The 144179-nt window shown below is 37.2% G+C and overlaps 7 protein-coding genes across 9 annotated transcripts; 3 read left to right on the plus strand and 4 right to left on the minus strand.

The window, feature by feature from the left end:
• Nucleotides 1–21248: 21248 nt before the first annotated feature.
• itga6a (integrin, alpha 6a) lies at nucleotides 21249–38013 on the plus strand. Its single transcript, XM_063006685.1, has 24 exons — nucleotides 21249–21333; nucleotides 23016–23095; nucleotides 23968–24229; nucleotides 25530–25661; nucleotides 26365–26578; nucleotides 26739–26932; nucleotides 28648–28742; nucleotides 29077–29204; nucleotides 29289–29378; nucleotides 29620–29681; nucleotides 29982–30139; nucleotides 30254–30397; nucleotides 31908–32023; nucleotides 32103–32262; nucleotides 32547–32630; nucleotides 32717–32796; nucleotides 32896–32973; nucleotides 33360–33462; nucleotides 33557–33733; nucleotides 33843–33944; nucleotides 34038–34145; nucleotides 34240–34338; nucleotides 36918–37043; nucleotides 37849–38013. The coding sequence occupies exons 2-24, from the start codon at nucleotides 23051–23053 to the stop codon at nucleotides 38011–38013; spliced, it is 2922 nt and encodes a 973-aa protein (XP_062862755.1). The 5' UTR covers nucleotides 21249–21333; nucleotides 23016–23050.
• A 2197-nt stretch (nucleotides 38014–40210) lies between these two features.
• Nucleotides 40211–43992, minus strand: LOC134324353 (plasma membrane ascorbate-dependent reductase CYBRD1). Its single transcript, XM_063006169.1, has 4 exons — nucleotides 43650–43992; nucleotides 42183–42391; nucleotides 41924–42078; nucleotides 40211–41450 (listed from the first exon to the last, which is right to left on the minus strand). Exons 1-4 carry the CDS (start codon nucleotides 43834–43836, stop codon nucleotides 41231–41233), a joined length of 771 nt encoding a protein of 256 aa, XP_062862239.1. The 5' UTR covers nucleotides 43837–43992; the 3' UTR covers nucleotides 40211–41230.
• A 1231-nt stretch (nucleotides 43993–45223) lies between these two features.
• dcaf17 (ddb1 and cul4 associated factor 17) lies at nucleotides 45224–52054 on the minus strand. Its single transcript, XM_063005470.1, has 15 exons — nucleotides 51920–52054; nucleotides 51418–51596; nucleotides 51065–51168; nucleotides 50891–50981; nucleotides 50634–50770; nucleotides 50261–50339; nucleotides 50073–50159; nucleotides 49873–49980; nucleotides 49679–49784; nucleotides 49333–49475; nucleotides 47153–47262; nucleotides 46949–47036; nucleotides 46629–46712; nucleotides 45773–45928; nucleotides 45224–45669 (listed from the first exon to the last, which is right to left on the minus strand). The coding sequence occupies exons 2-15, from the start codon at nucleotides 51589–51591 to the stop codon at nucleotides 45559–45561; spliced, it is 1578 nt and encodes a 525-aa protein (XP_062861540.1). The 5' UTR covers nucleotides 51592–51596; nucleotides 51920–52054; the 3' UTR covers nucleotides 45224–45558.
• Nucleotides 51538–59506, plus strand: mettl8 (methyltransferase 8, methylcytidine). 2 transcript variants are annotated; one of them, XM_063005471.1, is made up of 10 exons: nucleotides 51538–51616; nucleotides 53177–53352; nucleotides 53510–53601; nucleotides 53713–54029; nucleotides 54178–54227; nucleotides 55400–55460; nucleotides 56983–57122; nucleotides 58082–58188; nucleotides 58468–58533; nucleotides 59181–59506. In XM_063005471.1, exons 2-10 carry the CDS (start codon nucleotides 53207–53209, stop codon nucleotides 59402–59404), a joined length of 1203 nt encoding a protein of 400 aa, XP_062861541.1. In that variant the 5' UTR covers nucleotides 51538–51616; nucleotides 53177–53206; the 3' UTR covers nucleotides 59405–59506. The 2 variants fall into 2 exon arrangements, with proteins under 2 accessions (XP_062861541.1, XP_062861542.1); XM_063005472.1 differs by lacking the exon at nucleotides 51538–51616 and adding an exon at nucleotides 51884–51987.
• A 5597-nt stretch (nucleotides 59507–65103) lies between these two features.
• tlk1a (tousled-like kinase 1a) lies at nucleotides 65104–102734 on the plus strand. 2 transcript variants are annotated; one of them, XM_063005374.1, is made up of 22 exons: nucleotides 65104–65186; nucleotides 79117–79234; nucleotides 79641–79712; nucleotides 83888–83926; nucleotides 85832–85907; nucleotides 86025–86068; nucleotides 86456–86551; nucleotides 86649–86735; nucleotides 86851–86943; nucleotides 90067–90177; nucleotides 91045–91181; nucleotides 91624–91812; nucleotides 91953–92019; nucleotides 94023–94120; nucleotides 94847–94928; nucleotides 95033–95124; nucleotides 97805–97894; nucleotides 98992–99161; nucleotides 99246–99381; nucleotides 99510–99621; nucleotides 99746–99853; nucleotides 101781–102734. In XM_063005374.1, the coding sequence occupies exons 2-22, from the start codon at nucleotides 79127–79129 to the stop codon at nucleotides 101940–101942; spliced, it is 2169 nt and encodes a 722-aa protein (XP_062861444.1). In that variant the 5' UTR covers nucleotides 65104–65186; nucleotides 79117–79126; the 3' UTR covers nucleotides 101943–102734. The 2 variants fall into 2 exon arrangements, with proteins under 2 accessions (XP_062861444.1, XP_062861445.1); XM_063005375.1 differs by having other exon boundaries at nucleotides 86462–86551.
• Nucleotides 102735–113767: 11033 nt separating this feature from the next.
• On the minus strand, nucleotides 113768–126812 carry gad1a (glutamate decarboxylase 1a). Its single transcript, XM_063005394.1, has 17 exons — nucleotides 126727–126812; nucleotides 125540–125718; nucleotides 124324–124383; nucleotides 122271–122414; nucleotides 121359–121601; nucleotides 121182–121272; nucleotides 119543–119655; nucleotides 118720–118835; nucleotides 118239–118318; nucleotides 118110–118164; nucleotides 116825–116941; nucleotides 116656–116720; nucleotides 115390–115468; nucleotides 114914–115063; nucleotides 114637–114744; nucleotides 114398–114487; nucleotides 113768–114065 (listed from the first exon to the last, which is right to left on the minus strand). Exons 2-17 carry the CDS (start codon nucleotides 125631–125633, stop codon nucleotides 113892–113894), a joined length of 1779 nt encoding a protein of 592 aa, XP_062861464.1. The 5' UTR covers nucleotides 125634–125718; nucleotides 126727–126812; the 3' UTR covers nucleotides 113768–113891.
• Nucleotides 126813–134804: 7992 nt separating this feature from the next.
• On the minus strand, nucleotides 134805–136772 carry sp5a (Sp5 transcription factor a). The gene is made up of 2 exons (XM_063006372.1): nucleotides 136689–136772; nucleotides 134805–136024 (listed from the first exon to the last, which is right to left on the minus strand). Exons 1-2 carry the CDS (start codon nucleotides 136737–136739, stop codon nucleotides 134969–134971), a joined length of 1107 nt encoding a protein of 368 aa, XP_062862442.1. The 5' UTR covers nucleotides 136740–136772; the 3' UTR covers nucleotides 134805–134968.
• Between the last annotated feature and the right edge of the window lie 7407 nt (nucleotides 136773–144179).

Below are 144179 nucleotides of genomic sequence, written 5' to 3' on the forward strand. Positions count from 1 at the left end.
TAACAGGAGTTACTTTGCCTATTTTGCCTATTATTTTTCAGTTCTTACATTTACCCTCCTACTTCTTCCCACACACAGAGTACTTGTTTCCTTTGAGGCCAATTGAATATTACACTGACTGCAGACCTATTATGAGGCAAGAAGTTGATCTAAACACAATTTCTTCTAATTAGATTTCTTATTTGTACTTTAGCCATTCTATTACTATAAATTTTGTTTTAATAAACATAAATACTTTTAATAAACATTCCAGTGTTAAAGTGCAATAAGTCAATAGTTGTGCTGGCAATAGGGGTCAGTTTAGAGTAGACAATCTACCGTTTGCATGTTTTGGAAGGTAAACAGAGTGCCCAGAGGAAACCCATTTTGACACTAGGAAAACATGCCCTGTACCTGCAAGACCAGAATGAAAGAATCCAGTACCAGGACACTGAAACAATGATACCCATACTGGGGCTGCTTTCTACAGGATTTTGGAGTGTGGCTGTGGTAATTCATCCAAAAGATACTGATGTTGGAGGATGTGGTCTTCCAGTTTGTGGTTGAGTTGCCTACTGGGCTCTTTAGAATGGCCCATTCTTTTACAAATGTTTGTAAAGGCAGACTGCATGGCTAGATGCTTGATTTTATACACCTGTGACAATGGGGCTGAATAAAATACCTGATTAGGAGGTGTGTCCCAATTAAAACCAATGATTAAGAGGTGTGTCCCAATACTTTTTCCCTTATAGTTTATATAACCCAGTGAAACAAAAAGGAATGAATTATTGCTTAGTTTCTAGACACTGATCAATTAAAAAGTAAAATATAATGGAGAGAATGCTGCAGTAAAATTTTTGCCAATAATTGTGGCACTTTCATGATATGATATTCTTTTGGGATTTCATGTGAGTATGTTGTTTAAATATTTATTAAAATTTAAGACTATAAATTAGCCCCTGGTAGTATATCATTGTGTATTAACTCACCGGAAGAATCGGTCACAAATTGGACCTCTGTCATTCACTGTCATAACAGACTGGTGAGAGCATTTTCCACATAGTTTTAAATAGCAGCTGAAACTGGTGTTTACAAAACAGGTGATGCTCTGACAAATGGACACTAGTATTTGCACACCTGCCATGTTTCAACACATGCTGTTTAGATGCTGTTGGTTATTTAAGTCATTGCTGTGACCAAGTTTTTTAAAGGGGGGGAAATCGCCATTGTTAATATATGTTAGCACTTACATTGTTTACTGTGTGATGCATGTGTGCTTAGCAAATATTTAACCTTATGAAGCCATGGGTAGAGTTGTTAAACAAGAGAACTGGTAGAGTAAGTTTCATACAACATGGGTACCGGGGACCTGCGTTTGATTATCCCCTTTGGTCATTTCCTAATTTCCCATTTCCTTTTGCTTATAGATAGAAGTCAGTAGTGGTGTAATTGCATGATTGTGTTAGTCTGTGATGGAATGTTGTTCCATGTTTTCATTAGTCACTGGACCCAGTGCAACCCTGAACAGGATGATTTCATTTATTAAAAAAAAAAAAATATTTTTAAAAGTTGATCCAAGATCAACTGTAGCAGGAAGAGGTACTAGGCACAATTTCACCAGGGAGAATTGAACTTCACTAATGGATACAGAGTGATTACTGAGATCTATAAATCACTGGCAACATCTCTTTCTGCCACATAAGGCTAGACCCCTAAGTGCTAACAATTTCTAAGTAAAAGCCTGCTGACACTACATTACATACATTGTGTATGTGTTTTAATGTGTAGCTGGAGAATATTGTCTAATTACTGGAAGAAAATATCAAAATTAGTGGACATTTTACTGCACTGTATTTATTAAATATGGACATATATTATTTACTACACTAAACTTATTATTTTTACTTAATGATTTTACAGGTACAATATTTTTTCTGACTTGTGTAAAAGAATTGCTTCAATAGAGCCAAAAAATCTGCCAGATGTTGATATCCTAAAGATCCATAACATGTAACTGTTGTGTTATGTGAAGGAGGGGAAATAAAGCTTTATAACTTAGTTAACTAGAATATTAGCATAACATGCCTTTGCTATCTCCTGAAACATCTGAATTTGGGTAAATATGGGTATGTATGTATGTACCCTACATATATGTATACACCGATCAGCCATAACATTAAAACCACCCCCTTGTTTCTTCACACTGTGTCCATTTTATCAGCTCCACTTACTATATAGAAGCACTTTGTAGTTCTACAGTTACTGACTGTAGTCCATCTGATTTGTACTAATGTTTTGGCTCATCAGTCTCTTTAAAGATTTAATAAGATTGAGCAAAACAATCTATTTTAACCCTGATGCTATCAATATGAATGATAAATGTTTATAAATATACATAATAAATGATTTGCAACCCCGCCAGCAAAAATGTGTTGATATGCTGCAAAGGCAAAAGTCTTTTTAAACCCATGGTCATGAATATGCCATAACAGGCTCATCATCTGGCCGGTTTTCCACTTAATTTAGAAATTTACTTTTAGTCATACACAAATGACTTTGGGTCTAAATGTTGGGTGTTAAGGCTGATTTCACAGTCAACATTGCAATTCATCACAAAGGTGTTCGACAAGGCAAACTGCTTTGTGGCTAAAGTGTACTTGCTTATAACATCATGTAGTTGACCAGAGAAGCTCTTGTATGCCTGATATTTTTCAGTCACCTTCAGTATGACTTCCAGTGTGTGTCTAAAACATTGCAAGGTTAAATGTTTGCTTTTATTGCTGTTAGCAATTGATATGACTACATTAACTGAAACCAGTAGTCAGAAGAAGTATCCACATACTTGACTTGCTGTGAATAGCTTCATTTGTCTAATTATTAGTGCACTTAATTTCCAAGGTATCTCAGGGGATGTGTTGCAATGCCAATATGGTCTTTTTAGTATGGCTTTTAGTCTATAGGAGATAAAGGTGGGGGAGGTGTGGGAGAAAGTGAAGGATATGACTTCTTTTGTGTCAGTAATCAGCTGTGGGCTTCCCCGCTGAGGAGTGCTCTCCCCCCGCTGCGCTTAACATTTACATTTATAGAGAGGTGTTCATGCAGCACAGTGCTCCAAAGCTGTTCTAGAAGTCTAGAACAGAGATGGTTTTGTCAGGTGTAATCAAGGGTAATCTCTTTCATAAAATGTTCAGGTTTGCATGAGAAAAGTCCTTTTTTGCTCTGCAAGCTAAAATTATGATGTTTTATTAGAAATTCATGTTGTGGTGTTAATATGTTTGCATGGGCAGGGACCAGTTATTGATTATGCTTTTTATGTAAACAAATTTAAAAAGCAATGCATGTAAATAATAGTGAGTGTAAATGAATAAAATTTGGATAGTGAAAAGATTTGTAGTATGCTTACATTCATTATTCAGCAGTGACTCTTAACTTATTTATGTATCACCCTAGTAACCAGCCCCTCTCCTCAAATCCGCTGGTTCACCAGTTAAACCAAACACTCTGACCCTGAAGAGAGCAGAACAAATTAGAAAGCACTTGGGAAGTTAATGTTTATTTACCTCACAGGGACGGCTCTGTGTGTGGATTTAAAAAAAATATATGGTTTGTGGTTACATGCAATCTTTGCTACAGTTTACAGCTTGTACAGTAAAGACAATTTATTTAATAAAAATATTCAAAGCAGTAATAAAATTCAGAATAATGGCTTTTAATACCCTGAAGTATTGGGTCTCTTGACATTCCTTAGGGAGGTTACTAAACTTTCAGTACATTTTAGAGCAGATTCACCGATCCGGTGTTCACAATGTCCCTCAGAAAGAATTCACTGGTGTCCGAGTGCTCAGACATCCTTATTGTCCACAAAGCAATGCTACCCCCTCCTCTCACTCGTAAATGGGAACAGGGCTTTTGTGCAAAGTGAGCTGGGTAGATTTACACTGCTCCTGGCTCCACAAAAGAGCCTAGGCTGTCACAACATGGACAGATGTGCTGCAATGTGGGGTTTAAACAGCACTTTTTATGCAGCTACTTATACAAGACCGACTGGTAGGCTCAAACGTCCAGGAATTCTTGCCCTATTAGCAGCAAACATGGAAGTCACGACTTTTTTTTTCAGGTTTTCCCTAAAGCAGACACTTTTTAGGTCCTGAGAGGCAGAATCTCTTAGGTGTCAAAGTGTAACAGTTGCACACAGGTTATAAAAACACATCAATAGCTAGTAGAGTACAGTATATCTAGTGAATTATTGTGGTAATAAATAGTTAAACTATGCTTTTTAAAATACTACCATACAGGGTCTCTACATTGGTGTCTTTTATAAAATATTTTTCTTAATATTTTTTGTTTGAAAGGTCAGAATTTAAAACAAATTGTGCTGTAAAAATTCTTTATTGAAAGACCATGGTTTTATATATTTGTTTTCTGGAAGGCACAACAGAGAAGCATTCGTTTTATTTCTGGGAGCCCATAAATTTAATCTCTTAATCCCTTAATGCCATAATCATCCTTGACTTCAAGTCCAGAGGAGCAACTTTCCTCAGTTCTTTAAATAGGAAGAAAAGCATTTCTGTGTACCCTTTTAAAGAAAGCACCCCTAATTTATCTTAAGCATCTTTAAGCCTATGTATAAAGAAAATCCCAGCCAGCCACATCATATTTTTTGCATCTCATCATACAAATAGATGCATGCAGGTGGTTCACTTTACATGTCTTAAATTAGTAGCCGCTTTTGAGCAAAGTGGGTGGAAACTGGCTAAACTGAAGACAAATAACAGACAAACATTTTAGCAAGGTTAAGGGGGAATGGTGCTGAAAAGATGAAAAGATGGGGGAAAGGATTTCTTTTTATTACTGTAATTCAACAAAGTAGCATTTTTTAGAAATTCTAAAAACATGCATGAAGGTAAACATGAAAAAACTGTTTTAACATTGTATGAACATCTGATATATATACAGTGTATCACAAAAGTGAGTACACCCCTCACATTTCTGCAGATATTGAAGTATATCTTTTCATGGGACAACACTGACAAAATGACACTTTGACACAATGAAAAGTAGTCTGTGTGCCGCTTATATAACAGTGTAAATTTATTCTTCCCTCAAAATAACTCAATATACAGCCATTAATGTCTAAACCACCGGCAACAAAAGTGAGTACACCCCTAAGAGACTACACCCCTAAATGTCCAAATTGAGCACTGCTTGTCATTTTCCCTCCAAAATGTCATGTGATTTGTTAGTGTTACTAGGTCTCAGGTGTGCATAGGGAGCAGGTGTGTTCAATTTAGTAGTACAGCTCTCACACTCTCTCATACTGGTCACTGAAAGTTCCAACATGGCACCTCATGGCAAAGAACTCTCTGAGGATCTTAAAAGACGAATTGTTGCGCTACATGAAGATAACCAAGGCTACAAGAAGATTGCCAACACCCTGAAACTGAGCTGCAGCACAGTGGCCAAGATCATCCAGCGTTTTAAAAGAGCATGGTCCACTCAGAACAGACCTCGCGTTGGTCGTCCAAAGAAGCTGAGTGCACGTGCTCAGCATCACATCCAACTGCTGTCTTTGAAAGATAGGCGCAGGAGTGCTGTCAGCATTGCTGCAGAGATTGAAAAGGTGGGGGGTCAGCCTGTCAGTGCTCAGACCATACGCCGCACACTACATCAAATTGGTCTGCATGGCTGTCACCCCAGAAGGAAGCCTCTTCTGAAGTCTCTACACAAGAAAGCCTGCAAACAGTTTGCTGAAGACATGTCAACAAAGGACATGGATTACTGGAACCATGTCCTATGGTCTGATGAGACCAAGATTAATTTGTTTGGTTCAGATGGTCTCAAGCATGTGTGGCGGCAATCAGGTGAGGAGTACAAAGATAAGTGTGTCATGCCTACAGTCAAGCATGGTGGTGGGAATGCCATGGTCTGGGGCTGCATGAGTGCAGCAGGTGTTGGGGAGTTACATTTCATTGAGGGACACATGAACTCCAATATGTACTGTGAAATACTGAAGCAGAGCATGATCCCCTCCCTCCGGAAACTGGGTCGCAGGGCAGTGTTCCAGCATGATAATGACCCCAAACACACCTCTAAGACGACCACTGCGTTATTGAAGAGGCTGAGGGTAAAGGTGATGGACTGGCCAAGCATGTCTCCAGACCTAAACCCAATAGAACATCTTTGGGGCATCCTCAAGCGGAAGGTGGAGGAGCGCAAAGTCTCGAATATCCGCCAGCTCCGTGATGTCGTCATGGAGGAGTGGAAAAGCATTCCAGTGGCAACCTGTGAAGCTCTGGTAAACTCCATGCCCAGGAGAGTTAAGGCAGTTCTGGGAAATAATGGTGGCCACACAAAATATTGACACTTCAGGAACTTTCACTAAGGGGTGTACTCACTTTTGTTGCTGGTGGTTTAGACATTAATGGCTGTATATTGAGTTATTTTGAGGGAAGAATAAATTTACACTGTTATATAAGCTGCACACAGACTACTTTTCATTGTGTCAAAGTGTCATTTTGTCAGTGTTGTCCCATGAAAAGATATACTTCAATATCTGCAGAAATGTGAGGGGTGTACTCACTTTTGTGATACACTGTATATATATATATATATATATATATATATATATTCTATTTACATATAGTATATTGTATTACTTACATCTGGACAGGTGCATGCTAGTTAAGCTGAATAAATATTAGTGTCTTTTACAACTATGGAATGTCACCTGCCGTGGTTTTTTGTAAACTCTCTCTCAGGTTTCCAGACTCTATATAAGAGTCCCAGGTGAATCAGAGTGGCCTCTCTAATATCTCATATTACCAGCCCACCAGGAATCTGTTCTTGCTGTTGGCGAAGCGTAACTAAATCTTCTTCTGTAGTACAGAGCTTATATAATAATGACATGTATTTATCATGATCAGTTTATAGGATAGAACACATATTGCAAAAATAGCATTTTCGCTGAAGGAAGAGTATTTTTAGCTAATATCACTGTAGTTGACTATACTACATTTAACTTACTTGACTTTAAGCTGTAAGTGTTTCTTGAAAAAGCTGAATACAAATTCAATTATACAACAAAATTAAGAATTAAGATGGGTACATTGTTTTTCCATGTGTTTTTTCACCAAAAAATTAACTGACTACTCAAAATTGTCCCTAGGTGTTATTTGAACGGAATATCACCAGCAGGGCTCCGTTTTTTCCAGAATAATGTATCAATTAGCTCTTATGCTTGGTCCTCAAACTTCAGCATACAGCACATAATGAGGCCACTTCCCACTCAGCTATATGGTGAAATATCAGCCTGTCAGCTATTGCTGATTGTATCTTTATTGTTAGCAAAACCCCCTGAAGTCAGAACTGAAATGTCATGTGAGCATTTTGTCAGTCATTGTCATCTTTTGTTATTCAGTAACCCAGAGTCTCTATACTCAACAAACATCTGTCTTCCTAAATCTACAGACATGTAAATGCACTGGCTATGACCATCACAATGATGTAACGGATCTTTGTGGTAACTGTAAGCTAAAGGCCTGTCAAGGTTGTTGTGGTGGGCATGTCTGTGTAGAGCTGTTGATGGTTTAGGGAAGAAACTCCTATTGAGTCTCTCAGTTTTAGTCATCAGACTGCAGAAGTGCTTACGTGATTGCTAAAAATTAAACAGGCAGTTACTGGGATGGTTGGAGTCCTTGATGATTTTTATTGCACTGATGCTGCATTGAATGGTGTAAATATAATTCAGAGAGACAACAGTCCTGCAGATGACTTTAGCTAAGCACAGTTACCATACCACACTTTTTGAGCTTAAAGCTTTACCTAAACAACACCAAAACACTAAACAATTATTATTACAAATGCAAGATAACACAACGCTGCTCATGTCTACAACTCTAAAAATAAGATATTGAATTAATTGGATTGTATTTGGCGAACATAAATTGATTACTTGATAAGTAGAGCTAAGCACAAATCCAAAAACTATGCTAGCTTTGCACAAGCCATGTCTTTGAAGTGAAACTGTGAATTCTTGTGAGTTCATGCAAAGAAAACTGGGTTAAAAAACCTAATAGGTTTAGGAAAGCATTAATAATTTTTTGAGACTGCAGTGTTTAAGAATATAGAGGACAGTGGCTAATCTATTAAATAGCCATTTATTACTATAGGACAGCTGATGAGTACCAATAATAAACAAGTCCTTTCATATAATTTAAGCATGTGACAATATGCATTAACATGTCATCATGATTACGTATTGCATTATTATACCACAAGGAATTTGATATAACCACCAGATTAGCCCAGTTCCTTCTTATTTCTTTGTAATGCTGTGGGAATGTCAATGCCCACAGACTGAGTCAGCAAAGTCCTCACAAAGTTGTTATTTAGTCTTGCCCTATGCACTGTGTAAGAGCGTGGGCAGGCGGGAAGTGATCTGAAAAGATGGCACTAAAAATTTGAAAGGCTTCTCAGTTGAAAAATCCTGATTCATTTAACCACATGGTGGTTTTTTTAAGGTCTGACAAATGCATTGATAATTGAATAATACAATTCTGCCAGATAATAGAATTCATTTCTGTCAACAAATGAGTAAACTGTAGTACTTGTAGATTTTGTAGTGACTTTCATTTAGATATTAGATATCAAACTAGCTGTCTACAAGTGTTAAGGTGTAAACTAAAGCAGGTGGTCAGTGTCCAAATGTGCTTACAAAGCTCTTAGTCTGTGGAGTTTGTGGTTTATGTTTAGGGTTGATTGGCTTCACAGTTGACCGACCTGGCCATCTGTGCTTGGTTAATATTGCCCTAAACTTCTGAGTTGCTGGCTAAAATGTAGCCTATTACCTACATAGTGAGTGAATATTTTAAGTAATACTACATTTAAAGTAACAAAACATTTAAAGGCAGTCACTATGAGGAGCTTAACATAACAAGATTAACATATTTAGAATACATTTATAATACATTTGTAAAAAGAAATAAGAAGAGACACAGTTTCCTGTCATTCTTTCACCAAGAGGTGTTAAAATGGTCTCAATTTTTTTCAGTTGTTGTCATTGAGAATAAGTAGGCCTGTTCGCCTTCGCATAACTTGATACTTTGATAAAGAATAGGAGGAAGAAACAAGAACTTTAACAAGAACAAGTAGGAGAGAGCACCTAACTTTAAAAGAACATATCCAGTTTGGCTATTTTTAATGCTTTTCTAAAACATAATGTACTCTCAGAACCATTTACAGTAGAAGCAAAAAGTATACATTGTAGCAGGTATGTTAAAAAAAGTTAATGTGTTTGTCAAAAAAATTATTTATAAATTTTTGGACACTGTTAACAAATGTTTGGACACCACAAGTAGGGATTTAATTTGACATTACTTTTAGCATTGTTGTGCTTTGTACAGGATGCACACACAAAATGAATGTTCTGGTTCTTTTTGTTTTCTTGATATGAGAGTTTCATAAATACATTTATTCATTCATTTTAATTTTTGAGCACTGTTTTACCCTGGTCAGGGTCACACTGGGTCCTGTTTCAATCGAATCACTGGGTGCAATGCGGTAACCAATCCATGGATGGATGCCAGTCCATCGCGGGGCCTGGGCCATCCCCTGTCCCCGGCAGACACAGCCCGTCATGTTTGTATGTAGATGGCTGATAGCACAGTTGAGGATTCTAATCAAGTGGGGTAGTGTAATTTAACATTGCACCACCGCTTTTCTGCTATACACATGCTGTTATATACTAAATGTACTAAATGTTAAAATATGATAATGTAAATCAAGTCATATACTGAAATCTTACTTGTGTCTACCTGTCACAAATGTGCCAGCGGGGCCAGATTGCTAATATATATTTTCATAAGGAAATACATTCGTTTGTTTTTAATGAGGGTAAAGATGTTGAACGACACTGTAGTATTGTAGTCATGCGCACACGGATGTAGTCAACAGCACATGGATAACGAGATAAATGATTTGAATGATTTATAATTACATGAGTGGATGTAAAGCTGATTGGTTGGTTTCGGTCGCTGTGAGAAGACTTTTTGGGAGTGGGGGGATGGGTTGGGATGGGATGAGGGGTGAGGTGCAGCCCCGGTGAGGAGGAGCTTTCTCACTAAACTTGTCACCACTGAGGCGGAGAATAAAGCGCAGTGAGCGCTGCTCAGTAAAATCGCTGGGTTTCTTTTGCGCACTTTCAGTCACGATGGGAATTTGTGGACCTCAGCGCAATATGCGGATTTTTCTCCTCTTGTTCTTGTGGACAGGTGCAAGGACATTTAACTTGGATACAAAAAGCGTGCTGAGGAAGAACGGCGAGCCCGGTAGTCTCTTTGGTTTCTCTCTCGCCATGCACTGGCAGCTACAGCCTACAGATAAAAGATTGTAAGTAGTTCAGATTTATTGTGGATAATTCATTCATTTTGTGTATCTAATAATTCATTTTTATTCCACTACACACAGTAAAGTTTGTAATCGTGTTTTAATATAAAGCTGATCATTAGATCACAATGCGCGCCATCAGTGCACCTGCTTACCGCTCGCTTTGTGGAACAGCTATGTGTGAATCTATATTTGCTTTTAACTACAGATATCTAGTTGAGGTGAAAATATTAAAGCACCACTTATATACATAGTTAACACTTGTTTTCTGTCAAATTCTAAGGTTTCATACAGAGATCACACGAAGTTCTCCTTTGGTTAAGGATTGAACAGAGAAGAGGGTGTAAAAGCCCTGCTCCACACAGCAATCTCATCATTCATGAGCTGCTCTGATTTCAACTTTTATACATGAGTTGCAATGATTTCAAATCAGAAATTAATTACATTCATTGTTTAAATAGTTTATTATTTCCATGTTTTATATGTTTTTCAGTTTAGTTTTATTACAACACTAATAGTTAAATTAATGTTAAGTTTTAGTATTAGTATGCCAAAGAAGAAGGTTAAAGTAAAAATGTTAAAGTCTTCTAAGGAACAAGTTTTTGCAGTTTATGAATTTAAATACTTTTTGCAACTCTTTTGTAACTAAATGATTGGAACACATTTTATCCAAAAAGTTTTAAGTTTATTGTGGGTTTTCTAAAAATGCACTATACATATTACATCTACATCTAAGTCTATCTATTCAGAATTTCCAAAACAAATTACATCACTTTTCCTTACCAACTTTTTAATGCCATCAGCAAAAAATATTTTGGTTGAGCGTGATGCACTGATGCACCGCTGCTTTCACATCATCATCACATGAAAATCTTCTTCCCCTTAAAGCTTCTTTGAGTGTCCAAAAAGGTGGAAATCAGATGGCGCTAAATCCGGACTATAAGCATCTCTCTCAGTCTCTCAGACATGACCGCTTACTACTCCTCCCACCCTCACCGTTTCCAACGAAAATATAAAAGTGCAGAAACTTTATGAAGATCCTGTATATACATATATAACAATTTACACACACACACACACACACACACACACATATATATATATATATATATATATATATAAACACACACATATATAAACTATCAGCTGCTTTTAATAGCCATCAACAAGCTTCTGGGACAATTCTGGTTGGACCTTTAACCTCTATACTTGATAGAATTTGTTAGGTTTAACAAAAGTTGTTGATTTTATGACCTTTTGGTACAGTCCACATATTCTTAACATGATTGTATTGACATTGGGAAGTCATTTTAAAAGCTATTTTTAGCCTGCTTTAGCAATTTTTCTTGTGTATTGTTGCTGATTTTTTTGCTAAACCACCAGATTCAGGAATTTGAGTCAAGTGTCTCTTTATAATTGTGGCCACTTTCTGCAATGCATTGGTTCTGCTGACTGCAAAGAGGCTCCAGAGCATAATCCTACAACCAGCATATACCTATCAGTATATATGGTATTGTTAGGTTTCAGTGCTTTGCATTTTTTTCTCCAATCATTACCGTCAAACAACTTTTGGCAAATAACTTTTTGTCTTTGTCAAACCATTCTTTAATCATCTTACCACAAACATTCATCTAAAAGGCTTAATTTAGCCTAATTGTCCAAAATCATTGATGACATGTGGTTTTGGTTCAGGGATCTCCTGTGACACCCATTATGTCCAAGATTCAATCATGTTGAGGTAATCTTATTTTTGTATACACTTTTAGCATTTCACCAGTTTCACTGATAAGTAAAAGAGTGATCCAGTCATCCGGTAATGTTCATAAGTGTGGATCACTGCTGTACATTTACTGTATGGAGCATTGACTGTACGGCTGTACAAACAATTCATATCGTCTGTGTATTCTGATACAATGATAATGCTTTTTTCTCCCAGCGTTACTGGTACTTTGATGCTTCATGATCGATTCTTCCTGATCAATAAAATATAGAAATGCAGATTTTAAGTGCCTAGTGTTGATTTCTCATATCAAGACTCAGCAGAACTAAATAGTGGTCAGACTTGTATAATTGATGCATTAAATGAAACTGAATGAGATGAATGTGTGACAGCAGGTGTTTTAAAGAAGGACTTTGGTGCACAATGTAAAAGAACTGTGGGCTTATGTATTCAGCTGACTTCTGCTGAAGTGTTTGCAAACAAGACTGGAAGAGGTGCGAGGTTAACATACTTTCTTAAAGTAGTAATTGTAGATGATGATACAAAGTAATGTAAAGTTTGGTTTGTTAACCTAGTAAGAAAAAACTATTTTTAAAAGTTTTCAACTAAACAGCAAACCTGGAGTTGGGTTTCCATAGGAGGGAACCGTCATGACCTACTACGCCCTCAGAGCGGTCCCATGACGTTCTATATAAGCTTTAAAAGTTAGCATTTACAATTGTATCTATTCGTAATTAAAAAACAACAACCTTTAAACTAATACGAGTCTAAGCTAATAAATCCTTCATACCTGCCTATTCAGTTTGTGTTGGAATGTGAAGAGTTACATTTAAAAAGCCCCTTTGTCTCCCTATCAGAATGTTAGCCCCTCTGTTGTTTCAGGAAAGAATGTTGGTGATTATTGGTTCAGCTATAGTATTTAACAGAGAAACCAATTTTAACTGACAGTAAAATTGACCAATCATATGTTACATCTAAATGGATGGGCTTTGTTATTGCTGGCTTTATGACAAGTTCTGCTTGATGTAGGGACATGCAGCGCAGGGACGTGCAGTGTATTGCACACAAAGCTTGTGTGATGTGATTATTTGTAATTTGTATTTGCATGTGAAGAAGTATTGTCTTCATTTTTGTTTCTTAACTTTTGTGGCATTTTAGAAGAGGACACAGTAAAACTAGGCTGGGTTTTTTCCATACAAGGGAAGGGGAGGTCAGAGGGCCGAGGTTTAAGAGTCACAGTTTGCTACTGGGTTTTCTTAAAGGGTTTGTCTTTTATTGAGTCCATTATTTTCATTGGATTTATAGAGACTTGGAATTCCTCAGCAGGGTGACAGCTACTTGTTCACTCAGAGCGAAGACAATAAAAGGTGGAGAGGGCGTATATAGGATAGGAATTAATGTGGATTTTTTTTGCTAATGATTATAAGATTGTAGACATTGAGTGTTCCAGTGCTGCCAAAGAATCACTGATAGTCCTCTAAAGTTTAACAAGGGATATAGAAATTCTCTACTAAATATTGACATTGTGGTGAATTGACCCGGAATGCTTTATGGGTGTTTAATTTGTAGTCTATCAGTTAATAGACTTGTGATGATTAGGCTCAGATCATCTATGTAAACACACATCTTAACCTACTTTACAACCCACTTCATAACTCACTTCACATTTGTAGTAACGTTACTTTAAAGTTACTGTGAGGACAGCAATACCTAACTGGTATTGGGATTTTGGCTAATAATAAAAGCTTTTACATTAGTATCACAGTATTCATCATTTAAAACTGCTCAACTGCTCTGATTATTACTTGTATTGCATATATCTTAGTTCTATTGGTTAAAAGCATCTGTTAAATTGTATTCATCTTAGTTTTGATAGGTTAAAAGCATCTATCAAGTTAATACGTTAAAAAGTATATATATAATCACTCAAGGGGGTGTTAAAGGGGGTAAATTACTAGGCATATATAAAATGTATTGCCACTGTTAAAACAGTCTTAAAATGTATTTGTGCTTAATTAACTTAATCTTATACTGAAAATATAAGAGAAATTGGCACCCCTTAAAGGTTTGATAAGCAAGATGTAACTAAAGCTTGTTCCCAAAAATATTTAATTTGATCTTAGTGTTAAGGAACTCCTAACGGTCACCCATTACTTTGTTTTGGGTCATTCAACATGATAACTGAAAAATTATCAAAGGCAAATGTGTTTTTTTGAGTATTCATAAATGTAGAATACACAAAATGTGCAATCATTAAAGCTTAAGTACAGCAGTATGTTTTCCGACAAATCTCAATTTCCTTGTAAACCTTGCCTAATGATTTTAAACACAAAGTTTCTTACAGAATCAAAAGAAATCAATATTGGGTGTCTAATGTAGAAAAGCCAAACACTAAATAGCTTGCAATTAGAGTAAAATGCTTTGACGCTTTACAGGATCATTGTTTTGTGCTGGAAGTGAACACGGTAATCATTGTGTTACTGTATCTCTGGGACTCCCAATGGGTTCAATGAGTCCAAATTTACTGCTATTTTACTTTCCTTTTATTGTGTTCTATTAATTCACACAGCTTACAGAGTGGAAATGCTAAATCTTGAGCCAAATCTTTCTCAGGTGGTCATTTTTAAGTATGAAACAAGAGAATGGAAAATGTTTTACTCTTACACTTACATCTCTCACATTGTAACATAATAGACTGCTGAAAGCAAGTGTCAGCCATATAGTTACCAATTAAAAGTGAAATATTCTACAAGTTGGATGCACCACCTTTAACCATTAATATTACACAATGACTGTATTGTATATTTAATTGTTGGGTTGGCATAATTTCAGGTGCGTGGAAGTTTTGGGTCTGGTGATGACACAGAAGAGTTATTAATTTATTTTCAGTTTAAATTTAAAGTAAAAACATAATAAAACATTATCCTATAAGAAAAGACAGATCTACTTGTAAAAAATTATGCATTTGCTGATAACACAGCATTTAGTAGATGCTTATTTTCTGAAACGACTTGCAGCTGTTACTGAATGCAATGCAAGCAATTAAGGTTTATTGGCCTTGCTTAGAGGCCCAACAGTGGCAACTCGGTGGTGGTGGGGCTTGAACCAGTGACCTCCCAGTCAAGAATCCAAGACAAAACCATGTCCACATTGATTGGCATTTATAAGGTATTGATGGCTGTTCTTAGGACATATCTAAAAGTGTGTATATGCAAACATACAATGCACATACCTGTATATTTACCTTTATTTTAACATACCAAAATAGATTTATTTTCACCCTTACTGTGACCTGGAATCTGTACATTTCAATTGAAAACAAACTAAAATTATTTAAAGGGGGAAAAGTAACTAAACTAATGTCTTTGCGTAAGTGTGGACACCCTCTTATAATTGCAGATGTGGCTGTGTTCAGAATTAACCAATGACAAATTAAAGTGATTTTGATTAACCCAATGTTACTAGCTGTTCCAGTAGGATTGTCCTGACAATTTTCATAGTTGCATGTTACAGCAAAAGCCATGGTTCAAAAAGAACTTACATAACATCAGAGGGATCTCTGGAGAAGGGTACAAAATAAGCCCAAGACATTACATATACCACGGAACACAGTGAAGATGGTCATTAACAAATGGGTAAAATATGGCTCAATGGTGACATTACCAAGAACTGGATGTCCCTCTAAAATTGATAGTCGAGAGGAAAATTGGTCTGGGAGCTGCAGGAATATCTCTAAGAACTAGTTGTGTACTAAATGTGACAACAATCTCCTGTATTTTTCAAATAACTGGGCTGTGGGATAGGGTGGCAGGGAAAATGTGCAAGCCCTACATTTTGCAGAAACCTACGTCAAGTCTGGCAAAAGCATGTGGGAAGTTTTATGGTCTGATAAGACCAAGGTTGAACATTTTGGCCATAATTCCAAAAGGTATGTTTGCCACAAAAACAACACTGCGCATCACCAAAAGAACACCATACCCACAGTGAAGCATGGTGATGGAAGCATTATGCTTTGGGTCTATTTTGCTTCTGCTGGAACTGTGGCGTTAGTCAAGGTGGAGGGAATTATACAGAAGATGATTTTCTTTCAGCACAAAAATGACCTAATGCATACCTCCATATTAACAAAAGAATGGCTTCACCAAATCAGAATCACAGTTTTGGAATGGTCTAGCCAGAGCCCAGACCTAAAATCCAATAGAAAATCTCTGAGGTGACCTGAATAGGGTGTGCACAGGAGACACCCTCGCAATCTGACTGATTTGGATAGATTTTAGGTGCTTTTGCAAGGAAGAGGGAGAGGGTATAAAGATTGCCATGTCAAGATGTGCCATACTGGTAAACTTCTACCCACAAGGTCTGAAAGCTGTCTAAAAATCAAAAGGTTCTTCAACAAAGTATTAGTTAAAGTGTGTTCATATAAATGTTATTATTGTGTGTTTTTCCCTCAAATGAATGAATGTCCACCTTTATTATTTCATTTTTCATTAACATTTTCAGCATTTAGCAGACGCTTTTACCCAATGAGCAATTGAGGGTTAAGGGCCTTGCTCGGGGACCCAACAGTGGCAACTTGGTGGTGGCGGGGCTTGAACCGGCAACCTTCTGTTTATTAGTCTAGTACCTTAACCACTGAGCTATCACTGGCCTCCAATAATCTGTATAAAGTTCTGAAATGTAATATTGGTTTTAAGTCTTGCTTTTTAGGAGCAGAGATGTATCTAAATCTCTGCATTTTAATAATGTTTTGCACTGTAAATGGTAAAAATCCTAAATTCCTTGCAATCAGACCTTTGGAAGCATTTTTAAATTGCTGAACTGGTGAGGGAGGTATTAAAACTTGATGCATTAAAACAACTAAGCCTTTCGTTTATAGTTATTTAAAGTCACATCATCAAGGCAGTTGTAGCCTAGTGGTTAAGGTACTGGACTAAGGTATGGTTAAGGTAATCGAAAGGCCGCTGGTTCAAGCCCCACCACTGCCAGGTTGCCACTGTTGGGTCCTTGAGCAAGGCCCTTAACCTTTAATTGCTCAGACAATACATAATCACAAAACTGTAGATCGCTTTGGATAAACGCGTCTGCTAAAAGCCGAAAATGTAAATGTAAATCATTTGTTTCCTGTTTACCTGTGGACAGTTTTAAAAGGTATTTTACTCATTTCACAGACTTCCCATTCTTGATTTGTTCTTGTTCTAACTTTTTGTAAATGTGATACCGGTATCACTACAAGGAACAAGCATATTCTATACTTTCTTTACAAAATTATACACAGTAAAATAACTTTAGATATTATATATCACCCAGTCCTGCTGTACTCTATACTGCATATACTCTTACAACTGATGACAACTGTTCATGAGCTGGAATTTATAAAATGGGCTTGTTCAAACACAGTAGTACAGAATCATTACAGACGGGTTTGTAGTAATGGGGGTAAACTTAATGCCTTGGCATATTGTCAGTTTTTAATAAAGGAGACGTTTTGTGAAAAGTGATCTGCCGCAACCAGCTGTTGTGGACCATCTGCCCACGAGGGCACAGCTGTGTACAGTGTAATAGGAGTACACACACATTAATGAAACAAAGTACATGATAGCTATTCTTAATCTGTTACACAAAGAAATGAAAGTTTATTGTAACTAGTGTGACTATTTTAAAAACAGAAAATGTTTTTGTATATTATGAACGTTCATGGCAGTAGTGTAGTATTTGTGACAGCTTCATGAGGTCAGGTTTAGTTCACCTGTAATTACTGTTATAATCTGCTCAAATCATTTAAAAGCCAAAACATGCCAGTAGGTGGACTGGCTGCTCCTCATTGCACCTATGTGTAAATAAGTGAGTGGATGAGTAAATGTTTGATGCCCTGCAATAGACACACAGGCACAATAGGTAATACGTGTATTTCTGCCTTGTGCCCAGTGTTTCCAGGCACCATATGCACATTGACCCTGACCAGTAAGTTACTGAAAAAAGATGAATTAATGCCATGTTGGCATGTTTTAATATGTTGTGGTGGCTTTAAACAGCTGCAGTGGCCAGTGTGTTTACAGCTGCAGGCAGTATAACAAAGATGTGCCAGTAAGCTTTATTAGGGCGTTGTTTTGTATGCAATGTGAAGTTCACTAATTAGCACATGTGACCTTAAATATTTGGAATGACATTCCTGAGATTGTATTTTGTGGATTGGCTCATTCTCCGTATTCAACCTTGATGACTTGTTGTATATCTAATAACTTTATCTATTAAAGTTTGTATTGTGTTATTGTGTTATTTTAAATACTTTTTAGACCAATTCACTTGATTCAAGGCAACTTCTGATGTCCTACGTTGGATTGGGGCTTTAACATCCAGCCAATTTGGGGCTTAAAGATAAAGACTCAGAATAACAGGTCTTGAACTGGACTGAAACTTGGTCGGGAATAAGCCAATATGAAAAATGGTGGACAATGACAATTCTGCTTTGATCAGCATGAAGCCTCTCATTCATCATCAGGGCAGAGTGTCCCAGTAATGATGCTGTGTAGCATTCAGTGGTTCCCACAGCCAAGCTGCCTACTCATCTGAATGAACACATGCCACAGAGCAGATTAAGGGACACTGAGTTCACAGATAAAAGATGAGATTTCCACTCACCGCTATAATGGCTTGTCTGTCTTCAATGTGTGGAGTAGTTTGGTAGACCTAAGTACTCCACTCATGTTGAGTAGATGCCATTGTTGTTCCACAGTGACGTGCTAAATTCAACAACTCTTTCTGAGAGTTGCAGTAATGCATGCTGTTTTTCTTGCTAAATATAACCTCTTACCAGTGTTTTCAGGAAACACACAGGACTTGATATTTGCATATTGTTATGTTTTATAAGGACAAAGTCTTGTAATACATCAACCATAACATTAAAGCCACCTCTTTGTTTCTACACTCACTGTCCATTTTATCAACTCCACTTACCATATAGAAGCACTTTATAGTTCTACAATTACTGACTGTAGTCCATCTGTTTCTCTGCATGCTTTGTTAACCCCCTTTCATGCTGTTCTTTAATGGTCAGGACCCCCACAGGACCACCACAGAGCAGGTATTATTTGGGTGGTGGATCATTCTCAGCACTGCAGTGACACTGACATGGTGGTGGTGTGTTAGTGTGTGTTGTGCTGGTATGAGTGGATAAGACACATCAATGCTGATGGAGTTTTTAAACACCTCACTGTTACTGCTGGACTGAGAATAGTCCACCAACTAAAAATACATCCAGCCAACATCCCCCCATGGGCAGCGTTCTGTGACCACTGATGAAGGTCTAGAAGATAACCAACTCGAACAGCAGCAATAGATGAGCAATCGTCTCTGACTTTACATCTACAAGGTGGACCAACTAGGTACGAGTGTCTAATTGAGTGGACAGTGAGTGGACATGGTATTTAAAAACTAGATCCACTCATACCAGCACAACACACACTAACACACCACCACCATGTCAGTGTCACTGCAGTGCTGAAAATCATCCACCACCTAAATAATACCTGCTCTGTGGTGGTTCTGTGGGGTCCTGACCATTAAAGAACAGCATGAAAGGGGCTAACAAAGCATGCAGAGAAACAGATAGACTACAGTCAGTAGTTGTATAACTACAAAGTGCTTCTATATGGTTAGTGAAGCTGATAAAATGGTCAGTGAGTGTAGAAACAAGGAGGTGGTTTTAATGTTATGACTGATGGGTATATTTGTGTAATGTTATTTTTTGTATAGCAGTGGGTGCTAAGCAACCTACACATGTCTGCCTCTTTTAACAACCCAAAGTTTGGTTCTCTCAATTTGCTTTTCACATATCTCTGGTTTAGTAAAATACAATTTTCTTTTTCAGATACCTGCTTTTGCAAGATACTGTGTATGACAGCATATTATCACAGTTATTCATGATAATGGAAATATCTTGTAGTAGTAGATAAATACACACTGACTTCAAACTATTTTACTTTTAACTTTATGATATTTTTGTGTATCCTGTATACCACTGGTGCTCTGTAAAAACCTGCAGCCACAATGACCCCCTTTTGGACTTGAATAAGTGCCTTGCAGCAATTGCACAAACACTAGTATGGGGTGTGAATGATTAATCAAATTGATTAATCATTAGGGTTGCAATGTGTTAGGCAGAAAGTGTTTGTCTAGTATTATGACTTGGCTAAAGAGCAGACTTGAATTCTGTACGCCTTTTTCTACTGAACAAGTAATGTTTTCTTCCATCTATATTTCTGTTTTGCAGTTAACAGAAGCAAGTCAGTAAAAAGAACCAGTCTAGTTTTGTACGCTTACTTTCCTCTCTCTTACATAATGTGCTTACATCTATTCCTTCTTGTTAGTTCATGCTTTAGTCTGCACGGCCTGGCCCGGAAAAAGTGAGCATATAACGTTTTTTCCTCTCTATGACGTTTGGTTCCTCTGTGCCATGTTGGTCCAGCAGAACTTTCTGCCTTGCTAAAGGGCTCACTGGAAGAGTACTACAGTACACTAAATGGAAAAAGTGTGTGCTTATGTGGGGTAACTATTGAGTTTGAGTGTTTTAACTTCTTGTTTACAGGTGTATAAAATCAGTTATATACAATAAATTATGTGCTCCTAGTAAGGTTGATTAAGAATTTCTTTGGTGAGTTTGTTGTGAGGATCTCCAGTGGCCTTCATACAGGCCTGATCTCACCCATTATGCTTTATGGACGTAGTTGTTCTGATGTAGCTCATTAGCAGTAGTGGATTTAAACTGCTAAAATTCACATTAAAAGAAATGACATATTTGGGTTAGGGCTGTTTGTAAATTGTCTGTGTGGTGACGGGGGTTGACATCAAAAATTGAACCAGTCCAGCTGGTTAATAGAAGCAGAAGACAGACAGACAGATGGTGCTAAAGTAATCTGTCATCTCTCATGATCATCTCACAGCACAGGGTTTTTTGTTACATGCACTGCTTATTAAAATATGTGAAGAATTTAAAGACATTTCTTACATAAAAGGGAAAATATGTGACAATTGGATTTGTAATGTACATATTTTTAAAAGCTTTACTTATGGCAAATATTAATAATTAAATCGTCATCGTTAACTGTATATTGTTTCCTCTCACAGGCTGTTAATTGGAGCGCCCAGGGCCAAAGCTTTATCCCATCAGGGTGCTAACATCACTGGTGGTCTGTACAGCTGTGACATCACCACTGAAACAGATGACTGTAACCGGATTGAATTTGACAACGATGGTAAGTGTCACATTTGAAAAACATTTATTTTTATTTCATTTTTCATGGGTCAGCAGGTCCTGTTCCAACTGGAAACATCTGGCACAAGGCAGTAATACCCTGGACAGGGTGCCAATCTTTCCAAGCTTTCAATAGCAGCCTTATATATTGAATCGTATCGAGGTTAATTTGTGAATATTCAAGTCAATGAACATCACAATAAACTGCTCTCACTATCAAGAGTGTTGGCATCTAACCTAAAGAAATGTGAACATGATTTAACTGCTGTTAAGTATCACAACACTTTATTTTATTATTATTTAAAGTTTGTGTATGTGTTTAACACTGTATGTGAATACCATTCCATAGTTGTGTGTGTATTATACTTTGGCCAAACATACATTTGAGATTGAAATATTGCATTTGAAAAACGGCATCAGTCAGTGGCAGCAGACAAAATAAAGCTTCAAGACCGAGTGGACAAAAATAACACCTAAATAAAAAGTGTGAACAGCAAACAACCGCTAATGTTGATTGGTTATTGTTACTACAGAGATATAAATACAGCTGTGCAGTTTCGATACTGATCCTCTTGACAGGCTTTAATCAGCTTTAAATACAGCCCGTTGTTAATAATGTTGTATGAGATCAATCAAAATAAAACTTTCAGCTGCTATTAATACATTTCAGACAAAATTCCAATCTGTGTGGCACAACAGGCTTTGCTTTTTGGGGTAGTTGGTATATATATATTAATCAGCCATAACATTTAAACCACCTCCTTGTTTCTACACTCACTGTCCATTTTATCAGCTCCACTTACCATATATAAGCACTTTGTAGTTCTACAATTACTGACTGTAGTCCATCTATTTCTCTACATGCTTTATTAGCCTGCTTTCACCCTGTTCTTTAATGGTCAGGACCCCTACAGGACCACGACAGAGCAGGTATTATTTAGGTGGTGGATCATTCTCAGCACTGCAGTGACACTGACATGGTGGTGGTGTGTTAGTGTGTGTTGTGCTGGTATGAGTGGATCAGACACAGCAGCGCTGCTGGAGTTTTTAAATACCGTGTCCATTCACTGTCTACTCTATTAGACACTCCTACCTAGTTGGTCCAACTTGTAGATGTAAGACGATCCATGAAGACGATTGCTCATCTATTGCTGCTGTTTGAGTTGGTCATCTTCTAGAACTTCATCAGTGGTCACTGGACGCTGCCCACGGATGGTTTTTAGGTTGGTGGACTATTCTCAGTCCAGCAGTGACAGTGAGGTGTTTAAAAACTCCAGCAGCGCTGCTGTGTCTTATCCACTCATACCAGCACAACACACACTAACACACCACCACCATGTCAGTGTCACTGCAGTGCTGAGAATGATCCACCACCCAAATAATACCTGCTCTGTGGTGGTCCTGGGAGAGTCCTGACCATTAAGAACAGCATGAAAGGGGGCTAACAAAGTATGCAGAGAAACAGATGGATTACAGTCAGTAACTGTAGAACTACAAAGTGCTTCTATATCGTAAGTGGAGCTGATAAAATGGACAGTGTTTTAAATTAACGTAATAAATTTTGGTTTTAGAACAGTTTGCTACTATGAGATATGATTGTACCATTAATGCCGTTAATACCACTTCTCAGTGTAAATATATAATCACTGAATGATGAATGCGTTTGTAATACTTTTCATTTAGCTGATCTGCGTTCAGAGAGTAAGGAGAATCAGTGGATGGGAGTGACTGTGGAGAGTCAGGGACCTGGTGGAAAGATTGTGGTAAGAGCTGATGTTACTACAACAGATTTCAATTTTATTAATCATTCAAGTTGTAGGTGTTAATGCTGCAAATAAAATAAAATAAATGTTGTGCAAACTACACCTGGTATTATTATTAAAGACATTGTTATTGATTTTATGCAATGACTAACCATCATGAAGATGATGACATTGCTTCCTGTAGTACTCAGGGCAAAAAGCAACACTTCAGTGGAAAAAACACACAATTATAGCAAACGCATTAAACATCACTGTCCATACAATTTGTTTAGTAACCTGCAAATGCAAATTTTATGGAGTTACAATATACAACATGCTCTCAGACCTATAAGAACAAGGGTAAGAGAGAGTCCAGTGTTTATATGAATGAATGAGTGGCAGGACAATTTGAAAACAGCAGAAACAACAGTGAACAAATTGCAGTTAACTGCACCACAAGATTGCACATCTAAAATTTGGCCACAGGCATTTGGATAAAGATTTTTGCAGACGAGCAGCCTTGTATCATCAAAGTATCCAGAAATAAAGTAGGGTGTCAGATTCCCAGTTATTAAAAAAGAGGAATTAAAACATTTGAAGCAAACTATCTATCCAATACCTAATATTCTTATTGCAGACGTCTCAAAGCCAACAATGGCTTTGCAACAAATTGCTAGCGTAACTCTACATCTATAAACTACTTTTATAAAAGTCAAAAGGCATTATGAGTGTAAAATTAAAGTAAATCTATGCACTACAAGTATATTAACTACCAACAAAAACAAAATTTGATTAAGTACTATTTTCACTAATTGTATTAAAATAGCTTAATTAACTGTTTTATCTTTGTCAGAAAAGTCCAATTTTGTTTTTTCTCGCCCCTGTTTTTACAGACATGTGCTCACCGGTACCAGCGACGGCTGTTTGTAAACACATCGCAGGAGTCACGGGACATCACTGGCCGCTGCTACGTACTCAGTCAGGACTTTAGCATTGACACCCAGTCAGATGAGGATGGAGGGAACTGGAAGTTCTGTGAAGGTCGTACCAGAGGACACGAGAGGTTCGGGGCATGTCAGCAGGGACTGGCTGCTACCTTTACCAAAGACTACCATTATGTCATCTTTGGAGCCCCTGGAGCTTATAATTGGAAAGGTGAAGATGGCAAACTTAAATGAAGTGGAAGTGAAAGTATATCTACATTTTTACTAATGAAAACTTGAAACTTAACAACTGAGAAGATTTTATTTATTTATTTAATGTTTAAAGCCATAAAATAATGTTGCATGAATTGCTTCACATCAATGTTGATGTAAAACCTGAAATTTAAAAATTATTGCAACAGAAATAATGGAATTGAGTTTTTGAGGTGTGAGGTAACATTTTACACTTTACTACAACATATAAGAGTAGTTAGTTGGGGATACTTTTACATGAATAATTTCACATACTAGTCACTTTATATGAGCATTTTACTAATACTGGGAAAGATATAAGGCATTGGCATGTATTCATATTGTAATTGGTCTAAATTTGTTAGCTGCACATTCATGATGAATCTTTAATCACAGCACAAAGGTGGTCTTGGATTCATATCTGGTAATTGTTGTATTTACGGAATCAGTTTGAGATAATTATGACAGTAGCCATTACAAGATTCTTGTTGATCGTAGGTATAACTATGCATTACAATACTATGTCATTCAAACAATTGATTGGTTTAGCTTGATTGGTAATAGGGGGCCCAGTGTGTGCCAGGAAAACATTCCTCACACTATTACACCATCACCATTCTGAACTGTTGACACAAGGCAGGTTGGGTCTGTTGAATTAATGCTGTAGACACCAAGTTCTCACCTGACTATATGAATGTCACAGCAAATTATCAAGTTATTTGACAAGACATTATTTTTCCTTTCCCTGTTTAGGTAGTTTGGTGTGCCTGAGAGAGTTTTTGCTATTGTAGAGTTTTTTTCTCACCACAGTTGGAAGAAAGTGATGATAAACATTTTTGTGGTCTTCTGTCTTCTGACCTTTCACATCATTGTGTTTCCTGTATAATGTCATGCACTGTGCTGTGCTTTCAGTTCCTTTTCCTGCAGATGCATGTTTAGTAAATTCTGTGGTCAGCCAAACTAAACCGTATAACCCTGTTTTATACTTACTTTCTTCATTTACAATGTGACATGAGTTAAATTTAGTGATATTACATGTGAGATCTGCTGTAAGGTAGCACCATTTTTGCTTTATGGTAAATTCTGCCATTAAACAAAAACACAGCAGCATTTTAGCTCAATATTTTCAGTAAATGTAATTAGCTTTTAAACAATTATTTCATTGTTGTATTACATGGATTTGCTATATATTTTTTCTCTGAATAACCATAGCAGCAGTTTGAATGAACTTTCTCATTTTCTTCTAATCCCATATGGATTGTCATGACTCTCATTCACAGGCATTGTACGAGCAGAGCAGAAAAACAACACTCTACTGGAAATGGGCTTTTACGATGATGGCCCATATGAAGTTGGGGATGAAAGCCGTCTGGATCCAGACCTGGTGCCTGTACCTGCTAACAGTTACTTAGGTGTGTTTAATATGTGCCTGCTGATATATCGTCTCATTTTGTGTGTCTGGCTTAATACAAATAAGTACCTACATTTTAGCTTCATACAATCAGGATTATTATTGTAGATTTTTATTCTTGACTAGCAATGTCATTTTGCACTCCAATACTTAAATCTATTTGCTTTAACCTGAGATCAGTGCAGTTCAGTTTTTTAGCGATTAATTACATGGCCTTCTACTTTGACTGTGTGTTGTGGTCCAAATTATATACTACTCATTGTGTTAGAACAGTAACAGACAGTAAAACCTGTGCACTTGTCTAGTAGTGCACTAAATAAGCTTGTATGTGGTTTTGTATACTGTTGGCTGTTCTGGGTTTTGTACATTTTTGTTGTTATAATGGTATTGCTATTTTAAACTATGTCAAGAATAGGCAGGCAAAAGACCAAGTCCAATAGCTGCATTTTCATTACCCAGCGCAAATCTATTGCATAACCTATTTCATATTTTCGTAAATGTTTTCTTCTAGGTTGTTCCTTTTTTTCCTAAGTGTGTCACGCTTGTATGTTTAACTATATATTACCACTATCTCTGGAGTTAATTATATTTATGTATTTAAGTGCAGAACGTGCATTATCAAAATGTACACTATGTTCAAAAGGCCAACCTTGTATTGTCTTTATCATGAACTTTTAAAAATATTTAGGATTTTTGGTCCCAAGGTTTCTCGCTGGATTCTGGTCACAGCATCTCTGAGAAGGGCAAACTGATTGTAGTGTCTGGAGCTCCAAGAGCCAATCACAGTGGGGCAGTGATCCTGCTGAAGAAAGAGAGTGAGGTGTCTACCATGTTGTCCACAGAGTATATTCTGGAGGGACCCGGACTGGCATCCTCTTTCGGATATGATGTAGCAGTTGTGGATCTGAATGGAGATGGGTATGACTTCTTTTGCTCTGAAACCTACGGCAAAGTAACACAAGACTGCTAAAGAAAAATCTCTATTTCCTGTTCTGGACTTTATTGTGTGTTTGAGAAAAATAAACATGAGTGTGTATTGGTGACATACATTCCTGTGTATGTGTGAATGCTCTTCCAGATGGCAGGATATAGTGGTGGGAGCTCCTCAGTTCTTCCAGAGAGATGGTGAAGTCGGGGGAGCAGTCTATGTCTACATTAACAAGGCCGGGAGGTGGAATGCTGTTGTCCCCACCCGTCTCAATGGAACTAAAGACTCAATGTTTGGACTGGCAGTGAAAAATATTGGAGACATCAATTTGGATTCCTATGAAGGTGGGAAACATTGAGTTTTCAGTTCACTGTTTTGCCAAAAGTAGAGATTATTTGACTTACCATTCCAAAACCATAGACATTTATATGGAGTTGTTCCCCACCCTTTTGTGGCTATTACAGCCTCCACTTTTCTGTGAAGGCTGTTTTACAGGATTTTGGAGTATGTGTGAAATTGGCTTACAATTGACTCTTTAATTAATTCCAAAAATGGTCAATAGGGTTGGTATTAAGGCTCTGTGCAGATTACTGGAGTTCAACCAAACCAAAGTATTATGTCTTAGTAGACTTTACTTAGTGCAAAGGGGTACAGTCATGCTGGAACAGGAAAATGCCTTAGCCCCCCAAGGTTGGAAATCATACAATTAATTTTATATAGCAGATGTATTATACCTGTTAGCAATAAGTGTTGATGAAACACATAAGCTCATTATTTATTAATATTATTGTTATTAAATAACAGCAGTTCATATTAATGAATATTATTTCATTCATTCATTTTCATGTTTACACCCCCCCAACAGGCAATCATGTCTGTGTGAATCCCAGTGGTAGTGGGCTAGTGCAATTTACCGCTGTGCCACCTGAGCACCCTAAATATTATTTGCCATAATCAATAACTTAATAATTAAAATAGGTTATGCTGGGTATGTTAGATTGCAGAAACATAATTTACAGTATAATTGTTGTGTAAAACAGTAAGTGTGTATTTTATATCATACTTATTTTTTTCAGCCAAACCTTTACATTGTCAGAGGTGGGTATACAAGCAAACATGATACTTGGGCAAAAGTATTGGTACAAAAAATAATTGCTCATATAAAGCTAGTACAGAGTTTAATGTGTGGCCAGTGGGTAATTAGTGGCCTGTGACATGGAAGTGTAGTGCACACTTTTGTACATTAGGCCCATTATTACTGTGCATCAGTTAAACCAGGTGGCTTAGTGATTCAGCTGGTAGAATGAATGCCACAAAGCAAAATCTCAGAAGCACATCAAAAACAAAAGAGAAAGTCTTATGCAAAGTGAAAGCTATACATCATTTGCATAAGTGCCGCTGAGTGCTCTTCTCAGATGAATGGACAGACAATGAAAACTTTCTGTTGAGTTCTTTGTGTCTTCTGTTCTGTTATCAGCAGGAGGTACAAAAGCAAACATCTGTCAGGGTACGAGAATGCATCAGGCCCGTGACATAGGTGACTTGCAAAAGTGTGAAAGTACCATTGAGGCAGACCTGTATATTAGGATTTTAGAGACATATGCTGTCATTAAGGCGATGTCTTTTCCAAAAAATTGTAATTGTAAAAAACGTAATTATTTCAGTAAGCATGTGCTACAACAGAGTGGCTTTGTAGACACAATGTGTGTTTGTTTGACTGACCTGCCAGCAGTCCAGATCTGTCTCAGACAACGACAACCATGCGCTATAGAGCAGCTGAATTTCCACATGCAAAACTGTAACAGTTAGTATCCTTAGTTTCCAAATTACCATTAATAGGAAAGGTGAGGTGGGTAGCCCTGTTGCCTCACAGCAAGAAGGTCCTGGGTTTGATCCCCAGGTGGAGCAGCCCGGGTCCTTTCTGTGTGGAGTTTGCATGGGGGTTTCCTGCGGGAGCTCCGGTTTCCGGTCACTAAAGATTGTAAAACATGATGGTTTTTCCTTCGCAGCACATCAACAGTTTTAATCAACTCTAATCCTTATTTCTTATCTCTTGCAGACATTGCAGTGGGTGCTCCCTATGCGGATGGAGGCTTTGGTATAGTCTACATATATCATGGATCAGCTAGTGGCATAAACACCAAACCAGCACAGGTAAACTCTACTCTCTCACTCTTTCTTAAGAATCTCTTCTTCTCTAACCTCTGATTGTAGTCTCTCTGTATTATGCTTTGTATGGGCTTCCATTATGGATAAAAGTCGTGAGAGAAAAACACCATTACTATGATAAGGGCAGGGAGACAAACAATCTTAGGCAATTTTGTGATAAACTACAAGAGGCTATAGCTCTTTTTTTGACACGCCATGTTTTCTTTCGAAAAGAGTAGTCTGTGCCCTGCGAGTAAATATAGATATTTTCTCTTTTGTAATCTTGATACCGTAACTTCTGTACTTTGTCCAGCACTGACATTTTTTTTACTGGTTACAGATTCTGGAAGGAAGGCATCATGGAATAAAAATGTTTGGCTATTCACTGGCTGGGAAAATGGATTTGGATGATAACTCCTACCCAGATCTTGCAGTTGGATCTCTGTCTGACGCTGCATTTGTTTATAGGTACTAATATTATTTGCTATTAATAATTAATTGATCTTCTCTCCTATTTAAAACTACAATTTAATCAGATTAAATTAAATTTAGGTCCAGACCAGTTATCAGTATAAAAAAGGAAATCAAGGTTACACCAAAGGAAATCGACCTGACAAAGAAAACATGTGGCAACAGTATTTGGTAAGATATTTATTATACATTTATTTATTAATTTGTACTGACTATCTTATTCTGGCTAGAGTTGCAGTTGACCAAGGCAACACACTTTGGACATGGTGCCAAATTTTTCTGTTCTGTTTTGTTTGTTACATGTTGTTATAAAATATGAACATACTTCATATGGACTCATGAATTTTTTAATTTACTTGGAACTGTTAAATTCAGTATGTATATTAGATTTGTTTTGTACTTTTATTTACAGCTTAACTGTTGAAACCTGCTTTACCTATAAAGCAAATCCTGCTACGTACAATCCCAGACTCTGTAAGTATGAGACTGCTTGGTTTGGTTTGCACGGTTGCATGGATCTACTAGAAGCCATGTTGTATAATTAACCATAGGTGCTTTGATTACCTTAGTTTGGTCCTTAGGTAGTGCATTGTATGAGCATAGCACTAATGACCCAGTTCTTCCATGGCATTCAGCCGTGATACTAACAGTAATACTAACATGGATATGAAACTAATTTTGTTGCCAAATAATTTAAATACTGGAGGCTGTAACATTGGCAACCATTATAAGAGTAAACTTACTTAGTCTCACAATGCAATGTGTTTGTTTCAGTTATTTCCTACCTGGTGGAGACAGAGACACACCGTAGAAAGCAGGGTTTACCCTCTAGAGTATCCTTTGTGGATAACAAGGACTTCCGGTCTACAGGCACACTGGAGCTGAGAGGCCAGAATAAGAAAGTCTGTTACAAGACCAAACTGAAACTTCAGGTACCCAAAACTTGTAACTTCCTTTCAGGCATTTTGTTACTTTCTTAAATGCTATTCATAAAACGAACAGAAACCCAGATACTTTATAATGAATGATAAATATCTTTCTCTCAGGAAAACATCAAGGATAAGCTAAGAGCGATCCCTGTTGAGGTATCTGTTGCTATTAAAGGTGCTAAAAGAGGGAAAAGTCATAGCTCACTACCAGAGCTGGTGCCAGTGTTGGACTCCAATGTACCCAACAAGACCAGCACTGAGGTACACTAATTATGTACAGAAACTCTACTGTGTGATATACAGGGGTTGGACAAAATAACTGAAACACCTGTCATTTTAGTGTGGGAGGTTTCATGGCTAAATTGGACCAGTCTGGTGGCCAATCTTCATTAATTGCACATTGCACCAGTAAGAGCAGAGTGTGAAGGTTCAATTAGCAGGGTAAGAGCACAGTTTTGCTCAAAATATTGCAATGCACACAACATTATGGGTGACATACCAGAGTTCAAAAGAGGACAAATTGTTGGTGCACGTCCTGCTGGCGCATCTGTGACCAAGACAGCAAGTCTTTGTGATGTATCAAGAGCCACGGTATCCAGGGTAATGTCAGCATACCACCAAGAAGGACAAACCACATCCAACAGGATTAACTGTGGACGCAAGAGGAAGCTGTCTGAAAGGGATGTTCGGGTGCTAACCCGGATTGTATCCAAAAAACATAAAACCACGGCTGCCCAAATCACGGCAGAATTAAATGTGCACCTCAACTCTCCTGTTTCCACCAGAACTGTCCGTCGGGAGCTCCACAGGGTCAATATACACGGCCGGGCTGCTATAGCCAAACCTTTGGTCACTCGTGCCAATGCCAAACGTCGGTTTCAATGGTGCAAGGAGCGCAGATCTTGGGCTGTGGACAATGTGAAACATGTATTGTTCTCTGATGAGTCCACCTTTACTGTTTTCCCCACATCCGGGAGAGTTACGGTGTGGAGAAGCCCCAAAGAAGCGTACCACCCAGACTGTTGCATGCCCAGAGTGAAGCATGGGGGTGGATCAGTGATGGTTTGGGCTGCCATATCATGGCATTCTCTTGGCCCAATACTTGTGCTAGATGGGCGCGTCACTGCCAAGGACTACCGAACCATTCTGGAGGACCATGTGCATCCAATGGCGGTGCCGTGTATCAGGATGACAATGCACCAATACACACAGCAAGACTGGTGAAAGATTGGTTTGATGAACATGAAAGTGAAGTTGAACATCTCTCATGGCCTGCACAGTCACCAGATCTAAATATTATTGAGCCACTTTGGGGTGTTTTGGAGAAGCGAGTCAGGAAACGTTTTCCTTCACCAGCATCACGTAGTGACCTGGCCACTATCCTGCAAGAAGAATGGCTTAAAATCCCTCTGACCACTGTGCAGGACTTGTATATGTCATTTCCAAGACGAATTGACGCTGTATTGGCCGCAAAAGGAGGCCCTACACCATGCTAATAAATTATTGTGGTCTAAAACCAGGTGTTTCAGTTATTTTGTCCAACCCCTGTATGTCTTGAAGTACTGCATTGTAGGAACATTCAATTCCCCATATCTTGCAAATAATGACTACTCTCAAAGGCCTGTTAAAATTACTTATTGACTGTCATATCCAAGGGCTGCTTTTATAGCATTAGCGAGCAGCACCATACAGGGGCATCACAGTTTGAAAATGAGCATAGGTGAAACCCATGTATGAAGATATTGTTATATAGTTGTTCTCGTTATTGCAGGTACAGTTCCTAAAAGAGGGGTGTGGTACTGACAACATCTGTCAAAGTAATCTGCAGCTTCAATACAAATTCTGTTACAAAGAGTCTAACCAGGATGTCTTTCCTCCATTACCGATGTGAGTTTCTGGTTCATAGCAAAAACAAATATTATATTCAGGCCTTGTTAGGCATTTATATGTTGTTTTTGTGTAACAGGAAGAATGGTATTGCTGTGGTATCTTTGAGTGACCAGAAGGACATTGCCGTAGAGGTCACTGTGACAAACAAGAATGGAGATGATGCTCATGAAGCCAAACTTGTAGGCTCATTCGGTGATTCACTTTCATATTCTGGATTCAGATCTCAGAGAAGCACAGTGAGTGGCAAAGACATTATTACTTTATACATTAATTTATTTTATCTTTAGTTACTGTGGTGGGTGATTAGGGTTTATCTTTGGTTACCATTTGTGTAAAGTAAGTCTGGGTATTTTAGTTACCCACCCCCCAATCCTAGCTGTGAGCAAGTCTGAATACACAAGTGTACGGTGTCCTGTAATGGACTGACATTCCATCCAAGGTGTATTCCCAGTAGAAAAGAAATCAATAAACAATCAATCTCGTTCTCTCTGTCTCTCTCTTTTTCTCTTGTATGTATTAGGACAAGCATGTGATCTGTGCAGCCAATCAAAATGGCTCGCAAGTGGATTGTGAGTTGGGGAACCCTTTCAAAAGAGACTCTGAGGTACTGTGTGTTCTTCCTTCATCAATTTTTTGTTAATATTGTATCATTACTGAACAATGTGCTACAATGTGTTACTAATGTTACAGGTCACATTTTACATTATTCTGAGCACTGCTAGGATTTTCTTTGACACCACTGAGATTGAGGTTGACCTTCAGCTGGAGACGTGAGTTGCTCATTATCAAGTATTTTGTTGTACATTTTAGCTGTTTTAAAATACAGTTCTACTACAAATGTTGCTATTGTTCTTTTATGTGTCAAAAAGAACTAGTCTGCAGGGAGGCTTGGGAAAAGTAAAAGCTAAAGCTAAAGTAGTGATTGAGCTTCTGCTGTCTGTACAAGGGTATGTATTATAACTATTTTTCACACATAAAGACTATATCACACATAAAGTCTATATGCAGACCTCCAAACCTGTGTGCCTGTCTTTTGAGTGGTAAAGATGGACATGTCTTTAATGACCTTTATATATGGGCTCAACGTTTCCTAATTGTTTTTTGATTTCAAGATATATTTCTAACCATTTCTTTTGCGATTATGAACATTTATAAATGTATAAAAAATTTCTTTATAAGATATGGCCAATTTTGTGTATGCACTTAAAGACACATTTTCATATGTACACTTGGACATACTTGCTGTGGTCTGCAATCTACACAGACTTTATTAAGTCTACTTTTACAGTTTATACAGTTATCATTTTGTCTTTACATCTCTTTGGGGAATTAGGACTGCCCGACCATCTCAGGTATATTTTGGAGGGAACGTTAGAGGAGCAAGTGCCATGAAATCGGAGGAGGAAGTTGGCAGTTTGATTGAATATGAATTCAGGGTAAATTGTGCATATATATTAACAGTATTTAAAATAGTATTTATAATACCAAACATTGCACAAAATTAATATTATTACAATGTTTGTGTTTTAGGTAATAAATTTGGGCAAGCCATTGAAATCGTTTGGCACAGCCTCTCTTGACATCCAGTGGCCCAAAGAAAGTGCAGTGGGAAAATATCTGCTTTACCTGGTGAACATAAAATCTAAAGAGCTGCAGCAGATCTCCTGCACACCTGAGGCAGAGATCAACCATCTTAAACTGACTGAAGTATGCTATTTCTTCTCATTGTTTCTTTTAGTCTAGATTATTTTTGCAATTTTACTTAATCTAATAATTACACTTGACCTATTAATCAGTGTATCCTTTGTTTTTACAGGAATCTAGTTTCTCCAGGAGGAAACGTGAGGTAGAGGAAAGAAAGACGTCAGAAGAAAGCAAAATATCACTTTTTACAGACCAAAGAAAACACAAAACCCTGGTAAAATTATTAACATTTATATTATCAGACATTACATTGCTTGAAAAAGTACCTATCTGTAATTAATCCTGTTTAATGTTTGTTTTTATTAAGTCGTGTGCTACTGCAAAATGTGTGGAAATCAAGTGCCCCCTGCAGGGATTAGACAGTAGTGCACACATTGTTCTGAGATCACGCCTTTGGAACTCTACGTTCCTAGAAGTAAATACAATTATATTTTAATATTTGTATTGTGTAATACACACAGTGATTATTAATGTGCTACCATTAAATTTTTTTTCTTTTTGCTAAACAGGATTATGCTTCCTATAAATACCTCGATCTATTAGTGAAAGCCTCAATCAGTCTTGATTTTGCTGCCAAGAACATTGTGCTGAAGAATCCTGAGACACAGGTAAGATTGCCCCTGTTCATATGTTTTGTTTGTAGACATTAATGTTACATGGGTAGGAGCATTACCAAAGTGAAGAGGGCTCTTGGAAGTGGTGATGCAGAACAGGCACAGGATAAGTAAACCTTTGGTCGAACTCAGCGTCCTGACCAGCACTGCTCTGGCTTTTTTTTAAATGAATCAAATTTAAGTGAATGAATCACTCAAATTTAACATGAACTAAGTTTAATTGTCTAATTTTGTTTGTTTAGAAAAAAAAATTTGACATCATTCATTTTTAGTTAAAATTGTTGGTGATACATGGTCTTGTGCTGGCATTGCCAGTAAGACCTTGCTTTGTGCACGGGGGCACATTTTATTTATTTTTTTTATTTTCATCAACTGCTTTTACACTGACAGGTCCCGTTTCACTGGGGAACACTTGGTGCAAGGCAGGAATACCCTGTACAGGGTCCCAATCTAGCACAGGACTTTGGCAGTCCCCAGCCAATCATATCTGTGTAGATGCCAGGCTGGCCCAAAGAACAGCTAAAATTCAAACCTGGCGTAATATGCCACAGAAGAATAGAAACATAATTTATTTTAGATTATTGACTCTGTATAACTCCTAGCTATGGATGTGGCTGAAACATCTGAACACTATTGTGGAGTGTTCTGGAGGGGTGCCCATAAACTTTTATCTATTTGATGCATTAGCCCACAAACACTAGTCTTGCTCTTCACTGATCTTCTTAGGGATGTGTGCAGCACTCTTGGAATTACAGTGATTAATGCAACTGTTTTGACTGTAAAGAAATGATTGGAATGCAACTGAATTGTTGATTGATTATATCTGGTGACTTACAGTGGGGCCAAAAAGTATTGTCAGCCACTGATTGTGCAGGTTCTCCTACTTAGAAAGATGAGAGAGGTCTGTGAGGTCTGATTTTCATCATAGGTACACTTCAACTATGAGAGACAAAATGAGAAAAAAAAATCCAGGAAATCACATTGTAGGATTTTTAAAGAATTTATTTGTACATTATGGTGGAAAATAAGTATTTGGTCAATAACAAAAGTTCAACTCAATACTTTGTAACATAACCTTTGTTGGCAATGACAGAGGTCAAACATTTCCTGTAAGTCTTTACCAGGTTTGCACACACTGTAGCTGGTATTTTGGCCCATTCCTCCATGCAGATCTCCTCTAGAGCAGTGATGTTTTGGGGCTGTCGCTGGGCAACACAGACTTTCAACTCCCTCCACAAATTTTCTATGGGGTTGAGGTCTGGAGACTGGCTAGGCCACTCCAGGACCTTGAAATGCTTTTTACGGAGCCACTCCTTCGTTGCCCGAGCGGTGTGTTTGGGATCATTGTCATGCTGGAAGACCCAGCCACGTTCCATCTTCAATGCTCTCACTGATGGAAGGAGGTTTTGGCTTAAAATCTCACGATACATGGCCCCGTTCATTCTTCCCTTAACACGGATCAGTCGTCCTGTCCCCTTGGCAGAAAAACAGCCCCAAAGCATGATGTTTCCACCCCCATGCTTCACAGTAGGTATGGTGTGCTTGGGATGCAACTCAGCATTCTTCTTCCTCCAAACATGACGAGTTGAGTTTTTACCAAAAAGTTCCATTTTGGTTTCATCTGACCACATGATATTCTCCCAATCCTCTTCTGGATCATCCATATGCTCTCTGGCAAACTTCAGACGGGCCTGGACATGTACTGGCTTAAGCAGGGGGACACGCCTGGCACTGCAGGATTTGAGTCCCTCTCGGCGTAGTGTGTTACTGATGGTAGCCTTTGTTACTTTGGTCCCAGCTCTCTGCAGGTCATTCATCAGGTCCCTTCTGGGATTTTTGCTCACCGTTCACCGTTGCTCATGATCATTTTGACCCCACGGGATGAGATCTTGCGTGGGGCCCCAGATCGAGGGAGATTATCAATGGTCTTGTATGTCTTCCATTTTCTTACAATTGCTCCCACAGTTGATTTATTCACACCAACCTGCTTGCCTATTGTAGATTCACTCTTCCCAGCCTGGTGCAGGTCTACAATTTTCTTCCTGGTGTCCTTCGACAGCTCTTTGGTCTTGGCCATGGTTGAGTTTGGAGTCTGACTGTTTGAGGCTGGGGACAGGTGTCTTTTATACAGATAACGAGGTCAAACAGGTCCCATTAATACAGGTAACGAGTGGAGGACAGAAGAGCTTCTTAAAGAAGTTGTTACAGGTCTGTGAGAGCCAGAAATCTTGCTTGTTTGTGGCTGACCAAATACTTATTTTCCACCATAATTTACAAATAAATTCTTTAAAAATCCTACAATGTGATTTCCTGGATTTTTTTTTCTCATTTTGTCTCTCATAGTTGAAGTGTACCTATGATGAAAATTACAGACCTCTCTCATCTTTCTAAGTAGGAGAACCTGCACAATCAGTGGCTGACTAAATACTTTTTGGCCCCACTGTGTATCTGTGCCTATATAAAGAGCGCTAGTTGGTCTGCACTAATTAAAATGTATATGGAACAGTGTGTAAACTGACCACAGTCAAGCAAGCTTTACGAATAAGCTGTTATTAATTTCTTTTTAATATAAGGTGAGGCTGACTGTATTTCCTGAAAGTACAGTGGCACACTATGGTGGTGTTCCGTGGTGGATCATTCTGGTGGCTGTACTAGCCGGAATAATAATGCTGGCTCTTCTAGTGCTTCTACTGTGGAAGGTAAGTTTAGCAAATATTGGTAAATCCTTGTTTTAATTTTTAGTTATTAGAATATTTAGAAGTTTGTTAATATTTTAACCATAATGTTATGTATTGGTTATTGATGCATGTTAATGCCAAGTGTGGTCAACATATGTAAGGCCCTTGATACTTGATGATTAAGGTATTTTAGTCTATAATACATTTTTTTAGGAAAACAAACTTTATCATCACTTGCATGCAATGATCAACCACCTTGCTCCCTCTTTAGTGTGGTTTCTTCAAGCGTGCCCAAAAAGACCAATACGATGCAGCGTATCAGAAAGCTGAGATCCATGCTCAGCCCTCAGACAAAGACAAGCTCTCCACTGAGGCCTAGAAGCCTTTGCCTGGGTAAAATACACAAGGCTGTCACAGTGACCCAGTCTAAAGTGGGGCACAGCTTTAACAAACACTAACTCATCTTTTGCTTTGCCAAAAGACAAAAAGAAAGAACAAAATGCTTTCTTGTGAACAGAGTGCCTTGTCTTGTCCTGTCAATGTTAAGTACTGTCTGAAATCTGGCTGATGATTACTCTTTGTCTTTTACACTGTCTGCTTTGATGCTTTTACTATCTGAAGCACGCATCTAACATGTCCTTCACTGATTAGTTAAAATGTGTTTCAAACAACTTTTACTTCCTGGTAATTTCTTGAAAACATGTCCATTGTCAAGCATGCGCTTTCAACAACGTATACGCACAAATCATGTGATTCTAGTCTTCTAATGCCTTTGTCTTTTATTTTTCAAATGCTAAATGTGTTTTATGTGCTTTCTGTTCATCAGTGTGGATTTTTTAAACGTTCCAAATACGATGACAGCATTCCCAAGTACCATGCTGTAAGGATTCGTAAGGAGACACGTCCCTTTTCTGATGAGAGTGTCATGTTTGATCCCTTTGAGAAGAAACAGTGGATGACTGTTTGGAGTGAAAATGAGAGTTACTCCTGAGACTTTGACTTCACTTGTATAAGAAACTTAATGACAATATGTTGTCGGATGAACATTCAGGGGCTCGGATTCAGGACTGTTACACTGGAAAACCACAAAGCAAATGACTCCTTTCATGCACTGGATTTGAAAATAGCAATGCTGTGATGTCTGGGAAAACCAGGTAAATGAATTTTGAAAGAACTGGAAGAATATTTGGTTTCCTTGTAATTTGAAAACAGAACTGGTAGCTGTTAAATTCTGTACATTTCTGAATGATTGCTGAACTACTATTTGAACTACTTTCTCTTTTGCTTTGAATATGTACATATTGACGTCTTGCATATTGCTAATTTATGTTTTTTTAATAAGCCAAAGAGGTTTTTTTTTTAAAAACTGTAAAATGTGTTTAAAGTAAAGGTTACAAGAGGACTGGCTGAATTTACTGGCTATGCAAATAGGGAAAAGGCAGCCAATTACTCATATGTTAAAAAAAGTCTTACTGTGTTTCATATTTGGGTACTGAATTCTTTATTCCCAGTTTTTCCCACCAATTTAGTCACATTCAATAATTACCCAATCACATTCCCTTCCTTCGACCTCCACTCTGAACAAGGGTCGCAACTAAAACACGCCCCCTCCGGCATGTGTGCAGTAGTCAACTGCATCTTTTCACCTGCACTAGGCGAGTTTATATGGAGACTTGTATAATGCGTGGACTGTCATGCACCGATCCTAATTATCCCCGTCTCGATGTGTTGTAATTACAGTTATGAGGTTATGAATACAGTTATGAATGAATTCCCTCCATCATTCACACTCTTGGATGAGCCAATCATTGTCCATATAGGTGTCTGCCCCGCCAGTAGCAGAGCTAAGATCTAAAGTTCTAGATTTCAGCTTTGGTGTTCTAGCTTGTTTTACAGCTGCACCACCCAAGAGCCCCAAATGATTTATTTTGTTGACCACAAAATGTTTAAGATCCTTAAATTACCTGGATTTCTTAATGAACTGAAATGTGAACTAATTTTCATCTAAGGCACCACGAAACACTCGCAGATTCTACCTAAACTATAACTCACAAACCATAGTACTTTTTATGCATTTAAAACATAATGTATTGGTTAATCATTCACATTCGTCCAGTGTGCAGGGGGTAATTTAACCCCTGTATTTAATTTATTATTATTTTTTGTGGCTGTTGGTCATTATGTACCATTTTGGATTTCAATGCATAAACAGCCCTAGATTGCCAACATACTTTCAAGATTTCCTCCTTTTTTAATCGTTCTGTTGTTGATTTAATTGTGTGTTTAAGTTCATTGCTTTGTTACAACATCCGACTTCTACTAAGCTTTAGGTGATGGACCACTACACTGAGTCTGCTATAGGTGGTTGAAAAATAATCCTGTCAGATAACTATAAAATAGATTCAACATGTGTAGTCTTTTAAAAAGTAAACATTCTGTGTTACACTGAGAAATGTATGAAAATTATTTTTGTTTTTTTGTATTTTTTCTTTCTAAGCCTTTAATCCTCAGATGTTTTCTGAATGGCACTGCTCCTGTGTTTAATCAGATCAAGGCGTGTTTTTTTCTGTCTGCTCCAGATGTTTCTTTGAATTTCCTGCACTATATTCAAACATCATGTCCAATTTTCTACTGACTACATTTGCAATTTCTGTTTCTTACATGAATTTTAATTCATGGTGCACAGTGGTAGTGAGTTTGTGCAGCACAGAAAAATTGGTCAGTGAAACAGACTATTGAATTTATGAATTTATGCCCATGTGAGTTTCCTTCAGGTACGATTTTTTACCCCCCTTCCAAAAATTATGAAGGTGGAATGGCTACAATAAATTGCCCATATTTGCACAAGGGAGTCTATGTTGCCATGTAAATAAATAATAATAACCTGTTCAGAGTGTCTTCTTGCTTTGCACCCAGGAAGGATGTTTCTGGGTGGTGCTGGAGCCAGTGACACTGACCAGGATGACAGAAATAGTACGAATAAATGAATAAATAAAAGGATTGATATGTTCTTTCCTGTATTAATGTTAATAGTTTGTTGTATGTTTCTATTTTCTAGAGATTTCATTCTCACCTTGAATATCTGAATCTCTGATTTTATAATAAAACATTTTATTTTCCTTAGGACACTTTTTGTGTAATTATGGCTTTCATTAATTCAACACAGACAAGCAACAGTACTGCAATGTAATATATTTATTATGATAATGAAAAAAGCCAGATATAATACAACAGGATGGTGTCAGGTTAAATAATATTGTGCATAATGTTTTTTTGCTTAACATTAGAAAGTCTAAAGTCTAGATCTTTACTAATCATTAAACAAAGCAGCTTTAAAAGATAATATTTAAGATAAAAAATCATTTAGTAAGTTTGTTGGGCCTTAAGCATGTTTTGAGGGGAATGTGGGAAAGTGAACACAGTAATTATTTTAACCTTCACTGGATCGCTTTAATGGTGCACAGAAAATGAAGATCAAATTACCTTATTATTTTTCAGTTTATTTGAAATTGGCCTTGATTAGAATTCCACTGATATCTCACATTCACAAACGTATTAACCAGTGTGGAACAAAGTTTACATTCCTTTGCAAGCTAATTATAAATTCACATCTGAACACATCAAACCACCATGAAAGGAAACATGTATTCCTTCATATATTACATGGTCTAGTTAATATGGTAGACCATATGTTTTTGTGACATACTTAGATTTTTAAAATGCCTGTTGGTGAATCCCACAGGCCAGTCTAGTTACCACATTATTGCTACACAAAATTTCATTTATACTACTGTTAAAATGCTTCAATTTTTAAACATTGTGGGAAATAATGATTGTAACAACATGAATTAGGTCATTAACATAATGTTTACAGCAAAACATTTACTGCTAGAAACAACACTTAAGGCACTCTGTGACACAGTGGTGCTATTGGCCAGGTGTGCGTCAACGTGATACACAATTGGCTATGTCTGGGGGGGTGTGGTGGGAATCAGACATATCACAACCCTAGTCATGTTGTGGTGTGTCCATGGGAAAGTAATTGTACTATACTTTAAAAGTGTATCTAAACTGATATTAATCACCTCATGTATGATAGCAGTAAAATGGATGCAAAAAATATTTTGCCATGTTGGCAACGTATCTTGGAGATGTGTAAACTTATGATAAGAAGCTCAGCAGATAGACTTTCACCTAAAAATTTTTCATCAGTCATTTCTTTTGTGAGCCTCATTGTTGGACTCTGGGTTGGTTCTTTCGGGCGCTGGTTCCCCTGCAGTCGGGTTACGGAGGAGATGCTCACCGGGTCTCTTCCAGGAGGGGCGAGTGGCAATCCACAGGATGAGTCCCCCAAACACAGTTATTAACAAGCCAAGGACATTAACAAATGTGGCCTCTGGAGGTGAATCTTTGTACTTTGGATCTGTCCTGTGTTCAAACACAAAACAAGATTTGTGTTAGTTTATACATGTACATGAGGAGTCTCTCTTATGACAACTAAAAGCCTGAGTGAGTGAGGACTAACATGAACTACAAGCAAGACACATGATGCTACTGACCACCTAAACTGCAATTTAGCAAAACAACATGCCTGGAGGAGGAGGAGGGTGTTGCTAGGAGAGAAAGAAATGTCATCCCCACACAGATAGCAGGGATATTTAGTTCTTTTGGATTTCCAGCTAAAAGGTATGGCTGATGACATCAGACTATTAACATCTCAAGTCTGAAATTAGTGACCACTGTGGGTTAGGGAAAACATACAGCACACAAACTATGGGACACTGTAATTACACAATTGTGGTGACTTGTTTGTGTGAAGTACATTGTGTTTACCTACTTAAGAGGAAACCAGTAACTTTATTGTATGACATAATTCAGTATAATTATGCATGTATACTTACAGGCTGAATATGAGCTTTTCAGTGATGCCCATAAGTGCGGCAGCAATCACTGTGGTAAAGATGAACAGGCCACTGAATACATGTATAGGCATAAAAGCAGCTCGAACAAATCCTGGACTTATGGGTAGGAGGTAAATACAAACTCCAAGTACAATCTGTTAAATTACAGAAAAAAATATTACAATAATTAACATGCCTTAAAAGTCCAAAACATATAATTAATATATTTATCTATCTAAAAATGTATTAATACTGTTACCTGTAGTGAGTAGAGTATGACTGCGGCTAAGCCCACCCAGCTGTGCAAGCTGTACATATTTGGAATGTTTTGGACATTATGGAAGTCAAACACTGCTACCAGAGAAATGACAGCCAGGATGAAGGCCAACACATTTAATCCAGCATGGATAAACTTCATCATCAGCTTGCTGCACTTCCATGTCCAAGGAAGTCTGTATACCACAATTGCTGAAAAAAACAAGGTTACTTTATTTTTTATCATCCATCAGTGATATCTCAGAACACTCCTTAATACAGAACCTCTCTTGATTCAATAGGCTTCTAGGTTTAGTTTTGTGGACTTTTCAGACGTTTATTACTTATTTTGGCACTGCAGTCTACCACCGTCTCCAGTTTGAGCCTTGGCAGTGCCACTGGCTCAACAGAAACAATTGGTTGTGTCTGAGTCAGGAAGGGTCTAATGAGGTATAACCTCCTTCTAGCTGCAATAGCAAATCCTACTGTGTGATTGATGTGACCGCACTAGCAGGGAAACAATAGAGAGAGGGGTGCTCCAAACATGCTGAGGCTCTGTATAAATCAGTCAGGTGTACAGATGAAGCCGGTGGTCTTGCATCAGAGGAGGTGTGTGCCAGCCTGCCACCCTCCTCGGCCAGCGTGGGTGTCATGCAAGGTGTCGTGGTTGTCAGAGTCAATAAAGAAATTGAGTACAATCAAAACTGGAATTCAAAAAAGTGCTAATAGTGCCCAGGTGGCGCAGCGGGACTTTTTCGAACGTGTTGCCTCGGGTCAGCTGGGCGCCATCTGGCATGCATAATTGGCAGTGCCTGCAGCAGATACTAATTGGCCACCGTATCTGCAGGGTGGGGGCCGGACTATGTGTGGGTGGGTGGTTCTTCATACGCTGTGTAAGGACCCTGATTGGCGGAAGAGACGCCTGTGCAAAAAGCAGGGGGCGAGATGAGGAGGGCTGTGCATGTGTCAGAACAGGCGTGTACAGTGACATGCTCTCCTCGGATGCAATCTGGTATCTCTCAGCAGTGGAAGACAAAATTGATTGCGCTAAATCAGGAGGAAAATGGGGAGAAAATGCATTAAAAAAAAAGTGCTATCTTTATATTGCTGTAACATACAGTACATTCCATTACTTTATATTGTTTACAATAAATGTATTAATGTTTCAATATGTATTAATAGTGTTTATTGTACCTAAAATAATAGTTTGTGGTCTAGCAGGGGGAGATTTTGTTATGCTTTTCATAATTAGGCTACCTCCAAAAGAAACCATCATGACTACAGGTCACGTGATCTGGCCTGAGTCTTCAGCTACTAAAGTGGATTCCACGGTATTAGGTACGTAACAGAAAATAAAACAGTGGAGATGTTGAGTAATACGGCTTTTTGACTTCTTTAAATAAGTGAATAGTGCAGCCATTCAAAAATGTTACATAAACACATCTGAAGTAATAAACCACAAACTTATTACCGATTCCTTGAAGAAAAACAAAGCCAGTCACAGCCAGGAGAGGATGCCAGTTAAACTCCGCAGCTCCTCCATCCCAGCCGAATCCCTCTCTGAAATGCAAAACCCATCTGAGCACGAACACAACCGAGACAAAACCGACCGCAAAAGCAAAGAAAAGCAGAGCGAGAAAGGGTTTGTAGTTGTCCATAACTGAGCAGTTGAGTTTCTGGGGTAGAAAGCTTTTGGAAGTTGGTTGGTTTTGCACCGCGGTAGGAATTTGAAGTGTTTAGAACTATTCACGCCTCCTTCGTTTTTTCCCTCACTCGCCGTTTTGTAACTTGCCACATCCACCGCTGTTACGCAACAGATAGTGGCGAATGTGGTCAAAACCACAAGACACCAAACTAAAGTTACATCTACTTTTATTATTAATCTGTTCCACATAAACCTTTCACCACAGACTCGTAACGCACACAAATATAACGGCAAAGTATGGAACGCCAAAAGGGTCATAAGTAACACTAAAACGCGCATTGCACGGGTATTCATTTAGCTATATTAAGTTTTATACTGTTTTAAATATATCACTTCTCACAAATATTTTTGTATGTGTGTTTAGTAGCCAAACTTCCTCCACAGTGCTGTTAAAGACTCATTACCAGTTACCATAGGGTGTGTTCTTGCCCTGCACCCAAGTTTTTTCGTGTGTAATGATCCCTTTGTGACTCTTGGTAGGGATGTAGCAGTTAGTGAAAATTAATGATTATAAAACGGATAGTTCCGGTCCTAAAATCTGATTGGCTGAGCCGCGTTCGAAGTCGCTGTAAAATCCCTGATAAACGCACACCTATGACCACCTCACATCATTCCATATTAATACGCCACTGAAAAGAAAAAGTGAATGTTATGTTCGCCCTCATGTTGCCTAGCAACACTTAACGAACTACCTGGGGTCGCGGAAGAATGCTTTTTGTAAGTGTTTTTGTAAATAAAAACATTTATAAATTGAACATTGTTGTATTTTATTATATTTTATAAAACGGATAGTTCCGGTCCTAAAATCTGATTGGCTGAGCCGCGTTCGAAGCCGTTGTAAAATCCCCGATAAACTCACACCTATGACCACCTCACATCATTCCATATTAATACGCCACTGAATAGAAAAAATTAATGTTATTTTTGCCCTCATGTTGCCTAGCAACACTGTTAATCGAACTATTTTGCGTCGCGGAAGAATGCTTTATTGTAAGTTTATACACAATAAATACATTTATGAATTAAACATTGTTGTATTTATTATATTTTATGTTGACCGCCGTTTTATAAAAGCAATAAGCCACTCGAGACCGTGCATTACTGTTAAGATTTTAGCACGGGGAAAGACGTCTCAAAACAACCTTCCCCGTGATAAAATCGCAGTAATGCACGGTCTCTCGTGGCTTGTTGCTTTAATAAATAAATGATTCACCAAATAACCCATATTTACTGTACCTTAATAAAAGTGCATTTTATTGAAGCCCAATGTGTAGTGTTTTTTTGTCATAGCTCTTCTGCTGACAATGTGTCCATGTTGGAAAAAAAAAACGTACTTCTGGTTTTATTAAATCAATTTATTGAGACAGATTTGTGGTGTTTTTGTATTTTAAGATTTGAAGTCTATTTTTGTACATGATATTGTGCCAAGTTTGTGTTTTCCTAGAAATATGAAACATGTAGAAAGTAAAAAAGGTGATAAACGTGAGCATTGTAGTGAATACAAATCATTATCAAGTGTACAAACACATGTATCCCTAGGGTCTCTCAAAAACCCATGACGTTTCAAAAAGAGTATGAAAATAATTTAACAAAAACATAAACAATATTTTTCAGATTAAAGGCCTTTAAAGATATTTACAGTGAAACAAGTATGTCAGTTCATGTTGGCAGTTCGTCAGTTTGTCCTTCGCTTTATTTTATAAACATGGCAGCAGTAACTATTGTTCCTTTCTTGTTGAATGTGAATTATTGTGTCCCTGTCGAAATAGACTTCATGGCTGTAAGTCTGCAAAAAAAAAAAAATACTTATTAAAAAAAAAACTTATACCACTTAAGTACTAATAACTAACACTTTTAAGGTTTAGGTCACAGCTCTCTTTAATACATACCACATCCCAAGGTTCCTGAAGGACAGTTTTCTGGAGTAATTCACCACTTTTATTGTGATGGAGACGAACACAGGCCTGTCCCTCATCCCCTGAGTGACTGACATCCACTACAGCTAGCAGATCCAGCTCATCCTCATATTTAACCATCTTAAATGTCTGCAGAACATATCATGGATATTTCTTGAGTGAGATGTTTAGTTTCTTAATTCTTTAACACTTAATATGGATCATTAAATTAAAGCTGGGCTAGACATGTTCTGTTTCTTAAGCTCTTGTCATGGTGTATTAGTTTCTTAATCTAATACAATTATGTTGGACACTGCCATCAATAGAGCCTCATGGTATATAATCATATTAGTATAAGCTACTCCAACTGTGAACTTGTGAAGTTCTGTAGCAACGTGTATGATTTTTACTGGCTTATGTTAAAATCAGGGTAACCTAAACAATTTCATGATTTTATCACGTATTTAGGCAGCAATATAGTAGGTTCCACTAGGTGAAAACTGTGGTTATATTTTAAGTTAAGAAAGAGATGGAGTAGAAAGTAAATATAAATTTAGATTCCTAAAGTTGCTCATTACTAAAGGCAGTAAGTCAATTACAGGTGTTGGTAAAGGCCCCCAAGTGGTGCAAGCCAAAAATCTGATTGGTGAACATAAGAGATGATATGTAGTCATCAAATAAAAAAAAATCTGAACATCCGATGAGACTGCTCAGTTAACCTCTGTACCTTTCCTACTGATAAATGTTGCTAATCTTCACTTGCATTTTAGATTAATATACACTTTTGCCAAAGGAAAATCCATTTTCCATATAGCTTTTATGGTAATGGTTTAAGACTGCATTATTTTACCTCTTGTATAGAATCATCGTCCAGCTGCTGAAACCTTTTCTTTACTGTGCGGCCAGAGGAGGTCACTGTCAATTGGGAGGTGGCCTTCAGGCAAAAGAAAAAAACAAACAAACAAAAAAAACATAACCGTTAGTTAAGAAAAGCCATTACTGTTTTACTACTGGTCAAACGATGGAATGGAAGATGGAACATAAAACAATTGTTTAAAAAAAATCCTATTTTTATAAACACAGTGTACAGTAGTAAAAGTTCATATTGTTATTAATTATTCAGTTATAAATGTAGTAAAATATACAGTACAAGTTAAAATGCAGGCTTACACTGCTGTCTCGGGATGCAATGATTGCAAAATCACAAACCACCTCATAGTGCAAGTCACATCCTGTCTCCGGTCTAATCTTCAAAATACTGTATAGGAAATACCCAGATACTCATCTTTAATTACTAAAATGCAATAGTATTACATATTGTTTACATTTATCGTTTCATTTAATTTAGTAGTGTGCAGGTATTGGAGGCCTCACTTTATATTGGTGGGTCCAGCGTGGATAATCCTCCCCGAGTCATCAGGGTGGAAGAAGATCCAGTCTGCCTCCAGCGAGTCACACTTCATATTCTGGACACCATTCTTTGCCTGTTTAAGAAACACAGGATAATAAAGCATAAAAGTTTAATGTGAGCTTAGTGTGGATATGAGAGTATGAAAAAAAATACATAGATGGATTAGATCTTTATATATAATATATTACTTAAAATATCTTTATATACAGTGTATCACAAAAGTGAGTACACCCCTCACATTTCTGCAGATATTTAAGTATATCTTTTCATGGGACAACACTGACAAAATGACACTTTGACACAATGAAAAGTAGTCTGTGTGCAGCTTATATAACAGTGTAAATTTATTCTTCCCTCAAAATAACTCAATATACAGCCATTAATGTCTAAACCACCGGCAACAAAAGTGAGTACACCCCTTAGTGAAAGTTCCTGAAGTGTCAATATTTTGTGTGGCCACCATTATTTCCCAGAACTGCCTTAACTCTCCTGGGCATGGAGTTTACCAGAGCTTCACAGGTTGCCACTGGAATGCTTTTCCACTCCTCCATGATGACATCACGGAGCTGGCGGATATTCGAGACTTTGCGCTCCTCCACCTTCCGCTTGAGGATGCCCCAAAGATGTTCTATTGGGTTTAGGTCTGGAGACATGCTTGGCCAGTCCATCACCTTTACCCTCAGCCTCTTCAATAAAGCAGTGGTCGTCTTAGAGGTGTGTTTGGGGTCATTATCATGCTGGAACACTGCCCTGCGACCCAGTTTCCGGAGGGAGGGGATCATGCTCTGCTTCAGTATTTCACAGTACATATTGGAGTTCATGTGTCCCTCAATGAAATGTAACTCCCCAACACCTGCTGCACTCATGCAGCCCCAGACCATGGCATTCCCACCACCATGCTTGACTGTAGGCATGACACACTTATCTTTGTACTCCTCACCTGATTGCCGCCACACATGCTTGAGACCATCTGAACCAAACAAATTAATCTTGGTCTCATCAGACCATAGGACATGGTTCCAGTAATCCATGTCCTTTGTTGACATGTCTTCAGCAAACTGTTTGAGGGCTTTCTTGTGTAGAGACTTCAGAAGAGGCTTCCTTCTGGGGTGACAGCCATGCAGACCAATTTGATGTAGTGTGCGGCGTATGGTCTGAGCACTGACAGGCTGACCCCCCACCTTTTCAATCTCTGCAGCAATGCTGACAGCACTCCTGCGCCTATCTTTCAAAGACAGCAGTTGGATGTGACGCTGAGCACGTGCACTCAGCTTCTTTGGACGACCAACGCGAGGTCTGTTCTGAGTGGACCCTGCTCTTTTAAAACGCTGGATGATCTTGGCCACTGTGCTGCAGCTCAGTTTCAGGGTGTTGGCAATCTTCTTGTAGCCTTGGCCATCTTCATGTAGCGCAACAATTCGTCTTTTAAGATCCTCAGAGAGTTCTTTGCCATGAGGTGCCATGTTGGAACTTTCAGTGACCAGTATGAGAGAGTGTGAGAGCTGTACTACTAAATTGAACACACCTGCTCCCTATGCACACCTGAGACCTAGTAACACTAACAAATCACATGACATTTTGGAGGGAAAATGACAAGCAGTGCTCAATTTGGACATTTAGGGGTGTAGTCTCTTAGGGGTGTACTCACTTTTGTTGCCGGTGGTTTAGACATTAATGGCTGTATATTGAGTTATTTTGAGGGAAGAATAAATTTACACTGTTATATAAGCTGCACACAGACTACTTTTCATTGTGTCAAAGTGTCATTTTGTCAGTGTTGTCCCATGAAAAGATATACTTAAATATCTGCAGAAATGTGAGGGGTGTACTCACTTCTGTGATACACTGTATATATATATGTAACAAAAACTGCAGTATAATGATAGCTGCTGTTTTCAGTGTATTTTAAGATAAACTGTTAAAATAATTATTTAACTTTTTCAATAATTGAAATTTTCACGCTAAATGTCTCAGTTGGGATTTGTTTACTGTGTTCACGTTTATTGCGATCATACAAGAAAATAGTTAATAGTTAATACTTAAACTAATACTGAGTAAGCATTTGATCCCAAAACGAGCTCTGATGAAGATGATATACGAGCAGTGCTTTGCTGCTAATATATGTACAAGTGTGAATAATTACCAAGGTGCCATTGGTGATAGAGCAGATGTGATGTGTTCCCCTGTGTCTCTTATGGTTGGGTGTATAAATGTAATGCCATGGATGGCCTCCGATCTGGATCCCATTGTCCAAGTAAGACATCTCAAAAAGTGCTGGAGGACACTCTGTAGGGTGTGAGGAGTTACACAAACATTTTACTTTACAGGCCAATGTTCAAAGCGGATCATTGCCATCATTTAGATCTGTAAAGGTATGCAAATAGCTTTGGATCCTACATAAAAAATGGAACCTGAAAATAGTCAAGCTCAAACAGATCACTGAGCTATCTGCACTATAGAGATCTTGGTAATAGAAGGTGATTACTAACCTGTAATGAGAATGTTGATCGGAATGCCATAGGGAGCATCTCCTACTATTCCAATAGTACTATTTAAATCACACTGATGTCCAAGCACTAGCTTTTTAGTTCTGAACTGAAATGAAAATTTTACTGTTTAAAGATGTTGAAAAGATGGATGACCATTAATGATTATTAGATTTAATTCCATAACTGTGCCTTACCTTTTTCACAATGTATTCAAAGTTGTAAAGCTTTACACATTTTGAGCTATGTGACACCGCCAAGACTCCTTGAGCCAAAAGAACATCTATCACCGTTTTGCCAAAGACCTAAAATTATGTCATTTATCAGTCTTAAGACATATTTCATTATAATACCACTGATTATAATATCATTTAAAAATTATAATAATTTTGGTTACTTTTTTGTTGATCTCCAGCAGTCCAATGACATTAAGAGGAGCGACTTTAAATATGGCCAAATGCAGAAGTACGTTATCAACACCAGCCTTACAGAAAAACAGAGAAACATGCACAATGGCATATTGCAAGTATTCTTCATTGTATTCAAAATAAAAATCTGAATAGTTAGAAATAAGAATGCTTTTACCTGTCGTGCTATTGACGTCTGTTTATGCTGACTGGACTTGACATAAAATGTTTCCTGACAGACATCCCATGCCAGCGACCTTTCAAATCACACAGGATGGTGCAGACATAAGAACTGCAAAAACTGTTGTCTTAATCAAGCAAACTAAACAGCTAAAATACAAGTTTTGCATATTATTGCCTTTTTGTCCTGTTTTTAACCCCTTAGCCACAGATTTTTGTGGTTTCTTTGGGAAACTGCTGATAATATAGCGAACAGTAAATTAAAACATTTCCAAGAATCACAATGAATCATCACTTAAACAAAACAAAACCAAACAATGTTCATAGTTACATAATGTATTTGCTGTATTGGTTGATATTAATTGGAATACCTGAATTTGAAATGAGATGAGAGGTAGATTTTGTGCAGTGTTTCTCCTGTGTCAGCTGAGAGGTGATACAACCAGTTATTTGCTGTTAGTGCCAGCAGGCTGGGTTTCTGATCCTTGGCTGATGGGAGCACTTTCTCCTGTAATAAACACAATAATGAAAACCTATTAATTCATGAAATAAATATTGATGTCGGGTGTTAATGTTTTAATGACATGTTCTATATTTAATCATGTAAACGTGCTCAGAGTGTGCTTACAAGTGGACACTGGAATAATAAGGAATCCTCAATCTTCTCAGCTTTAGGACGCTTTGGTAACTCATACAACAGCTGTGGTTGAGGTGTCAGGCTGCAATTAATCATGCACTAATATGAAGACAAACTTGACACTATTATAATTGTTGCCACAAACAAGAGAACTGGGTAAATTACCTACTGTAGCAGCACCTATAATTCTCAAAGTATATCCTTCCACTTTCATACAAGATGAGAGACTTTGACGATTTTGTCCACACCTTTGTGAATTCAGCACCATCCTGGAGAAACAACATGAAGCAACATATAAAACAACTATCACCAAGGTAATTCATCATACAGTGTAAAGTCTAGGTTAAAAATGTGTATCTCCATTAGATTGAAACTGCTTTCATTTGGAGCGAATGTGCACCCCAAGTGAACTATGCAACCCATCTGAGTTAAAAACACTAGCAGAACTGACAACTTTAAATTGTACCTAGCTGTGAGTAAGTGATTAAATAAGTGATTGCGTGAAAATGATTAAATACCTGCAGAATAATATTTTTGAGGATTTTGAGGTTCGATCCCAGCAATACACCAAAGTCATGAGAGCTTAATCCTGCTGACCTACAGCCTAGCAGGACGCAGGCGTTCCTTATTCTCGCTAGAGGACGCACTGCAGGAGACTCATACAAACACATGGAGGATGAGGTGGACACCATGGAGACTGTATAGAATCGTACACAGGTACGTTGATTAATAACTTTTTTTTTTTTTAAATAAACTGACTTAAAAAGACATCCTCGGTGTTCCTAGCCTGATTGCTACGTTTATACTAGCTTTAAATAATGTAATTACGGCATGACTGTCCCTCCTAGCATGTCACTAAGCTATACAGCTATGATACATGTTTTTAAACGAATTTAAGCGAATTATAATTAAACTCAGCGTTGCTTGTTAGCGACCGAATGTTTTGCTACTGAATAACGTAAATAACGGTTTGGTTTATGAGTGCAGAATCTCCGGATAATGTGCATGCTTTTAGCACACCTGCTAGCTAAGTTTACATATATAGCTCCAGCCTGCGCGCCCTTTCGAGAACCTTATTCTGATTAAAGGTTAGAATTACGATTAAAATTAGCCGTAACTGTTACAGTTTTACAGCTTGTTTACAGCTTGTTTACAGGTAGTCCAACACAGTTCCTGCACATGTGTGGAGTCTCGGTGCATTCCGCCTTCTTGTTCACATCCACTTCCACTCACGCAACGTAAAGACCCGGATGACAAATAGTAGCCACATAAAGGGTTAAGTTCGACGCTAACTAGAATGTATCACGATATTATACTTTGTTCAGACAATAACGATGTGTCAGTATACAACAAAACTAATAAAACACATAAATTACGCGATAATAGTATTTAATAAGAACTATTTAATCATATATCTTTCTCTTAATTCAGTTCAAGAATTAGTGCTTGAAGTGCTTAATTAGCATTGCAAATATTCACATTTGTATTGCCCACGCTCATGTGCAGATTTAATAATCAGAAAATAATTGCATAAATTAAGAAAGGTGATTCTACATTAACGTAATAAACATTGGTAATGAGCTCTAAAAACAATATAAAATGTATAAAGCATTTTTATATTTCCGTTGGAAGCGGAAACGGAGGAGTAGTAATTAATCGGTGTCTGAGAGAGCTTATAGTCCGGATTTAGCGCCATCTGATTTTCACCTTTTTGGACGCTCAAAGAAGCTTTAAGGGGGAGAAAATTTTTATGTGATGATGTTGTGAAAGCAGCGGTGCATCAGTGCGCTCAACCAGAAAAATTTTTTGCTGATGGCATTACAAAGTTGGTAAGACGTAAAATGCATCAGATGATAACTGTGTATGTGATGTAATTTGTTTTTGAAATTCTTAATAAATAGAATTTAAAAAAGTGTGGAAACTTTTTAAAGAACCCTCGTATATTTGTGTGGGTGGATTCTGTTATCTCCCTGTATATGTAGGGGTTGCCACAGCGGATGTGGCCTGGCTACATACCAGACTTGGCACGTTTTTACGTTGGATGCCTTTCCTGGCACAACCCTCCTGTTTCTATCCTGTTTCTATTTCTTTGGTTGTAAATTTGGATAGATTGTTATAGAACATGATTTAGTGTTGCTTTGACCGAAGTCATTCAAAGCATAATACAAATAAAGCTGAACTAATTTGGTTAGTGGCTTTTCCAGTTCAATTTATAAACAATGTATTACAATTCTGTATTTCACACAGATATCAGTAAGTTCTGTGTTCTATTTGCAGCCTATTTTACTACCAAATGAAAGAGAGAAAATGAGAGGAAAATTGAAGTTGATGGTTTCAGCTGTCTTCCATGGTGTTGGACATGGAACCTGCAGACTCTACAGTGGACGACCTCCTGCACCACTAGGAGCCAGAATTCTTACCAACCACGATGACATCTTCCAGCATAACATGTGGTATTATCCGTTTCTGATTTAGCTAAAGGAAGGGAATTTTGATTCAACCCCTTTTATTTATGCCTCATTATTATCTTCAGGACAAGGTTAATTCAAATGCTGGTATTTGATTGCCTTTTAAGGGCAAATCACATATGTTTCTGTCATTTCGTTTCAGGGATCATGTTCAGTGGTCAGCAGAGGAGATGGAAAAAGCCAGACAGAAGGCAGAGGACAACTCCACAGAACAGATTCCAGCAGAAGAGCAAGGTAAGATCATGCCAAACAATTACGATTAGAACAATTTCATTAATAAATATTAATGTATGTGTAAGGTTGTAACCTTCACACATAGTTTTAAGCTTTTTGTTTTCCTTTTAGTCAGCTTTGATAAAGATGCCAACAAGTACTGGAACAGATTTTATGAACTACATCAGAACAAGTTCTTCAAAAATCGTCATTGGCTTTTTACTGAGTTCCCTGAGCTCTTGCCCAAGGGATTTATGACAAGCTGTAACCCAGAAGAACAGGAGGTAACTAAGTTCAGTATGGAAGTCCAGCAGGAAGACTCACTTGCTCAAAACCAAAATGTAATTAGAAAGAAATATCATCAGCAGCACCCTGATTACAATTCTACAGTGGAACCTCACCATGCTGCTGCTTTCCCTGGCCAACACACATCTTTCAGGATACTGGAGGTTAATTACTTTTTTTGCAGGCTTTTATTTTAATAGCCTACTTCATTTGGCATGTTCAAGTTTAGGGCAAAACACCCTTGCCGGATTTCTTTATAAATATAAATGTTATTTGATACGGTGTGTGACATATATTGTATATTTGTTACAGGTGGGCTGTGGTGCAGGCAACAGTGTATTTCCCATCATCAACACCATAAGGTTAATAACACACCTAATTCATTTGTCTTTATTTTTTGTACTGTCAGCTTACAAACAATGTGCTTTAATTGTGAAAATAGTGGTTAGATGTTTGTAGGGCTGTAATTTGTTAAACTATAAACCATTATTTAGCACTAAACAAAAATCACCAATTTACAAACAAAGAATTTCCCCAAATGTTGTGTAGGAATATTATGGTATATTATAAAACAATAAATGTGCATTATACATAACTGTACATAAATGTGAATAATAAAGTATAATTGTTTGCATTTCAAAGCATTTGGTTTTGATACAAGATATTTATGGTGTATGATTATTAATAATAATTTACACATTTATTAGATTTTTTGTTATCTTTTGTCTGTTGTTCCTTTATTGTCTTTTTTGCAGGTCTGATGCCGAATATGTGTAAATATTTATTTACCAGAAAGAATATTTTTACACAGTTGCCTTTTTTTCAAATGTCCTGGTCAACTTTAATCAAACATTTAAGTATTAGACTAAGCTTAGTTAATTATAAATTAGTTATTAAAAAGTTGCATTATCAGGAACTGTGTTAAATATTTACAAATAATTCTAAAATGTACAAGAAAAGAAAATTGAAGCGGAAGGAAGGGAATTAGATGAAAGATGGGAAAGTGAATACAAGTTTGTGCTTCAAGAAGAAAAAACGGTACGTCTCTGGTGTTATGAGGCCTTGTCTGTGGTAAAGGAGTACAATATAATTGTAGATATACAGTACATTTTAAATATATAGTTACTTAGTGACTAGTGAATAGTGACTTAAACACAGAATTTAGCCTCCAAGAAAAACAACAAATTGTCCAAGAATTAAAACACAGACTGCAATCACATCAGGATACGTTAGAATTGGCCCTTTGAGGGCCACCATAATGCAGCTGTGGCCCTTGGTAAAAATGAGTTTGACACCCCTGAACTAGATAAAAAAAAACTATTGCCTGTTTCTATATTGTCATTTGTTGGAAAAATCTTTTTTTTGGACTATTTGAAAACACCCAAATTTTACATATTTCACTTGTAAAGTATATTTATTTATTTGTCAATTTGACTGTTCAGTAAAATATTTAGTGTCGGACTACTGTACATGTTTATAATGTATTTTAGAATAAATATCACTATAAGTAACTGAATAATTGATCGTTTTTCAGGAGCATTGATGCGTTTCTTTACTGTTTTGACTTTTCATCACAAGCAATCAAACTTGTTAAGGTAAATACATTAACTTTACATATTTCTCTGGAAATGCACGTTTGTCCTTCTTTTTATGGTGATCTCATTAATTAGACTATTTTCAGCCTTCATTTTGTTTTATTTTTAACCCGTTTTCAGACAGCAGATATGTCAAAATGGCTACTGTGTCAGTGTGTGTGCCTATTGGCCTGGTTGATATTTGATGCTGTCAGAATGCAGAGCCTTTTATCAAATGGTAGCAGCAGGCTGCTAGCACACTGAATACATTAGCTTGTGCAGAAAGAAAATTCGATCTTCAGGAGACTCTAAAATTTACTCGTGGAAGATGACAATCAAAAATAAATACTGTATCTGTAAAATGATTCTTAGTAGAAATGTCTGTTTAAAGCCAAACTTAAGACCAAAAAAACCCGAAAAATTAAAAGTTTTGTAAACGTATTAAGGTAGACAGTTTTTCTGATGCCTTTGCATTCATAATTTCTTTATTAATCAGTTTTAATATGTGAAAACTATGCTGACATTTAGAAGTCATAACAAATTATCATAAATTAAATCTATAACAGGTGTCAGACTTCCTCTATTTGCATTTTCCCCCTATGTCATACCAGTTTAGCTTACAAAGGCCTTGGAAAGTAGCTATTGACTTGAATCTGGTGTGTTCAACTAGCTAAAATACTTTAGTCTGCCTCTTTTAGCTATTTTTCTCTGAGCTTGTGCTGGTGCTTATTTCAATGCAAATGTTTATTCTTTTTTTTTTCTTTTTTGAGTGAACAACTGAGTTAATATAATTGGTTCAATTTAAGGACCAATATACTGCTCATCTGGAGTCAAGAACAGCTGTCAGGGCCCCAGGTTATTTACATGACCTTTGTGAATATGTGATTGGTGTACAGAGATTTAATCATTTCAATAGGAGCAACATTAATGTTAGCATGACTACAATCCAAATTGCACCCATGTGCTAAATGTATGTAGTGTATAAATTAATATATATTACGTATTTAGAATAGTATCATATGGTTGATGCATAGTTGTCCTATTAGCAGTTGTACAAGCCGAATTAAAAAAAAAAAATGTAACACAAATTTAACTGGTAACTGCAAGTTGGGACACAAAACTGTTAAAAAACACTCAGCAACATAATGAGAGTGCATTTTTTTTAAACCTACAACATTATGTTGTGTCCCCTGTGAAATAGTGAGCTGTTTCCTGTGTACAGACTATGTAGGGTTTACATTTGAATGGTAAATTATGTTCTAAAAGCCAAAGTACAAAGCTTGTATGTTTACGGTGTACCTTAATTAACTCCCACGTCTAACTATGCATTGTTGCTTTTTAAACCTGTGAAAATGCATGCAAGTTACTGAAAAATCTGATACCTCTAATATATGACAATGTATTTTTTATGTTATTATATAGTGATTTATCAAATATTAAATATGTCCTGATTCTGTATATTTGCATTGTTAAACTGGGGTAAAAATAAAATAGGTTCTGCTTTGGCATCTAACATCATGGTCCAATGTTTGTCACCCTACAGGATCACCCAGACTATGACCCTGCAGTGTGCCATGCATTTGTACATGACGTTTGTGATGATGTGTCCCAGTTTCCCTTTCCTCACGAGAGTCTAGATGTTATTCTTGTGGTTTTTGTTCTCTCCTCCATCCACCCTGACAGGTATGGTGTTGGAATATGCAGCATAAAATGTACTGGGCATGTCAATAAACACATTAATCACCTGCCTTTTTCCAAGAAAAAAAATCTAAATCGGCTATATCAGTCTAAATCAGCATTTGTCCACAAGACCTGTTTACCTTAAGAATTGCCTGTGTTTATTTTTCAGATGCTTTGTTAATTGACTTAATAAGCTACAAATAAAACATTTTTTAGAAATATACACAATGCTTCATCCCGAACCACATTCCAAACAGAATACTGCATCCCAAAACACATTTACTGTTCAAAATATTTGGCCAATTTAGTGCTCAGTTTTTTATTTTAATATTTTTTCATTTGGCTGCTCTCATATCAGATCTGTATACCTGATTTAGCACTTACAGTCACACCCAGTGGTACCTCCCAATAACTAGAGGCAGTGGGCTAGCACCTCTTAGTGCTTAACTCAATAATGGTTTAAATATTTAACATACTATTTTGTATAGTAGCATCAGCCACAGCTGAGCCTTTTGGTCTTTGGTTTTGTTTGTGCTCATTAAGGATTTGATGTTATAAGGGATCATTCTGGTACTCCTTATTATTTCAGTATAGGTGCCCGGCTGGCCAATAGCAGAGCTGATATTTGAACTCGCGAGTTTGAAATGTCAGCACTGGTGGGCAAGCTTGTTTTACCACTGCACCACCCAAGCACTGCTATTAAAGGTTTTATACCTTTGGACAACTGGTTCTTATAGTTTACTTTATTTACTTCTCAGTATCTAAATTATTTTTAAATGTCCTTGGAATTTCTCTTTAGTTAGATGGGTGTTGGGTGTTTATAGCAGAACAGTGGGTTTAAATTAGTGGAATTGTCTTTATTAAATTTTAATAATGAAAAGTATATGAAAATTTTTGTATGCTCATGTATGTCATTTGTACCTCATGAGGTCATGTGTTTGTTGCTGTTCCTGGCCAAACAGGATGCAGGGAGTGCTGAATAAACTAGCAGGCTACCTGAAGCATGGGGGCATCATGCTATTCAGAGATTATGGCAGATATGACCTGGCTCAGCTTAGATTCAAAAAAGGTATTTCTGAAAACTTCACAGTTTTGAGATATTTGGTGAAACATATTTAATGTGTAGAGTTGATGGCACAGCTTTTTAATCGCAATTGTTAAAATAAAGCTCATTAACCAGATGTTTAAATCGAAGTCGAAGTATGCTTTTCCACATACTTGTAATTTGGTTTAAAATGTTACATAAAGAAGTAACCATATTTAAAATGTAAGCATTGATATGGCAGTATTGACACTGTTTTCTCATGTGATGGTGACTCTCTTTAACAAAGATTCTCTGCCTTGGCAGGTCAGTGTTTGTCTGAAAATTTCTACACAAGACAAGATGGAACTTGTGTATACTTTTTTATTAAAGGTAAAATGGTTTTAAGCACTGTTTATATTATCAGACTCACACCCTGTTCATTTTTATAGCATGGTTTTCAGAAAGTATTTACACTCCTTAAAGATTTGCACACTTATTGTGTTGTGGATTTAATTTTAAATCAATATAATTGACGTTTTTACTCATCAACCAGAATGATAAAAACATGTCTAGAACTCATGTGAGTCTAGAACTCAATTGGAGTCTACCCTGTTGCAATTTAAATTGATCTGACATAGTTTGGAAAGGCACACATCAGGGTCTTTGAAGGCCCACAGTTTCCACTGTATAGTCAGGACAAAAATAAAGCCTTGAAGTTCAAGGAACTGTCTTTGAATCTTTGCTATCAGATTATGATGATTTGCCAGGAAGAATGGGATCCAGTGGTACGAAGTTTGTAAAGACATATCCAAGAGGTTGTCTCTGCTGCCAATGAGTCTTCTACAATGTATTCAATGAAGGGCCTGAATACTTATGTAAATAAAAGATAAATAAAATATTTTAGGGCAGATGATGGGCAAAATTAATTTTCAGTTCATTCAAAAACAAACACCACCACAATAAATTGTGTCACGGGGTCTGAATACTTTCTGAATCCACTGTAGATAAAGAATACAAATAGTGTTGCTGTTTTGCAGATGAGGTCCATCGGCTGTTTACTAACGCAGGTTTGGAGGAGGTTCAGAATCTGGAGGATAGAAGACTTCAGGTGAACAGAGGAAAGAAAATAGTTATGCACAGAGTTTGGATGCAGAGCAAGTATCAAAAACCTTACAGCTCATCAAAGACCTCCAAACATCAACAAGAAAACAATCAGTGGAATCATTTATGTGAAAACATGTCTGCAGATTACAAAACCTGACTATGAACAGAGCTATATTTTTTGTACTGATTGTTTTTTACTGTTATTTTTATCAGTAATTTATTAATGTTTATTGATTGTAATAGTTTGTCATTAAATAAAAAGGTGTAATGAAAAGTTACATAAAAGTTAAAGAAAACGAACCAAGACATTTTATGAAATTTTTAAAGAAAAAAAGTCTACACAAACTGAAGATAAAACCCCAACACAACCTCAGGCATCATCATGCATCACATTTAAAGAAATATGTATTTTCTAAAATGTATGTTTTATCAAACACATAACCAGTTTCACCTTAAATGCAACTTCATCTGGGTTGTAGTGGGTCCAGTGACTACCCAGAAACATCGGCCACAAAATGGGAACACACCCTGGACAAAGCGCTAATCCATCACATCACACACTTATTCATTCAGTAACACATAAGGCAAATTACAGTTGTAAACTGAAATACATGCACTTGTAAGGGATATGCATGTCATGGCAGTCTTATCAATGGTTTCTTTTCTCTGACATACACTATATTGCCAAAAGTATTCACTCATACATCCAAATAATTGAATTCAGGTGTTCCAATCACTTCCATGGCCACAGGTGTATAAAACCATGCAGACTGCTTCTACAAACATTAGTGAAAGAATGGGTCGCTCTCAGGAGCTCAGTGAATTTCAGCGTGGTACAGTGGTTTGATGCCACCTTTGCATCAAGTTTTGTTGTCCAGTTGTGAAATTTCCTCGCTACTAAATATTCCACAGTCAACTGTCAGTGGTGTTATAACAAAGTGGAAGCTTTTGGGAATGACAGCAACTCAGCCACAAAGTGGTCGGTCACGTAAAATGACAGAGCGGGGTCAGCGGATGCTGAGGCGCATAGTGCACAGAGGTCACCAAATTTCTGCAGAGTCAATCGCTACAGACTTCCAAACTTCATGTGGCCTTCATATTAGCAGCTGCATCCAAGCCTTACATCACCAAGCACAATGCAAAGCGTTGGATGCGGTGGTGTAAAGCATGCCGCCACTGGACTCTAGAGCAGTGGAGACGTGTTTTCTGGAGTGACGAATGACGCTTCTCCGTCTGGCAATCTGATGGACGAGTCTGGGTTTGGCAGTTGCCAGGAGAACGGTACTTGTCTGACTGCATTGTGCCAAGTGTAAAGTTTGGTGGAGGGGGGATTATGGTGTGGGGTTGTTTTTCAGGAGTTGGGCTCAGCCCCTTAGTTCCAGTGAAAGGAACTCTTAATGCTTCAGCATACCAAGAGATTTTGGACAATTTCATGCTCCCAACTTTGTGGAAACAGTTTGGGGATGGCCCCTTCCTGTTCCAACATGACTGCACACCAGTGCACAAAGCAAGGTCTATAAAGACGTGGATGAGCGAGTTTGGTGTGGAAGAACTTGACTGGCCTGCACAGAGTCCTGACCTCAACCTGATAGAAGACCTTTGGGATGAATTAGGCACCAGCTGCTAAGCAGTTTGTTAATTTAACTATGTAGGTAAAGAAATAAAAATGATTAACTTTACTGTATCCACTGAAATGATTTCCCCTACTGCCAACAAATGATTAAATATTAGTCAAATATTAAGCTCCTAATCAGTTGGATCAAGTGTGATTACAGATGGGAAAACCTTAAACTGTGGGACCTCAGTACTGGGGTTAAAAACCCTGATGTAAACCATGTAAGTATTAAAAACTTAATTATGCGCTGTGCATTTTAATTATTAGTATTTCTTTAGGTCTATAGGGGTTGGCAATCTATCACCAGTTTGTTGCTGTAAAACCATTGTGTTTAATGTAGAGTTTACAGTCAACAAAAATAGATACATTCAGTGAAACTCAAAACAATACTAAAAACAAATGAGCAAGCCTGAAACTAGAGACTGCTGGAGACTTTAAAAAGGAACTAAAACATTTGAAAGTATGGTGTTGTGTATTGCAATTCTCTGAGACATCTGTGCTTTTGCATACTTCAATTTTTTCATGTGCTTTCCTAGTCATACTTTATTAACGACAACAGTGAAAGACATATGCCCAATACATGAAAAGAAACTCTCACCCAAGATAATACAGAAATCTTAAATATTCTCTAAAAATCTAAAAATTCTTAATAATATAAGACCAATAGAACTAGCATAAAACACTGATTCCTGCCGTGAATATCATAAATGAGACAACATGGCGTTATAAAAACAAACAAACTATTAATGTAAATACTAACAAGATTATGATTACGTTTACATGTGGCTCTTTGGATACTTAACCTGTATTCACTATGGCATTATCATTATTCTTATCAGTCTATCATAAATTTTATAAAAAAGATTCTCTCAAACGTTTAAACGATGGTGATGAGCAGCACTGTCTAAAATGTTGTTAAATAAGTGTTCAGGTGGGAGAAAAGGCAAAAATACACTATCTAGATAGGATGCCTAATAAATCTTAGTGTCACACACCAATTCTTTTACTTACTCCTGAGGGTAATTTTGTACATATGTAGTACATCCATATATCCAGATAGACACAGGAAAAACATGCAGACAGGTGGGCAGTGATTGAAGGGAAAAATTGAACTGAGTCTGTCTCTATTTTTAGGCTTGCTCATTTGTTTTTCGTATTGTTTTGGGTTTTGCGACCTAATACCTAATTGTTTAATTGTGAATTACCATTATTTAATACTTCAAGAACAAAGAAAAACTGAGCATGTCTTCTGTAACATTGTGGTAGCCTAGTGGGTAGAGCTCAGTGGCGGCTGCTGGTCTTTCAAAGAGGGGAAGCTCATTGTCGGCTTACATCATAAAATTTGTCAATTTATTTATACATAAATTCTGCCCTCTGTTCCTTTTCAACAAAATTTTCCAAGTAGGCGTCTTCTCCAGGGACTTGCTGTCAATCAAAATGGGATTCAGCCTTTCGACTGATCCTCCAATCATCTTGCAGAAGCTCCGCGTCCAGACCCGCCCACAGCTCCATTCACCCCCAGAGACGCTCAGCGTCCGGGGGCGGGACAAAATCGTGGCATTTATCCAATGACCGGCGAGTTTCGAAGCAATGAAAAAAACCGTTCCATGCAGTCCCGTTGAAGTGAATAGACGCTCAGCTTCTACGGGCAAATGCATTGACGCTACGGGAATGTATGAGAAGTTAACAAAATCGAGTCAGTCGATTTGTGATAAGTAGCTGATTCTGAACGAACTCGTCTTCGAGATGAACGTGTTCTAACGCATTTGTAGTCAATGAAATGTTAACACAACTGTACATATTTGACCATTTAATTTTTGACATTTTAGGGGAAGCTGAGCTTCCCTTGCAGTCTTAGAAAAATCGCCACTGGTAGAGCTTTGGGCTATCAATTGAAAGGTTGAGAGTTCAAATCTCAGCCCTGCCATGCAGCCATTGTTGGGCCCTTGAGCAAGGCCCTTAACCACTTTCTGCTCCAGGGGTGCAATGGCTGACCCTGCGCTCTGACCCCAGCTTGTTTGGAATATGAAGAAAGAATTTTGTTGTAATGTACATCTGTATATGTATATATGACAAATAGGCGTTCTGTTCTATTCTACAATGCAACTCTGCTGTACTTCAAGACTGTGCTTTCCCAACAGAATAAAACGTTGTTAAAATCTATGACATTTGTTTCCTTGCATTTCTATTGTACATGTATAATGTAAACCTTTATGTTCACTGTACATAATTAACAACCACTCTAGAGCTGTCATGTAATGTCATCTTCTGTTGTTTCACCCCGAGGTGGTTCTGACAGAAACGTGTTTACTCTCTCGAGGTTAAAGACTGCAAGTTGAGACTGCACCAAAAATGTCCACAACTTACAACAGACTTTATCACAGACTGGACTGAATAATGAAGAACTCCAGTTATTTTTCTCTAGTTAAAACTTTCAGTTCAATTTAATTTTATGTTTGTATGATTTGTGTAAATCTTATTTATTTAAAGTATCCTCGAGGCCACCCAAGAAGGATGGGTCCCTGCTGAGTCTGGTTCCTCTCAGGGTTTCTTCCTGTAACTTTAAGGGAGTTTTTCCTTTTCCTTGGATTCTGTAAAGTTGCTTTGAGACAATGTCTATTGTAAAAAGCGCTATATAAATAAATTTGACTTGACTTGAATGCCAGCCATTAAAATGTTATTTTTTGCTTCTTTTTGTAGAAGATCAAGCACTTTTGTCTTGTTCTTGTTCCTCAGCCTTTGTCCCATTTTTCGGTTACAGGGCCGGCATTTCCAGGTTCTTCCCGTTATGGGTCACCGGCGGGATTTGGCACAGAGTTTGGCACAGGGATTTGGCACCCTATTTATCCGGGCTTGGGACCGGCACTACAATGCACTGGTCTGTGCATCCCAGCGGCTAGGTAACTATGGCACCCGGAGGAAACCCCACGCAGACACGGGGGGAACATGCAAACTCTGCACAGAAAGAAGATCCCCGCCCCACCCGGGGATCGAACCCAGGACCTTCTCGCTGTGAGGCGACAGTGCTACCCACTTAGACACCATGCCGCCCTTGTAGAATATCAAACACTGATTTCCTAATATCAGTACGAATACACTTTTAAACACCTGGGGTAAGGCAAATACATAAAGTAATAACTACAGTGGATATGCAAATAAATTAAGATTTTTTAATTTACTAAAATTCATTTACATATGGGGGTGTGAATCAATTTTTACACCACTGTCTCAAATAAATGGGAAAAAGGGAATTATGCATTTGGTAGAATTCTGCTATGGGTTTTATGGACACATGGAATAATGAAAGTTGAAATTTGGTGTCCAGCTTTCTCAAAATTAATCCTTGTTGGGCAAGAAACTCACAGGTTCAATAATGTCTTATTAGGTTATTAGGTCATCAGGTAATAATAATAATAATAATAATAATAGCATTAGGTATAACAATGATTATAATAATAATAAATATGATGATGATAATAATAGCATTAGGCATAACAATGATAATAATAATAAAGATGATGATGATGATAGCATTAGGCATAACAATGATTATGATGATAATAATAGTAATAATAATAATAATAATAATAATATTAGGCATAACAATGATTATAATAAAACTGATTGTTTTGCAGCAGCAACAGATCTTGTTTTTCTCTTGTAAATGTATCTACATGTGTTTGTGCACGTATATCTTTATTTTTTATGTATTTAAAACATGCAACATGTATTAGTCAATAAAACGAGAGTGGAGACGTTTTAATTTTTAGAACTGTATACTGTAAGATTGTGTAGTTGGGTTTCATGAACACCACACACACACACACACACACACACACACACACACACACACACACACACACACACACACACACACACACACACACACACACACACACACACACACACACACACACACACACACACACACACACACACACACACACACACACACAGTGAGTAGTGACGCTTGTGATCTTCACCTCATTCTCTCAGCCAGTCGCAGTGCAGAGGCGCATGAAGGTTTGTACCCGAAATTCAGATTTTCCACAAAAATATATAAAGGTATAGAAACCCTACAGTATGCATAAATAAGTTTCCGATCTAATGTTGCAGGAGGGCATTTTATGAGCATAGTGGCAGTTATTTATCACTATGTGTTTGCTTTGTCTTTGCCAAAAGTAGCTTTGATGAGTGTCCAAAGTAAGTGGAAGTGCTGGAAGTTTGGAGGAGGGGACGCCATCTTGGTCCCGGCTCTCCACGTCCCCAACAGCACGGCTGCTGTTTCAGCAACACGGCGTCACACTGATTGAAGCCGACCAAGGTATCGTGGCTTTATTTTCTTCCTGAATGTCCGGGCTTTCGTCTTCAGCGTGTCTTTTTGTTGTTCGTGCTTTGTGCGACGAGAAATCCTGTCCTGAATCGACTTATGCGAGGCCACGGTCGGTGTGTCTGTGCTCACTGGGTTTATCAAAGCTGCTAGCCTGTTAGCATGGTAGCTGCTACTGTATGTAGTACAGTGCTAAGCTGTAAGGTGTCTGCATGATGTGGAGGAGCAAGTACAAACCAACCACCTAGCTGTCTGCGCAAACTAGTTACTTTTCTTAGTTGAGTCGATGTTTTATTTTTGCACGGAGATGAAGAGATGAAGAGCTTTAAATGAATCAAATATGCGTAGTTTTAGCGCTTCTGAACAAGAGTGAGAGTTGGAAACAGTTCGGTATTACGTGCAAGCAAAGATGTCTGATTAGAAAGGGTCAGCTCTTTGACATCATGGAGGACCTGAGCTTGTTGTGTGCAGACTTTTTTTCTTTGTATCTCGGAACTTTTCACCATTGTTGATCGTCTTAATGAAATGGCCATTGCCTGTGGTGCCTGGCTCTTATCTTGCATTTACCTTTTTTGGCTTTGGGTCTGATTTTTTTGTTGAATGCATGCCCCTTATCCATGCAGTGTCAGCTTTACTGACATGGAGGGTGTTGCTGTGCACTAACAATTGCACACAGACTGCTAATACACTATATTGGCAAGTGATATTAATGATCCTCATGCAGATCTGCACTAGTAAATGTGCCATTTCATTTCTTCACACTTGTTGTTTGCCAGCAATGAATCACTGATTTTTTTTAAACTTATGAGCTTACCAATCAGCTGGATCAATTTGCTTTGCACCACTGTTGACCATAAACAACTATTGTACACTATATTGGATACTACATGTTATCTATTAGATCTGTACTGTAATGACTAGAATAATCATTTAAATGCTGTATAAAAATACTGTACAAAATAGTACTGCTGCACTTTAGCATCTTAAACCAACAAACAGTATTGTTTTTTTCTCATTGTACAATTAAATGTCTTCCGAGAGCATTTAAATGAATATAGGCAAGATGTTGAATAATTAAGCACAGCAAAATGAAGTATTTAAACAGTTTAAATAGTATTTAAATACTGAAACCCAACCAGAAGTAAGAACACACTCACTACATAAAATTGTATTTTTAAAATCACAGGTTTAATACTTCAGTGCTATCAGTAGCAATTAAAAAAATGTATTTGACACAACTACAAAAAGTAATACATACAATGCGTATGAAGCTTCACCTGCTAAATCAAGAATAGATAGTTCAAGATTTGTTTGTCAAACGCCACAACAGCAGTTATTACAGGAGGTTTTTTTAATACAAAGAATTTAACACTGACATGTTGATATGCTTTATTATCATCCATGTTAAGTCGTTAGCATACCCCAGTGCAAACAGCATACTCGGCGTGAACAGGAAAAACAGTGTTTAGGACAAGGCCATGAATTGAATATTGGCCTGGACCAAATCTACGGACGCAGGGACACATCAACAAATAATGGGAACACTGATGAATCCTAATATTACGCAAAGCTAGTGGGGAATATGTTCATTTATAATTTTCACATCACTATATTGGAGGGGTATTTTGAGCATATCTGAATATGGTGCGGGATGTGTAATGAACAGCATCACAGTCTTCTGTAACTATTTAACAGGCCTTTGTAACGACTCAAATTTTTAACAATTATTTTGCTCATATGCCACAGCTTTACATATTCTGTACATATTTCTGTAATATTACTTTTGAAACTAAATGAAACCTTTGTACCAAAAACGTCTCTAAAGTTTTACCTTAGCTTTCATGACTTATTTCTTGCAATATGCAATCCATGTCAATAAAATGACTCAATACTTGCAAGATGGTAAATTCACCTCAGAATGCACCACTTTGATTCGGTTTATTTTAAGTCGTATAGTAAAGAGGCTGTAGGCTAGTCAGCGTAAGCATAACGTTATATTATACATAGGATGTATCTCATGGGTCATGCTTATCATCTTAATAAAGAGTTCCCTGTCACTTATTTAGTGCAACCAGCCTTCAGATCACACCAGAAGTTTGTATTTTTGCACTGTGATTATTAAAATGACACCAAACCCCCTATATAACCATAATTACCCCGTTTTAATGATGTAATTTTTTAAAAACCCTATCAGGACATCCATTGTTAAATAGTCTTGTTATTTATGCCATTATTAAAATATAATAATTTTAGTAGTGTAGTAAGTGTATACATATTACAGGTTAGACAATAGTAAATTGTTTGCATAGATTTACACAATGCGTAGTTTAAATAACTATGGATTATGTTAAAGTGAAAAAATGGGAATGTTAATTGACTGATGTAACAGTCATGTTTTCATATACTGTATTCGAACAGTTAATAGGCATATCCGTAAATAACCCTGACTAGTTTAAACAGTTGAGATTAGATCATTATAACAGTTACAGACATTTCAATATCTTATCTTCTTCTTATGCAAAGTTTAATTAATTGGGGGAAGCATAAATCATTGTAAAGCTCTTCTAGTTGATTTCCCTGTCCTGAATGATAACTAGAATTCACTTGTTAACTTAGTTAAGACTTTGACTGCAGTGAAAGGATTTATTACTGCTGCTTTGATGGTTATCCACCACACAGATGTCAGGGATCCAGTTTAGTTGTTGCGTCTAAATGGACTGGCTTTTTTAATGCTTGTGGTTCACTTAATTGTTAGTCAAGAAATCAGGACAAATAATTCCCATAAATATCTTACAACTGAATCAAATATCTATTTTAGGAACATTTACACTATACAAGTTTTAGGAACAAGCCAAACTAAATTGTCGTGTTTTACAGAACTTATATTTTGTTCCCACAGAAGTAAGTGTACATTTTAAGTCTTTCTGTTCTAAATGGGTGGACATCCCACTCTGCAAGTGCACAGAAAGCTAAAATGACATCTATTGCATTGTAAGGGTTCAACTGCTTCCCTGTGCAGGGGCTTTAAATTGGTGCCTGTGTCTGTGTGTGTATGTGTCTGTGTCTGTGTGTGTGTGTGTGTGTGTGTGTGTGTGTGTGTGTGTGTGTGTGTGTGTGTGCGCGCGCGTGCACAACTGAAAACCTATGCAGAATGTCAAGGAAATGATGCCTTCTAACCAGGGGGGTGGTGGGGTGGTGGGGAGGAATTACTATTCCTGTACTCCACTCTTCACCTACTGAGGGTTGCACTTGATTTCTCTCCCACTGTTATTTAGAAAAGCAATAAGTGGTGAATTATCAAGCACCACTGACCTTACCAAGCTGCATCTTTGTCTTTTTTCCCCCCACGGATGACACTCCTCTAATCACAAAATGTTTTGAAAGCTGATTGAATAATTAATCACTTCGGAAGGATGTCTGCCCTACTGCATTGTTGAACTGTGAGTGGACTCACCTTCTCCTCTGCTGTTTCTGCCAATAACTCTCATGCTCACTGTGTGTACCATCTTCAACCTGTTTGTCCTCCAGCCTGATAACACAGCTGATCTTTGCACTGCCATTTTGTGTCAGGCTTAGTGTGTTTGGGGCATCCATGTTGGCTCCTCACACTCCAGAGAGTGTGTGGGCTAAGGGTGGATTAAAGGAGCACTGCCAACCACACTGGAGATTGGCAGCTAGAGCAGAGTTATAGAGATGCATCTGAGCTTGCTGGACCAGTCGCTTGTACACAAAGATACATTCATTTAATCGTAGTGTAATCTTCCCATGTCGGAGGGTCTGGGAACGCCTGAATTTTGCCGAAATGTAACAGGATAATTTTGTCCCCCTTTAACCTAAACTATAACTTCATTAGTTTATTATAATATGGTTAGAAATAGTTCCATAGTTCAGATATTGCAAAATGAAACTCAACAAGCCTAATTTTGGCAGACCAAAATCACATTCGTTTTATTTAGAATTGTATTTTTTATTTGTTTGTTAAAGCAATAAGCCACGAGAGGCCGTGCATTACTGTGATTTTAGCACGGGGATGACGTTTTTGGCACGACGCGAAGCGGAGTGACTAAAACTTCTTTCCCCGTGCTAAAATCTTAACAGTAATGCACGGTCTCGAGTGGCTTATTGCTTTTATAAAACGGCGGTCAACATAAAATATAATAAATACAACAATGTTTAATTCATAAATGTATTTATTGTGTATAAACTTACAATAAAGCATTCTTCCGCGACGCAAAATAGTACGATTAACAGTGTTGCTAGGCAACATGAGGGCGAAAATAACATTAATTTTTTCTATTCAGTGGCGTATTAATATGGAATGATGTGAGGTGGTCATAGGTGTGAGTTTATCGGGGATTTTACAACGGCTTCGAACGCGGCTCAGCCAATCAGATTTTAGGACCGGAACTATCCGTTTTATAATAATATTTTTGTTAGTAGGGATGTCTTAATATCATTTTTTTGTTTTTCTATTTTAAATCCCAATCCCAAAATCTTAACTCTGTGTGTATATACACTAATGCAGTATCAGCTGACCGTATAAAAGGAAATTATGCTAATGTGAAAGGTGTAATGGCTTTGTGTTTTACAGTTATTTGTATTTTACGTTCATTTCGATGTGTCAGTGATCACACACATTCCAAGCATAAAATGTGTCATTGGATTTGAATTATACGAAATCTGAATAGATACCAATCCAACATAGGCCGTTGTTGGTTCGATACTTGGTTTGATGCCAGATCTCAAAACGGCTCAGACCTGCTGAAACACGGACTCCTAAAGACATCTGAGGGAGTCCTGTGTTATCTAGTACCAGGACATTACTAGCATGTCTTTGGTTTCTGTACGTTGCATGGTTATCACCTACAGTGCATCTCCTCTAGCGATAAACAATGCACACACGCCCAGCCATCCATTGGACAAGTCAGCTTTCCTCCATTGTTCATGGCTAGTTCTGATGCCTGTGTGTCTATTGTAGGGGCTTTTCGATGTGTGGGGCTTTCACAATGGTGTCTGCAGCCCCACACAGGATTTGATGCACTGTATTGTGCCACATCATTACCAGTAATAAAATTATCTGCAGTTAAAAATGATCACAGTAACCCTTTTGTTGGTTGGCACCAGACTACATAGCCTTCATTTCCTTCGGCATTAGTTCGTCTTGTGAGCCCAACAACCTGTCCTTTGTGGCATGTGATTTCTTGGACCACTGTTGGTTGGTACTCACCATGGCTTTTTGTAAGCACTCATTGCTGTTTTGGAGATACCTCAACCCGGTCGTTTAGCCATTACAGTTTGGCACCTATATAAATCACTAAGGACTTCCTTCTCCACATATCTGCTGCATTCAACATGTAAACAACTAACTACTATCAGCCAAACATGTCATATAATAATAAATATTTAATAATAGGCATTGCCATGCACATTTTGGGGGAATGGTCCCAATGTTTTGGCTCATCAGTGTGTGGTTTTGGATGAATTTTATATTTTGAATATAAGATAAGCCACATGATGGCAAAGTAGGTGCTGCGTGATGCCATTAAATCTTGCCCTTGGACACGGTCTGTGAAGTTTAGTAAATTCTTTTTCTGTTATAATGGGATGAATATGCACAGATTTATACCACTGATTAACTCTGCTGTCTTCCTCCCAAAACATGCAGTATGTGAATGGGTCAGTGTGTGATGTAGGGATGCACCGATCCGACATTAAGATCGGATATCGGTCCCAATATTACCAAAATGAGATGGATCGGATATCGGATAATCAGGCCGATCCATGGGTCCGATACGTTCACTTTAGTTCGTTTGCGACGCATGCTAAGCCCATACAGGACGCGCTGCTGACGTATGGCGTATAACACAAACAAAAAGAGCAACATGGAGTGAGCCAAAGAGTCAGCTGCATGGAGGTATTTCACTCTTGCTATGCTAACAAGTTCGATGGCAACATGTTTATTACTCAGGTTTAGCTGCTATATTTTATTTTGAATTACTGTTTGCACTAAATATTTACGGATACGTTTATTTGAAAAAGTTATTTAAGCTACTACTGTTTTTCTCTTTGTCAGCAGCCACATTTTGGGTGTGTTCGAAAACCTAAGGAGCTGCCTTGCTGTCTTACTGTCTACATAAGCGGCTGCCTCAGTAGAGAGGATTCTAATAAGTCATCAACTCATAAATCAGGTTATTCGAACGCGCTACTCGAGTGAAACTTACACAGCGATTCCATCGGGTTTAGCATTTAGCATCTTGCCATTAAAAACAATGAACTGAGGTAGCTAAGCGCTAACGCTAACGTCAATATAACATTTCCCTTCATGTACCGATAACGGTTACATTTCCTGACAAGCTCGAACTTGGAAATAAAAACACTCGGTACAAGTTTATACAAGTTAAAAATCAGTAATATTTTATTTACGTTTGATAATAACTCCATTCGTTTCTCCGCCCCTTTCAGCTATGTTTATTTTTCTGCAATGAATGCTGGGATTGCTTCGGTCACCAAGGCAGTGTCGGATGCTTACTCGTCGAGTGAAAATAACATTGAAATATTAAGATGCCTGTTTATTATTTTATTGACAAATAAATAGCAGTTCAGTACATTTATATCTGTGTTAATTATATTTTGTTTTGCAAACTTAGTAATGTTTAAGTCGATCCTGATGCCTTAAGTCTTTCCCACATAATAAAGTATACGGTTTATTAATTCAACATTGGTATCGGATCGGTATCGGGTATTGGCCGATATGCAAAGTATATGTATCGGATCGGTATCGGAACTGAAAAAGTTGGATCGGTGCATCCCTAGTGTGATGGTTTGATGTTTTGTACCAGGTATATAGCTGTCTTGTGCCCAGTGTTCCAGAATAGGCACCGGACCTAAGGTTGGTGTGATCTGGGAAAGAGCATTAACTAAGGATGATAATAAGTGATTAGTTTATCAATGCAAACTTCTTGCAAGTCTTGTAATACAATTCATGCTATGTTAGTGTAGAAAAAGTGATAAAATAGCGTTGTTAGCACACAGTTCATTACAAGGGCTAGCAAAACATGCTAAACCTAATGAAGTGTGTGTGAAGTTTTTCTGCTCGGATTAGAATGTCAGCACACTTTTGGTTAACTGATTAATATTTTCTAGATTAGGACCATATTCTGATTGAGTAATCTGGATGAGGTACCTGGAAGTTTGTCCCGTAATTAGTATTTTTTAAACCAAAGTTCATCTGAAAGGAAGACGTAGCTTAGAAGATAAACATCAATCAATAAATGTATGTATTGGATAGGTGTGTATAATAGAGTGCTTGGTGAATGTAAATCTGTTAGATTTTACTTAGAATAATTTCTAGGGGTGGCGCACATTTTTATTTCCCAATAATAAGGTTTCTTTTTCTTTCAGTCATTGTATTTTTCTTAAACAGTATATTTTTGTTTATTTGAAATGGGAGAAAGAATAAGCAGTAACGTAATTTTTACAGCCTGTTTTGTTTATTATCCAAGGGTGTCAATATTTTAAAGGAATTGTATGTTATCCCTTCCTAGTCCTGTTGTATCATTTCCTTTCATTTTTATCAACTGCTTCTTTAGGCCAGGGTTGAGCTGGGTTAGCTTCCATCAGGAATCACTGGACAGGGCAACAATACATATCAGGGCTTTGGCTAGCTTCCCTCAGCCAATCATGTCTGTATAGACTCCTTAATGGACAAAATCACAGCTGAGATTCAAACCCGGATCTCGGTGGTAATTCACTAGCGTAATTGATCACTGTGCTAGTTGAGTTCCCTTTTCTATCATCATGGTTTTATTTTTCAAGGTTATTTCATGCCTGTATTACTAAAATAATTTGATTGTACCCCTGTTTGTTAGTTTGTGTTTCCTACAAATGTGATGATGTAATGTATTTTACCAGTCCCAGTCTGCCTTCTTTTTTTAAATGCCAGCAAAACATTATTTCTTAAAACACCTGTGATAGTTACTTGGATGGTATGGTTAATTGGACGGTATGTGGATATCAAATTTTGGTTAAAATATTTAGGCAGTGCTTTACAGGCTCAGATTTAGTTGATTGAAACGGAACATTATGGTAATCATGCTCCTCAGACACTGCCAAAAAACTCACCATTAAACATGCCAAGTGGTCATTGTGTCTTTTCCAAATGCCTTGAATCATTTTTTAAATGTTGTTTACCGGACTACATCATGTGTGTTCCATGACATTTCTCAGGTTACCTTCTGCTCTAGTCTGAAATATCCTCTGCTCGCTTCTCTAGCAGTTGCATGCTGTAAACTGTAGGTCACTTCATCACTTGTTTTCATTGATGGCTGTAGTATAAATACAAGCTGAAATATTGTCACTATGCACAATAGGGTCCCAAAAAATTATTACAAACTTTTTTTGGTCATGAAACACATTCTGAAGTGTTAAACTATACTCTGAGTGTAGCTGCTCAGACATTTTCCCAATGTTGACCTTGGTTATCTCGGTAACCAATACAAATTAAACTGAAGTTATCAAAATATATTTGGATTTTTAAAAAATTTTTATTTATTATTTTTTTAATGCATTTTCTCCCCATTTTCCTAGCGCACTCAATTTTTTGTCTTCCGCTGCTGAGAGATGCCAGATTGCATCCGAGGAGAGCGCGTCACTGTACACGCCTCTTTCGACACGTGCACAGCCCTCCTCCCTCCACAGGCGTCTCTTTTGCCAATCAGGGTCTTTACACAGCGTATAAAGACCCACCCACCCACACATAGTTTGGCTCCCACCCTGCAGATACGGTGGCCAATTAGTATCTGCTGCAGGCACTGCCAATTATGCCCGCTAGATGGCGCCCAGCCGACCGGTGGCAACACCGAGTTTCGAATCTGGGAGTTCAGAAAATCGGTGCTGGTGTGCAAGCGGAATATCCCGCTGTGCCACCTGGGCGCTATTTGGTTTATTTTTATGCCTATATCCATCCCATATTAAAGTGTGTGCTGTATGCGTGTTTTCATTCAGACGTGTAGGCTTTCTTATTAAATATTGTTTTTCGATGTTGAACGCTGCATCAGGAATTTAGGCTCGGGTACACCTTACTGCAGATCTTATTTAATGAGGGAAACATTTTAAATTACTGCTGTGGTCATCACTATGCTCTTGCAGTATAACCAGCCAGGTGGCAAAACAGTGCTAGTTACGCCAACAAAGTAAGTAGAATTAAAAATAGCTATTGTTTGTGCAAAAAGAGTGAAAAAGCAAAGTTTTGAGCAAGGAATGGAAGGATTTAAGTCTAACTTTACTGGCAGAGGGATACAGGGACTTTCAGGTTGTTTTCACCGTCTTTGTATTTTTAGAAAAAGACCTGGTTTGGTGTGTTAAATGAATGCGTAATAGTATTTCAGTCTTTTGTCTGTGTTATAGTGTTTAGTTCAAACGTATCTGTTCACAGACGTAAGAAAAGAAGTGTTGTGTGTTTGATCTTGGATGCGTCTGTAAAGCAGTGTGTTAGTTTTAAAATGAACAGAGCTCAATATTTTATGGTAACAATCTACAGTAGAGTTGAATAAGGTTAGAGACTAAAGAGGACTTAATAAAGCCGCTGGATAAGTAATACTAGAGCAGGAATTACATTCTTCTCTCAGTCTGCACAGTCATTGTGCTGCTTTTTATGCGAGTTCCTGTTCTCTTGATTTTCTGGGTGGTTTTGAACAGAGAAACTTACAAAAAAAAAAAACTAAAATAAATTCTTTGTATGATCCAGTATATACCCATTACTTTAGCCTCCCCCCATCTTCGGACACAGGCAATCATGTCTGTAGATGCCAAGTTGGTTGATAGCACAGCTGAGATTAGACCGTGTGTGCTAGCATCATAGACCGCTGCTGTTTTATATGTGAAAATATGGACACAAGACTTCATGAACGTTTCTGCATTGTGCAGAGGAGCGTTGTACATCAGTGATTTGATTGTGTGTGTGTGTGTGTGTTTGTGGTATGCACGGGTGCTGGTGCCCATTGAATAGTCATGTTCTCTTTAGCCTGTGTAAGAAAGCATTATTCAAATCAGTTGAAAAGTTAATGCACTTACATTGCTTTGCTTTGTGTCAACCACACTTTTACATTGAGTTGACAGCCCTCCCTACCTAAAACATCCTATTCTCCTGATTGTCTCAGCTGTAAAGCTGTGATGGTGGCTCATTAGAGAGACAGTAGCAGCAGGGCAGACCCTGAGGAGAGCGGCACCACTCTGTTACTTGGAGGATCCTCACAGCTGCAACCAGACCCCTGAAGCCTGAGGGGCTTATCGAGCCCATAGCTTTTGAGGCAGGCAGACGAAAAAAGGAGATAGAAATGAAAGAAATGTGGATATTAAAAGAGAAAAATCCTATTAGCAAGGAAGAGAAATTTATGTGCTGTGTTATTTCTGTTTAATGTCAATATCAGTGTGCCTGTAAGTGCAGGAGACCACCAAAAGGCCACTGTTGCAACGTGCAAGAAAGCGGCTTCCATTACATTACCGGTAAGAAATTTTTAGAGCACCCCAGTTTGTCTGGTTTTATTGACATTTAAATAGTTAAAGTTTAGTGAATCATATGAAAGCTGTAAACTCTATTTGAAAGATAAATAAAAAGCTTAAGTTACAGCCTATAGCTGTTCTGCAATGAAAGTAAATTAACCTTGAAACAATTTCCACAGGTTTACCCGATTTTGTTAAATTTCTACAAAAGCGGTGTTTGAACAGACCATTAATAAGCCCCCTAGGTCAGCAATTTTTTGCACTGCTGAATGAAGTATATTGTTATTGTAATGGTGATGATAAGACAATTGACGAATATAGAGAGGCAGGTCATTATAACCCTTAATGTGTAGGTCTTTTCTAAAGGGATATTTGCAAAGAAAGCTAAGGTGTCAGTTATTACAGTTTTCTACACCATCAAAAACCACTTGGAAACTGACAGGAGGAAGTATGGTAGACCCAAAGCCACAATAGCATCAAAAGAGTCATGAGGCTCACAGCTTAGCACTGATAAGCAAGTCTCGGTTTGTACTGTAAAGACTTCATGCTGCAGGTTTAACAGGTCGAGTGGCAGTAAGAAAGCCATTAAATAGATGACAGCATAAGAAAAAGATGCTTGATCCTACGGCAAGACAAAAAAAAATTACTCCAGGTTATGTCAGAACTATCTTAGAAGACAAGAACCAGATGGTAGCCTTCAAATCATAGAATGACAAGCACAGTCTCCAGATGTAAACACCATTGAGCTGGTTTGGGATGGGTTGGCAAAGCATCTAAACGTGCAAAAGTTTTTTAAGTGATATCTGATTTTCATCAGTTGATGTGTCCCTGGAAGATTTCTTTATTGATTTGAAGTGGAATATAGTGAATATACTGTAGTGAATTTGACAGTAATGCAGAACACTAGGATAAACATGTACATTGTGAGCACTTAGCATGGCTGTCCATACACTATACAGCTCTTTGTGAGACTTCACCACAGGCACAAGGTGGACTCCATGACCGTGTTCAACCCTCCTCAGCCTTATCACATCTTGTAAAATGATAATATTGCATAATTTACCAACGTGTTTGAGTGATTGTTTATCCTTTTGGCTTCACTCATTATGTTAACAAAATCCAAAGCAGTCAATTTATTGCTTGCTTTGTTTTGATTATATCCAACCATAACTAAATGAAAACCAGAGAGAGAGAGAGAGAGAGAGAGAGAGAGAGAGAGAGAGATTAGTTAATGTACAGAAAGCCAATCTATGCTATCCCTTGTAGGTCATTTTTAGGTATCCATATTTATGTTCATATTAAATGTCTCTTTTCCCATCAAGTCAGGTATTGTTAATATGTGCCAATAAATGTATTTACATGTTAGTGGTATAGTTCTACCCTGTGAGAGATCAGTAGTACTGAGCTGTGTCATGTGTTGGTTCAAGTAAAGAAGAGAGTCATCTCATGGGATTACCTCATCAGTTGTTATGGGCATAGTGTTGACAGGCATACCATGAACTCAGTCCTCATGAGGTGTGTACCTCTATTCATTTGGGGTATGGGTGTGTAGGTAACTAGGGATTGGTATACAGAGAAATTGTTTGGAGTCAGCCTCTGTGTGTACATTTATGTAACCTATACATATATTTTCTAACACTATGTTAATAAATGTTGCATGTAGCCATTAACCGATGTTAAATAGATGTTAAATAGTGTATTTGTATGGCTACATGTACAATAGTTAAACATTAATCCCTGTTCATTAACTCATGCTGTGCACTAGGCAGCTTTTAGTATGCTTATTTTTAGACTCCAGCACAAAAGTGCTGCCACATTTCAGGAAATCCAGGAAGTTAGTTTCCACGTGAATGGTAGTCAGACACCCATGATGGTGCACCTGATGTCCTTACTGATGCTGTAAACAAAGATTTCTGAACGGTTTACTGGATTACTTAAATGTTGCAGTTTTTTTTTTAATTATCATGTATAAAGCGTGTTTTTCACATGCTGTAATCGACACGCTATGTATTTGACATATTGTATTATTGTGTGTTAAACATGAGTGAATAACATATTACTATGAATAATTATTAAAATTTAGCAGTTATCATTATGAAGAAGGCAATTAAGTAATTAAATTAATTGCATGAAATAAGTATATCTGTTGTATCTAAGTGTTTTTTAAGAAATTAAATGAATCCTCCTGGATTTTAGCCTAGCAACCAGGTCATGTTATGTGTACGTTTGACTATTTTCTAAACTAGTATTAGTACTGAATAAGGATTATTAGTACTAATACTAGGATTATTAATAGGGACATTTTTGCAGCTTCTTTTTTGATCTTTAACTGTCAATTATCCACTGTGCTGCCAAGTTTCATGTCATGTCAACATGTTTATTTAATTAAAAATCTGAATGTAGCAAACATGGCAATGATGTAGAACAGTAACACGCATTGTGACCAGGTGGTGCACATTAGATCCGTCATGCAAAGTTTAATTTTTTTCTGTTTGGCTTGCAACTTCTTTTTCAACAGAAGGTGCATCTGTTCACAATAGTGCATTATTCAATGCAATAGCTGTCCCATGTATATTCACGGAGTCAGAAATCAGTACACTTTTTACTTTCTGTATCGCTACCTGTTGGAAATGAACTTAAATGACTTTTGTGACCAACATCACTATTTAAACAGGGATTTGTTTAAGTCGATAGGTAGTCGGTTAATCATTTACATCACGAGTACTATATATATTTTGGTAAACTGGAAACCAATAATGTTAGTTATTTGGGTACACAGTGTATGTGATGTGGGATATAGCCTCTGTCATCTGCTCAAAAGAAAGCTTAACAAAAAGTAAGATGTACAATAAGTTAAGAAAATTAAACAACGTGTTTAGTGTAATTGATGGCTTGGTTGTTTAAATAGTTCAACTAGTTGCAAGATTGTAAATAGCTTTTGGAAATACTACCATCAAAAGCTTTATTACATGAAGCAATGGTAATGATTACTGATTAAATCACCATGTTTTTGTCTCGTGTTTAGTGATACTACTACTAATTTAACACTTTTCAGCTTGTCATTTAATATCATTTTAATTTTCACCAACCGCTTTATCCTGGTCAAGGTCACGTTGGGTCTGGTTCCACCAAACCAGGAATACTCTGGACAGGGCATCAGTTTATTGCAAGGCTCTGGCCACCCCGTCCCTCAGACATAGTTAATCATGTCTGTGTAGATGCTTAGCTGGTTGATAACAGTGGGCTAACCCCTGAGTTTTTGCCGCTTGTAGTACTGCTAGCTATGCTAGCTGTACTTATTTCCACTTCTCTTTATCTGACAAAACATATACTTGTGATAATTGTATTATTTATAAAATCTGATTTCCTCTGTTATCTGGTTATTATAAAAATGTAAACCGCTTGATTGCTTTGTGTGTTTCAGCTCAGGTGTTATGGAGGAGCTGCACAGTCTAGACCCTCGTCGACAGGAGCTCCTGGAGGCGCGCTTTATGGGCGGCAGCACAGGGGGCAGTACTGGCAGCACCAGCGGAGGAACCAAGGTGAGTGGCTTTATGACCTTGAGCCCAATTTATTTCTCTTGATACAACCAGAATCATTAAAGCAATATAGCTGCAGCTACACCTTTACTGTTCGTGCGTGTATATTCAAGTACCTACCAATAACCAAAAAATGAAGTGCCTGATCTTCAGTGGAATTGTTTGGGGCTTTTAATACGGTCACTAAGGTTATTTAATATTGTGTGAACTTGTTCTTTTTGTGACAGCGCCGGCTCATTTGTAGAGCTGAGCTGCCTGCCTTGTTCTGTAATGCAGGGTGTCATTAATTTGTAATTAACACCTGCTGTGTTGAGGCAGTATGTTAAGCCTCCCTCTTTTAGTTCCTGTCTTTTGGTTTATGACAGTATGTGTAAATTTATGTGTGAGCTATTTATTCTTTATGTTTCAGGGCTTAACAAACAATGATTGTTCAAATCATAGCTTTGGCAGTCTGGGATCCTCCAGCGATAAGGAGTCAGAGGTATGTTGCAAATAGTCTTATGTTTTGTATTTTTGTTTTTTAATTTAAAGAACAGTAGTCTGTCGGACTGTGCCCACGGCCTATTTTTCCATATATGGCTGAAAAGTATGTGGACACAACAGTGAGAATGTTAGATATCCTATTCCAAAAGCAAAGCTATGACTTCTGTGAAGGCTTTTGACTACAATTTTGAGTTCATCCACACCAATCAAACCATGTCTTTATAAACCTCACATTAAAGGAGGCATTTTCCTGTTTCAGTTTGTTTGTGACCCTTTGCACAAAATGTCATTTTTTTATAAAATCATTTCATGTTATGGAATTTATTTTGTACATTTTTTCGCAAACTGAATAATTGGGAGGGGTGTCTCAATATTGTTGGTCGTAGTGTATTTCATTACCCCATTTATAGCCAACTTGCAGTCATACTGTGCTGGTTGGTCCTAGTTTGGGTGAGATTAAACTGACTGTAAAAAGCACATTAGGAGGGGAACAGTTGTGTTGTTTTTTTTCATGGTTAGGTTTCAGCCAAGTCTAATGCTTGATTTTTGCTTTTTTTGATTCATTTTTTACAGTTTAACTCTGGACATAGATTAATGGTCCATTAATGATGGACGTACATTTGTAGCTGCAGTAAGGCTTTTCTCTGAAGGACAGAATGATTGAGTTTGAAAACTGGTTTTCAGTTGCTGAAGCCTTAATCTACAGAGTCTACAGACTTGCATTTAGATTTATGGCATTAACGCTTTTATCCACAGTGACTTAAAATTGTCACTGAATGCAGTGCAAGCAATTGAGAGTAAGGGTCTAGCTTAGTGGCCCAACAGTGGCAGTGGGCTTGAACCAGCAGCCCTCCAATTAATAGTCCAGTACCTTAAACACTAAGCTACCATTGCCATTTATTTGGCCAATTTATTTGTCATGGCTGTATCGTATTAACAAAAAAACAACTCTTTTGTTTTTGTTATTTTATTTATTCCCCGCTGGTGGTGGAGGGCTGAGAATATCACACGCCCTCACAATGTGCACAGTTACACCCGTATCTTTTCACCTGCCACCCGCTGTGGAATCTCATAAAGAGCTGCATTGTGTTGGGAGACACATGCTCACTAGTGCAGATGCCTTGACCAGACAGCAGAGGATGCTAATGTACAACGCCAATGAATTCGACCTATTCCCTTCCCTCAGGCAAAGCCAGTCATGCCTTTATGTGGCACCCGACCAGGTTGATAGCACCGCCTGAGATTCATGTTTTTCTTATTGCATATATTTCCAATGCTGTAATCCACTGTCATATATTTTAACTTTGTACATATGTAGAGAAAGTATACATTTTTATTACTGGAAATTATTATTATTTTCAGGGCTTCTCCTGTATTTAACGGTTGCCAAAGGAAATACCAGACTTCGCACAGTTTTTATTTCCTTTATTAATCCTCCTATTTTTTGGGGCTTTAGACCAGCACTGAGAGTGCACTAACAAGTTCACCTCTCGATGGCTTTGGTCATCCACAAATTTACAGTAGTGTTTTTAATATGCAGCTAGTAGACACTTCATATTGATACCATATTTAGGTTATTGAAATGCAGAAAAGGGCTAAATTATAGCTATTACAATCCCAAACTGCTCCCTGTTTACTTCACCCAGACAGCTTTACCAGGGCATACAGCGCATAATGGCATTCTACAACCCATGTAGTGAACTTTTCACCTAGTATGTCATTTTGTCTTGGCAAATTTAATCTGAAGGGGAAAGAGTAGCCGTGATTGAAAATAAGATGTATGATTTGTTTTGATTAAGTTCCACTTACAATCCAGAAGCTGATAATATATGTTAAGGGGAAGGGTTCTCTGTGGTTGCCTCAGGCGCTGTAAACAAGATAAAAAGAAAAGCTAAAATGGGAGGCAGTAGTCAATCAGCACAGAGAACGTTTGGCTTGCTTGTCAGTTATGTTCGAATGCGTGCTTGGATGTGGATTTTGAGTGACCAACAAATGTCAGCTGGGTTACCTTTCTTAAAATGACGTTCCCTTTAGGTAGATGTTATAAAGGAAACCAATTGTTTTAATCCTTAAGTGGCATCGTCATTAATATGATATTTTATATCTGTTAAACAGTTGCATGGTTGTGGCAGTCCCTGTTGAAACTGAAATACTGTTTGAATAGGGAGAAATGGTTTAAATAGGCATTTCGGTTATTTGTATGTGAGAGAGGGAGAAATTGTTTATGTAAGGTCAATAATTGCTGGAATGCATTCACAAGCTAAGCTTGCATCCCTGTTTACATTTAAAACCTATTCAAGCACCCGGCTTCTATCAGACAGACATTAAGAGCTCTGTCTGCAACCCTTCCCCCTCTTGCCCTATGCGAAGCACACCTGCTTGTGCCATAAATCACACAGAGACAGAGAAAGTGGGAGAACTAAAGAGAAAGAGATGGCTAGAGAGATAATTCAGGAATGAGAGATGGGGAAGGTGGTAATTGGTAATGCAGCAGGGAGTGAGCAGCACAGGGAGGTATATAGGGAGCGGTAAGCAGAAGTGAGGAAAAGGATAAGAGGCTGTGCATAGACCCCTCTCCAGTCCTGCGGTGGCTTGAGCTGCTGATTGTGCGCAGATGCCAGAAACACAGATGCCCCCATACGTCAGCGCATTCTCTAATGATGCAGCAGAAACACTCTCAATCACCACACACACCTGTCACAAACACTCCCACAGACACAGAAAAACCATCGCTGCTAATGCTGCAGCTAATGCACAAAGGCTCTAATGTTGCAGTTCTTTCACAGGGAATGCAACACAAAATAATGCAGCTTCTACCTAACCTGTAAATGTAACAGCTCAAATCAAACGTGGCAGAGTAGGCAGCTGCCAGGCAACTCCCATCCGAAATCTGTCAATTGTTCTGCAGTTTCAGCTGCGTCCTAAACTTAAAGGCTTAATAACCTAAAAGCAACAAGATTCCATCAAGAGCTTTTGCTAGTTCCTCAGCACTAGTTTTATATTGCCAAATTCTTTTATATACACCTAATTACTGCAAAGAATAAACACCTTATTGTAAAATACTCAGTTTTACTATGTACTATTCTTGTATAAAGCGCTAAAATAATTACATGTTATTTATAAAATGTTGACGCTTGTTTAAGTTGAATAGCTGATATTGTCTTTAGATTAGACTTACGTAGAATACTGTAAACACATCTCTGGGTGGTGTTTATATAACACATTACAGCTGAAGCAAATAAGGGATTGTTATTCAGATTCCACTGAAAAAATCATGTTGTAACTCAATTTTTGGTCATACAGACTAGCAATAAATCAGAAGGGTTATGTCAGGGTTGAATAATTGTGACATGGCAGTATTTACAAAACATCTTGCTAATCTAAAATACTACGTGAGTCATTTTCTTTGTTCATTTGTAAAATGTAGCTCTGCAGTATATAGTTATAAATCCTTACTTTGAAATATTTGTGAAATATGTGGAAAATGACTGTCCTTGGGCAAAAGTGAAATACATAAACATGGTTTGACAAATTTGTTGTAAACAAACTACAGTATACAGAGATTCTACCACAGCCTATTGAACACTTTTTGGTTGAAGTAGAAGATTGTGAGACAGGCCTTTGCGACCAGCATCTGTGTCTGATGTCACAAATGCTCATATGATAAAATGCCAGTTAAAAGCCTGCACTGGGCTATGTAACAGCAATGGGGAGGTCATCTTCATAGCAATGCTCACCATCATGTTTTAGTATGTGACGTTAATCAAGCAAATAGGTTTTAAATAAGAAACAAAATGCTTGCTTAGGCAAAGGTTTAGTCCATAAGTTGTTATGCCATTACATGCAGTTTAAAATATGCTTTCTATAAAAAGATAACCTACTAGAATTTGGTCTTCTATTCTTATTCCCATGGTTTGTCTTTTCCTCATTGTGTCTGCACGCTTCTGTGCTGGTGCCCACTGTGACCCCAAAATGCCAGTAGGGAATGTGCGGAGCATCGATAACCAGCCCGCCTTGCTCATTAAGACTGCTGTGACTTTCAGTCACTGTCACTAAGGGCTAATTATAAACATTGGCTTTGCTCATGTAGTTTGTTACTTTAAACCTGTTATTATTTAACAGCTTACTTTATTTCCCTGCTGACTGCTTCCTTTTCTCTCTGTCTCTTTTCAGGGTTCTGATGTGAAAAGAGGGAGTTCTCCTGCGTATTCTGTAAGTCGTTTTTTTTCATTTTGTTCTTTTGGTTTTTTTTTCTGTCTTGAATACGTTGCAGGTATTGGATTGTCCACACTCGGCTAAACAAATCACAGTTTAAGATTAAACGGAACATGAAGTGACTTAAAAATGGGTAAATGTATATTTAGCAATATGGAATAGCATACTAATCAGAACATAGAAGGAGAAGACAACACAAGCTGGACTCAGGTACAAAATGCAGTGCACCTAATTAATGAACTGGGGGCTTAGCTGGCGTCTGATTTTGCTTATTAGCGAGCTGTGTAGCACAATAGCATTGAAGTGTTAAGACCATGCTTAAACTGCCTGTCTATGTTCTACTATCAATGCTGGCTGAATAATTTAGATTTTTTGTATTTCATCTAACAGGTTTGTTCTGTAGATAAATTGTGTAATATTATTCTACCAGTCAATACAACAAAATTGTTTTAATTATATGTAGGGAAATTACATCTTTTATACCATTTAACATTATGAACCCATGTGGCATTTGTAACAATTGCAAACATAGTGGACTTTCATACTACCCCACTGTCGCACTGGCTTAAGAATGAACAAGTTGTGTTTTTTGTAGTAACATTTCAATTACTAGTTTAAAAGTTTATTTTAACTTTATTTTCATCGGGCAATAAAACAGTAAAACGAAATCTTTCCAAAAAAGCTTATTGTAAAGTTACTGTTTTAAACAACACATTTTGTATACTAAGTCCTTTATAATCATTGTTAATAGTAAGTGCATTAAACTTAATGTTAGCCTTTGTTAGTCTAATGTTAGTATTTGATTTGCCATGATAGTGGTAGTTTATGAATGAAAGCATCTCTAGTTTTCCCATCAAACAAAAGTACATGCACAGGAAGCATTAAACTATGACTTACACCACTTTAAAGCTGATTATGTACTTGTACAAGCTGGAGGTGCACTTTTTTACAGTCTATATTTGTGTGAATACAGCTACAATGTGATCATTTTAGCAGGTACTCAATTTGATACACAGACCTTTAATACGTGTCAGTTTTAAAACATGGCAGTTGTATCCTAGCGGTTAAGGCACTGGACTAGTAAGCAGAAGGTTGCTGGTTCAAACCCCACCACTGCCAGGTTGCCACTGTTGGGCCCTTGAGCAAGGCCCTTAACACTGAATTGCTTAGACTGTATACTGTAAGTCGCTTTGGATAAAAGCGTCTGCTAAATGCTGAAAATGTAAATAATCTGTTCTGTCTGAAACCTAAATACAGCCCTTTTTTTTATAAAGTCCTTTATTTTTTATTTAAGTTTATTTCTTTTAAGTTTATTTATATGTTAATTTATTGCGGCAGCAGCTTATCCAGTAGCTATTTTTCTTTAGCTTCCTGTGTATTTGTTAAGGATGTGTTGCCTGTGGTTTTGCCTGCTTCTAACACTATTAAAATGCTTCTGATAAAAATTGTACTTGTGATGATTAATTTTCCAGGCTAAGGAAGTAGGTGAACCTTTTTGGTGATGAGCAAATATTTGCTGGCAGTTAGCCACTCTTTGTCTGCATTTAGTGGGGTTTCTACATCGTTTAGTTTGTAGCGTTCAACAATTAATTTGCAAGAATTAATTTGCATATTCATATATTTTGGATTTCGGATTTTCTCCTTGGCATGTGTCTGTACTATCATAATTTTGCCAAACCAGTAAACACACTGGTATTCTCACAGAGCTTTCATAAAAAAATACATTATAACAAGGATTACGCTTAAACTGATATCTTTTAAGTATATTGGTACAAATCCTACAATCATAAGCTAGTCATTTTTTTGGGTTTTAATGGTACCAGACAGGAGGTTCATGTTTGACTCATGATCTAACAAGTAAATGAATAAATGGTTATATGCTTTTTGTAATTCAATCTGTAGACCCCTGAAAAAAAACACTCCGAGTCATCCAGAGGAAGAAAAAGGAAAGCTGAGATTCATTCGGAGAGTAGCCAAGGTAAAGCTTTTTCTGTTTTTTTCCCCTCGACCCCTTTTTGCCAGAGTGAATTACTTTTATGTACTTGCAGCTTCACCACTTTTCTCACCATGATTTTCTTTTTGTTTTTTTCATTAGGAAAATCTATCGTTCGAGGAAGCAAAATTAGTGACTATTTTGATGTAAGTCTTGCATTCATTACTTGCTGATTAGACATACATGGCAGTAGCTTATATGAATATAAAAATGAAAAACAAGTAAATTCAAATGAGTAAATGTGCCAGAATTTAAACTGGAATCAATTCAAAAGAAATCAGACAAATTGATGTTTCAATTGTATTTATTTTTCCTTTGAAAGATGTAATGAGAAGTGATGTTATGTGGTGCAGATAAAAAGAAGCTCTCACCATGATGGAATATCATTGATAAGAATGAGTTGCTGTAATTAACCAAGGTCACTTCTCCCTCTGTCCCCACTTCTTTTTCCCCTGATCTTTTTGCCTATCTGTATATCTATTTCTCTATCTCTTTCTCTCTGTCTGTCTTCCTCTCTCTGTGACTTGTTCTAGATACAGGGTGGTAATGGGTCCAGTCCTGTTCGAGGCTTACCACCAGTCATTCGCTCTCCCCAGAACTCACATTCCCATTCTGCACCAGGATCCAGTGTATGTAATGCACCTGTACATATTTATAAACACACTACATGTCCATTTCCTTTACTTTTCTCTAACGATGTTGATTTTTTATGATTACATGATTTAGGTCAGACAAAACAGTTCATCACCCACCAGTCTGTCTTTTGGGGACCACGTGATGCATCCTAAACAGTTAGCATTAAAGAGTGTTCAGGTTAGACCAGACAACTATGTGTTCATATAATATATTATATTAGTTTGTGCAGAAACATGAATTAATTGCTAATTAATTTTAAACTTATGTTTTTGTATTTGTTTTTTTTCCTCAGACTGAGCTAACCATGTTAAAGCTGGCTACTCTGGAGAGCAATAAGAACCTTGACCTGGAGAAAAAGGAGGGTAGGATAGATGACTTGTTACGGGTGAGTAGAGGTCATGGAAGTGATACAGGACTGTGCCTTTTCATGCTCTGTCAGAAATGATCTACAGGTATGCGCCATATAACGTCCTTTCAGGCATTGTCCGACAGCATATACAGTGTATCACAAAAGTGAGTACACCCCTCACATTTCTGCAGATATTTAAGTATATCTTTTCATGGGTCAACACTGACAAAATGACACTTTGACACAATGAAAAGTAGTCTGTGTGCAGCTTATATAATAGTGTAAATTTATTCTTCCCTCAAAATAACTCAATATACAGCCATTAATGTCTAAACCACCGGCAACAAAAGTGAGTACACCCCTTAGTGAAAGTTCCTGAAGTGTCAATATTTTGTGTGGCCACCATTATTTCCCAAAACTGCCTTAACTCTCCTGGGCATGGAGTTTACCAGAGCTTCACAGGTTGCCACTGGAATGCTTTTCCACTCCTCCATGACGACATCACGGAGCTGGCGGATATTCGAGACTTTGCGCTCCTCCACCTTCCGCTTGAGGATGCCCCAAAGGTGTTCTATTGGGTTTAGGTCTGGAGACATGCTTGGCCAGTCCATCACCTTTACCCTCAGCCTCTTCAATAAAGCAGTGGTCGTCTTAGAGGTGTGTTTGGGGTCATTATCATGCTGGAACACTGCCCTGCGACCCAGTTTCCGGAGGGAGGGGATCATGCTCTGCTTCAGTATTTCACAGTACATATTGGAGTTCATGTGTCCCTCAATGAAATGTAACTCCCCAACACCTGCTGCACTCATGCAGCCCCAGACCATGGCATTCCCACCACCATGCTTGACTTTAGGCATGACACACTTATCTTTGTACTCCTCACCTGATTGCCGCCACACATGCTTGAGACCATCTGAAGCAAACAAATTAATCTTGGTCTCATCAGACCATAGGACATGGTTCCAGTAATCCATGTCCTTTGTTGACATGTCTTCAGCAAACTGTTTGCGGGCTTTCTTGTGTAGAGACTTCAGAAGAGGCTTCCTTCTGGGGTGACAGCCATGCAGACCAATTTGATGTAGTGTGCGGCGTATGGTCCGAGCACTGACAGGCTGACCCCCCACCTTTTCAATCTCTGCAGCAATGCTGACAGCACTCCTGCACCTATCTTTCAAAGACAGCAGTTGGATGTGACGCTGAGCACGTGCACTCAGCTTCTTTGGACGACCAACGCGAGGTCTGTTCTGAGTGGACCCTGCTCTTTTAAAACGCTGGATGATCTTGGCCACTGTGCTGCAGCTCAGTTTCAGGGTGTTGGCAATCTTCTTGTAGCCTTGGCCATCTTCATGTAGCGCAACAATTCATCTTTTAAGATCCTCAGAGAGTTCTTTGCCATGAGGTGCCATGTTGGAACTTTCAGTGACCAGTATGAGAGAGTGTGAGAGCTGTACTACTAAATTGAACACACCTGCTCCCTATGCACACCTGAGACCTAGTAACACTAACAAATCACATGACATTTTGGAGGGAAAATGACAAGCAGTGCTCAATTTGGACATTTAGGGGTGTAGTCTCTTAGGGGTGTACTCACTTTTGTTGCCGGTGGTTTAGACATTAATGGCTATATATTGAGTTATTTTGAGGGAAGAATAAATTTACACTGTTATATAAGCTGCACACAGACTACTTTTTATTGTGTCAAAGTGTCATTTTGTCAGTGTTGTCCCATGAAAAGATATACTTAAATATCTGCAGAAATGTGAGGGGTGTACTCACTTTTGTGATACACTGTACTTCCATTGTCATATAAGGTTAGAATGAAAATCATAAATTCAGATTGGAGAATGGGAGATACAACAGCTTTCCACATGCAACACAATGGGTGTGTTCGAAAACCTAGGGAGCTGCCTTGCTGTCTTACTGTCTACATAGGCAGCTGACTTAGTAGAGAGGATTCTAATAAGTCAGTGACTTAAAAGGCAGGTTATTCGAACGCACTACTTAGACAGCGATTCCATCGGGTTTAGCATTTCGCGTTTAGCATTTAGCATCTCGCCATTAAAACCAATAAACTGAGGTAGCATAGCACGCTAACGTCAATAACATCTCCCTTCATGTACCGATAACGGTTAAATTTCCTGACAAGCCCGAACTTGCAAATAAAAACACTCGGTACAAGTTTATACAAGTTAAAAATCAGTAATATTTTATTTACGTTTGAAAATAACTCCATTCGTTTCTCTGCCCCGTCAGCCATGAATGCTGGGATTGTCTTGATCACTAAGGCAGCGTCGGATGCTCACTCGTTCTTGAGCCAAAATAACATTGAAATAATAAGATGCCTCAGAAGTGTGGATTTTAAGGCATCTAGGATTTCGAACAGCCTCCTTCTCGGGAGCGCGCACAGGATGACGTAAAATGCTGCCTATGTAGACAGCACACTAGCTTTTCGAACACACCCATTATCTTAAGTATTAAGTCAATTCAGGTACACTAGAGTATCACATATAACTTATAACTGCTTATACTTATACATTATCACATAACTTATAACTGCTGTATGTATACAGTATGGTCTTAGCTCAACGTCCAGGTCACATAACATTCTATTTCACAGAACGTATTGTGGACAAGGACGGATTAAGGATAGTCTGGGCCCCTGGGCAAAGAGTTGCCCAGGCCCCCCCTCCAAAAACATAAATAAATGAATACATTAAACAACCTGTCAATAACTAACCCTAACACAACAGGGGCTCTCATAACCAGGGCCCTCTAAAAATATGCCCCCCTCTTTCCTAGGACCCCTAATAGCCAGAAGTCGAAGTCAGAGTAGTGCCACAACGCCTTATCCATTTTCATAAGGGGCCCAAAAGCATGGCTAGGGCCCCCAAGAGGCCCTGGGGTCAAAGTCCCTAATAGTCAGAGGATCCTTAAAATGGAGGGCCCTTAGAAATAAAAATATATTGTATCATAAATGTTGATGGGCATCGCAAAATGTTTTGGGCCGGGGCCCCCTGACCTCAAGGGCCCCTGGGCGCTGGCCCCACTGGCCCGGTCAGTAATCCAGCCATGATTGTGGACGTTAAGTGGCACATACTTGTATTGCAAGTTGGTATTTTACCAACTCAAATATATTTTCCTTTTTTTCTCTTACATTAGGCCAACTGTGATCTCAGGAGACAAATAGATGAACAACAGAAACTACTTGAAAAGTACAAGGAGCGTTTAAACAAGTGCATCAGTATGAGCAAGAAACTTCTGATTGAAAAGGTAATCATGAAGGAGATTTAAAAAATGCATACATTTTCTGCTTTATTCCTTCAGTCCACATTAAAACATTAGTGTTTTGCAAATGCTCACCAGGTACAGCTGGGCGGCACAGTGGTTAAGTGGGTAGCACTGTCGCCTCACAGCAAAAAGGTCCTGGGTCCGATCCCCAGGTGGGACGGTCCGGGTCCTTTCTGTGTGGAGTTTGCATGTTCTCCCCGTGTCCGCGTGGGTTTCCTCCAGGTCCTCTGGTTTCCTCCCACAGTCCAAAGACATGCAAGTGAGGTGAATTGGAGAAGCTAAATTGTCCATGACTGTGTTCGATATAATTTTGTGAACTGATAAATCTTGTGTAATGAGTAACTATCGTTCCTGTCATGAATGTAACCAAAGTGTAAAAACATGACGTTTAAATCCTAATAAACAAACAAACCAGTTACAGCTACTTAATAAATTGTAGATTTTGTGTTTTAGCATGGAAGGATAAACTGACATTTTTTACAGTTTTACTTCTCATGTCCTGTGTTAAACAACTAATTCCTATACAAACACAGATGTTGGTACTTTTGGTTTTTAACTAAGTAAAATTGTTTAATTTGTTTTGACAGTACAATGGCTTTTCTATGTTTGTCTATTGATATATTTTTTTATTAAAATGCACATATCACCTCTTTTATTAAAACCAGTCAGGTTTTATTAAGTACTAAATTGTGTGTCAGTTTTCATGTACTACATAGCTTGCTGTTTGGAAGGCAGCCTCCAATTAGTTTCTGTAGCCTTAACTCTTTAAAGACATGTTTTACTAGGTTATCTGCTAACTACCTTGATTACGTGTGCAACTAAAGGTACTTGTGTTTTTGTCATGTGCAGAGCACCCAGGAAAAGCAGGCATGCAGGGAGAAGAGCATGCAGGACCGGCTACGTTTGGGGCACTTTACCACTGTAAGACATGGAGCCTCGTTTACAGAGCAGTGGACAGATGGATACGCCTTCCAGAACCTTGTTAAGTAAGATCTTATTTAAACCCATAAATGTATTTGTTAGCTGTTACTCTACTTTATAGCTTTGTTTACAGTGGTGCTAGGTATGCAAATGTTGCCAGTTTCTGTTAGTGTCTGACTGTTGATGTTACCAATAACCATAACAATAAAAACACATCACAGACTATCATATCAACAAGTCACACATTCTGTATTGAGTAACAAATATTGTATCTTAGTAAATAAGGCAGTAATGTTCAACAGTAAGATGAACATAAATACCTCGAGCAGACCCAGAACAGTATTCAGATTTGTAATTTTTTTACTGTAGTTAGTAGATAATTACAAACACTTACTAAACACTAAACATCATAATTAATAATGATGCAGTCATTAACTCTGCATGAACAAAATTACTAAATTGGAAATTTTTTCATGCACTATTTGCATGCTTGTGTATGTCCTGCAGGCAACAGGAATCAATAAACCAGCAAAGAGAGGACATAGAGAGACAAAGGAAGCTGTTGGCCAAAAGAAAGCCCCCTTCAGCCAGCAATTCCCAGTCCCCCAGTGCCAACTCTGAGCCGAAACAACGTAAAACCAAGGCTGTTAATGGAGCTGAGAATGACCCCTTCCTTAAACCCAGCCTGCCACAGCTGTAAGTAGCCACATGGTTTTCAGTTATCTGTTTGACAATACAGATCAGTGGCGTCATATTTTAAATTACGAATAATTGCATTGTGTTTGGTCGTTTGTGGTTTTTCTCACACGGTGCTCTGTCCCTGTGTGTGTATACAGATTAACCGTAGCCGAGTATCACGAGCAGGAGGAAATTTTCAAGCTGCGGCTTTGTCATCTTAAAAAGGTCAGTAGCTGTATTAGCAGTTCATTAATAGGCTCTTCAGTTTTAGAACAGTTCAGGTTCTGTTGTTTGGTCTGATCAGCTGTAAAGGGTTTGTGACATTTATTTTTAACCAAATAAAGAAATTAGGGCTGTCGAAGTTAACGCGATAATAACGCATTAACGCAATCTCAATTTAACGCGATTAAAAAAAAATAGTGCCGTTAACGCAAATTCTATACAGAAAAAATGTACCTATACAGGCAGTGAGTGCCATGTAGAATTACATCACGAAGACCCACATTGTTATGTTTTGTACTTAACCACTAAATACAAATAACACTAGTTATGTGGAGAACGAGTTTGTCTTTATTGCTTTATCCACAACTTGGAGCATCACACTTAAACATAACACGCCGTTACCCGCTGCTCACCTGATACACATATCAGCTCAGTGATGTACAGTGGTAACGTGATACGCAGATCACGTAAATTATATATATCACACGCATGATAATAATAAGCTTTTTTCTCTCTTAATTTTCCCTGACAAGTGAAAAACCAAAATATAGCAACCTTAACATTATGAGGAAGAATTTCAAAGATATTCCTTTGCAATACTTTATCATTTCAAGAATATGATACAGACTGACCAACACTATTAAGCCAAATCAGCATTGAAAATTGACTTTACTTTTAATAGCCTTCTACAATGCTGGTGCTTCTTAAAACTGAATATTTTCTTTTAAACAGAAGTGTTATTTAAATGCTATTAAATTGTTTTCCAACAAAATCCGCCCAATTTGGCGGATAACCGCCCAATCTGGCAACACTGGAACGCGTTGTTATTATTATCGCGTTAACTTCTACAGCCCTAATAAAAACGTATTCTGATATGCAGTTAGGAGCGTAGGGTTTATATAGCAGCAGGTAGAATAAGGTGAGAATAAGGTGCAAAAACATGCAATATTGTGCAAAGATGCAAGTAATATAGTCGCTAGTATGAGTTGTCAGAACCCAGGGAACAAGACTGTGTTGATTGTGAATGAGTTTTTGTGTATGTTTGTGTATGTACACCGATCAGCCATAACAATAAAACCACCTCCTTTAAAAAAAACAAAATGCGATGATTAATCGCGATTAACTATATGAAATTCTGAGATTAATCGCGATTAAAATTTTTTATCGTTTGACAGCCCTAAAAGAAATACATACTACTGTCCAGCACACACATATTATACAGGTGATTAAAAAACTTGTCAGGCTAATAGATATTTTAAATTTTAAAAACTATTTCACTCCTAACAATAATGGGTTTGAGATGAGATGTACAGGTTTATGGGTATCTTTGCGTGATCAGATACTGTTAGTACATTTAAGAACTAGAGAATAATTATACAGATTAAAATCCTAATTCGCAAATATGAAATGGAACAATCCGGAATTTTTATTTCCCAACATGTGGCAATAGGTTTTGAATATATTTACATTTCATTTACATTTACAGCATTTAGCAGACGCTCTTATCCAGAGCGACTTACAGAAGTGCTTCTATAGTGAACATTTCATTTCTCAAGTTTAGGAAAACAACAGTCAAAGAACACAAATCTGCTGAAACCTGTTAGAACCAAAGTGCCTTTTTTTTTTTTTTTTTTTTTTTTTATGGAAAAGAATGGAAAAAAATGTTAGTAAATAAGTACAAGTCAGCCTAAGTGTTTAGTAAAAAGGTGGGTTTTTAATCGTTTTTTAAAGACAGCAAGAGACTCAGATGTTCGGACAGACAGAGAAAGTTCGTTCCACCACTTTGGCGCTAGAACAGAGATATATCTAATGCTACAGTAAACAGAACAGAATATAAAGAACAGGTACAAAACATTTCTGGTAGTTTAAGGTCAGGTGGCTTTTTTTTGTTGTTTAAGTTTTACAGTTTAATTCCTGAGAGTTGTGTTAAGTTTTTCTCCCTGTGTTGAGTTTGCTGCGTGTATAAGTGAGTTAATGATTGATGCTGTTTTTTTATTGTACTTCAGGAGGAGGCAGAGATCCAAGCTGAGCTGGAACGCTTGGAGAGAGTGAGGAATCTTCACATCCGAGAACTGAAAAGAATAAACAATGAGGACAGCTCTCAGTGAGTACAGTTACCATAGTGTCACTGCGCTGCTTCCCATAGCTCCCATAGCTTTCAAAGCTCTGTTCTTGGTTATGATTTTCAGAGCACTTACTGATTGTAGGTTTCTGTTGAAACTTGCTGTATTATTTGATTTTGTCAGCAATGTCAGGATTTCAAGGTTAAAATGTTGGGTGTGCTATTAAAGAAGCTTTCAAGCTCCAGTAAGTTATTGACTTTACCTAATGAAGCTAGCAGTGCTAAAGAACAGAACAAAATCATGTTGTTGGACATGGCTGCATTTAGGTCATGATAACACTTCCTGTTGTTCAAACTACCTGAATAAGCTACTGTTAGTAAATGAAAAGCTCTTATCAAGCTCTGTTAATGCTCTTATTAAATTTGAGGTCAATTTAAATTATTGTATAGCAACTTGGACCATGTGAATAATAGTGTGTAAGGAAATAGGCCAGGCCAGGCTTCTGCAACCTAATTGAACAGATTCAAAATTTTGGGCTTTAATACCAAGCTCCAGTTTCTATGTGTGTGATATTTTCCTTTTCTCTGGGCTCTGACTGGGCTTATTTAAATTGTGATGGTCTAGGATTGAGTAGTACCACCCAGGCTATAATTTCTGCTTACCAGGATAAAGCTGTTGCTAAGGGTGATTTTTATCTGGCTTGCATATAATAACAAATATATTATAAAAAAGAAAATGTGTTATTAAGAAACTTTCTGTGTCATCAGGTTTAAAGACCACCCCACCTTAAATGAGCGCTATCTGCTGTTGCATCTGCTTGGAAGAGGAGGGTTTAGTGAAGTGTACAAGGTATTCTTGTTTTTGCAACCTCTTACTTAGCAAGGCTAGCTGTATCTGCTAGCAAGTGTCAGATATGAAAGTGTTATTCACTTTATTTTGTGATTATTTTGTAGGCTTTTGACCTAATTGAACAGCGGTATGCTGCTGTAAAAATCCATCAGCTCAACAAAAACTGGAGAGAGGAAAAGAAGGAAAACTATCACAAGTGAGTTTAAAGGATCTTTTTTAAGGGCATTATAATGTCCTCAGTCACCTCTGTGATTTTGATCATATACATAATCTTTACCATTAAAATATGGTCACTTAATGAACTGTGGGGATTTTTAGGTTTGTCTGTTACTATGATATTGCATTTGTATGTAACAGATTTGTATGTAACAGATTTGAAAAGCAATGCTACCACTGTCAAGCACTGCATCTCACATAGCGTTTTCTTAAACAACATACTACATACTACGGAGCCCCTTAGGGGTCACTGAGAAAAAGAAAAAAAAAAAAATATGTGAAGACAAAAACCGTACCCTCAGTTTAGTAAACCGTACGCACGGTTTAGTAATCCGTACCCTCGGTTTAGTAAACCGTACCCTCGGTTTAGTAATCCGTACCCTCGGTTTAGTAAACCGTACCCTCGGTTTAGTAAACCGTACCCTCGGTTTAGTAATCCGTACCCTCGGTTTAGTAATCCGTACCCTCGGTTTAGTAAACCGTACGCACGGTTTAGTAATCCGTACCCTCGGTTTAGTAAACCGTACCCTCGGTTTAGTAATCCGTACCCTCGGTTTAGTAAACCGTACCCTCAGTTTAGTAAACCGTACGCACGGTTTAGTAATCCGTACCCTCGGTTTAGTAAACCGTACCCTCGGTTTAGTAATCCGTACCCTCGGTTTAGTAAACCGTACCCTCGGTTTAGTAAACCGTACCCTCGGTTTAGTAATCCGTACCCTCGGTTTAGTAAACCGTACCCTCGGTTTAGTAAACCGTACGCACGGTTTAGTAATCCGTACCCTCGGATTTGTAAACTGTACTCGCGCTAACTGCGCTACAAGTTTTACTGCGCGCCTAAAACCCGTTTTACGGTAATACAGTTGCGAAACATTGAAGAGGATAAAGCATCTTTTTGCAGCTTAATATACTATATATTAGATATAATAACACACACACACACACACCCATATATATATATATATATATATATATATATAGGCAACAAAAGACATACCATGGTAAAATTATGCAAATGTAAAATTTTAAAATTCCATTAAAACAAGTGGAATTGTTACAGACCAATTTGAAAGGTCTAAAATAAGCAAATCAAATTATTATCAAATCACTCCACTTTTTTCTTTAAGAGCATTAACTTTTTTATTAATGGAATACATTTCAGACATCTTTACTGTAGTAATCTGGGGTGATGGGATAGCAAACTTATTAAAAAGTCAAATCAATAACAATAAATAAACAATAAATAAATCAATAAATAACACTAGTACTCATCTTGTGATTTTGAGACTATTTTACCCTAGGAATTTAGAATAATAGGATTGCAAACCAACGTAAAGTAAAATGCAAATCAAATTATTATCAAATCACCCCATCAGACTCTTAAAGAATACTCCTACTTCTACTTACTGACTTTATGAGTCTCAGACATTTATACTGTACATTTCACTTTACGTTGGTTTGCAATCCTATTATTCAAAATTCCTAAGGTAAAACACTCTCAAATCACAAGCTAAGTACTCGTGTTATTTATGATTGTGGGGTGGCATTTGATAAGATTTTGATTTGACTTTTTAATAAGTTTGCTATCCCATCACCCCAGCTGTAAAAAGATGCTTTATTCTCTTCAATGCTTCGCAACTGTATTACCGTAAAACGGGGTGTGGGCGCACAGTAAAACTTGTAGCGCAGACAATCCGTGCGTACGGTTTACTAAACCGAGGGTACGGATTACTAAACCGAGGGTACGGATTACTAAACCGAGGGTACGGATTACTAAACCGAGGGTACGGTTTACTAAACCGAGGGTACGGTTTACTAAACCGAGGGTACGGATTACTTAACCGAGGGTACGGTTTACTAAACCGAGGGTACGGATTACGCTCTTCATATATATTTTTTTCCTTAGTGACCCCTAAGGGGCTCCGTAACATACCAAATGGTGTGTTTAAAAAATAGCGATGTGGTGCTCAGGGGGCACAGCGGTTTATTGCACCAGCCCAACTTTGCACAGAACCATGTTCAGGTCTCTGTAGGAATCTTCTTTAGTCATGTGAAAAGTATTTTTCTAGGAACTGTTAATAGTACTGCAGTGTTAGTACTCTGATTTTCTTAATTACGCTTGTCTAAATGCTTTCTAATCTCATTAACCTTATTGGTCTCAGCTGATTTATAGCTCTGTTTTCATGTCCTAAATGACCAGTTACTATGGTGGTGGGTAGAAATTTTAGATGCTTTTAGTGAGTGGCTTTACTGCCTCTATTCATAGTGCGTATGCAACTATCTGAGAAGCATAAATCAAGCTTAGGTGTCTTATAATAGTAATCAAAAAGGGATACATTTTGATATATTTGAACAATAGTTGTGGTATATATACTCTAATAATATTTTAAAAGCTGTTCTTAATATTTTACATTTTGTTACGTAAGAATAGTCCAGGGCTGCTAGAATAAACAGGTACTGTTCTATTTTCTGTGTGCTCATAAGATAGCAGTGTGGATTCAGGCACTAGGTTGTGTGATATGGATTTTTCAATCTGATTGGTATTCCGCTCTGTGCTGTAAATGTCTGGAAATCAAGTCATTTTCACCTGAGGCCGGCTGCCTGCCTGGGGCTTAACCTGTGTTGCCCATGGTAACCCTTTTCACTCTCGTTTTCATATGCAGACATGCCTGTAGAGAGTACAGAATACACAAGCAGCTGGATCATCCTCGAATAGTCAAACTTTATGACTATTTCTCACTGGACACAGATACGTAAGTACCACTAAGCCAGCTGTGGCTTTAATAATTCAGATGCATTTTCTGAACATCATGCAGCACAAATTTCTGATATAACTCACTTTTTATTAGAGGTATTAGTTTTGTACATTATCACATAATTGCCCTGTTGTCTAAATGGGAGGGATGGCCCTTCTCTTGCCCTCATTGATCAAATCTACACTAGTATACTGGTGAGTATACTGGTGATGTGTGCACCCCACCTGGTGGGTTTGTTTGGTCAGATGTTAACTCAGCAGCTGTATAAATAAAAGTGCTGGCTGGCACCAACTTCCTTTAAAAAGCCTTTACCAGACCTAATGCATACTTGGTAGCCGTCATGCAATAGGTGGAGGTTTGCTGGTGGGTGGAAAATGCATCATCTTGTTCTGGTAAATTGGACTACCAAGTATAAACACTTTTATTTGAATAGCCGAATATGTGAACAGGTCCTGGTGTTTGTTTACACTATCTACTATCTAGTGTTTGAATGTTGTTTGTGTATTTTGCTGAGGGAAGTTAAGTAGCCAAAAAAACTTTAATAGAGTAAATCCCAAATGGCTTTTTTTTCACTGCACATGTGCTGCTTCAGCTAGAAAATAATGTAATATTATACAGCTTATGAAGGGCCCTAAATACTTAATGACTTTTTTCCACCTAAAAGGAGCAGCAAGGTAATGAAACATGGCCGAATACATCTTGGACCTAACTTTTTTTTAAACGTATCTGCAATTAAAATCACTAATATACAAGTTTTAGTGGTTTAAAAGATGTTCAATTGATGTATTATTTAATGTTAATGAAGGGCTTGATTAGGGTGAAGCAGAGTATATTGGGTGCAAGAAGCACCAAGAAAGTGCATTTAAAATGTAATTCAAAACTAAAGAAGGCAAATAAACAGAGAAAAAATATTAGACCTTTCATGACTAATTATTAATGATCATTATCTACGTACTGGTATGTACTTGTATTTTATTTAGGTATTTTTAATGCTTTTTTTTAGCTAGACAAAGACCAGTACCTAGACCAGCATCTGATAGACAAACGATAGTGATATTAGTGCAATTAATAGTTGCTGTATTGTTTCTGTGCAGGTTCTGTACAGTTCTTGAGTACTGTGAAGGCAATGATTTGGACTTCTACTTGAAACAACATAAGCTGATGTCGGAGAAAGAGGCTCGTTCAATCGTCATGCAGATTGTTAATGCACTACGATATCTAAATGAGATCAAACCACCTATAATACACTATGATCTTAAACCAGGTACATGCCATAAAGAGACACTCATAAAATACGTACAGATCAGCCAAGTGAATATTTAATCAATAAATAATTATTGTTATTTAGGGAATATTTTACTAGTGGATGGAACAGCATGTGGAGAAATTAAGATCACAGACTTTGGCTTGTCTAAAATTATGGACGATGACAACTACGGAGTTGATGGGATGGACCTTACATCACAAGGAGCAGGCACTTACTGGTGAGAGATCTAACACACATGCAATAGCTTGCTTACACCTGTTACATCACACAAGGAGATGTGCAAAATTTAACGTTGTACTCTGTGTAGAGCGATTGATTTTTAGCAAGATTTTCTGTGCCCTCAAGGTACTTGCCCCCTGAATGTTTTGTTGTGGGTAAGGAACCGCCAAAGATCTCCAACAAGGTGGATGTTTGGTCTGTGGGAGTCATCTTTTTCCAGTGCCTATATGGAAGAAAGGTACACAGATTGCACAGACTACTTGGACAGGATTTTATTATTAAATTATTTTTTTGGAGAGTAATCTAGACTTTCCAGTGTTGACATAAATGTCAAACATGAACAATGTTTCTTTGTGTTTTAGCCCTTTGGCCATAACCAGTCCCAACAGGATATCCTACAGGAGAATACTATTCTCAAAGCTACCGAAGTTCAGTTCCCTGTAAAACCTGTAGCCAGCAATGAGGCCAAGGTCAGTGAGTTTTACATTATTAAAATGTATTAAATGTCTTGTTTATTAGTAGTTGTGTGTGAAAATGTGAGGAAAAATAACTGGTGCTACTAAATGAGGTTATGCCGGAATATTTGTGTAAGTGTGGATCTTCATGTAATGGTTAGGCAGGAGTGGTTATTCTGGTTTTGATTTTAATGTTTTCTTTATTAAATTACTTAATGTAGTTCTACTTTGTTGTTCTCTCCACAATTATTGGCATCTCTGGTAAAGATTAGTAAAAAAAAGGTGAATTTCTTATTACACTTTTTAATGTCACATTGGAAAAAATAATAAAAATTCAGCCTTTAATTAAAGTACATTTATTCAGACAAAAAATAATTGTTTACCGAAACCACAAATGAGATAATAAACTGTAGTTTTTACATAACAGGGTAACTCATGTTTATAATAAAGTTAATTGACTTTAGCTTTTATCCCAAATTCAGTTTAGCACAGAGCCCAATTTGCCCATTCCTGCTATGAGTTCCCCCTACATCTACAATGTAAAATACCATAACTCATACCACCGCCACCCTTCCCAGAATGAGAAACAATTGGTAATCTTTTGATTAGGAATTTTTATAGCAAAATGTATAGTAAAATTTCAGTCATGTGATGCAGCTGCTGCAGAGGTAGACCTCTTTTGAGCTGACTGTGCAGCAGTGCTGGACCATCGTTTTTTGCATGAACTAAGGCGGAGGTGCCCACTGAGAGCCACCTATATTCTCAACAACTGGTGTTGGGAATCAGTCCTAAGGCATCTGGTAAAAAAATGAGAGTTTGGGATGTAGTTAATGTGTAGATTGTTCTGTGGTTTTTCTCCCGTGTTTGTGTGTCACAAGAAGGCCCTCTAGTGCCATAAATACAGAACTGGTGATTAGTCCTCTTTGCACCTGCAGTTCTCTATAACATTTATCCCTTAACCCTTGGGTAATAACCAGTCCCAACAAGATAGCCTAGCTCTTAAACATTACTCAAAGCTTTCTATTAGAAAAAAAACAAGTAATTAAGCAAATTCACAACGAATGATTAGAGAGAGCATCACTGATGAAACTGATGAATTGTTTAAAACAAGTAGTTGCTTTTATGCATTTCAGTGCATATAAATAGGTGAGTACAGGATTTGTAAATTAATTCTTTCTATTCTTAAGTTATTCAAGTTGTAAATAACCTCCAAACCTGTAAATAAAATGTATCTTACAAAATATCTGTCTGTATGTGCTGCACAGTACAACAATATCATATAATGTATTTCCATTTAGGTTTCTTTTCACACACTTGCAGTAAATTTTCTGTATTCTGTACCCTTTAATTTTAAACAACTTTAAAACAAGTTGCTCCAACTGTAAATAGTAGACTGTAGGATTTCTTTTTATTGCATGGTGTAGAGACCTAACTGAATTACCAGTTCTTTTGGTTTTATCATTAAATAATGTGTAAATACCAATAAATAGTTTTTGTTGCCTTATTTTGAACTACTTCTTAAGAACAACCAGAGGCAAGCAGCTGGTTAAAGTAAAGTGTGTGTAAATACCATGATCTTTTAATATGTTGGGTATAAATTAAATAAAAAATAATAAAAGGATAATAAAGATTCTTTAATATAAAAACAAAGCTAAGAGGTATGCATAAACTATTGGTTATTCTTTTAGGTATTAGCATGGCTATTCTCATTTAACCTCATAAAACTTTACAGGGGTTCGATATGTGATCAATCATTCTTTTATGTCATTAAAAAATTAAGATTTTTGTATCAAGTTGTATGAAAATAGCCTGCTAAATATCATGGTACTTTTAGTAAATTACTAAAATTATATGTCTGCTTAACATCTCTTTTCTGCTAGAAACTTTAATGCTGTTTAATAATCTCTATGTAACAAGTGCTCCTTGTGTGTGTTTTGTGCAGGCCTTTATCCGGCGATGTCTTGCCTATAGGAAGGAGGATCGGTTTGATGTGCATCAGCTAGGCAGTGACTCGTATCTGCAGCCCCACATGAGACGCTCCAGTTCCTCGGGGAACCTCGCCTCAAGTCAGGCCCCTTCCAGTGTTTCCAGTGTCATCTACTGACAGACTGCACTGGCTTTATTAACTGACTGCTGTGCTGGCCATTCACTGCTTTCTCTGCTAAAGGAACCAGGCGTGAGCCGAGCAACCGAGGAGAAGGAATGGCTGATTCCTTACATTGTGGGAATGAGGAATTAGGATGATTGAAACTTAAGTTTTAATTTGAGCTGTTTGACCAAGTAAAGTATAAATGGAAGGAAGTCAGGGCAAAAATTAGCATTCATAAAGCAAGAGGTTGAGACTCTTGTTGAAACATAATGTCTTTTTGAACTTTCTTTAGAGCACTGCTCCAAATAAGGACCTTAAAATGTGATACATGTCTTTTGTGGCAGTTGCCCTGAAAGGATGTTTGAAGGACCTGGTAGTCTAATGTATGTAAAAACAAATGTGGTCTTTGCCAGGACAGTATATTGCTCTCGATAAAAATGGTTTATCAGGCAGATGTTTGCTAAATGAGCCTACATTGAAAGGGTAGGTGTCTGATCATTTCACTGTAAGGTTACGTTGGTGGTTACGTTTTAAATTTGGGGCAAGTTACAGATTTCCTTTGTACAAATAGCTTTGAGAATGTATTTAGTACACATTGTGGCATGTAGTGTCACGATAGGGCCAGGCAGAATACTAACCTTGAATGCACAAAATAACCAAATGTAGACAAATGACAATGTACAGGATCCTATGCAGGATAAAAAGTCTCTTCTAGAAGGCTAATGTATATTTGCTGTACAGAACCTTAATTTCAGATAAAGCTCACTAGATTAATTCTGTACAAATGATAAACAATTATGGCCCTCTTGTACAATTTTTTTTTTTTTTTTTTTTTTTTTTTTTTTTTTTTTTTTTTTTTTTTTTTTTTTTTTGAAGTGTTTGCTGCTTTTATGTTGCTTTTTAAAATGGCTGTATGAACTACTTTGGGTACAAAGTGTACAGTTCTGTTGAAATTTAAAATGATAATAAATGTGAGGAAATTACCTGCTGCCTTAATTATTATACAGCAAATTACAACTCACTTTTCTTTTTTAATGTTTTGAAGCTGATTTTTCTACCTCTATCTTTACCTAAGCTACTGTCAAGATTCCAATTTCCCCTTGTTTAAATCTGTTTGCAATCTAATCTGTGTTTGAAAATAGCAAACATGCCAGAAATCTCTTATCTCTTATTTACAAAACTATTCAAACCCTTTATTTAATACTTTGCTAAAGCCCCCCTTTGGCACTAATAATCTCTGTATTGGATACATCTTTACAAGCTTTGAACACCTGATTTTGTGTGATCAGTCCCATTTTTCATGGCAGATATTTTCTAGTTCTGTCAGATTGAATGATGAGCATCTGTAAACTGCCATCTTCATGTCTTTCAACAAATGTCTGAGCTTCGGCTGGGCCACACTGGCTCATTCAGCGACTAACTGTTCTGTAACCACATTCTTAGTGTGTTTTGAAGGAGGTTTGTGAGAAGGATATTACTGTATTTGCATTCATCCAATCTACATACAGTTCCTTTTCCTCGGCTTGTTTTTGTCTAAACTAATCTAAACTGCAACAGATGGACTTCATGGAATTCTAGACATACAGTGGTGTTCAAAAAAATAGCGGTGATTTTAAAAAAGCGAATAAAGCACAAAATCATTATAATAACTTTTATTTCTGCAAATGCAATGAAAATAACAGAAAATTAAGAAAAATGATTATTAGGCTGTTTAAAATAATAGCAGTGCCAGCATTTTTCTTTAAAAACTCAAAAAATTTATCTACAGTGGTGTTCAAAAAAATAGCAGTCCAACACCAGTGATATTTCTACATAGCAAAAAATTTACTTGAAAGTGTAGTAGAGTAATGACAACAAAACAAACCCAACAATTAGGACATGCATGCCGCTCATTCTGAGTAATCGAAGCATTGATTGAAAGTGGGTTGTTCAAAATAATAGCAGTGAGGTGTTTAATTGGTGAAGTCATTCATTCTGCAGAAGAACGGGTGTCAGTTTTGGTCCTTATTTAAGGTAGGAGGGGGGCAAATGTTGCACATGTTGGTCATAGCACATTTCCTTCTGAAATACTGGGTAAAATGGGTTGTTCCAGGCATTGTTTTGATGAACAGCGTACTTTTATTAAAAAGTTGATTGTAGAGGAAAAAACATACAGAGAAGTGCAGCAAATTCTAGGCTGCTCAGCTAAAATGATCTCAAATGCCTTGAAGTGACAGCCAAAACCTGAAAGACGCAGAAGGAAGCGTGGAACTACTGTTTGAAAGGATCGAAGAATAGCCAAAATGGCAAATACTCAGCCAATGATCACCTCCAGAAAGATCAAGGAACATCTGAAGTTATCAGTGAGTACAGAAGATGATTAAGTGAAGCCAAGTTACCAGCAAGAACTCCTTGCAAAGTCCCGTTGTTAAGAAAAAGACGTGTCCTGAATGGGTTCAAATCTGCCAAGGAACGCATTGGCTGTTCCAAAGAGAAATGGCTCAACATTTTGTGGACTGGTAAAAGCAAAATTGTTCTTTTTGGGTCTAGTGGCAGTATGTCAGATGACCCCCGATCACTGAATTCAAGCCACAGTTCACTGTGAAGACAGTAAAGCATGGTGGTACAAAATGATGATATGAGGATGTTTTTCATACCATGGTGTTACGTCTATTTATCGCATACGAGGGATCATGGATCAGATTAAATATATCAGAATACTTGAGATCATGTTGCCCTATGTCGAAGAAGAAATGTCCTTGAAATGGGTGTTTCAACATGACAATGACCCAAAACATCTTGGTTACAGACAAACAAGATTGAGGTAATTGAGTGGCCAGCACAATCCCCTGACTTCAATCCCAGAGAGAACTTGTGGGCTGATATCTGAAACACGTTTTTTTGAGGCAAAACCCAAAAATGCAGAAGAACTGTGGAATGTAGTTTAATCATCCTGGACTGGAATACCTGTTCAGAGGTGCCAGAAGTTGGTCGACTCCATGCAACACAGATCTCAGAAACAATTGTTATGCCACTAAATATTAGTTATTATTGGTTAAATATTAAAGTAAAGTGAAACCTCAAACATTTTTTTCAGTTTATAGATACATTTTTTGAGTTTTTAATGAAAAATGCTGGCACTGCTATTTTTTTGAACAGCCTAATATTAATTTTTCTTAACTTTCTGTAAAGGATTAACACAAACTGGCTAAATTTTGTTAATGTTTTGAATTAGAATTGAAAGTGGAGTATTTTCAGTGCATTTGCATTTATGGAAATAAAAGTTATCATAATGATTTTGTGCTTTATTCACTTTTTTAAAACCACTGCTATTTTTTTGAACACTACTGTATAACATGAAAAAGTGTTTGAGGTTTCACTTTAGTTTGAATTACTGAACTAATATTTAGTGGCAGAACAATTGTTTCCTAGATCTGTGTTGCATGGAGTCGACCAATTTCTGGCACCTCTGAACAGGTATCCAGTCCAGGATGATTAGACTACATTCCACAGTTCTTCTGCAATTTTGGGTTTTGCCTCAAAAAAATGTGTTTCAGATCAGAACACAAGTTCTCTATGGGATTGAAGTCAGGGGATCGGGCTGGCCACTCCATCACCTCAATCTTGTTTGTCTGTAACCAAGATGTTTTGGGTCATTGTCATGTTGAAACACCCATTTCAAGGACATTTCTTCTTCGACATAGGGCAACATGATCTCCTCAAGTATTCTGATATAATTAAACTGATCCATGATCCCTCATATGTGATAAATAGGTGTAACACCATGGTATGAGAAACATCCCCATATCATCATTTTGTACCACCGTGCTTTACTGTCTTCACAGTGCACTTTGGCTTGAATTTAGTGATCGGGGGTCATCTGACATACTGTGTACAACCACTAGACCCAAATAGAACAATTTTGCTTTCACCAGTCCACAAAATGTTGAGCCATTTCTCTTTGGACCAGTCAGTGTGTTCCTTGGCAAATGTTAACCCATTCAGGACATGTCTTTTTCTTAACAACGGGACTTTGCAAGGAGTTCTTGCTGGTAAATTGGCTTCACTTAATCATCTTCTGTACTCACTGGTAACTTCAGATGTTCCTTGATCTTTCTGGAGGTGATCATTGGCTGAGTATTTGCCATTCTGGCTATTCTTCGATCCAATCAAACAGTAGTTCCACGCTTCCTTCTGCGTCTTTCAGGTTTTGGTTGTCACTTCAAGGCATTTGAGATCATTTTAGCTGAGCAGCCTATAGTTTGCTGCACTTCTCTGTATGTTTTTTCCCTCTACAATCAACTTTTTAATCAAAGTACGCTGTTCATCAGAACAATGTCTGGAACAACCCATATTACCCAGTATTTCAGAAGAAAATGCGCTATGACCAACCTGTGCAACATTTGCCACCCTCCTAAATTAAATAAGGACCAAAATTGACACCCGTTCTTCTGCAGAATGAATGACTTCACCAATTGAACTCCTCACTGCTATTATTTTGAACAACCCCCTTTCAATCAATGCTTCGATTACTCAGAATGAGTGGGATGCATGTCCTAATTGTTGGGTTTGTTTTGTTTTCAATACTCTACTACACTTTCAAGTAAATTTTTTACTATGTAGAAATATCACTTCTACTAAAAACAGTGATTTATCAGGTTAATGATGTTGGACTGCTATTTTTTTGAACACCACTGTATATTAAGGGTAGTTAAAGCAAACAGGAAGCACCTGACAACAGTTGGAGTGACACATCAAAGGGTCTGAATACTTTTGTGAAGATTTTTCTTTATTATGAGTAATTAGTGCAGATTAATGAGTAAAATGTAAAGTATAGCCATTCAAAATCAAAAACACCCACTGACCAGATCTTTGGGAGGTTGTCCATTAATAACGCTAACATGGTAGTGTTTATTGTGCTGAGTGTATTAGGTGCAATCTGTTTTGTTACAATTAAACTTACTGGCCTCTATTTTAGGAACCTGTTAGTGCTTGTAGGTTGGTCCACTATCCAAATAACATTTGCTAGATATGTCCCTCTATGTTTCTTTCTATTAATAATTACCATACAGGAAGGAGCAAGAGATGGCCTACAGTCAGTATCTGTATAGTTACAGTTGACAATGATATAGTCAAGTGTATTAGGTTATTAAAGAAAAATAAATAAATGTACTTAACTGACCTGTGTACCTCCCTAGTTTTCTGTAGTACTTCTATACCCATGTGGGGGCTTTTAACACTAGGATTATTTTAACCATGTATGTTTAAAGAAAGGGTGGGATTTTTTAAAAAACATTCTCAGTTTATAACCTCTGCTTGTCACTAACTTGACTAGACAGGATGCAGTTTTAATGCTGATTCATTGCAATATTCAGCCCTACTATCATATAATTTTTGTGTTTTTATTGCACTGATAGTTATTAAGTACTTATTAGAATTTTTTCGAATTGTAATTGCCCCCTTCCTGCCAGCATGCTTATTAATTTTATATGAGTAGTGATTACATGACAGTAATAAATATGTAAGCTGTTAGGGCAGTATAACAAGATTTCCTAATACAGTGACAGTGCTCAGACATAGTGCTAATTGCTTAAAGACTCATCTTGCATGGACGTTAATGACCAGTATTTCAGCACTGACACTCAGATGCTGTAAATGAAACAAATTGCACTTGAAACCCATTAAGTCTTTTCATAGTAGAGTTTCTACATATAAGCAAGCCATGCTTTGTGGACCGAATCAATAACAGTTGAGTAATGTATTGTTATAGGGCTAACACTGATCATTCCATTTTACATAACTAATTTGACACTAGTGATGAGGCAGTAAATAAGCTGAAGAACTGTGAAATAAATGATGAAAGCTGTTACAATTCTTTTCAATATTCTTGCAATGGCTCAACTGTAAAATAAATACATTATGAAAGCTGTTTGATTTATTTCCAACGTTCTTGCAATGGCTCTAAATAGGCTGATTATATTTATTGACTAATACACTAAATCATTTAGTTTTAGTGTGTGTGAATGCACAAGTGTGAGGAAAAGAGTCCATTTCTGACTAGGACATTTTCTGGCACCAATCCAAGCCACCCTCATCAATATCACCATCAGCATTTCATTAGGAGAGTCATGCATGAAAAGAACTGTCAGTATTTATCAGGGTCCTAATGCAGCAGCCAGTCCCAGGGGGCCTTCAGGGACTGACACATTGGCTGTTTCTCAATATTCTTCAGCTAGGAACAATAGCGGGAGAGAATGAAGCAGTGGTGAGAGACCAGGCTGTGACCACAGGAGGGGGCTGGAGAGACAATAGAAGGAAAAAAAGTAATGAACGTACCAGAGGTCCGTTGGTATGTTGTTTTAGGTGTATTTTTTATTTGATTTTGCACAGTGGCACAAAATAGTGTTGGTGCTGTACAGCTCCAGTGACATGAGTTTGTTTGGAGCTTTTTGTCTGTGTGGTGTTTGGTTTGCTCTCTTAATGTCTATGTTGGTTTTCTTAGGGTACTTGTTTTGGATTTCGATGTAAATCGATTGCTACAAATTGCTCTCAGTCTCAGATGTGAGTGTACGAATGTCTGGTGCTCTGCAAAAGTCCAGGATTTACACTTTGTTTTCTTTTTAACTATAAATACTAGGAAAAGTGATATAACAGAACGGTAAACTTCACCGCGTTCCAAATTTTAAAACATCAAATTCTAAATGTCTTTATTTTTAAGAAATTATATTGAACAGGTCAATGAAAACACTGGAAATATTTTCTTTTTTAAACTTTTGTCTATTAAATAAAGGTTTAAGAGAACGAACAAATCACAGATTCTTGTTTTTATTGCATTTTACAAATTGTCTCAACCTTTCCAAAAATTAGATATAGTGCACTGTAATTGATAGTTACGATAATTGCTGCTAAATGTGGAAGTTGAACTACATGTAATAGTTGAACTACAAAGTATTTTTTGTGTAATACTATGTAATTTTCTAATTATTTAGTGTGAAAAATATTCAGTAGACAAGGCTGGCAGAAAGGGGAAATTACTTTTAAAAAGCAGTCAAGTAGATATTTAGACAGTAGATGTATTCCAGTTTGCTGTTTGTTTTCTGCCTAGACTGAGAGAGGAGATATCCAGAGAAAGCCGATGGGAAAGACAAAGGAAAATGTATTATTATCCCCCAAGAGCTGCTAGGTTTAATAATGCTTGTAATTGAAATTGATGGAGAATTGAAGCTCTGCTAAGACACTGCTGCTAATGGGAATTAAGTGTGATTTCTTTTGGCTGTGTGTCAGTGAGTTTATAAAGCATTAACTATACTAAGTCAGTTTAAATAACTGTGCAATGAGACTTCAATATAATATACAAAGCCCATTTCTGGAAAAGTTAAGACATTTTGTAAAATACAATAATGATAATAATAACAATAAAATAATAATAATAATAATAATAAAATGGCTGCAAGACAATTAAAAAGTAAAAGAAAAACATTTTTAAATATTCAAGCACAATTTTAAAACTTTTCATAATAAGAAGGTGAATTGGTAACAGGGAATCACAATTGGGTAGAAATAGAAGATCCACCAAAGACTTGGCCTTTGCAAAATATAGTGGATCTTGGCTCACCACTCTGCGAGATCGCAAAACATTTAGTCTATCTGCTACTAATAGCAGTCTGTCTCCTATTCAAAATATAATTTTGTGAAAAGATTAATGGAATTCATAGAAATCCTAGACTGGGGCAAGGCCAGAAACCACTGCTGAATGTGACGTTCAAGACCTAACATGGCACTGCAGTATACAACTGAATCAAAAATGCTTCATGTAACTTTATAATGCAAAGAAAAAATCATACATCAATTGTAATTCAATTCTTATTCTTTATTTAAAGTATTTAACTCTTGTTTTTATTTATCAGGATTTTAACATCATGTTTTACACTTTGGTTACATTCATGACAGGAACAGTAGTTACTCATTACACAAGATTCATCAGTTCACAAGGTTATATCAAACACAGTCATGGACAATTTAGTGTCTCCAATTTACCTCACTTGCATGTCTTTGGACTGTGGAAGGAAACTGGAGCATCGGGAGGAAACCCAAGCAGACACGGGGAGAACATGCAAACTCCACACAGAAAGGACCCAGACCCACAAGAACCCATTTAGGGATCAAACCCAGGACCTTCTTGCCATGAGGCGACAGTGCTACCCACTTAGCCATCGTGCCAAGGTATTTAACTGTACTGTGATCAATGCTGTAGTCATTAAGGTACAAAACACACTTTGAATCATTTATGGCCCTATTTGATTTCACTTTTGCTTTTTTATTTAAAACACTATTGTTCACATAAGTGTTTTTTTCATAATGGCAGACAGTTGGCACGGTCATGTATCTGTGGTCAACAGACTGAGACTTTGGCCTTGGCATGATATAACAGTGCCAATAAAAGCTGGAACAGATTAGTCTGTCCTGACTGCCTCACTTTATTTTCATTATGTACCAATTTCCCAAGAAGGGAAGACCCAAGACACCTGGCTTCCAATTAACTTTGTAATTATGCATCAATTTAACTAAGCGCCAATAATGTTATCACCACTTATGTATAAGTAGTCACTAACTTTAAGGGGAAAAAAAAGTTTAAGCTAGTAAGAGTAAATGAAAATAATTATTATTTTATGCAAACTTAGTCCTACATGCATAGTAAAATGCACAATTTTAACTTTACATTTTATGTAAATATGATAAGATTTTTAAGACCTTGAAAATTCCTAGAGTTCCTCTTTTAACAAAACAATGACTGGAAGCATACAGCTAAAACAATACTTCTGGACAAAATCCGTTATCTGACCTCATAAATACTCTTTTGAAAAAATGGGCATAATGATCACAGATACCCTCCAAAATCTTGTGGAAATCATTTTTAGAAAAGTGGAGCTGTTATAGCTGCAAGAGAGAGGGGCAACTCCATACTAATTCCAATAGTTTTGAAATCGGATATCCAACGAGCTCAGGTGCTCACATACATTTGGACATATACTGTAAAAAAAAATTAAGTACACACTAAAGCCTGAAAGTATCTGGGCATGGCTGTCTTCATAATATGTGTACTATGTATGTTTGCTGGGTTTCAAACTTTCTATTATTATAAAATTTTATATATATTTTATCCCAATGAATGACCATGAATGACATTTTAATATGCTAGTACATACAGTCTGAAACAAAGGTCTGATGACTTTAATGATTAGTTTCTTAAATAAGGGAATAATAAATGCAGCTTCATCCCACTGAGGAAGCTAAAAAAAAATCCATGCCGCAATGATCGCCTGTAAAACTCCCTCTCTGGGTTATTAATTTGAGAAATGGGGAATGACAGTCTAGATGGAGGAGAGTGGGTCAGATTTAGGAAAGAATCCAGGACTGAAAAATAGGCTACAGTTTCTGATAAAGGCAAATTAAAAGTTACTGTTTTTTCACTTACTATGCAGACAAAATTTCGGCAAAATCAACCTTGATTTGCTTTAGATTACATTCATTTTTTGTGTAGTCACAGCTGCATCAAAGCATCTATGAATGCATGGCTTGCTTGGCAAATTATTCATGTTAAATGTGCTGTATAGAAAATCCATGATCCATGATGACAGACTGATGGAGAGAACATCAAAAATCAAATGAGTGATTTCCATACAGATTTCTGCTTAGATTTTTTGTTCCTCATGGTCGATTATGTATGTAATGGCTCTGTGACCTCTTAGGACCCCTGAAATGGTCCCAACACCTCTGGGAAGTTTTCCCACTAGATTTTAGAACACAGCTGCTTTGCTGTGTCTCCATTTAGCTTTATCACAAAATACATTAGTGAGGGCAGTTAAGTCTGGTTTGTAGTCTGCATTTCAGTTCATCCAGATGCTGGATTAATTCAGATGCCTCCACACCAAATTCAGCAAGCCAAAGGTTTTAGGATTTTCCAGATCATTATTTATTTTCCATCAAATATTGTTTGGCACTATGCACTAGGATGGGTAACTTCTCTCTTTAGTCCATGAAATGAATATTCATCTGTTACAATCTGTAAAAGGTGAAGAGCAATTTATCACTCCAGAAAATTTTTCCACTGCTACAAATCTGAAATGGTGTTCTGCTTTACACCACTTTTTTCCAGATTAGCTTCCATTCAACCACAGAAGCATTAGTGAGGTCTGACACTCATGTTAAGCATTCCAGTTTATTTCTGGTTTCAGGTCAGACATCTGTGTGAACTAAGTTGAGTAGATTTTTGTCCACAACAAAATCAACAACTAATCTTTCAATGGTGATTATTTAATGCTATAGGAGAAATTGTTCTTCTGAAACAGGAAACATCATTAGTATTTCACTGCTGGAACTAAAGGGCTTAGCCAAAACCATGAATTAAAAAGGGTGTACACATATTATTGGCCAAGCTCTGGATTAGGAATTGGACCAACAAAATTATTATATTATATTATTATTATTTATTATTATATAAGTATAATATATTGTTATTCTTCTTCTTCTTCTTCTTATTGTTGTTGTTGTTATTATTATTATTGCAATTATTAGCAATATTCTTAATTATTAATAACAACAATGCATTTTATATTCATATTACATGTTATGAAACACAGGCTGAGTTAACTTTTAATACCAGACTTTAGTAAACAGAGAGATATCCCAATAATAAACAGAGAGATGGGTTGATTGTAAGTAGAGTGATTTATTTGCAGTTTTTACACACCAGCATTTCTGCACAAGTTCACCTGTTGCGACTGTTAAGGTGCTTGTTTTAACCAGCATTTTGTCTGTAAAACATTGCCTATGAATACATTAGTCTCTCTGACTGCTCACATTAACTAACCCTACCATAGAAATGTAAGCAGGATTATTGGACCCTTTAAGGAAAGAAACCTCCAGATCAGGTTATTTGGACCCGGACTATGCAGAGTCATAAATTCCCATAGATATATATCTAAAAACTAGGCTTACCTGACACATGAACTGTAGTTTACTAAAACATCAATACAATCCTTTTCAGATATGTTAAAATACAGTATATTTTGTGTTATAAGGACAAAATACAGTTTTTTTTAGTAATTACCAGAATTGTCAGAATGAAAAGCCACCCCATTTTTACTGAAGCTTTTGGTCATAATTAGACATTTTACTTAGAACAATAATGTATTTATAATAGTAGTATGAATCACATCTACACCACACTGATTGCACTAATGGTTACATTGTATGTGCTCACTGATATCTTTACCTGATACACTGATCACTTCATCTTAAACATTGTGTAGTACAGATAAAACTGATTGATACATAAATATCACATTGTTCTACATCTTTGGTCAATAAATACATTAAAATCTTTTTGTTTAAAACTTTCAGTTCTTAATATATTACATACAAACAATGATATTTGATACAAATGGACAAAAACATTTTATACAATTTCTTCATATGATTTAGATGTTAATTAACAACTATTTCAACTCACTAATTTGACATCTTCTTGTAAAACTATGTAACACATTTGTCACAAAGGCCATATAACAATAATATACACATATAATATACACATCTACATAAAGTACTTTAGCTTCAAAAACATATCAATTGAATATGGTACCTAGTATTGTAGTGATAAATGCCCTATTCTCCATTCATTTTATGCTACAGGAGAACAGCTAAGGTATGCATTGGATTTTAATCACATTTACAACACCAAGAACCATCAACTATTTGATTTTGATTAATTACATTCATAAAATAGATATTAGTGCAGACAACAGGGTTTGAATATGGTTCTGTGAAGTGCTGTTATTAAGATCATGATCATGTATCACATAAACCTTTGCTCAGTTATTAAACAGAACTCATGCTAATGCCTGGTGAAATGCTTTGTAATTCTGAAGGGCCAGTTATCATTGTTCTTGGTTTACTGACCAGTTTACTGTTCTTGCTTTCCATTTATAAATCCTGACCCAGTTTTTCAATCTCATCAATCAGAAAGTCAATATCTGACTTGGTGGCAGCGGAGTTGGAAATAACCATCCTGAAGAAGTTGACTTTGTCTCCTTGAGGCTGGTAGCCCACCATTGTGGAGCCACACTCCATCATCAAGGCCTTGATTTTGGGTGCCACCTGGTTGCGAGAGAAAACTCAATTACATACATTTACTGGCATGATTACTTCCATTGTTCCCAGTGTACTGATAGTCAATCACTGCATCTTTCTTAAGCTGCTGATAATGCAACATCATTGTGCAGATTACTGTGCCTAGAGGAGGATGGCACTTGTCTGATGTTGTACATAGTATCTTACAGATTTTAGTTGAGACCTGAGTTTTGAAAGTATCAGCTTAGGGGTTAGAAGAAATGGGTCATTCCTTCCAACTAACGAGCAAAGCCAGTAATATGCTTTTGAATTTCCAGTCTTTAATATGCTAAGCTTTAAAATAGTAAAGTATAGCTTACCTTATGGAGTCTTTGCCTCCTCTCCTCCCCATCTGACATACCACGCAGACTTGGTGGAATGTACCAGAAGCACACATTAGTGTGTTGTGGCTGAATGAGAATCAAACAACATTAAAAGAATAAGGATGAATAAAAAATTGGCACAGCCAGTTTTATATTTTTACAATATTTTTACAATGCTATTTATGTATTTAACATAGAATGTAAATGATTAAGTATTGAATTACAAATGTACATACCTGTCCTTGAAAAACCATTTCAAAGCCCTCTCTGTTTTTGATCTTATTATAGAGATATTCTGAGAGCTCCAGACATCGGTCTACATGCTTCTCAAACCCAATGGTACCCTGTTTTAGGAAAGTATATACGAAGAAAATACACAGCACAATGAAACCTCTAAAACATATATGCTGATCTCCACCCAGCAACTGTTTATGTGGATGTGCATACATCCAATGGTGTGCGTATAAATTTTAGAAATCCTTTTTGGATGACACTTATTCATTAATTTCACACCTTTGCTTTCCACATGAGCCAAAATTTAAAGATGTCCACATGTCGTCCACACTGAATAGCCTTGTCTCCAGTATCATAGGTGACATCGTACTGTTTATCAGGCTGAAAAAGGTAGCCAGCAGACATTGAATTGCAGCCCTGCAAAAGTCCCTGTATCACACACAGACACACATAGTCAGACACACCAGACTCGCAGACATTCATGTAATGAAATGTCAATGTAGAGAGAGAAAGCACAGCCAAGCTGAGTGGTTAATAATACACTTCAGTGAGCACAGACCCTCTTTCGTATTCTCTCTGTTTCTTCTACCCTTTTGTCCTGTTTATCTATTTCACTTCCCCACTTGTTTTTCCCTCTCATCCCTACATTGTTCTTTTAGTGCTGTCCTTCTGTCTTTACCCCCCCCCCCCCCCCCCCCCCCCCCCCAAACTCCATTCACCTCTCTGCCTTTATTTCTTTACATTTTTTGTCTTACCTTCTCTCTGACCAGAATGGCAGAGCACTGCAGCGGAACACCCATCATCTTGTGTGGATTCCATGTTACAGAATTTGCCCTACATGTAACACAGCAGAATCAAAACAAGATCAAAGACGTGTGAGTGTGTTTGCAATATCTCTATCATAATAGCAATATGTGAAGAAATTTGACAAGTCTCCCCAATCCATCCCTCTTTAATTGTGTAAAAATCTAAATATTTTATATAAATGTATGTTAATATATTAGTGCATTGAACCTTAATTTAGTTGTGAACACTTTATAACTGGTTTGTTTCGGCTCTGTAACTTATCTGTAGCTTACCTACAAATATTTTTGCATAATTTTCAGACCCTTCTACATATGCTCATTTATGTAATTATCCAATTAGCAATGTGTCAGTGGTGAATTATATTAAATCATGCAGACATAGGTCCAGAACATTTTTAAGGAAAAATGTGATATGAATAAACACAATCACACAACAAAAGGGAAGAATGTGATATGAATAAATTTGGCCATGGCATTGTTGCTTTTACCAGATGGGCTGGTTTGAACACGTCAGAAACTGCTGACCTTTGTGCACAAGCATCTATAGAGTTTGTAAAAAAAAAACATCCAAGCAGAAAGTCTGTGTTGATTAGAAAAGTCACAGAAAAATGACTCAGACTGGTTCAAGCTGTCAGACGACACTAACTTAAATAACTTTTATATCTGTAGTGAGCAGAAAGGCATGTCTAAAGGCACAGCACATCAAATCTTGAGGAGGCAATGGACCAGCAAAAAAACAAATCTGTTTTTAGTCCTGTCAGGCAAAAATGAGAATGCTAGGCTACAGTGGGCACAGGTTAAATAATACAGAATGGTTAAATATTGAAAAAATATGGCATGATCATATTTTTACTGCGACATGGTCAGAATTTGGTATAGAACACCAATTAGACCCTGTATAAACGATTCTGGCTGCATTTGGTGAAAAGGGTGTGAGACTAGACCTTGCTTTGTGCAAAGGGACACAGTCATACTGAAACAGGAAAGGGCCTTCCCTAAACCGTTGCTCCAAAATTGGAGGCATATAGTTTCTTTCACTTAATTGATTTATTACACCTGTTACAACTGTTGTGGCTAAAACACATGAATTCAAAACTTATAGTGTATATATACTGTAATTATTTGTAATATTCGTAAAAGGAGAAGAGAAATCACACAAACATGTTAACAAATAATAAAATACAAAAAAAAATTTTCTAGAACGGAAACTTGTACCTCTCAATGCCGTTGAGCTTGTGTCTGTGCTTTCTGGACATCAGTAGTCCACCTCCCCATGCACCCTATGGTCACACAGAAACTTCTTTATATCATGTTATATCAAGTGACCAAAATAGAATATTAATTACATTTCTATTTATACATATAATTATCACTGAGCACTTACATCCACATGGAGCCACATGTTATATTTCTCACAGATGTCTGCAATTTCATTGATGGGATCAAACGCACCATATACTGTAGTGCCAGCTGTGGCATTCACAAAAAGAGGAACGTAGCCCTGAAAAAGCACCAGAACAGATGGACCATCATTTTGATTGGATTACACTCACTGACTTGCGGTGATTTTGCCAACAGAGCCCAGAACATTACCTAAACCCTGTAACCCTTAATATGGCTGGTTGGAATTTTCATGATCCAGATAAAACAGATTTCATGTTTTACAACTCACACCCCTTGACTTTATTGTGTGGATTTGATTGGTATAATTGGTATTATTTTCCATTTTATCCATCAATCAACATTTCATCACCCAAAATGCAGTAAAATATGATGTCATTTTTAAAATTTATAAAAAATGACTGAACTAAAATCTTTCCACTTTGCTACTCCTTTGGCAGCAATTCCAGCTGCAAGTCCTGTTGGATATGTCTGTACAAGCTTTGCACACTTAGATTGAATTCAATTATCTATGGCAGATCCTTACGAACAGATTGGATGGCTAATATCTGTAAACTGACATCTTGAGGTCTTTCCACCAACTCCTAATGGGATTTAAGTCTGGGCTTTAACTGGGCCATTTAAGGACTTGTCCAAAGTCACTCCACTGTTGTTTTGACAATGACTCTCCACTGTCAGTCACTGTCATGTTGAAAGGTAAACTCTAGGAAGATAGGTTGTGTCAAGCTTCTTTTATCTCAAGATTGTAAGGCCACTTTGTTGCTGAGATCACTCAAAGCTTTAGATATTATGATACGTCTCTGCCCTGATTGTGTCTTGCCACAGTTGGAACGTAGAGAACCAGTTCCTTGGATTTCATAGTTTGGTATTTCTAACAATGAAGTATAAATTGGGGGTCCTTAGAGACCTAGCATGTGCCTTTCCAAACTATGTTCAATTAATTCAAATTGCAACAGGTTGACTCCAGTTGAGTTTTCATTACATTTTGAGGATAAAATGCCAGAGCACAGGGTCTGAATGCTGTTGTAAATAACACATTTAAGTTTTTGATTGTTAATTAATCTTTAATTGTTAATTAAAACTTGTTGTAAACTTCACATCAACATCAAAATCACATCAACAACACAATAAAATGTGCAAAAAGTCAAGGGGTCTGTATCTAAATGCATATAAAAAACTGATCCTCAAATGTACATTAATATATAAAATAATATTAGTTAAATATTTACATTTTTAGATCATTCAGTTACTTGGACACCAAGACTCACCTTCCGTTTGGCATCAATGACTTTGGCCTCCAGATCAGCAGGAATGACTCTACCTCTAATAAAGGAGACAAACATGTAACACAGACACCCCCACACATACAGACACACAAGAAATAAGAATGATCTTACCGCTCATCTGTACTCAGCAGAATCAGGTTCTCTGTCCCAAAGCCAAGAGCGGCACTGGCTTTCTTTATGGAGTAGTGACTCTGTAAAAAATGGTGACTGTAGTAAGCATGTGGATCAATGTATGATGGATAGTAATCTCAGCAGTAGGATCAATAAATAATATAATAGTGATCTAAATCATCAGTTGGGGACATCTTAAAAAAAAGGGACCTAAGTAAAGTAAGTAAGTAAGTAAGTAAGTAAAAAAAAGAGTAAGGGCTGTCCTACAAATAACTGTAGCCATGTCTGGGAGTATTCCTGCTTTTTGCACAGCATTCCTAATTAAAACAACATTGTTAAGTGTGTGTGTGTGTGGGGGGGGGGGGGGGGGGGGGGGGGGGGGGGTATCTGTGTGGGATGGTATAGTTTTAATACATAAAAATACCAACTAGCAACCCTGTGCTATCTGCAAACAAAAATACTCACAATGAAAAAAACTTACACATTCAGAGGTAAACAGAATGAGTCTGGGCACTGCATTCATGCCTTTAGTCTTCACCTCAGGGAAATGCTTATACCGAGCTACCATCACACTGTACATGTTGGAGATTGCTCCTCCTGTAGAACATTTAAACAGTCTGAGCATAATAGTTTAACCCTAACTTCTAAACTTTAAATCTATAACCTGACTTTAAACCCTGACCCTAATCCCAACCTTTTGATTACTGGACCAGTACCTTAACCACTAGGCTACAACTGCCACTCTAAATTTCAAACCCCATCACTAACCCTAAACACAACCCTAACCCTAACCCAAACCCCAACCTTAACCCAAAACACAGACCTTACCCTAACCCTAAATTAAAATCTAACCCTTAAAACTCTAAACCTAATGCCCAACTCTAAATCAAAAACATCAACTTTAACTCTTAATCGAAACCCTAATCCTAACTTTAAACCCTAATCCCAACCCAACACCAAATATAACCATAAACTGAAACCCAACATTAACCCTAACCCTGAACAAAACTTAATTTCAGCAATAAATTCAACTGTTCCTGAGAGCAGCCCAAGAAAACAGCATTAATCTGATTCTCTTGTTATAGGTTTAAAAATGTGTTATTAAATAATTAAAATACCAGTAAATAGTGTTAAACTGCATTCCATAGCCTACTCCCTCAAATCAGGGGCTCTGTCCTAAACCACATACCATAATAGTCTATCAGTATAGTAACACTAATCTGTGCTGCAAAAGGCAGGCTTAACCCTAACCCTGAGCCAAACCCGAAAGCAATTAAAATACTAACATATGAAGGGATACTCACCTGGAGAGAATATTCCATCTCCTTCACCATTTGACCAACCAACAATCTCCCTCATTTTCTTCAGAGTCAGCTGTTCCATTAACACAAACACTGGTGCAATTTCATATGTAAACCTATAAAACAACCATAGAAGATTGTTGGTTAAAAATGTTAATAAACAGCAGTACAACCTTTTTCTCTGCAAAGTCAAATTATTGGCCCCTAACAAATGTAATTTTCGACCACTGGTAAATCACTGCTGAATTCTTGTCCCTAATCCCAAGCTCAAATACTGTACATTACATAAAATCATGCATATGTATATAAAAATAGACACACTGCCAGAATCTTAGGGAATATTTGAATTGCACACAAATCTGCATGTTAACTTGGAACTTACAGATGTTAGATTATCTAAAGCCATGAAGGGACTTTGCAGCATTATAATATGCATTACAAAATGTTATTTTATGAGTTATAAGCAACAATCGGTTTCTATCAGAAATGTCTTCAAGTTCCCAAAGTTTACATACTGTAGCATTAACATGATTTATTGCCTGGGAACTGTGTTAATGGCAAATGACACTTTGTGTCTTATGAACATACAGTATCAATTATTGGCTTATGTAAATGCTAAATATTTCTATAGACTTCACTTATATATTAAATAATTATTCAAATTTAATAGCTAATAATTAAACTTTTGTAAAAAAAAAAATTGTAGGTTAAATCTGTAAACATAATGTTATGTCGGTTTACATGCCATTGTGGATCTTACAGTATGTGCTTCAAAAGTATGAATTTATACTAAACCATTTAAGGTAACAAAGGTCAGTCACTGTATCACTGAAGAGAAAAATAGTGCAAATAAATCTAGTGGTGTATATTTTATTGACCTTTAAACTGTTATGGTTCATGCCATAAAAAGAAACATAATAGAATTTCTGACCTCTAGAGGTCATCCTAAACTGGTGTGTTCATCCTGTGCTATTTTATCCCTGTGTTTCCTTCAAGCTGAAAACGAGCATGGATTGTTGAGATTAAACATGTAATAGTGCGTTAACATTCTCCTGGTTAGAATTTAAACACTGCTTACTGAATTAAAAAGAATATTACAGATTAGTTGATGGCAGCTGTGGTTTGACTTTATAGTATTAAAATACATAACTTTTAAAAATACTTACCTGATCAACAAAATGCTTATCTTAATTGTGATGCATTGACAACCAAAAGGGCAGCTGTTGTGTTTCGTATTTTGGGGCATGTGAATTATTTACTAATGATGACTGAATGTACCCAAACTTATATGATGGTGACAATTTTGACCTTATGGGACATTTGTCTGTTGTCTATGATGAAAATGCTTAAAATTGAAAAAGAGTCAGCAGCTTTGGACTGGTATACTAAGGTAAGGGTTAGATGACTACATGTAAGACTGGACCTCACATGTTAGACACTCAAATTTGCAGACAATCAAATGTGCTTAATTGTACTGGTAATTGAAATGGTTTACTGGTTATTTATATTACAGTTTTTTTTAATGACATAGGTGTACACTTAAATGTTTATCATTAAAACAACTTTCTGTTTGTGCTATTCACTTGAAAACAAACGTTACTCAGATAGATTTTTGTACAATAACATTTTAACAGGTACTCACATATTAGTATTTGCAGTTGAAGTAAGCCACTCCCCAGCCAAGCCAATGATGTCCAGCCCAGTGGACAGCTGATTAAAAAACCTGGGATGACCTAAAATGCACAGCAGAGTCAACCTAAGGAATCTTACAAACTTAGAGGAATATACATGATACAGCAAACCTTCAAATTTCTCTTACCTGTCCTGACACCATATTTGAGGGTGTCTCTACAGTCCACTAGAATCTGCTCAAGACTCTCAGGCTGGTCTGAGAGATCGAGGTTGAAACCCTCTATGCCCTCTAGCAGCTGGTGTGGGTGATGAAAGTCCAGCACTTTGGTGGATCTGTCAAATGTCTTCCGCACATAGTTAGTGAGAATTTCCACCACCTCCAAGAGGAACTGGATCGTAGGCTCCTCACCATTCTTAGCAGGCAGCAAATCTTTAAATAAAAATGTCAACTTAGCAAAACAATTTATATACTGTCTAATAGGATTCCGCTAATAACAACATATTGATTTATGAACACCACCCAGAGATGTGTTCAAGGTGTGTTGCACCCATAGTGAAAACCAAGGAGCTGTCACAAAAGCTGAGAGAGCAGATCATTTCATTGCAAAGCTATAAGAATATTTTTAAGACCTTGAACATTTCTAGAGACACCATTGGAAGTAATATCCAAACTTCAAGCTTATGGTGCAGCAGCAAACAAGTCTGGCTGTAGGATAAAGCCCAAAATTTCATTCAGATGCCTTAGCAATTTTATCAGGACAACCAAGAAAAAAAGCCTGTTTTTGCAGGACTTGCAGGATGACTTGATGATGTGTCAGTGGCAAACCATAGGAAGATCACTTAATAAAACAAGATTTACATGCATTTTTTTCTCAAACTATTTTCAAGAAAGAAAAAACAAAAACACATCACTGTATCTGTGACATTCAGGAGGAGTATGGCCTCCAATTTCCAAACATCAGTAACGAGAAGGTCTATTATTTATCACTAAAAAATTTAGTTTAGGAATATATTTTCTTCTCCACAGTGTAGACATTAAAGTCACAAAACTTAAAATTACAGTACATTTAAACGAGTAGCAGAAAAACAGGTAACACACCTCTGGCATACAGGTTGGAGAAGTCGGCCTCAATGCGGCTGAAGCGGGGATCTTGTAAACCGAGCTTTTTTGGTGACTGCTGTTCATTCAGCGAAGCTACAATCTGACTCTTCTCATCGAGATTATTGTTTTTCTGTAGAAATCCTAAATGGTCACAGGGAAGGAGGATCACAATGTACGCCTTACATTAGAAAACATGCTACAAGAGTTTTAAATTCTTTATATGTTTCTTAGAGATATATGATATATGTTAGAGATAGACTATATGATATATGTTCCTTAGAGATCCCTTATCTGTTTCCTAGGAATCACCCTTCCAGTGTCAGTTCATTGGGATTTATGATGGAGCCATAATCAGGGGGAGACTCAGGGGGAGACTCAGGGGGATACCATAATATCAGTCAAGCAAAAACAAATTGGCTCCGTTTAGCACCTCAAAATCCCTCCGGAACCGATCAGAGACCCCGAGCCCATCACACACTCCAGCAACCACTGACTTACTGAGCCTGAACCTAATGATGCATGCTGCTGTTCTTCCTTTCTGATATGCATCACCTCAAAATAACATTTCCCCCAAAACCAAGATCACAAGTCTCAATGTTTAGTCTCAATAGTAATGCAACTAGCAATATAAAAATTACTTAGTGTCGTTTGCGCGTAATGCAAACAAAAACAAATTCCATTATAATAAGATTTCATTAATTTATTTTAAAGATTTAATGCTTTTTACTTAAACAGTAAAACATTACATACACTTCTGGGGCTCATTAGTTTAAATTAGGGTGTTGTGCATTATGTAACAAACAGTTATCAATGAATTTAGATATATTTAAAGGTTGTATCAGTAATAATAAATGTTTTAATATAGTTTTTAGGAATTAAAAAATATTTTGTCTATAAGAAAAAAGAAAAAAAAAATTAATTAAAATACCAATTACCATTAAAAATTACACTTGTTATTTATTATGTTGTATTTCTGTGCACAAACTGAACTAAATCCAGGCTGGAAAAAAACGTTTAAAGCAGGATTTATTTGAGAAGCTGTTAATGGAACATATTTCACCGGCAGCTTTTATCAGATGCTGTTTTAATCTCTCAGTACCAGCAGCGCTGTGTAAAGACGGACTGCGCTATCACAGCTGAACACACGGCTGATCACACTGACCTGCTTCACTCAGTACTGTTCTGCATTCATTCACTGAAATAATGCATTTAACACAGCTTATTATCATTAATATATAAAATCATTACTACTATTTATAATAACTACTAATAATTATTACAATAAAAGCGTAGCCTATAGTTTGCGGCAAATGCGCAATACATTTTAGTTCAGACATTTTTAATACATGTAGTTCAGACAGAATTTGTTCATTATTTATTTTATTTAGGGGAAAAAGACAATCTGCATTCTTGGATCTGATTTCTCTATAATCCGTATATATTATTCTTCAGTATATTTCTCAAATTCTGTTTTAATCTAGTTTATTAGTAGTACATTAAGGCTACTGGTATATATCGCACTTTTAAAATTCTTTAAATACTACAGATTTTTAAATAATAAATTAATGATTTAAGTAATGGTAAACCACATATTGTTTTCAAGTAGCCCTAAAAAATATACCTTTTTAGTGGAAAAAAAGAATTAAATATATTTGAAGGACTTGGTTTTTTTTATAGTGAAATGAGCTAATCAAGAAGGTCAATACTTATAAATAGCACTACCAGTAGACCAGTTGATGGCGCTAAAGGAAAGCTTAGCCAGTTAATATCAATGTACTTCGTACAAGTGATAGATCCAGTAGCCAACGTTCTTGAAATCAGTCAATCAATCAATCAGTCAATCAATCAATGGCAAACATCCAAAAATAATGATACAGCCACTCTCATTGCTCACCACCTAAAGGTATTTTACAACAGCACAAATACCGGTAACAACGCTACAATATACTATTTGCTCTACAATCAACAATCAACGTCCAACATTGTCAGCTTTTATCCTTTGTATTAGTAGGCACAAGAAACAAAGATGCTTATCTTCAACTGAACTTACCACAGATTTTCATCCCGAGCTTCTTCGTACATCCATGTGCCACTCCACTCCAGTCATAACCTAAAGAGTGACGAAGTAAATAAATACACAAGAACTAAATTATTTCCATATCTTTTCATTACATGCAGTCTAGTAGAATTCTTCACCCACAAAGTATAAGGACTCTTTGTCAAAATTAGGTGAACACAAGGTCCTTGTCCTCGAAATGCCAATTTCAGCCAACCATAATTTCAGTTATCAATGCATTAGACACGCAGGTCCCTCTGCCAGATCTCTTTTTTTTGTAACCACTGAATTGATTTTTTAAGGACACACTAATTTGCAACAGCAATACCAGTTCCCACAATAAAACAATAGGTTTAACAGAAAGAAATAAAAATACTAATAAAATTGGTCGGATATTTAATAAACAGCCGTGTAACAAAAAGTAAAAAAAAAAATACCAAAGATACAGAGCTGCAATTTATTGCAATGCAAAGAGCAATACAGTGATGAATGAAACTGCTGTTTTTAGCCAGAGCTTTGTGGAATAGTGCTGCTGTAAGTCATTTGTGAGAAGCACATTGCTCTTCTCCGAGGGAAAAAAGCTAAAAGCTCCTTCCCCCACGGCCACAGAAATAATGCAGCAGAGAGCAGCGAGCCATTACAGCTAATTTAGCGTCCCTGCAATTAGAGCTTCTCTTCACTTAATTAACTACACAATACTGTAGCCAGGTGCCTTGTTTTTATCTCTTTACTCAGAGAAAAGAAAAGGAAAATAAGAAAGTATTATTATTATTATCTTTCATAAAAAAATAATAATAATAATAATAATGTGTTTTTTGTTAATAGGTGCATGCTTTAAAACCCATTTATAAAAAGATAAAAAAAATGAAATAATATATAAAATAAAATGTTAGTTTAAATGTTATTGCAATGATATACCCCAGTTAATAATAATTAGAAAAACCTAAAAATCTAAATTCTAAGGATATTTAAAAAAATGAAGACAGATCTGTGGTCATGTGGGTGCCTGTCTTCTTTAATTGTCCCCCAGTCGGTGTTTTTTTAATGTTAACAGTGTGATTTGCTGCACCTCAGGCTGTGACCAATGGGGACAGTTTTACCCCATCATCACCCCTCCCTTGCAGCCCCCTCCACAGCACAAGATTGACGACAGCGGCCACAAAGCAAATAGCCTGAGTGCATGAGCGTTTAATGTAAGCGAGGCACCTACTTGACGCAGGTGGCCGTAAATTAGGCATGTTAGGGCTGGGCTCGCCGCCGCCGCCGCCGCCGCCGCAGGAGGAAGGAGCCGCCGACGTCGCCATCAGTCTACAGACACAAGGCTGAGGAGCTTCAACTAAAGCGCACTGATAAAACTCTAGTTCCACTGAGGACCAGCAATCACATCCGCTGCCAGGGGACAGAGAAAAAGTTAAAGATCAAATGGGCACAAGTATACACAGGGGAATAAGCATCACTCCAAGCTTTATTTAAACATATAAATTAAAAAGCAAGTACTATTTATAAAAACATATCCAGGTTTCATTCAGGTGTGCACAACTGCATATATAATCAGCACTAGTTTAACTATAACAGGAGGGCAAACGCACAAACGTACATTTGTTTCAAACAAAAAGCACATTTTAAGCATATATATTATTTTACCTGCTGGATGGGTTGATAGAGTTAGTTTCATATATTTTCAACATGTGTATACAGTAGTAAGATATCATTTCTTTATATATTGTTGTTTTAAATAATATTTTAAACTACGTAAATAATTTAAAATATACAAATAGATTTATAGATAAGTACAGGTTTTAGAATAATTTCAATATATTTAATATGTTATTCAATATAACAGGTTTTAGTCAGGCTGCAACCTGGGTTTAGCAGATGAAACCTTTTAGAGAACTTTAAAGCAATAGGCAGGCTGCAAGGCTGTCAATATATTTGCAGTCCGTTTACAATAAGGTCCCTAAAAATGTATTTCTTACGAGTAAAATTAAAGAATGGAACACCATCTGATTGGGACTCAAATAAAAATGCAATGACGGTTGAAATAAATAAAAGCGTTCATGAAAAGTTCATAGTAGCCAGTCACAAACAAGTGGCAAATTTATACAAATGAACCAGCATTCAGAATCTGCACAGCGTGTGCAAGTGAACATAAGGTCACAATCAGTTCAGTAAAACCGAACTTGACAAATCATATATTCTTAAAAATATAAAAGAAAAAAAAAGTACTAAGACGTGTAAAAGAAATACCTTACTCTGATGATTTCCAGAAATAAAGGACATGACCACATAGCCACATTCAAACAAGTCGGCTATTTTTATTTTTACTCAACACAAAATTCTGTTGCAGACAAGACACCTGTTCAAGCATTTTCACAAAAATACTAAATAGTGGTTTACCTTGTAACGCAGATTCAGACAGTAAAAAACAGAATATCCAAATTCACAGACAGAAAATTTTCAGGAGGTGGACCAGGTGCGCATTTACTCCGAAAAAAGCGCAACGCAAAAAGCAGCAACCTAAATCCCATCCGAGCTGACCTTTGAAGAGTGGCTGTATGGCTTGGAGCCGCTGTGCGATTTGGGGAGGCGCTGTGTGATTTACAGAGGCGCTCTGCGATTTGGTGAGACGCTGTATATGCGATTTGCTGATATTCACCAGGACATTCAACTGTTTAATTTGTTCCGTCACTGTGCTGCCTCCTCCTGTAGTGCATCTTGGACATATATGGGTTGTGCGCAAAAACCCTTTATACAGGAAAAATCAAAACTACTTGTAGGAATGCCTGCTGGATTTGGAAGCTCGAATCGAAATCCGAGTCACGAACAAAGATTTTGCAAGTTTGACCCAATAGCAACACATTACGCACAAGCACTTGAAGCACGGGGGCGGGGGGCTTTGGCAAATTTTTGACCTTGAGAAAACAAAGGACAAGAAAGACAGTAAGATACTACCTGAGCACACATATGATTTGATATATTGTAAAATATTTTACAAAATAAATATCATTTAACTAGACAACTTTTTTGTTTTTTTTGTTTTTTAAGTTCAGGGTTAGGGGTTGTTTTGCATTGTCCAATTTTACGCACGTTTAGCAATGTAAATAAAAGACCAAACTCACTATTACACTAAACCCGAAAGATACATTTTCTTTGGCTGTTTGTCCGAGGATTAATATTAGAACATAGTAGAAACTATTCAAAAGAAAATCCACACGGGGGCAGTAAGCAATCGGTTTAATAAGACAGACAAGATGTTCCACAGTGTGTTAATACACCACCATTTGCTGTAAGAATCAATTAAAAAATGCTGAATAAATCATTTGCAAAACAATACATATAAGATAAAAAAAATCTACATAACTGATAAAGGATAAACGATATTATCATAATATTATTATAACACAAAATACTCACATAGATCTCTTACGTATGGTAGTAAAACTGGAGAACGTTTGGAACCAGTATTAGTCTGCAGTTCAGACAGCCATGGAGCGGCGCTGCGATTCTGTGTTTCAGAACCTGGACAGCTCCTTCAGTACACATTCAGCCCCCGGCACTGTCAGATGCAACACACTGTGCATTATATGTTTGTTTGTTTATTAGAATTTTAACGTCATGTTTTACACTTTGGTTACATTCATGACAGAAACGGTAAATGTTCATCAGTTCACAAGGTTATATCGAACACAGTCATTTAGTATCTCCAATTCACCTCACTTGCACTGTTTTTGGACTGTGGGAGGAAACCGGAGCACCCGGAGTAAACCCACGCAGACACGGGGAGAACATGCAAACTCCACACAGAAAGGACCCGGATTGCCCCACCTGGGGATCGAACCCAGGACCTTCTTGCTGTGAGGCAACAGTGCTACCCACTTAGTCACCATGCCGCCCTGTGCATTATATTGCATATTACAACCTATTTGCACTATAAAGCCAAAGGTTTGTGGACACACCTTCTAATTATTAAGTGCAGGTATTTTATCCACACATTGCTAACAAGTGAATACAATCAAATATACGAAATAAATCATACTTTTCAAATTTGGGACAACAGTTTGAAAAGAGCAGAGGCCAGAAAGAAATGATTAGATAATTATGTTGTGAAGGAAACTCCAATGGCCTGCATCCAGTACCATCAAGCACCTTTGAAATAAATTGAAACGTTGATTTCCGTTTTTTAAGCTTATTTCACTGAATAGACACACTAAACATCTCTTTCAGGAATGGTTGAAGAATGGAATGTCCAACAAGCTTATGGTCATGTGTCAATATACTGTTACTGTCAGTATACTGCTAGCCATATAATGCACTCTGGAACTTTAATCTGGAAAGAGTTCTTGCATCCTAAAAGGGGTCTGGCTCTGTGTAATTAAAGCACTATTGCTATTTATAGTGCATATTATATTTGAATGTGATCAGTTAAAAAAAACATTAAAAGGCTAAGAAGCAGGTAGCAGGTAGATGTTAACTTCAAATATATGCAGGATTTTTTGAGCGTGTAAGTAATGGTACAAAAAAAAAACCGTTCCTAAAATAACCGCAAGATGGCGTTCTAATGTAACAGCCTGTTGGTACTGTATAATCATTTCATTGATTTTATTTAAAATCAAATATTATGTTTATTTACGCATAATGGGTGGATTGTAAGCAAAAAATGTAAGCTTCAGTGTTTTGCAAACTGTGATATCAAAACATTAATATTTGCACACTAAACTAAACACTAAACTGAAAAGTGGCTAAACATTTTACCTGGCAGTTTTATTTTTTATCATGCAATATAATATAAATTGTTCTCTATTTGTTCATTAAAATTTAATATGAACAAACTATAAGTGCAGAGAGAGGAACTGTTAGACATCGGCTAAATACCTGCTATATAGCTACACTAGCTGTTTAGGAGTGAACCTGAGTCAAATCAACTTTGTGCAGAATTGACTTTAAGGGGCTTCATTCTTTTAATAAACGACTTTAAATACTACTTTTAAGTTAGACATCTGAATAAAAAAAAGAATGTCAAACCAGATCCAACACTTCATGGCATGTCATGTTGAAAACCAATTACAGAAGTTGAATTCTAAAGTTTTGATTACAGGATCATGGGCGAAACTTTAAAAATAATTTGGACACCTGACCATGAGCTTGTTTGACATCCCATTAAAAAAAACCAAATGGTATTAAAGAGTGACCTTTATGTGATCTTTTCAGCTCTATCAACAGAGAAGACTTTCTGAGAAAAAAAAAACATTAGTATTGCTGGGCACTGTTGTTGGTCAAGAAAGCCTCAGCTGATGTTCCAATTAATTTCAAAACTGTTCAGTAAAGCTGAGGTCAGTGCTCTGTGCAGCCACTGGAGTTTTTTTGCACCGAGTTTTCTTCATGTCATTATAGACCTTGCTTTGTGCACAGGGGCACAGTCATGCTGGAGCAGGGGAAGGGGCTTCCCTAAACTGTCAAGTTGAAAGCACACCATTTTTTAATATGACTAATTTATTACACCTTTAAACAGTTATTGTGGCTAAAACGCATGAATTTAAAAAATAGCAGAGGTGTTGCTATACATTCCATACAGTGTACGTACACTGCAAAAACACTCAGGTGGTTAAGAAACACACTTCACTGATATGGGGAAGATAACCATGGATAGCATGAGCAGGTTTTCCTAACAAAATACAGACAGTGCCAGACTTACCACCCACCCAAACAAAATAGTGAATAAGTATATTTTAGTAATTCTAACTGATTGATTGACTAAATAAACTTTCAGAAAATAGTAAACTATTCATCCAAACTTTGTGGTTGGTTATCAAAGTATAATATAATAAATTAAATTCTGTTTACATAAATACAAAAAGTTGACCTGTTAGAGTGGAATGATAGAAAAAATGCTTTAGCTTTTGATTGTCTGTGAATGACTGATGATTTTTATTTCACTACACAATTTAGACAGACTACTGGCATTTAGAGTGTTGTTCTAAATTGGTTTTATTTCAGTCCCAGGCAGATTTGTTTTCAGTTAATATTGGTAGTTTATTGTCCTCATCTGACAGCAGCATATTCAGGGTTCCTCAACAATCCATTAAAGGGTCTATTATTTTATACATATGCTCCCTTTGGAAATTAAGACTCAAAAGTTTAACATCTTTAATTGTTATGCTGGTGATACACAACTATATCCTGCTATAAAAAATTGAAGTCAGTAATCGTCTAGAAGTCATAAAAGTTAAAAAGCTAATAATATTACTGCTGAAAATGCTATCTGAAAAAAAAAGACAGAACCTAAGCCCTATATGCACCATATCTTACACTTCAGAGTCAATCTTACTAAGACAAGCAAATACAGTGTATCACAAAAGTGAGTACACCCCTCACATTTCTGTAAATATTTCATTATATCTTTTCATGGGACAACACTATAGACATGAAACTTGGATATAACTTAGAGTAGTCAGTGTACAACTTGTATAGCAGTGTAGATTTACTGTCTTCTGAAAATAACTCAACACACAGCCATTAATGTCTAAATAGCTGGCAACATAAGTGAGTACACCCCACAGTGAACATGTCCAAATTGTGCCCAAATGTGTCGTTGTCCCTCCCTGGTGTCATGTGTCAAGGTCCCAGGTGTACATGGGGAGCAGGGCTGTTAAATCTGGTGTTTTGGGTACAAATCTCTCATAATGGCCACTGGATATTCAACATGGCACCTCATGGCAAAGAACTCTCTGAGGATGTGAGAAATAGAATTGTTGCTCTCCACAAAGATGGCCTAGGCTATAAGAAGATTGCTAACACCCTGAAACTGAGCTACAGCATGGTGGCCAAGGTCATACAGCGGTTTTTCAGGACAGGTTCCACTCGGAACAGGCTTCGCCAGGGTCGACCAAAGAAGTTGAGTCCACGTGTTCGGCGTCATATCCAGAGGTTGGCTTTAAAAAATAGACACATGAGTGCTGCCAGCATTGCTGCAGAGGTTGAAGACGTGGGAGGTCAGCCTGTCAGTGCTCAGACCATACGCCGCACACTGCATCAACTCGGTCTGCATGGTCGTCATCCCAGAAGGAAGCTGACGCACAAGAAAGCCCGCAAACAGTTTGCTGAAGACAAGCAGTCCAAGAACATGGATTACTGGAATGCCCTGTGGTCTGACGAGACCAAGATAAACTTGTTTGGCTCAGATGGTGTCCAGCATGTGTGGCGGCGCCCTGGTGAGAAGTACCAAGACAACTGTATCTTGCCTACAGTCAAGCATGGTGGTGGTAGCATCATGGTCTTGGGCTGCATGAGTGTTGCTGGCACTGGGGAGCTGCAGTTCATTGAGGGAAACATGAATTCCAACATGTACTGTGACATTCTGAAACAGAGCATGATCCCCTCCCTTCGAAAACTGGGCCTCATGGCAGTTTTCCAACAGGATAACGACCCCAAACACAACCTCTAAGATGACAACTGCCTTGCTGAGGAAGCTGAAGGTAAAGGTGATGGACTAAACCCAATTGAGCACCTGTGGCGCATCCTCAAGTGGAAGGTGGAGGAGTTCAAGGTGTCTAACATCCACCAGCTCCGTGATGTCATCATGGAGGAGTGGAAGAGGATTCCAGTAGCAACCTGTGCAGCTCTGGTGAATTCCATGCCCAGGAGGGTTAAGGCAGTGCTGGATAATAATGGTGGTCACACAAAATATTGACACTTTGGGCACAATTTGGACATGTTCACTGTGGGGTGTACTCACTTATGTTGCCAGCCATTTAGACATTAATGGCTGTGTGTTGAGTTATTTTCAGAAGACAGTAAATCTACACTGCTATACAAGTTGTACACTGACTACTCGAAGTTATATCCAAGTTTCATGTCTATAGTGTTGTCCCATGAAAAGATATAATGAAATATTTGCAGAAATGTGAGGGGTGTACTCACTTTTGTGATACACTGTACATTTATAAATTAAACTCTGTTTATGCATTTATTTCATCCCAATTGGTTTACTAATATTTGTGGTATGTTTCTGGTCCCACATTTAGTTAAATATGTGTAAATAAATCATTTTCTATATTATTTTAGATAGTTCTTTGTTTACTACAAAGTCTTTTGGTCAGTTCCAAACCTAACCTTTAAAACAGTTGTTCCACTGATAGAAAAGTTAAGATAGATAAGTTTTTCTTCTCTTGTAGCTCAAGGCTACACTAAGATAAGCTAAAAGTACTTAAAGAAAATACAATCTGATCTAAAACTGATTTAAAAAAAATTTGAAAGATAACAAAAACTGACAAATGTTTGTATTATTTTTGTGTAAATGATCAAGTTTTTCCTTCACATTCATTATTTATGAGGATTTTAAATAATATAATTATAAATAATATAATCTAGTTAATGTAAAGTAATATTTATTCATTCATTGTCTGTTTTACAACTGCTTTATCCTGGTCAGGGTTGTGGTGGGACCGATTCACTGGGCGAAACACCCAGATAGATCAGAAGTCCATTACAGGACAGACACACAGACACACAGACAGACACACAGACAGACACACAGACAGACACACAGACAGACACACACACACACACACACACACACGTAGTAGCTCCAACTGACCTGACTGCATGTGTTTGAACTTGAAGAAAACTGGAGCACCTGGAGGAAACCCACATAGACACAGGGAGAACATGCAAACTCCACACAGAAAGAACCCTATTATTATGATTCATATTATTTGTCTCCACCTAAATTAGTTTTTTTTTAACCCAGTGTAAAAAGTGAATATTTCAAAATTAAACGTTATTAAAATGCATTACATTGTCATAGTTGGCTGAACAAGTAACATTCATTTTTATTTCATTTTTACTTTAACACAAAGGCTTTAGTGGACTAACAATTAAGTTTATAACTCTATATAAAAACCTACTATACTTACAACATAATCTTTAAGTTGATGATAATAAACCTAAGTTTATTAATTTAACTTAAAATTGAAAACATTTTACTCTATTTTTCCTATAAACTCAAATTTCCCTCAGGAACTATTTAAGTCCTATCTTATCTTACCCATTACACCATATTTAAGTGGTCAAGTAATTGTATTAATTTTCACTAAAACTATGTAAAACTACATCTACATCAGCATCAGGTGGGCAAGCTAATAATAATGTTTTACTTACATTTCTTGTTTAAAAACGCATTCCATCAACTTTGTGTAGATGAAAAAGTAATGTTTTTTTATTTCCTCCCTCTTTGTGAAACCTGTTATTTACTTAAACAGCATACTTATGACAAAAAGTAGGCTTTTCTTTTATTGCACTTTAACTACATATTCCCCGCTGGTTGTAAAAACCTAGTACTTACTACACCAAAAACTTTCCATATTTTTTACATTTCACACACACCAGTGACCTTATGTTAAGGCTAGAAAGGGCTGTGACCACACCACAACTTTACTGCTCAACTTATGGGCTATTTTGCCAGTGCAGTATTATAAATGCATGTACTACAGAATGTTAGCTAAGTGATTACAAAGAAAATAGCGTAAGCTAGTGAAATTATAGCATGCTTAGTTTTAATTTGAAATATTACAGAAGTTACATTTATGTCAACTTCATAATTATATTGTAAAATATCCACTGTAACCCCATCTGCATGTGTCAGGCTATAAAGAAGTAGTATTTAAAGAAATATTTCTTTTCCGCATAACTCATAAGTGTCAATATTCTTTCTCTAATATAATTAAAGCATCTAACTTACAAAACCAGGTCTAAACGGATGAACATGTAATAAGCTGTTCTTTATTTTTATTTGAACTGTATTTTGTCAAGCCCTTGAAATAAGGATTTGCTACTTACTAAACCAGCTTATCCTTAATTTTTTTTTAATATTCTTAATTTTTGTTAAAGATTTTATGTTAGTTTATGTAATAACTTAGTAAAAACTTAACACTACAGTAATTTGTGAATGAAAAAATACAATTCCTACTTTTCACCTAAACGTTTTCTTCTCTGATGATACATGGCATTTAGCATATAATCAAATGTAAAAACTGTTTTTTAACTGGCAAGTGAACAAACCAGTAACATTGTTTTCACCTAAACTTTTTAACTAACCCAAATTTATTCTTTCTTTTTATACACCAACATTAAGTAGATGAAAAAGTATTATTATTTTTCTTTCAGTTATATTTTTCTCCACTGATATTAAAACATTTTACTTACTACATTAAATAGATGCATTAATAACGGGTTATACCTTCACAATATAAAAACCTCTTAACACCAGCTTGTGGACAAACAAGTAATATTCTTTATTTTCACACAGCAAGTTCTTTTTTAAAATATATATAGCATGCTAAAGCACCCCACAAGGAGCAAAAACTGACACTTTCTTTCAACAAAAGCTATTAAATAGATATATTTACAATCAGTGTGAGATCTTCCACCGAAGACAAAGATCTTAACACAAGTTTAAAACTTGAGTGATTAAGCACAGGGAGTCCTGATGAGAACATATTTACAAGTCCAAAAACGAGCTTTAAAAGTTGCAACTGTTTGAGCTTTACAACTCCATTGCTTATTAGGGTCCAAAAGTTTGTCCAAAAGTCCACTGATGAGTTCTGCTCAGTCTCTGACTATGCAATATCAGTCCTGCTCTGGTTTAAACGTGTCTGGTATCCTCTCGTTTAATTTGCTCTGTGCTCTTCTCGTGTGGTTTGCTGCTTTTTTTGTTCTGGTGGGTTTTGATATGTTTGGCTAGGTGATCACTCCTCATAAACCTCTTGCAGCAGTCGGGACATGAGAAACGTTTCTCTCCGGTATGTGTCCTCAAGTGTCTCTGCAGCTCGTCTGAACGGGTGAAACTTTTACCGCAGAAGAGCCAGTTGCAGACAAACGGCCTCTCCCCGGAGTGCCAGCGCAGGTGAGCTTTAAGGTGTGAAGTTTTACCGTAGACTTTACCACAGCCTGGTACATGGCACACGTGCTGCTTCTTCTTACCGGGTTCATCACTGGAACTGGATGTTTGGCAGTTTGGGCAGCGACATCTGCGGCACCGGCGCGCAGTGGCCAGTGGGGATTTGGGGTGCAAGAGAGCTGCGATCTGACTCTGATACTGTGCCAAATCCGTGTGCCCAAGCACCAACCCCCTCTGCAATTGAAAACGGTGACTTACAGGACTGCCTTGTTGCAAGCTCCACCAAGGGATGTCCTCGGCTGGGTTAGGGGACAGTTGTCTCTGTTGCTGGTGCATCAAGCCTGAGTGACCGGTTACGAAAGCTGGCACGGCGGGTGGCATGGGCGCCGGGGTTGGGTATGTCACAGCTGGGACGTAGGTGGGCGGACACGTGGACTGTAAGGACGAGCATGGCAGCATTTTGACGGGGGAGAAGTCGTAGGGGTACGAGGGTTCAGCTGGAGGGGTAAGCGGTAACTCATGAGTGGAGCTGTAGGAGCTTTGAAGATGCGCAGAAAGTGGCGGTTTGGATGATAGTCCGAATGAAGAAGTGCTGGAATGTGTAGGCTGAACATTTGTTTCGTTAGTCCATGGATGGAAAATTCGGGATGGAGAAGCCAGGGTCGGGTCGTATGAAACCTGGAGGAAATCAGCAGGGTTGACTGTGTGGTGGTGATGATGCCCGATCCGGTTACACGTAGCCGCAAGAAGCGCCAGTGGAGAATGTTTGTTGTTTTCAGGTGAGGAGTTTGGCGTTCGGTCCTGGATGGTTCAAAAAGTTACAAAGTTAAAATATTGTTCATATACTTGGTATATCTGATTTATTATTTGTTAGTGTAATCACAGATAAAAAATAAGAGATTCTTTTTAGCTCTTACATATCAGAACCACGTTTGGTTTTCTAAACAGCCAATCAATTCATAGTCGCTGTTGTTTTTTGCAGGAATGAAATTAGTTCACGCAAAAAAACCCATAAAGATTTAAATAGGAAAATGATTAAGTGGTTTCTTGTGGCACAATCAAAAACTTGTTCAAGGACATTGTTCTTTAGAGGCATTGCTGTAAAGCTTTTCTGGCACCAATTTTCAAAAGCACAAAATGCAGTCTAAAGATGGGTATACAGTAAGTTTAAATTAATTGACTGTAAATTAGTGAACACTCCGACAGTAGTAACTCCATAAAAAGAACCGACAAAACCAAACAAATAATTGTATAACAAATACCATAAAACTTTCATAAATACTATATAAATACTTTGAGTTAAGCTGACTCTGATACCACTAACTACCAATGATATTAAATACACACATAATTAGTGATTCGAATAGCCGATTTACATTTGGATTACCACTGTTATAAATAATCAACACAGCAAAACACTTAAAAGAAAGAAAATCCAAAATGAAGCTGTAAAAGTCTTAAGTACCTGCAGAAAAGCCTGGAGAGTCTCGTTCCTAAGCACAGCTACAGCAGCCATCCTAAACTTTGTTCTCTATCCGCTGAAGTCTGATGCGCACAGAGAGTCAGATCGAGCGCAGAGGGAAACAGGAACAGAAGTAGTTCCCGTGGAAAAGTGCAGCCCCGGCGCTTCCTCTCCTCCTGATATCCTTGGACCATCTGAGGCACTGAAGGATCACTTCTTAGGATTTGATAAGGACTTTGGTGGGCCGCCAGCCAGTCAGGAGAAAGATTTATTACTTTGAAGTTTGCCGCTGCCCAATCATCAAAGAATAGCGGCTCTTTGAGAGCGGGAAGCAAATCCTTTGAATCCACAAAGCTCCTATGGTGTGTTTGTTGGTCTGGATAAAAGAGCTGATTATTAGGGGGGATGGGCAGGGTGGAGATAAAGGCGGGACAATTAATGAAGTAATCACTATGTGGGAAATGTATATACACAAATAATTGGATTTTCTTGATCAAAGAACCCTGGCCGCGCGGGGAGTCTGGTATTGGATGGCGAAGTCACCCGATCCCCCTTTGCTGTAATTAAGGATTTGTAGGGCGGCCCGTCACCACAATGCCACCGTGTTATCTGCACACATCTATTGATACAAGGCTTGTTAGATAGCTTCACTGGGGAAAAAGTAGGTGAAAAACAGAGTAATGCTATTCCAGACAAAGTTCATCAAGATGTGACCCATTTGTTTTAAATAAGACAAGGGAATACACGAAAGAAGTATCACTCATGAAATACTTCAGTAGGTTACTTTCTGGCATTTGGAAAACTTGATAATAAAATATATTCTATAATGCCTCCTACAGAGCAACATTTTGTAACATAAGTATGTGGCACGCCTATTTTACTGATTAAAGGATGTGATTAAACTAGAAGCATTTAAATCATGAACTACTTAATTAATACAATTAACAATTACTTTTTATATTTTCGAATTTTAGAACACACAAATGGCTGTGGTAGCTTAGCAGTTTAGGTATAGGACTAGCAATTTGAGCCTCACATTTGTCAGTCTGCCATTGTTGGACCCTTGAGCAAGTCCCTTAACCCTCAATTACTTGTATTGTAAGTCACTTTGGATTAAACATCTGCTAAATTCTAGAAATGTTAACATTCACTAAGTCATCATAGTTAATTATCACTGCATGGAAATGTCTGTAACCTATAGAGAAATAATGTTTTGAGAGAATGATGTTGATGCAGTACTTTTTAAGTTACTATGTTACAATAGGAAACGTTTACGAAACACAAGTACTATATGAACAGCACAAGAGCTTATTTATTCAGTCATCACATTCATTCACCAATTACGGGCTTAGTATGGGTTCTTTTGTAAATAAATGGCAGTTTACAGCTTTGTAGTTTAACCATTAGTTTAGATTTTACTGTGCAAGTACTAGATAACTCGAAAACTTCACTGTTTGAAAACTTTGTAATTAAATGACAAATGCCTGCTAGTTGATCCAGTAATTTAGCATAAGTTACTTAAAAAAAAAACAGTAAAAAAAACAAAACAGTGAAAAAAACCCCACAGTGTTAATTGTGGAAGCGCTCCAACAATCATTAATCAACATTAATTAAACATTCATTCTCTAGGAAACAAGTGACAAATAATGCATGAGTGCGTAATTTGTTAAGTGATTAAGGTGTCAGGGTTAAGTACCTTTACAAAATGAAGGTGTCAAACTGATTTACACATTTCCTTATAAGTTTAACCTTTAACCTTGTATCTCAGATGGATCCTTGGTACTAGCTAGAATGTAAAAGCAATTTATTACCCTGTGATGAAATCATTTTGTCAATAGAATGTCATTTTGGATTCAGTCTGAAATTTTTGGAAGAATGGGGTAGATGCCATCGTTAGTGAAGTGGAAAGAGTTTTACCCACCCACTGCTCCACCTGGAACATCTACACATCATCTAGGCAGTTTAATCAATGCAATAACTAAATAAAAAAATAAATACCAATACTAAACTGTATGATAAAACAAATGGTCAGTGATATAATTTTACTTTACATTTTAAATACATTCACTGCGGTAATATGGGGTTTCTAATGCAGTTTCTAATACAATCACTGTAAAATCTGAATCATACTTGTCAAAGTAGGTTTAAGTAATTTAAAACAATTATCATGTTATTTTAAAATGTATAGAAATGTTAAATAAGATTTTAACACAATATACATAAACTACTCTCAGCATGGTTCAAAAGAAGAATCACAGAATAAAGCAATTAATATTATCCCAGATTTTTATTTCACATTTTTGCAATAATTCCCACTGTCTCTAAAAGTTTCCAGTGGCTGATTTGGAAGTGGATCTCATCCTTTGATGGGATTATAGTACTTCAAGCCAAAGGGGAGAGCTGGGGATTCCTGCTGGGACCAGATCAACCTCTGCTTTACTGCAATGTGAATAAAGGACTGTGCAAAACATTTAAAATGATTTGTTTTATGGCTTCTTTACCATTTAACCCAATATGGCAAATAACAATAAGTTGAGTTAAAGGCACTGTTGTTGGGCTGTTTATCTATGACCTTTTAATTGTATGCATTGAAGGTGGAAAATTCTCTGGCCATATACAGGAATGAAAGTAAGGATGCGTGAATAAGCGTGAATAAGAGGAAGGGCAGCGTAAATGTTACATTGCAAAGAGCTGAGGCAATGAAAGGTGATGACTTTAAATACTTGGGCTTAAGAGTACTGCTAGATGATGCAGAGTGTGGTAAAGAGATAAAGAAGAGAATGCATGCAAGGTGGAGTGGGTGGCGCAGAGTGGTAGCAGTGATTTGGGATAGAAGGGAAAGTTAATAAGAAAGTAGTGAGACCTGCTTTGCTGTATGTCCTGGAGGTGGTGGCACTGACAAAAAGACAGGAGAGGAAGCTGAAGATGGCCGAGATGAGGATGCTGCAATTCTTACTGGGAGTGACGATGATTGATAGGATTAGGGTTGAGTTAATTAGCAGACAGTGCAAGTAGGATGTTTTGGAGACAAATCTTGAGAGGAGAGAATGAGATGGTTTGGGCATGTGCAGAGGAGGCATGAGAACAGGTTTATGGATGAGGACATGCAGGTGGTTGGAGTGACAGAGGAGGATGCTCAGGATAGGGTAGAATGGAGACAAATGATCTGCTTTGGCCACCACTAACAAGAACTGTCTTTTTTTGGGTAAGAGTCTATAAACATGGCACATCTTGACCTAGCAATCTTTGCCCACTCTTCTTTGCAAACGTGAGGTAAAAAGAAGTTTCAAAATGTACATCACCATGTGCAACATAAACATTTGAGAGTATTGGTAACTGAACCCAACTTTATTTTTCATTAAAAGTCTGGTATGAAACACAGTTGATGAAAATGTACCATTAAACAAGACAGCACAAGAACTGACTTCAAATATGCAACAATAAACCAAACATTTTACACAAATACAAAACTTTAGTCTCTTAATAAAGTTACAGCTTCACTCCAACACTAAACACATCTGGAATTATTTACAAAACCTACTGAGATAAAAATCAATTCAGATATGTATTACATTTTCAGACAGAACATACAGTAGCAAGTTAAAAAAACAAAACTATAAAATCTACACGTCATGTAGTCACAAATATTAAGTAAACATTAGGAAAACTTATAATCCATACACATTATCCTACTTACAGCAATTGGCAAATAGTTATTTTTATATGGAAAAAAAATACAGTAAATTAACCAAACTTATTGCAGACAGTATAATAGTACATTTTAATAAACAAAAAGTTGAACACCGGTACAAATACTTGTAGTCATAAAGCTATACATCACAATCCCTCACTAATTACAGTAATACATATATTTATTGGTTGGTAATTGAAGAAGGCATCTGTGTGCATGAGAAAAAGAGAGAAAAAAATACTAATTAATCATGATGATAAATGGTCTGCATTGCTTTAGTGATGTGTAGCTATTTGGGTATATTTGGTAGCCTCTGAACTAATGCAAATGAACACACTGTCCACATTTATACACAGGCAAGACAAATTTGGTTCCACTTCTCTCACACTCAAGAAAAGAAGCATGGGAAAAAGAGCCAGAACAGAAAAGATAGAAAGAAAGAAATGAGAGAAGGCAGAGAAAGAAATGCTTGGGGCTACTGGGTACTTGAGCCGCTGTAATGGTGTCTCGTATGAGAAAACATCTGTGAATTTCCTCAGTGATCTACAACAAAGTCGAACTCAGAGCAGTCACTCAGTGAGTCTTTGAAGTCGCTGCCTGACAGAAAGCTGCCATTGTACTCAGGCTCTGGTGCACTGCTCTGCACTCCCTGGTCTCCAACATTTTCCCCTGAAATCTGATATTACTGGCCCTCTTCAAGCTGCCAGGCAAAAGGAAGGCTGCCCATTAAAGGGTCAAACCCAGACAGGCCCGAGGTTACAAGAAGAGGGAGAGGTCATGATACAAATAACAGCCACCACTCTGTGTGTGGCAACGCAGCCATGGCCTGCTGAGTGTAGAGGAGCAGGGTAATTGTCCAATTCAAGATTTAAATTAGCAAAAAATATATAATAAAATCTTAACAGATTGTATTTTTATGATAATATTTAAGTGGTAGTGATGTAAATATTTTTCCTAAAGAAAACAAGGCCTTCATTGAACCTTTTTTACATTGGTGTATTCAAATTCTTTATTTTAAGAACAAACTAATTGTGCTTTTAATATTATCTGCATCCTTTAATGTTTTACATCTATGTAATAGCTTTACTATATATAGCCTTTAAAATAATTTGCACTGTAAAAGATAAACATATTAAGGGCATACTACATACAGTAATACAAAGTCAAGGTTTAGGTCAATCCTGCATTGCCTCAGCCATAATGACAAGTTACTTTTGTATGGCTACATTTCAATCCTTTTAAAAATAATAAATCAACAGCATGTATTTGCCCCATCATCCTTACTATATCATTTGAAGGGTCAAAGCTGAAAGTTTCAGTAGGCTACTTATTGACAGATTCTTAGATCCAGCATCCTGTAAATAGCCTCTCACCACATTTTACATCAATATTTTTCCTTATTCAGTTTCCATTTCAGAATATATCAAAGAAATATTATTATGTGATTCTTACAGTCTTTTATTTTACCTCATCTATGTAAATTTGCTGTCAATGTAAAAATGATAAAGGCCTACATGAGGTACAGTAACACAATGCATTAAGAAATACTGCTGATTTACACTGCAGTTGGCACTACTTGTCAGATCTGTGATGTGATAAAAATGTATCAGCAACTTTTAGAAGAAGCAAGGATTTAAAAATGCAGCTAAATTAAAATGATGTTTTGATTATTAATGCGATCTACACTTGAGTACTATGAGTACTATGACTAATCAGTACTAGGTCGAAAGTTGAATGCAAAGGGATTTGTTACTTTTCTTTCAAAATCCAAACAGGGTTTAAGCACTCTTTGTCATTCACAACCACCCCACATTTACTCAATGGCAGCTGCTCACTCCATCTGGAAGGGCTTTAGCAAGGCCAAACAAAACAGGTTACATCTTTGGCCATGCCAGCTCCTGTAGCCTTCTTCAGTCGGTACAAACAACAGGGGCTAATCACAATTTCACGCTCTGATTTTCTGCACAGTTCTATCCAAACCCTGTAGGCCTAGAAATGGTAAATAAGCTCAGAAGGTGGGATACATGCTCATCCATATGGTCATATGGATTAGTACAGTATAGCGCTGGACAAGTCACACTGATAGCATCTACTGTTTAAACAGAGTTAAAAGCAATAATGTAATCATTACTAAATTTTAATATTTATCTGATTAATCATCTGCATATAAAACAAACTGATATTTTACATAAAAGTGAGAACATCCACAGACCCCTGAATATAAACATTTTGCATATGTGCACAACTGCACATGTGCAGAAACCTGCTTGCAATATCTGTCTTTAAAACAGCAATTCATACATTATCTAATTTAAAGTTAGAAATTTAAATATTAATTCAATTGTGGTTGTCAAGATATTCTAGCTTAGCTCTTAAAATTATTTAATGTTGAACACAGGATTGTGAAATCTAATGATTAATCATCAAAGTAAATAACTGTATTACTGGATTACTTTAAATGTAAATATGATTTCATAATAATTCCTACAAACCTGATATAAACCATTGAAATGATCATTGCGGTTGTAGCACTTTTTCTGTACATGTAAATGCAGTGACTGTTGCAGCATCAGTGAGGTAATCAGTTAGCTATTTCTCAAAAGAAATGAAGCAGTACTTAGGCTGAGCCCACACAAACTCTTCAGGATCTTACTTTTTATCCCCTTTTGTATTCATGCAGTGGTCATGCAAATGTGAGTAATTCAGTAGTACACAGAAAGCCCTCAACAAATTGCAGGTGTTAGGAAGCCGAAACAAAGGCCACTACAACCCCTAATGGCATCTCCCATCATTAGCAACTCTTTGATGTGCATACTCCACACACTCTTTTATCTCTTTTCCTTACTCTCTTACTCATTCACTTTTTCTTTCTTCATTAATGCAGTCTATAGGGAGGCTATTCTGAAGCAGAGCCCCCCACACACATCTGACATATGTTTGGCTGCTTTTCCTGCCTTTCACATAGGCATCAATCATCACATAGGGTTAACAGTATCACAGGCCTAATCTGCTGATATACTAAACTACCTGCCCATTTGTCGGTGAAACAGAGCAGGCACATGCTTCAAGGATGACTTGCACAAACTGTGCATTTTAATTCTAATCCTTATCGCATGTCAGCGATTACTGTGCATAGTATTAGTGTGAAGCTTAGTAAAGAGTAGACAGCAAGCTGCACGCATATATATTAGCCTGTGTTTTTGTGTGCGTGCGTGTCAATAGCAGGTTACCTGCTTTACATCTCAGCAGGTCTGAAAGAGAAGCTTTAGAAACATTCCTATTCAAACTCTCGCTTTGAACTCTAAAGGATATAGAGGCAGAACAATGCAAGTCTATTTGTGTTCATCCTTTGAAGTCTGCCCTCACTATTAACATGAGACAGAGTATCCTGTATGATAACAAATACTTTTCTACCTTCCAATGAAGGATTATGATTCTGAAATATCTGAAAGGTGGCACACACTACTTTTGGTATAATGAAGAAAAAGGAAAGATGCACAGTTTTAAACAAACAGCTGAAATGGAAGGAATAACTTCAGTGGTGCATAACACAAACCACATTAAAAGAGTTTGTTTGTAGCTCCAGATGCCCAGACCTCTTTATCAGGCAGGAAAATAAAAGACAGTCAGGCTTTTTCAAAGTGGTATTTAAGAAAACAGGTGCAGGAGCTATGATGTTCATTCCATTTGGGCCATTAGTGAAGGTTCTCAGTCTATTAAAATGCTTACATCTTAATTTCAACAAGAAGTGTATTTAAATGTACACCAATTATGTAATAAGTATTGTATTCGAGCAAATTCGT

The sequence above is a fragment of the Trichomycterus rosablanca genome, chromosome 12 (assembly GCF_030014385.1).
Source record: "Trichomycterus rosablanca isolate fTriRos1 chromosome 12, fTriRos1.hap1, whole genome shotgun sequence".
NCBI lineage: Eukaryota > Metazoa > Chordata > Actinopteri > Siluriformes > Trichomycteridae > Trichomycterus > Trichomycterus rosablanca.

Bases quoted from the DNA above. Each gene is read 5' to 3' on its own strand.
- gad1a (XM_063005394.1), bottom strand. From the start codon at position 125,633: ATGGCGACGTCGGCGGCTCCTTCCTCCTGCGGCGGCGGCGGCGGCGGC. The intron at 116,942-118,109 runs GTGAGTCTTGGT...GTGCTTTTTCAG, and splicing joins TCATTGATGCCAAACGGAAG to GGCTACGTTCCTCTTTTTGT. The intron at 114,066-114,397 runs GTAAGCTATACT...TCTCGCAACCAG, and splicing joins GGAGGCAAAGACTCCATAAG to GTGGCACCCAAAATCAAGGC.
- LOC134324353 (XM_063006169.1), bottom strand. From the start codon at position 43,836: ATGGACAACTACAAACCCTTTCTCGCTCTGCTTTTCTTTGCTTTTGCG. The intron at 42,392-43,649 runs GTAATAAGTTTG...TGTTTTTTTCAG, and splicing joins TGTTTTTCTTCAAGGAATCG to CAATTGTGGTATACAGACTT. The intron at 42,079-42,182 runs GTAACAGTATTA...GTAATTTAACAG, and splicing joins TCATACTCTACTCACTACAG to ATTGTACTTGGAGTTTGTAT.
- itga6a (XM_063006685.1), top strand. From the start codon at position 23,051: ATGGGAGTGACTGTGGAGAGTCAGGGACCTGGTGGAAAGATTGTG. The intron at 29,379-29,619 runs GTAAGATATTTA...TTTTATTTACAG, and splicing joins ACATGTGGCAACAGTATTTG to CTTAACTGTTGAAACCTGCT. The intron at 29,682-29,981 runs GTAAGTATGAGA...TGTTTGTTTCAG, and splicing joins TACGTACAATCCCAGACTCT to TTATTTCCTACCTGGTGGAG.
- mettl8 (XM_063005471.1), top strand. From the start codon at position 53,207: ATGAGAGGAAAATTGAAGTTGATGGTTTCAGCTGTCTTCCATGGTGTT. The intron at 57,123-58,081 runs GTATGGTGTTGG...CTGGCCAAACAG, and splicing joins TCCTCCATCCACCCTGACAG to GATGCAGGGAGTGCTGAATA. The intron at 58,189-58,467 runs GTATTTCTGAAA...CTGCCTTGGCAG, and splicing joins TCAGCTTAGATTCAAAAAAG to GTCAGTGTTTGTCTGAAAAT.
- dcaf17 (XM_063005470.1), bottom strand. From the start codon at position 51,591: ATGGTGTCCACCTCATCCTCCATGTGTTTGTATGAGTCTCCTGCAGTG. The intron at 47,037-47,152 runs GTGAGGCCTCCA...TTTCCTATACAG, and splicing joins GCTGGACCCACCAATATAAA to TATTTTGAAGATTAGACCGG. The intron at 45,670-45,772 runs GTATGTATTAAA...TTTTTTTTGCAG, and splicing joins TTCAGGAACCTTGGGATGTG to ACTTACAGCCATGAAGTCTA.
- tlk1a (XM_063005374.1), top strand. From the start codon at position 79,127: ATGGAGGAGCTGCACAGTCTAGACCCTCGTCGACAGGAGCTCCTGGAG. The intron at 92,020-94,022 runs GTCAGTAGCTGT...ATTGTACTTCAG, and splicing joins GGCTTTGTCATCTTAAAAAG to GAGGAGGCAGAGATCCAAGC. The intron at 94,121-94,846 runs GTGAGTACAGTT...CTGTGTCATCAG, and splicing joins AACAATGAGGACAGCTCTCA to GTTTAAAGACCACCCCACCT.
- sp5a (XM_063006372.1), bottom strand. From the start codon at position 136,739: ATGGCTGCTGTAGCTGTGCTTAGGAACGAGACTCTCCAGGCTTTTCTG. The intron at 136,025-136,688 runs GTACTTAAGACT...TGAACCATCCAG, and splicing joins CTCTCCAGGCTTTTCTGCAG to GACCGAACGCCAAACTCCTC.